The following is a 144,179-nucleotide window of genomic DNA, read 5'->3' as shown; positions in this document are numbered from 1 at the left end:
GCTCCTTTGCATTGATCAATACAATGGCTAAATATCTCTCATTCCTATTTTTCATAGCAGTTATGCAGATACCATTTTCATATTTTTCACTTATTTCACATAGTCCATTGTATTTTTCAGTCTAGTATTCCTATAGCAGTTATGCTTTTCATTATTCCCCTATACATTGTGACTGGTGTGCAACTCTTTATCCTATTGTTTAGTTGTATATTTTTGAGTCTTGCACCCTGTTCACACCATTGGTGTTCCAGACATACATTCTTTAGTTAGTATGCATTTTTTGTCTGAGAACCCTGCCCCACCCATAGCCATGTGTCTTATTTCACACACATATATAGCTTGGTCCCTTGCTTCCCATACAGAGCAAGTTTTTAACTGCAGGTGAGGTTACACATAGGTTAGGGACCCCAAAAATAGAGATTACCTTGGCGTTTGGTTTTGGGGCTCCTTTGCATTGATCAATACAATGGCTAAATATCTCTCATTCCTATTTTTCATAGCAGTTATGCAGATACCATTTTCATATTTTTCACTTATTTCACATAGTCCATTGTATTTTTCAGTCTAGTATTCCTATAGCAGTTATGCTTTTCATTATTCCCCTATACATTGTGACTGGTGTGCAACTCTTTATCCTGTTGTTTAGTTGTATATTTTTGAGTCTTGCACCCTGTTCACACCATTGGTGTTCCAGACATACATTCTTTAGTTGTGATGTGTGTGTGTCTGTGATGTGTTTGTGTTTACTCTCTGCACGGCTTCCTCTTCCTGTAATGACATCACTTCCCTGCAAAACCGCAAGCAAGTGATGCACATTACCGGAGGTAAACCGCAAAATACCGCAGGGAATAACGCAGGAAAACGCAGTGAACCGCACAGAATTTGCTGCCTGCGTTATTCCCTGCGGGATTTCATGATTAACATTGAGTCAATGGAGTGAAATCCCGCAGCGATGTGCGGAAAAGAAGTGACATGCACTTGTTTTTGCTGCGGGATTCCCGCAGCAAAACATGCAGCTGTCAAATTCCGCCCAGTGCGCACAGGATTTTTTTTCTCCATAGGATTTGCTGGTGATTCACTGCAGAGATGTTATGAACATTTTCTGCAGCGAAACATGCAGCAAATCCGTGGAAAATCCGCGGCAAAATCCGGTAAGTGCGCACATAGCCTTAGATGGGAATATCAAAAATTAATATTACCGTTGAAAAATACACTAGTGACATGATGAGTGACAAATCACAATTTTTTCACCACATTTTTCATAATTGTTGTACAACATAAGATAGGTCCCCTTGAGTCTCCTTAATGATTCACTATGCAAAGTTTAGTCTTACAAGATGCTACGTGCAAAAAGGTTTTGTTGTTTTCTACCTTCTAAAATGAGATGCGTGTAAAGTTCGCCCCTAAAGAGAAACAAAAAGCACGAAGATGTCAAAGGTTTTGCCGCATTATTTCAGGTTGAAATGAGATGGTTCTGTGACTGGTAAACCACTGGCGTGCTTAAGACCAAAGATTGTATTAAACTCAATGTTAGCAGTGAAGTCAAGCAGATCAAATGATATTTGAGAATAATAATACTCCACAGTCTGACATTAAGCTTTAGGAGTAATAACCATCGTTCCCTAAGGAATAAAAATCTACTGAACAATAAAGCACGAAAAATAACTTAGCTTTGTAAAGTTTGTCATGCATTTTGTAGGGGGTAGGCAAATTACCTCACTTCTATTGAGTGTGGACTACGTTTTATATCATTATATGTGTATCCTATTGTGTCTTGGTTAGATTTTATCCTATTGTGTCTGAGCATGTAATGTATGTCAGTTGGGTTAATTACGGAAAAGTATTGTGTCTTGTTATATAACATGTCATGGCTGCCGAGCAATATTGTTTATACAGTGGAACTTCGGATTAAGAGTAACTTGGTTTGAGAGCGTTTTGCAAGACAAGCAAAGGTTTTTAAAAAATTGTAACTTGGTTTAAGAGCAATGATTTGGATTAAGAGCAAATTCTCATCGTGTACACTTCCGGCTCTGTACTTTCACAGCGCTCTGACCCGCTCTGGCGCACTCTGTGTAAACCTACTGGAGGTAACTTTCTGTACATAAGTACTGTATACAGTATACCATTGTACAGTACAGTATATACTATATAGCACGTCTATCAATTTGCATTTGTGGATACAGTACTGTACTTTCTTTTTGCTAACCAATACAGCACATTGCTTGTACTCTAATCTGCCTGTGCAGTATTTATACCCCACATTTGGATTAGTTCAGCCCTTATTTTGGGGAGAATAGATTTGGGGGTGTTTTTTTGTGTAATGTACTAGAATAAAGTTTGTCATATTCATACATCATTTTTTCTTTCTATACTGTACCTCCCGTACACCAACAATTTTATTGTAAGCTAATGTGCAGTTTAATTTGCTTTATATGTTCTTTACTGTACTGTACAATATTTTGTATTAGTGTACTGTAATAATTCTATATGAACACAGTACATTATTTTGAATTACTGTAATAAATAGTATTAATACAGTAAATATTTTTGGGTTGTGGAACAAATTGTCTGTGTTTCAATTATTTCCTATGGGAAAATTTGCTTTGATATAAGAGTAACTTTGTTTAAGAGCGCACTGCTGGAACAAATTGCTCGTAATCCAAGGTTCCACTGTAATGTGTTTTATGTAATATTAAGGGGAAATATTGTATTGTAATTATGTAATGCATAAGAATGTTTTAAGGTAAGATTTAGTGAAACGTAGGGACCAAGTGTGCAGGAGAGGGTTAAGTGGTAGATAGAGTGTGTTACCAATAGGAAATGTTATGCGCAGGTGTTAGCAGGCCAGAGAGATATACTCTACTAACCTAGGAGAGAGTTGGTTAGGCAGACAGGCCAGGGAAAGGAAGTTCAGTTCTGCATAGGGGTTCCTGGGACTATCCAGGTACTCTTCTCCATTGTGTCCCAAGGACACAGCAAACCGCAAAGGCAAGAGGTGGGGAACACAGAAGTCAGACTCAGCTGCTGAAGAGCTAAAACCCAAAGCGAGGGCTAAACAGAAGTTTACTCCATAGAACTGTTCAGCAGAACAGTAACGCAGGAGGAAAGAGGCATGTTTGTCCGGGAAAGTTTGTTATGAAGTTATCGCTCATGAGGATTATATGCTAAATAAAGAAGTTAGAGTTTGAGTTAAAAGAAAATTGTTTCTGTGAGGAGCTGCACAAGTACGACTATAACAGTGACCGGCTACGGGGTGGTGGATGAGCCGCTGAAGACGCAAGTAAGTATCACACCCTCCCCGGCGGGGCGGAAGACATCTACAGCACTAGGTTCAAGAAGGAGAGTGGAGCCCTGTCGGCCATCACCAGGCTGCCCCTTCACATTCTCCATGAAAAGATCAGTAAGGCCCGTTTCACACGTCAGTGAAAAACACAGACGTTTTTCACTGGCGTGTAAAACACGCACATGTCCCTGCGTGTGCCGAAAATCATGGCACACGTGGGTTGTCTAAGTGCAATCCGGGCTCCGTTCTCCGTGGCCCGTGATTGCACTTAGAGATTCACTCACCTGTGCCCGGTCCCGCTGTCCATGGTGCTGATCGCTTCCGCGACGCAGCATCCGGCCGGCAGTGACCCCCGCAGCAGCTGCTTCCGGGTCGGCTGTGTCGTGCATAATGAATATGCGTGACAGTAATCAGCCGGCACAGAAGGAGCAGGGTGAACGGGCTGCAGAGGACATCGCTGGACGCCGGGTGAGTTAAAATGTTTATTATTTTAAATGCACGTTTTTTTCTGGCACGTGTTTCACGGACCACACCACTGCGTGGTCCGTGGAACATCAGTGATGCCAGAAAAAAATGGACATGTCTCCATGCAGCAATCAAGCGCACGCTGGTACGCCACATGGAGACACGTGCAGTGAAAAATCACTCACGTGTGAGCAGACCCATTCATTATAATGGGTCTGCGTATGTCCGTGATTTTGGTACGTTTAAAAAAAAAGCACAAACGTCCCAGAATCACTGACGTGTGAAAGGGGCCTTATGCACGTTTTTTTATGCTGATGCTGCAACAAGTGAATGCCAGGGATCCTTCAGAAATAACTTTTAACACTGAATAGACAGTAATTATATAGGCAGGATGCCATTCATTTCTAACTTGTATATCACTTGTAACTTATATTTTCTGGGTATGCTAAAATAATGCATGGAACTAACTTAATTATTATAGGCTTTCTATCAATTTGGATATTGCTTTACTTGAACTGCAGGATCAGCTGAGAATATCTGTCTTTTTTAATAAAAAGCACCACTCCAGCATTTTGTTTTAGTGCAGTGCTGGAGTGAAGCTACTAACGTAAATAATATAGTATTATACTCACCACCCACTGTCTTCAGCTCTTCCTGGCTCCGCTCTCAATGCATGTCTATGACATCCTCGAACTGGCTCTCATAGACCTACATTGAGTTTTGATTTCTAGATCGAACAGTAAACCATGGAGCAATCTGGCATGTCACAATGTGCTGTAGATCTACTGAAGCGGCCTCAACAACAGAAGAAAACAGTGGCTCAAAAGTAAGACACTAAAGGGGGCTTTACACGCTACGATATCGTTAATGTTTTATCATCGGGGTCACGTTGTTAGTAACGCACATCCGGCGTCATTAACCGTATTGCAGCGTCTAACACTTACCAGCGACCTTAAACGTCCTCCAAAGTGGTGAAAATCGTTCTCCATGGAGAGGTCGTCCTAAAACCAAAAATTGTTAATGGTTGTTTATAGATGTTGTTCCTCGTTCCTGCGGCAGCACACATTGCTGTGTGTGACACCGCAGGAGCGAGGAACCTCACCTTACCTGCGTCCAGCCCGCAATGAGGAAGGAAGGAGGTGGGCGGGATGTTCATCCCTCTCATCCCCGCCCCTCCGCTTTGATTGGCTGGCCGCTTATTGACGTCGCGGTGACGTCGTCGTGACGCCAAACGCACCTCCCCCTTGAGGGAGGGATTGTTCGGCACTCACAGTGACGACGCCGACCAGGCGTGTGACGCTGCCGTAGCCATAATGTTCGCTGCGGCAGTGATCACACGATATCGCATGCACGACGGGGGCGGGTGCTTTTGCGTACGATATCGCTAGCAATTGCTAGAAATATCGTAGCGTGTAAAGCCCGCTTAAGTGCAGGAATTTTAAGCAATCAACGAAGGTCACAGGACGAGTTCACACTGGAACATACAGTTTGGGAGAAGTGTGGCTTCTTTTTTAGTGAGACAAGTTCTTTAGAATAATAATTCGCCCTACCTGTATGATGGAAACAAATACCACTCATCAAGTTAAACAATACAGCGTATATATATATACTGCTCAAAAAAATAAAGGGAACACCAAAATACAAAATCCTTGTTTAACCCCTTAGTGACGGAGCTAATTTTCACCTTAACCCCTTCACGACCGGCCGATTTTTCGCTTTCCGTTTTTTTTTTTCGCCATTCTTTTTCTGAGAGACGTACCTTTTTTATTTTTCAGTCAATATGGTCATGTGAGGGCTCATTTTTTGTGGAACGAGCTGTACTTTTAAATGAAACCATAAGTTTTACCATATAGTGTACTGGAAAACGGCAAAAAAAATCCAAATGCAGAGAAATTGCAAAAAAAGTGCAATAGCACTATTGTTTTTGAGATATTTTATTCACTGTGTTCACTATATGGTAAAACTGATGTGTGGGTGTGATGCCTCAGGTCAGTGCGAGTTCGTAGACACCAAACATGTCTAGGTTTACTTTTATATAAGGGTTTAAAAAAAAATCGGAAGTTTGACCGAAAAAAGTGGCGCACGTTTTACGCCATATTCCGTGACCCGTAGCGTTCTCCTTTTTCGGTATCTATGGCTCAGTGACGGCTTATTTTTTGCGTCTCGAGCTGCCGTTTTTAACGGTACAATTTTTGCGCAGATGCTACCTTTTTATTCGCCTCATAGCATTTTGCGCAAAAGTTGTGGCGACAAAAAAACGTCATTTTGGCGTTTGGAATTTTTTTTGCCGCTACGCCGTATACTGATCAGATTAATTGATTTTATATTTTGATCGGGCGTTTCTGAACGCGGTGATACCAAATGTGTGTATATTTTTTTATTTTTTTAACCCTTTAATTTTCAATTGGGCGAATGGGGGGTGATTTGAACTTTTAGGTTTTTTTGTTTTTTTTTAATTTTTTAAAACTTTTTTTAACTTTTTTTTTTTATTTTACTAGTCCCCCTAGGGGGCTATTGCGATCAGTAATCCGATTGCTCTGCACTATCTGCTGATCACAGCTACACAGCTGTAAACAGCAGATACGCTCTCTTTCTCTTTTGCTGTGCCGCTGGCACAGCGAAAGTGAAAGCAATTCATGTGTAGTACAGGAGTCATCACATGACACTGTGCTACCATGACAACTATCGGAAGTCACGTGATCGCGTCACGTGACTTCCGGTATCGGGCGGTAAGTAAAAGTTTACCGCGATCACGCTTATAATGGCGCTGTCACATATTGACAGCTCCATTTAAGGGGTTAAACGGCACGAGCAGATAACGATTCTGCTCGTGCCTAGCAGGCACACATCTCAGCTGTGAAAATCAGCTGAGAAGCGTCGATCGCGGCAGACTGAGGGCAGTAACATTATTACCGCTAGGACGTAATGTTACGCTCCGCGGTCGTTAAGGGATTAATGACCAGACCAAATTTTGCAATTCTGACCAGTGTCACTTCATGAGGTTATAACTCTGGAACGCTTCAACGGATCCTGGTGATTTTGAGATTGTTTTTTCGTCACATATTGGACTTCATGTTAGTACCAAATTTAGGACAATATTTTTTGCGTTTATTTATGAAAAAAAATGAATTTTGGCAAAAATTTTGAAAATTTAGCAATTTTCAACATTTGAATTTTTATACCGTTAAACCAGAGATTTCTGTGACACAAAATAGTTAATAAATAACATTTCCCACATGTCTACTTTACATCAGCAGAATTTTGGAAACAACATTTTTTTTGTTAGGAAGTTAGAAGAGTTCAAAGTTTATCAGCGATTTCTCATTTTTACATCAAAATTTACAAAACCATTTTTTTCGGGACCACATAACATTTGAAGTGACTTTGATAGGCCTAGATGACAGAAAATACCCAAAAGTGACACCATTCTAAAAACTGCACCCCCCAAAGTACTCAAAACCACATTCAAGAAGTTTATTAACCCTTCAGGTGCTTCACATGAACAAAAGCAATGTGGAATGAAAAAAAGCAAAAATTAAATTTTACCTAAAAATGTTGCTCTAACCCAAATTTATTCACTTTTAGAAGAAATAACACAACAAAATAGACCCCAAAACTTGTTCCCCACTTTCTTATGAGCGCGCCGATACCCCACATGTGGTCAGAAACCTCTGTTTGGACAAATGGGAGGGCTCGGAACAGAAGGAGCAATATTTGAATTTTGGAAAGCAAATTTGGCTGAAATAGATTGCATTTACAGGTCCGCTAAGGTACCTAAACAAAAGAAACACCTCCCAAGTGATGCCATTTTGGAAACTATACCCCTCAAGGCTTCTATCTAGGGGTATAGTGAGCATTTTGGATCCACAGGTACTTCACAGATTTTGTTAACGTTACGTTGTCATATTGAAAATTTTAATAATTTTCTCAAAAATGTTGCTTTAGCATCAATTTTCTCACTTATTCAAGAGGTAATTCCAAAAATTTGACCTCAAGGTTTGTTACCCACTTTTTATGAGCGCGGTGATACCTCACATGTGGTCTGAAACCTTTGTTTGGACAAATGGGAGGGCTTGGAACGAAAGGAGCAATATTTGAATTTTGGAAAGGAAATTTGGCTGAAAAAGATTGCGGGCACCATGTTGCATTTGGAGGTCAACTAAGGTACCTAAACAGCAGAAACCCCACACAAGTGACCCCATTTTGGAAACTAGGCCCCTCAAGGAATTTATCTAGATGTTTGGTGAGTACCCTGAACCCCCAGGTGCTTCACAGAATTTTATAACGTTGAGCCATGAAAATAAAAAAATAAAATTTTACCACAAAATTGTTATTTCAACCAGGTAGCTTTTTTTCACAAGGGTAACAGGAATAAAATCACCATGAAATGTATTGTGCAATTTCTCCTGAGTTTGGCGATACCTTATATGTGGTGGAAATCAACTCTTTGGGTACACGGCGGGGCTCGGAAGGGAAGGAGTGCCATTTGACTGCAAAATTGGCTGGAATCAATAGCGGACGCTATGTTGCATTAGGAGAGACCCTGAGGTGTCTATACAGTAAAGCTCCTCAACATGTGGCCACATTTTGGAAAATAGACCCCTGAAGGAATGTATCTAGATGTTTGTTAAGTACCCTGAACCCTCAGGTGCTTCACAGAAGTTTATAATGTTGAGCTGTGAAAATAAAAAAATACATTTTTACCACAAAATTGTTACTTTAACCAGGTAGCTTTTTTTTACAAGTGTAAAAGGAAAAAATTCAGCATCAAATTTATTGTGCAATTTCTCTTGAGTATGCTGATACCTTATGTGTGGTGGAAATCAACTGTTTGGGTGCACAGCAGGGCTCGGAAGGGAAGGAGCGCCATTTGACTGCACAATTGGCTGGAATCATTAGCGGACGCTATGTTGCATTTGGAAAGCCCCTAAGGTTCCTAAACAGTAAAGGTTTCCCACAAGTGACCCCATTCTGGAAACAAGACACCTCAAGACTTTTATCTAGGTGTATAGTGAGCAGTTTGAATCCAAGAGTACTTCACAAAATTTGATAAGCTTAGGTTGCCATATTGAAAATTTTCATTTTTTTCACAAAAATGTTGCTTTAGCATAATATTTCTTACTTTTTCAAGATGCAACAACAAACCGTGGACCCAACAGGTTGTTATCCAATGTCTTATGAGCACAGGGATACTACACATGTGGCCTAAAACCTCTGTTTGGATAAATGGGAGGGCTTGGAATGGAAGGAGCACCATTTGAATTCTGGAAAAGTTGAAATAAATTGTGGGCACCATGTCACATTTGCAGGGCCCCTTGGGTACCTATACAGCAGAAACCCCCCACAAGTGACCCCATTTTGGAAACTGGATTTTATTCAGGAGTATAGTAAGTATTTTGAATCCAGAGGTACTTCACAAAAATGTTGCTGTAGCAACAAATTTCTCACTTTTAGGCTATGTGGCCATGATCCAGCGACACGGCGTCTAGTACACAGTGTCAGCCTTCCTGCAGAGATGTGAGTGTTGTCCACGGGAGAACGCAGCTGCCCATGCCCACGATTTGGGTTCAGGGTGCTATGGAGCTCTATGCTACCTGCAGAGAACACTCTCGTCTCCGCAGCATAAATTGACATGCTGAGGCTCAGGAAGCTGCACCACAGGTCAGTGTATGCTGCGGAGAAAAGAAGCACAGTGGGCATGGGATTTCTAAAAATCCTTCCACTGTGCTTCTACTGCACAACGCAGCGTTATGGATGCAGGGAAAACACTGCGCCCAAAATGCTGCAAACTCTGATTGTGGACACACAGCCTAAAATGCTACAATGGATGAATGGATAGATGTCAAACATATATAACGTCCCACCCCCTGCATATTCCAAGCTGGCGCCCTTTAGTGCCTTTCATGTGGCACTAAAAGGTGCCTAGCCTTGTATTTAGCCCCCCAAAAAATTAATAATTAAAATAAACGACGTGGGGTCCCCCCTATTTTTGATAGCCAGCTAGGGTAAAGGAGACAGCTGTAGCCTGCAAACCACAGCTGACAGCTTCACCTTGTCTGGTGATCAATTTGGAGGGCTCCCCAGGCGGTTTTTTTTTTAAAAAAACAAACAAACGTGGGGTCCCCACCAAATTAGATCACCAGCCAAGGTGAAGCGGACAGCTGGGGTCTGGTATTCTCAGGTTGGGAAGAGCCATGGTTATTGGACTCTTCCCAGCCTAAAAATAGCAGGCCGCAGCCGCCCCAGAAGTGGCGCATCCATTAGATGTGCCAATTCTGGTGCTTCGCCCCAGCTCATCCCGCGCCCTGGTGCGGTGGCAAACGGGGTAATATATGGGGTTGATACCAGCTGTAATGCCACCTGGCATCAAGCCCTGGGGTTAGTGATGTCACGGGATCTAAGCAGATACCCGACATCACTAACCCAGTCAGTAATAGAAAAAAATAAAGACAAAAAAAAAAATTATTTGAAAAAAAACTCCCCGAAACATTCCTCTTTCACCAATTTATTGAAAATAAACAAATTCCGGTCGCTGTAATCCATTTTGGAGGTCCCTCGACGACTCTGGACCTTCTAGAATATGGGGGGCACGTTCAGGGAAAGTATCCCTCATTTTCTGGAAGAGCAAGCTCTCCATGAGCCGTGTGGGTGCAGCAATCTGAGAATACTGCACTCACACTGCCCCGGTCCAACCTAGGGCAGAGTGACATGCAGTAACCTCATTCCAGAATATGAGGAGCACGCTCACAGAACGTACCCCCCATTTTCTAGAACAGCAAGCTCTCCATGTGAGGAGTGTAGCTGCAGATTACTGCACTCACTCTCCCCCGGTCCACAGTGCAGCAGTGAGGTCAGCATCCCTGCTTGCAAGGATCCAGCTGACAGCTGCTGTCTGCACATGCACCACCAGCTTTCTAGAAGGAGGCAGAGTGATCGCGGGGACGGAGCAGAAGCCAGGTAACGGGGGGCTGACGGCGGGAGACCTGGCGACAACTTTTCTGTCGCATGTGACGTGTCATATGCGGCAGAAAGAGCAGGATGAATGTGGCTGGGCACTACTGTGCGCTGCGCGCCGCTATCTTGCATGCTCCGGCGGGAGGAACGGGGGGCTCTTTGGAGAACCGGAGGGTGCTCCGGGGGACCAGAGGGCTCCGGTGTAGCGGAGGAGGGGTCAGGGGGAGGACATTTCCCTCCGATCTGAAATGTTTGATCATTTCCCTCCGATCTGAAATGTTTGATCATTTCAGATTGGAGGGAAATGAATGCAGAGCCGGTGGTGGCGGCAGTTTTCTATGCGCTTCGGCGCCATTTTGACTTCCGGAGGGGGGGTAGGGGTGGGGGGGGGACTCTCCGGTACCGGGGGCTTTGGGGGCACTAGGGGTTGATATTTCTTTCTCATCTGACATGTTTGATCACGTCAGATGAAAAAGAAATCAGTTTTACCGGTCATTTCTTTTTTTTTCATGTGTTCGTCGGTAGACGGTGTATACCGGCGATCACATAATCGGGGTCCAAAAAAAACACCCCGATTCATAATCTGGGGGGTCTCAGCTACCCCCGGTAGCTGAAACCCCCGAGATTTTCGCTCGCTGGGGGGCGCTACAGGCTTTTTTCGGCCCGCTGCTTTAAAGCGGCGGAACAGAATAAGTACCCTGTTTTGCCGCCGCTTTAAGTCGTACGGCCGTCGTTATGAGGTTAAATGTTCTCTTTTAATTTTTGAGCAGTATATTTTTAAGGTGCAAAAATCCTATATAGTATCAGATATCTCATTCTTTATATATACTTATTATTTTTGCTTAATAATTGTATAGCCTGTAATTATGTTTCTTTATAAAATCCTGTAGCAAACTAAATATAACACTAAATGCACAAATACACATTAGTGTAAATTTAACACAGAAATATTGGCAGAATAGACAGAAGCCTAATGTGTATTAGGGCTCCGAACTCTCCCACAATAGATGATATCAGGGGACAGAAGAATTTGGCCGTTGGGATTTCAGTGTCAATTCTTTTGCTTGTCAGGGATATTGTCGCATCTACACTTGAATCTGCTCCTGCGACACCTGTTTCTGTTACCGTATTCTTTCTGTCTCCAACGCTGATGATGGAAGAAATGTCAGGACCATAAGGACAGGGTCTGTGCAACTAGAGATAATAATGTGGATGAGACTTGTAGCGCTACCCAGTCTGTTTTCATGGAGGGGTGTACTGTCCACCAGGAGTATTCAGCTGCCTGCTGTATCCTATGTGACATGACAGTGGAGCAACCCACGGGGCCTGGGAAGGTACTCGTCACCGGGCCGGTGAAGGGTCACGGGTGGCCTGCCTGGTTTTGTGACCCCCAAGGTTTCCACGGAAGGGGGATGGATAGGATGGAGAGGATGAGGGTAGTAGTGGATGAGGGTGAGGATGATTGTCTCGTGACGCCACCTGCGGTACGCAGCCAGAAATTAGCCACCGCTGCTGTCCCTGTCCTCCAGGGTGGTTGGTTGTGGCAGCAAAGATGGTTCTGCTCCCCACATGTGGAGTGGGCCCCAGGGAGGATGATCACGGGGGGTAGTGGCTATTGGCGCCGAAGTCTATGCGGTTCAAGGTTTCTTTACTCACATTCCAGTTGCTACCCCTAGCGTACCGGTCTCTGCCGTGCTGGGCCCCATTCGATCCTGAGCAATTCGAGGTCACCACCGGTGTTCCCACTGTGAGTCCTTTCTAATCGGGGTCCCTCCAATCCCAGTGTGTAAACTGTGGAACGGGCTGCGGGTGCTTCCTGCACTCTCCTCAGACCCTTCAATCCCATGTAGCTGTAGAGAACCCGGGCTGAGCTACCTGCTCCAAGTCGCGGGTACTATGGCGCTCCCAGAAGTGTGAGGTAAAAGAAGAATGGACCGAAGTCCCAACTGTGTCCCTCATTCCAAGCTGTGCCCGGGGATGACTGGTTATTTGTGAAGATGCTCTTTCCCTTTTCCCCAAGTGGTGCCCGCCTCCCAGGTGGTTGTCCTAGGGACTGAGAAAGTGTCATGCCTCTTGATGGCCACCCCCCTGTCTACACTAGTCCAGTCCCCAGTGGGTAAGCACCCAACTGTGTTTGGTGTATGAATGTGAGAAACACCAGCGATTAACCTCTTAGTTACCCAGGATGAGTACTACATCTTAAGTGAGATTCAGTACCCTGTGGCGACTGAAGCCTTAGGTGCGCCACAACAGCACCATTCCTTATTTGAGCTCCCTGCATACTGCACTTATACTTTATAACTTACACTACTTAGGTTTAGTCCTGCTTCACAACTCATGCACAACTTATTTATACACATCCTTAACCCCAGTCCATATTGTGACTATTTGACTACATTACAATTTTGTTCTAGATCCTGACCTCTTGTTACTGACCTAGCATTCTGACCATCCTCTGCCAGCTAGCTCCACCAGCCAGCAGCTACTTTGAGTATGTTAGCTAGATAGCCCTGTATGAGTACAGATCCATGTATATTGGATGAAAGAAAAAAAAAAACGGTGTGGAAAGGCTTATGCAAAGTCTGTTCATGGAAGCCCTGTTAAGAGCTGCCAGCCTTCATCTGATAGTGCCTCCTTTTAGAGGAGTAGAGCAGTCGTTTGACTTTTGACTAGAGATGAGCGAATCGGTCCCGGTTCGGCTCGAGGTCGGTTCGCCGAATGGAGGTCCCGTTCGAGTTCGGCTCGTCGAACGTTCGACGAACCGAACTCGAACTGCATAGGAAACAATGGCAGGCAATCACAACCACATAAAAACACCTAGAAAACACCCTCAAAGGTGTCCAAAAGGTGACAAACAACTCACAACACAACACAAACACATGGGAAAGTGACAAGGACATATACTCATGCGAAAATAAAACAGCTGGACAAGGAAAAAGAGGAGGACACACAGATATATGAGTATATGCAAGGAAACATCGATTCCATTATTGTGCAACTTGAGCCCTGCTCATTTTAGGCTTCCAATCTTGATAAATTGCCTGAGCTCGCCACGTACGCCTTGGGGATCTTGTCGTGTCCTGCAGCCAGCGTTCTCTCGGAACCTGTCTTCAGTGCTGCTGGGGGTCTGCTGGCAGATAAGCACACGTGTCTGTCCACTGACAATGTGGACATGGCTCTCAGAGGACTTTTCTTCCCCTGGGTCAGCCAGGGGACGGGAAAGGCACGCGTATTTTTGAGAGTGCATCATGCAAAGCATCTTTTTCTTTTTCAAAAGGGGGCTCAACCGATGCCAGTCAAGTGTGGTGTGTGTGGCCCAGTTAGTGGAAACGAGGGAGACTGTGGTTGGAGTCCCCTCGCTGTGTTTCTAAAAGAACCAAGATGAACAAGTCATGGCTCTCAGAGGACTTTTCTTCCCCTGGGTCAGCCAGGGGACGGGAAAGGCACGCGTATTTTTGAGAGTGCTTCATGCAAAGCATCTTTTTCTTTTTCAAAAGGGGGCTCAACCGATGCCAGTCAAGTGTGGTGTGTGTGGCCCAGTTAGTGGAAACGAGGGAGACTGTGGTTGGAGTCCCCTCGCTGTGTTTCTAAAAGAACCAAGATGAACAAGTCATGGCTCTCAGAGGACTTTTCTTCCCCTGGGTCAGCCAGGGGACGGGAAAGGCACGCGTATTTTTGAGAGTGCTTCATGCAAAGCATCTTTTTCTTTTTCAAAAGGGGGCTCAACCGATGCCAGTCAAGTGGGGTGTGTGTGGCCCAGTTAGTGGAAACGAGGGAGACTGTGGTTGGAGTCCCCTCGCTGTGTTTCTAAAAGAACCAAGATGAACAAGTCATGGCTCTCAGAGGACTTTTCTTCCCCTGGGTCAGCCAGGGGACGGGAAAGGCACGCGTATTTTTGAGAGTGCTTCATGCAAAGCATCTTTTTCTTTTTCAAAAGGGGGCTCAACCGATGCCAGTCAAGTGGGGTGTGTGTGGCCCAGTTAGTGGAAACGAGGGAGACTGTGGTTGGAGTCCCCTTACTGTGTTTTACATGCTTTTAGAAGGGCATGACATGGCTTAGAGGTTGACTTTCAGCATCTGGAAACTGTTGGCTACCAAAATGCTGCCTTTCCAACCTTTTTAACCGAGGATTTTCGAGACCTTATGCCCATCGCAGTGCCCCAAGAGCCGATGCCCAGGCGCCACTCCTTCTCCAACAAAGGCGTGCACGCGCTACACCAGCATGTCGCACTAAACATCACTGATTCCTTGAGAAACTCTGTGTGACAGGGTGCATTTCACCACAGATAATTGGCCCAGTAAGCATGGACAGGGGCGTTACATGTCGCTGACTGGGCAATGGGTTACTGTGGGGAGAGATGGAGAAGGGTCTGCTGTACAAGTCTTGCCGTCCCCACGAGTTGTTTCAATCCTTCTTCTGTATGTAGAAGTTAATACACTGCTTCTGCCTCTTCAACCTCGTGTGGGTCCTCCACCTTGGCGCAAACCCTGTGTGGTCAGGCCACCCTTCCTTGTAACTGCGCACAAGGACTACCACACACCTCCTTACTATGCTGGCAGCAGAGCTCAATGCCATCAGGCGGTCAAAGGTTTACTTTGAAATGTATGGGAAATGTGAGTCACACCGCTGAGAAGTTGTGGACGGTTAGCTCTGGAGACCGAGTTTCATCAATGGTTGTCTCCACTCAACCAGCAGCCAGGGAAGGCCGGGTGCGACAATGATGCAAACATGGGTGCGGCCCTTCACTGTGACAATGTGACACACGTGCCTTGTGTGGTTCACGTGTTGAACCTGGTTGTCCAGCAATTTTTAAAGCACTATCCTGGCCCACATGGCCTTCTGCAGAGAGCACGGTGTAACGCCTTCCTTGATCCACACACTCAGATGGGCTGTAAATGATAGGCTAGAGGGAAGCCACTCACCAAGCAGGACCCCTAGAACCCTGAAACCCTTTAACCCCTATACAGGGATTAGGAATTACACAGGGCCCAAGGTGATTAATACCTGTGGAAGGCTGCAGTTCCAGAGAATAGTAGTCAGGCAGGGTCAAAACATTAATTGAGTAACAGGAACAGAATGGGACGGCCAGGACTTAATCAGAAAACAAGCAGAGGTGAAATGCGGATCGGCCAACAAGGTACATAAACAGCAAGCAGGAAAAGTAGTCAGGTAACAAGCACACAAAATCATAAAACTGAACTGGGGGTAAAAGCAGAACTATGTCTGGCAGTGGTCTGCAGACAGGATGGGCATAAAAAAGGGTGTGGTGTCTTCCCATTGGTTGTAGCTGAATGATGGTATTTCATCTGTGAGATACCCACCAGCTACATTCAGCCAGAGATTCTGCATCTGTCAAGGTAATGCAGCCCAGTGGGTGAGCATAACCTGCGTCCACCTGCGCCGCTGGCATCGACTCCTCTCCCATCATCAGCACTATGCATGAAAGGAACACGTTGTCACCTGGCGACCGGAGTACAAATTGACGGAGCGGACTCCGTTGGTGACTTAACAGCCGTGTGCGGCAATGATGCAAACCTGGCTGCGGGCCATCGTCAGGGCAATGTGACACACGTGCCTTGTATGGCTCACGTGTTGAACCTAATTCTCCAGCAATTTTTAAAACACCATCACGGCCTACATGGCCTTGTGCAGCGGGCACGCTCGCTATGTGCTCACTTCCATCGTGCGCACACAGCAGCTCAACAACTTTCGTCGCTACAGAAGTCTTTAGGTCTGGTGGTTAAACGCCTGAAATGCGATGTGCCCACACGCAGGAATTTGAATCTGCACATGTTGCAGCGTTTGTGGCAGCACCGCCGAACCCTGCTGCAATACGTTATGACATATAGCCTGGGATAACTTGATCCAGAGGTGGTGCAGATCACGCTGCTGGAGTGGTGTCAGATCAAGGACCTATGCACCCTGCTACACAGTTTACAAATGTCGACGAAGATGTTTAGCACTGGCAATGTCATTCTCAGCGTGACAATTCTGGTCATCTACATGATGGAGCACACTGTAATTATTATTCGGAGTCAGGTGTTGGGACAAGAGGAAGGGGAGGAAGTACAGGAGGAGTCAAATGCGGAAGGGATAACAAGATCTACGAGGTCCAGATGGTCAGCGGCACCTATGCGGCAGTCATGGTGAGGGAGAGGGATTAACAAGGGCGCATAGTATCAGCAAAAAGTGTTGAGGAAGGTGCAGGAGCCCATGAAGAAATGGAGGACGAACTGGCGATGGGCATGGAAGACTCAGCAGATGAGTGAGAGCTTGCTCACATTTCGGTTGTGCGAGGTTGTGGGGAGAGGGCAGAGGAAGGAGGCACGATTCTCACCTCTCTGCCACCAACACACCAAGGACTTGGTCCTCCTGGATGCACAAGACACATGAGCGCCTTCTTGCTGCACTACCTACAACATGACCCTCGGATTGTACGAATTCAAAGTAATCCAGAATACTGGGTTGCCACACTGTTAGATCCCCGGTACAAGACAAAATTTGGCGAAATAATTCCTGCCATAGAAATGGACGCACGTATACAGGAGTATCTGCAGAATGTGGTACGCAATCTTAGATCTGCTTTTCCACTAAACACCAGTGCTGCACAGAGTGAATCTCAACGCTTTGTCATGGATAGGAGGAAATGGTCTTTTACTTGTCCACATCTGAGGGACCGAGGGCTGGCTGCTGTGCTGAGATGGCGTTGAGTACGGTGTCCCTGCAGAGTTGCACTTTTGGTCATATACCAAAATGAGTTGAAAAAGGACAGATGCTGGTGGAAAGGGGAACAGGTGTGTTGGAAAGGGGAAAAAAGTTTTGGTCCGTGGATTTGGTGGTTAAGCAACAGTAACATTTGCTGAAGAAACACCATCTGTTACAGTGGGACTGGCAGATTTGGATAAAGTGGTATATACTATGCTACCGCTATATAACGAAAACTAATAAGAAAAGAAAGAGAAAGGTATATATCCCCATCAGCAGTCAGTGTCCACCGTGCTCCCAGTTGGAAAAGGAGAGGTTGGCAACTGGAAGGTTTGGTGGAGGATACAGAGCTGTGTGGCTATGAAACTAATAGTAGCCTGAACCGAGTTAGACGCCATTCGGATCTGGAGACTGGGAGCCCTGTTAGCGTCACAGGGTCCACATGCCCACCCAGCCCAGGAACTCCCTGTTAACAACACAGGGGCCATTGAGTACGCTGACCGTGTGCGTAGGGGCACACCTGTGGACAGCAGGCGCATCAGCAGCAGCAGGCCTGTTAATGCCACTGGGCTGCACAAGCAGGACTGGTAGGACAGGAGCTGGTCTTAACCGTTCTGCGTTACCAACTGTGGTGGTGGCCTGCATTGACACCCTATCCCTGCCTACCTCTGGCCTAAAGCCGCAATGGGTTCAACACATGGAGGTGTGCTCTTTCGGAGCATAATAGAAGACTGCGCACCTCCTTGTTGGCTCCAGCCCCTTTTATAACCTGGGTCCGCCCCAAACCAGGGTGAACCACAATGCACCTCCTGGAGACAAAAGTAGAGTGACACGTCATGAGTGGCATAACTAGCGTCCTATTTGGAACCGCAACTTCAATGATGACCTCATGGCTGCCATGACCCAAACACCTCACCAGTCATCGTCTGACCATCAATAATGCGGTGACAAGTCATAGGGGTGGGCCTCTGCAAGCCATTTGGGAGGACACCTGATGCCCTGTGGTCTATATGGGACCCCCACATCAGGGGCAGGGCCAAAGAGTTCATTACCGGACCTAGTCTCTGATGCAGTAAGTGCCTGAGCATGCTCAGTAGCATGAAATACAGTCTCTGAAAAAAGACTATCAGCTTTAGCATGGTGTCTAGGCACAAAACAGGACTTAGACCCGGCACGGAATGCAAGCACCTGTGCAAAGAGGCTTTTCACACTTAGTGTGGGAGCATGCGCTGTATCCCGAAATGAAGACTTAGTGTCAGGAATGGCACAGTCAGGCTGAGCATACTCACTAGGCGAAACACTGTAATTAGGCTGCAGCTGGGGTAAATCGGCACACGCATGCGCACTAGCTGCCTCTCCACACTTAGACGTGGAGGAGAAATTGCTCTTGGAGATGCTGTCTATGAACAGAAGGAAAAGCTAAAGGAAGCCTGACTTTCTATCCCTCCGAATTATCAAATGCAGCAATGAATTCCCTGAGTTTGCTATAACATTAGCGTAGCAAAATGTGCATGAGGGTGTCATGCACAGGTGCTATAAATAGCTTGGCACCAGTGGGGCACTAATGGAATACAACAGCCAGTTCTATGATGCCACTAAATGGCAGTATTTTTTGCTATCATTATAGCTCATTAAAAACAGAGCAGGAGGGTGTCATGCAGAGGTGCTGCACATAGATTTGCACCAGTGGGGCACTAATGGAGTACAACAGCCACTTCTTGTATGCCACTAGGTACACTGAGTGTTTGCTAGTATAATGGCTTAGTAACAATGAGTTTGAGTGTGCAATGCAGGCAGAGGTGCTGCAAATATCTTTGCACTAGTTTGACTACACAAAAGTACAATAGCCACGTTTAGATTGCCACTAGGTACACTGAGTGTTTGCTAGTATAATGGCTTAGTTAAAAAGAGTTTGAGTGTGCAATGCAGGCAGAGGTGCTGCAAATATCTTTGCAATAGTGTGACTAGACAAAAGTACAATAGCCACGTTTAGGATGCCACTAGGTACACTGACTGTTTGCTAGTATAATGGCTTAGTTAAAAAGAGTTGGAGTGTGCAATGCAGGCAGACGTGCTGCAAATATCTTTGCACTAGTTTGACTACACAAAAGTACAATAGCCACGTTTAGGATGCCACTAGGTACACTGACTGTTTGCTAGTATAATGGCTTAGTTAAAAAGAGTTGGAGTGTGCAATGCAGGCAGACATGCTGCAAATATCTTTCCACTAGTTTGACTACACAAAAGTCCAATAGCCACGTTTAGGATGCCACTAGGTACACTGACTGTTTGCTAGTATAATGGCTTAGTTAAAAAAAGTTTGAGTGTGCAATGCAGGCAGACGTGCTGCAAATATCTTTGCACTAGTTTGACTACACAAAAGTACAATAGCCACGTTTAGGATGCCACTAGGTACACTGACTGTTTGCTAGTATAATGGCTTAGTTAAAAAGAGTTGGAGTGTGCAATGCAGGCAGAGGTGCTGCAAACATCTTTGCACTAGTTTGACTACACAAAAGTACAATAGCCACGTTTAGGATGCCACTAGGTACACTGAGTGTTTGCTAGTATAATGGCTTAGTTAAAAAGAGTTTGAGTGTGCAATGCAGGCAGACGTGCTGCAAATATCTTTGCACTAGTTTGACTACACAAAAGTCCAATAGCCACGTTTAGGATGCCACTAGGTACACTGACTGTTTGCTAGTATAATGGCTTAGTTAAAAAGAGTTGGAGTGTGCAATGCAGGCAGACATGCTGCAAATATCTTTCCACTAGTTTGACTACACAAAAGTACAATAGCCACGTTTAGGATGCCACTAGGTACACTGACTGTTTGCTAGTATAATGGCTTAGTTAAAAAGAGTTGGAGTGTGCAATGCAGGCAGAGGTGCTGCAAATATCTTTGCACTAGTTTGACTACACAAAAGTACAATAGCCACGTTTAGGATGCCACTAGGTACACTGACTGTTTGCTAGTATAATGGCTTAGTTAAAAAAAGTTTGAGTGTGCAATGCAGGCAGACGTGCTGCAAATATCTTTGCACTAGTTTGACTACACAAAAGTCCAATAGCCACGTTTAGGATGCCACTAGGTACACTGACTGTTTGCTAGTATAATGGCTTAGTTAAAAAGAGTTGGAGTGTGCAATGCAGGCAGACGTGCTGCAAATATCTTTCCACTAGTTTGACTACACAAAAGTACAATAGCCACGTTTAGGATGCCACTAGGTACACTGACTGTTTGCTAGCATAATGGCTTATTTAAAAAGAGTTGGAGTGTGCAGAGGACAGGAGGGTACAGTGCCAGGATTGTGGGGCTCTGGGTAGAGGAATGGAAGCCTGCCTTTCTATTCCCTCCTAATGTTGAAATGCAGCGACGAAATCCCTGACCTTGGCTACACAGACGCTGTCGCTGTTTTCAGGACCTGTCACCTATGGCTCTGACCCTACCGGTTTGAGCCCTTAAAAGGACTGATAGAAAGTGCTATCCCTATGCTGTCCAGCGCTGTGTATGGAGCGCATACAGCTGTATCAGCGATAGGACTCAGGACGGAGCTGCGACAGTGATGTCTGACACCAAGGACGCAGAAGAGATAATGGCGTCCTGGAGGAAAATGTCTGGTTTTATAATGCAGGGACATGTGACATGGACATCCTATCACACATGCCGTTGCTTCTCTGGCTAAAAGTCCACTTAGCTGTGTGTGTGTCTGGGATTGGCTGACATGCTGGCCCGCCCCACAAGACGCGCGCGCTTAGGGAAGGAAGACAAGGGAAAAAAAAAAAAAATGGCGATCGCCATTATAGAAACAGCAGTGATCTGAAGGCACTGTTCCCGCACACTATACACTGAAATGTCATAATAGTGTGAGTCACAGAGTGACTTACACTATTACAGCGGAAAGCCAGCTAGGAATTAGCTGTTTTTTTGCTGCTAGAACCGTTCTCGAACGTTTCTAGAACTATCGAGCTTTTGCAAAAAGCTCGAGTTCTAGTTCGATCTAGAACAGGCCCCAAAATCACTCGAGCCTAGAACTGGAGAACCTCGAACCTAGAACCGCGGTCAACTCTACTTTTGACTACCACGTGAACTTCAGAATAAGCAGAAATTTGCTGCATCAATTTGTAAGGTCAAGAGGAAAAACAAGGAAAAAAGGTAGAAATATGAGTAATTACAATTATTTTTCATTGCTTATCTGTTTAACTACTGTACATTTTCCTGAACCACTTTAAAGGTTATGTCACTTTTGCCACTAATTCTAAAATGAAAAATGAAGCAAATTAGCTAGGAGACTTAATTATAAATGTTATATTTCTTTCTGTCGTCATCTTCTATAAAGACCAAAATGTTTCCACTGCAAAAGACAAAAAATAAACTGTGTAGTCTGATCCCACAATCATCATGTTGCCTTCTACAGTTAGGTCCAGAAATATTTGGACAGTGACACAATTTTCGCGAGTTGGGCTCTGCATGCCACCACATTGGATTTGAAATGAAACCTCTACAACAGAATTCAAGTGCAGATTGTAACGTTTAATTTGAAGGTTTGAACAAAAATATCTGATAGAAATTGTAGGAATTGTACACATTTCTTTACAAACACTCCACATTTTAGGAGGTCAAAAGTAATTGGACAAATAAACCAAACCCAAACAAAATATTTTTATTTTCAATATTTTGTTGCGAATCCTTTGGAGGCAATCACTGCCTTAAGTCTGGAACCCATGGACATCACCAAACGCTGGGTTTCCTCCTTCTTAATGCTTTGCCAGGCCTTTACAGCCGCAGCCTTCAGGTCTTGCTTGCTTGTGGGTCTTTCCGTCTTAAGTCTGGATTTGAGCAAGTGAAATGCATGCTCAATTGGGTTAAGATCTGGTGATTGACTTGGCCATTGCAGAATGTTCCACTTTTTTGCACTCATGAACTCCTGGGTAGCTTTGGCTGTATGCTTGGGGTCATTGTCCATCTGTACTATGAAGCGCCGTCCGATCAACTTTGCGGCATTTGGCTGAATCTGGGCTGAAAGTATATCCCGGTACACTTCAGAATTCATCCGGCTACTCTTGTCTGCTGTTATGTCATCAATAAACACAAGTGACCCAGTGCCATTGAAAGCCATGCATGCCCATGCCATCACGTTGCCTCCACCATGTTTTACAGAGGATGTGGTGTGCCTTGGATCATGTGCCGTTCCCTTTCTTCTCCAAACTTTTTTCTTTCCATCATTCTGGTACAGGTTGATCTTGGTCTCATCTGTCCATAGAATACTTTTCCAGAACTGAGCTGGCTTCATGAGGTGTTTTTCAGCAAATTTAACTCTGGCCTGTCTAGTTTTGGAATTGATGAATGGTTTGCATCTAGATGTGAACCCTTTGTATTTACTTTCATGGAGTCTTCTCTTTACTGTTGACTTAGAGACAGATACACCTACTTCACTGAGAGTGTTCTGGACTTCAGTTGATGTTGTGAACGGGTTCTTCTTCACCAAAGAAAGTATGCGGCGATCATCCACCACTGTTGTCATCCGTGGACGCCCAGGCCTTTTTGAGTTCCCAAGCTCACCAGTCAATTCCTTTTTTCTCAGAATGTACCCGACTGTTGATTTTGCTACTCCAAGCATGTCTGCTATCTCTCTGATGGATTTTTTCTTTTTTTTCAGCCTCAGGATGTTCTGCTTCACCTCAATTGAGAGTTCCTTAGACCGCATGTTGTCTGGTCACAGCAACAGCTTCCAAATGCAAAACCACACACCTGTAATCAACCCAAGACCTTTTAACTACTTCATTGATTACAGGTTAACGAGGGAGACGCCTTCAGAGTTAATTGCAGCCCTTAGAGTCCCTTGTCCAATTACTTTTGGTCCTTTGAAAAAGAGGAGGCTATGCATTACAGAGCTATGATTCCTAAACCCTTTCTCCGATTTAGATGTGAAAACTCTCATATTTCAGCTGGGAGTGTGCACTTTCAGCCCATATTATATATATAATTGTATTTCTGAACATGTTTTTGTAAACAGCTAAAATAACAAAACTTGTGTCACTGTCCAAATATTTCTGGCCCTGACTGTATGTGTCTCCTGCTTATTGAATTCTTATTAGCATACATACACACATTTACAGCACAAGTCTAAAGGGTGCTTTACACGCTGCGACATCGCTAACGATATATCGTCGGGGGCACGGTGTTTTTGACGCACATCCGGCATCGTTAGCGACATCGCAGCGTGTGACAGCTAGGAGCGACGATGAACGATCGCAAAAACGTCTAAAATCGTTGATCGTTAACACGTCTCTCCTTTTCATAATATCATTGGTAGTGCATGCCGCTGGTTGTTCGTCGTTTCTGTGGCAGGACACATCGCTATGTGTGACACCGCAGGAACAACGAACATCTCCTTACCTGCGTCTACCGGCAATGAGGAAGGAAGGAGGTGGGCGGCATGTTCCGGATGCTCATCTCCTCCCCTCCTCTTCTACTGGGCGGCCGTTTTGTGACGTCGTTGTGACGCCGAACGCACCTTCCCCTTTAAGGAGGGATTGTTCGGCAGCAACAGCGACGTTGCAGAACAGGTATGTGCATGTGACGCTGCCATAGCGATAATGTTCGCTATGGCAGCGATCACCACATATCGCACCAACGTCGGGGGCAGGTGCTATCGCTCGTGACATCGCTTGCAATCGCTAGCGATGTTGCAGCGTGTAAAGCACTCTTTAGGTCATTGCAGCTTAGATGGCCATTATTGTACACTTTCCAACCGTCCTGATATTGCCAGGACAGTCCTGTGAACTGGTCCACAAAATAAGCAGAGCGAAGTAAATCCATATCTAAGGCCTCTTTCACACGTCAGTGAAAAACACACACACACACACGTATGGCCCTCCGTGTTCCGTGATTTTGGCACATGTGTGTTATCCTTGTGCTATCTATGATGCACATGGAGATTAGGAACTGTATACTCACCTGTCCACACCACTGCTGTCCATGGTGCTGCTGTCTCTAGTACTGCAGTCACAAGCGCTTCTGGGTCCGTGGTGCAATGAATATGCAATGAGCATAATGAGCATTTTGTTTCATAGACACGTGTTTTCTTTGATGTCACAGTGGTGTGATCCGTGTGACATCAGTGATGCAAGAGAAAAACGGACTTGTCTCCAGGTGGGGCACATGGACATGTGTATGGGCTGCACGGACATACGCTCAGTGAGACACCACTGATGTGTGCGCAGACCCATTGATTTTAATGTGTCTGCGTATGTCCGTGATTCTGGTATGTATAAGAATGGTGACATATGTACCGGAATCACTGACATATGAAGGGGCTAAAAGAGGGATTTACTGAGAATTCCTGTGGAGTCCTGGAACTGAACTTAATTGACCTCTAAATAAACTCTGATTGTGAAGAGAATAAATGTTATTGAAATATGTTCTCTACAATGCAGATTCTGGATCTAACACAGACAAAGAGCAATACATTCTTGGATAACAATTGCATATACTTCATGCCCTTGTGCATTTACTAATGTGCTTGGTGGGAAAACTGTGCAAACAGTAATACCTTAAGTAGTATCTTGTTTCACATTTCCAGTAATGTCCACTGGTGACATCTATTGATGGGGCTTAATATGATATAAGTCTCCTGAATGTGACATATTGCCATTTATAATTTTCCTCATAATGTACGGTATTTTCTGAAAATGAAAACTCTCTTCTAGTCAAAGTTTTGAGATCCGGCATAACTTACTGGAAATTCAATGTTTTTCAAGTATGAGCAATGTGTTCTTGTTATTCTAAAGACATTCAATACTAAAGATCAATATTCTTCCATGAATAAATGAGGGAATTTGAAAAGAAGAGGCCAGTGTACTGGTGAAATCATAGAGCCACATGAAATTTGTAATAGCTTAGGAAGCTATGTTCAATATGGATTCAGGCCAAGACATAAATATTCTCTGGCTCATTCTACTCTTCTTAGCATTTGAATTGAGCCAGTATGTAGATATTTACTGGAGCTTTAAATATTTCCTTTTCTTTAGTTCAGAACTTCAGTTCTTTGGAATTTTAAAAACTCAATTCCCTGAAAAACATTTGTCAAAAGTTTTAAACAACTGGGAGATGTCTCTTAAAGGCCCTAAAAGCTAAACTGACATGAAGGCATTCATTTACTAGTTGTCCTTACCTTAAGGGGGCTTTACACGATGCGATATCGCTAACGATATATCGTCGGGGTCACGTCGTTAGCGACGCACATCCGGCACCGTTAGCGACATCGCAGCATGTTACACTAATGAGCGACGATCAACAAGCGCAAAAACATGAAAAACCGTTGCTCGTTGACACGTCGCTTCCTTTCCAAATATCGTTGCTGCTGCAGGTACGATGTTGTTTGTTGTTCCTGTGGCAGCACACATCGCTATGTGTGACGTCGCAGGAACAACGAACATCTCCTTACCTGCGTCCACCGGAAATGAGGAAAGAGGGAGGTGGGCAGCATGTTCCGGCCGCTCATCTCCGCCCCTCCTCTGCTACTGGACATCTGCAGTGTGACGTCACTGTGACGCTGCATGAACCGCCCCTTAGAAAGGAGACGGTTCACCGGCCAGAGCAACATCGCAGAGAAGGTAAGTCCGTGTGACAGGTGTTAGCGATGTTGTGCGCCACGGGCAGCGATTTGCCCGTGTCACACAACCGATGGGGGCCGGTACGCTCGCTAGCGATATCGGTACCGATATCGCAGCGTGTAAAGTACCCTATAGTCTTGCTTCTTCCAACCCCCCCAGAAGTGTGCAATCTTTAAAGAAGCACTTCCACAAAATGTTTTAGTCTTTAAGGCTCTCAAAATGTATATGTATTGTAGTGCAAGTGTGTTAAAGGGAATCTGGCAGCAGATTTTTGCTACTTCACCTGAGAGTAATATGATATAGTCAAAGAGATCCTGAATTCAGCAATATATCCCATAGATTACTGGATACAGCAGTTCTGACACAATCAATGTTTTTAGATTTAGAAATTCAGTAAGCCTCAGAGTACTGACCTTACCCACACCAGGCTCTCTATAGACATTATACATTGACATTGAGGTGCCAATCAGAGGAGGGGGAGTTTCTGAAAACATGGCACAAGCCAGCTAATTACAGCAATGATAAGGTAATGCTGCTAAACAAACATTGCAAAAAATACCAAAGACCTTGACAAGAGAACCATTGCAGAATTCTCTGTGTTAACCCTGATAGCATTCGGTCTTCAGATTACATAGTAAAACCCTGCTGACAGATTTCCTTAGTATACTCACCAATCACTGTCTTCCTCAGTTCCCAGTGTCTGGTCCTCTTCTAACTCACATGACTAAAATTACGACTTGCTGGTGTTACGCTCAGACAAAGGGATGTCCACCGCATGGCACTATTCAGAGGTACAATGGGGATGGAAAAGGAAAAGAAGACCCTGATGATAAGGAGCGAAGGTCAGAACACCTCCTGTCACTAAAGCTGGTGTCACACACAGCGACAACGACAACGACGTCGCTGCTACGTCACCATTTTCGGTGACGTTGCAGCGACGTCCCGTCGCTGTCGCTGTGTGTGACATCCAGCAACGACCTGGCCCCTGCTGTGAGGTCGCCGGTCGTTGCTGAATGTCCAGCTTCATTTTTTCGTCGTCACTCTCCCGCTGTGACACACACATCGCTGTGTGTGACAGCGAGAGAGCGACGAAATGAAGCGAGCAGGAGCCGGCACTGGCAGCTGCGGTAAGCTGTAACCAGCGTAAACATCGGGTAACCAAGGGAAGTCCTTTCCCTGGTTACCCGATGTTTACGCTGGTTACCAGCCTCCGCTCTTGCTGCCAGCGCCGGCTCCTGCACTGTGACATGTGGCTGCAGTATGCATCGGGTAATTAACCCGATGTATACTGTAGCAAAGAGAGCAAGGAGCCAGCGCTAAGCAGTGCGCGCGGCTCCCTGCTCTCTGCACTGTGACATGTAGCTGCAGCACACATCGGGTTAATTAACCAGATGTGTACTGTACCTAGGAGAGCAAGGAGCCAGCGCTAAGCGCGGCTCCCTGCTCTCTGAACATGTAACACAGCGACGTTATGATCGCTGCTTCTGCTGTGTTTGACAGCTAAGCAGCGATCATAACAGCGACTTACAAGGTCGCTGTTACGTCACCGAAAATGGTGACGTAACAGCGACGTCGTTGTCGCTGTCGTTTAGTGTGAACCCAGCTTTACCTGTGTCTGAACATTGAGCTCCCTTAACATCCCTATACCAGTTCTCCCCTAATCACCCTCACGTGCCTAGTCCCTATGTGTCCCTCCACTCACTATGACTAGTGCAAAGGCCAGTGAGTGCACTAGACTATAATAGCCCAACACAGGGGAAGGTAGACAGACAGGGGAACATAGACAAAAAGGATACACTACAACATCAAAGCTGCAGCCAGACACCAGGACTCTAGCAGCAACAAGAAGCTTCCTTACTCCAATGTAGTCAGTTCAGAATGAATCTCTATAACCGACTTCAAGTGATGGAACATGTGACTATTTAAGGTGGAGAGGAGTGGTTACAAGCCGGCTGCACCTGAGATTGGAGTAACAAGGAACCACCAGCAAGGAACGAGTCATTAAAACTTCCCACATCAAAAGAAAGCAAACTACGTTTAAATCCCAGAGTCTCACATAGCAATATGAGACTCAGATCTCAAACCTGTCACGAGTCTCCCAAGGACAGGAGCCCATAATAACAACTGGATCACACTAGGGTTTATCCATGAGCTGGAAGTTCCTTTAACAGTGTAAGCTTAACACCTTTGTGACCAAGGTACGTTCTTGGTCATGTCGGGGTAATCACTGCCAGCTACTGCGGTGAGCCGGCAGTGATCCTTACACATGTCTGCTGATTTGAACAGTAGACATATGTGGGTTAGAGGCACAGGTGTATCCGCAATCCACCTGCACTTGTTAACCCCTTAGAGTACACTGTCAAAACGGGGAACGCATCATTCCTCACTGCCATCGTAGGCCACATGACGCGATCACGGGGAGCCGATGGTTGCCATGGTAGCGACGGGTCATGTGATGACCCCTGTCGCTAACATGACGCATTTCCTGTCAGAGCCAACAGAGCATCGACACTCACAGGAAAGAAACATTTCTGTAGCTGTGTAGCTCTGATCAACAGAAATGCACAAGCAATCAAACTATGTAGTGATAAAGTCCGCTAGGGGTACTAGTAAAATAAAGAAAAAAGTAAAATAAATGTTTTTAAAAATATGAAAAAAAAACAAAAAACAAAGTTTAAATCACCTCCAATTAGCCCCATTGAAAATAAAAGCAGTTAAAAAACTATACACAAATTTGGTATCATCACGTTCAGAAATGCCCAATCTATCAAAACATAAAATCAATTAATCTGATCTGTACACGGTGTGGCGAGAAAAAAATTCCAAATGCCAAAATTACGTTTTTTGGTTGCCGCAATTTTTTTTTAAAAATGAAAAATGGGCGATCAAAATTTAGCATCTGCACAAAAATGCTATAATGAAAAAGTCAGCTCAAGATGCAAAACACAAGCCATCACTGAGCCCCCGATCCTGAAAAATGAGAATGTTACGAGTTTTGGAAAATGGCACCAAAAGTGCAATTAGTTTTTTAGACAAACTTCTGATTTTTTTTTTACCTCTTAGGTAAAATTAAAAGTACACATAATTGGTATCCACAAACTCGTATTAACAGGAAGCATTATATGGATACATCATTTTAACCATATAGTGAATGAATAAATAAAAAATGAATAAAATATCCCAAAACCAATTGTGCAACTGCACTTTTTTTTGCAATTTCACCGCACTTGAAATTTTTTCCCATTTTCAAGTACACTATATGGTAAAACTAATAATTTCTTTCAAGATTACAACTTATCCCGCAAAAATCACGCCCTCATATGGCAAAATTGACAGAAAAATAAAAAAGTTAGGGCTCGCGGAAGAAGTGGCGCAAAAAACAAAAATGAAAAATGGAAAATCGCCTGGGGTGAAGGGCTTAATTGAGTTTCCCCATGGACAAAGTTCATTTTAAAGTTGATGTTAATCAATCAAAAGATTTTGGAATAATAAAAATATCCTAATTTGGATGTGTTTTTTGAAGAAATGTTCCTTTTCTGAGATAATCTTATATATGTGTCCCTGCTGTGTACTGTGTAATGGCTGTGTCTGACCGTACAGGGACATGGTCTGATCATACCACATCTCCTAGGCAGAGGAGAACGCCAAAGAGTATACAGATATTACAGCATTGGATCATAGCTGATTCTTTTTGTAAGGTAAAAAATTTCCCTGCCTGCTTTTAAAAAATGTTCTACCAGAAAGAATAATTTGCAATCCCAAGCTGTAATGTCTATATACTTTATTACCGTACTTCCTCCCCTGCCCAGCAGATGTGGTATGATCAGATCATATCCCTGTACGGTCAGACACGGCCATTACACAGCACATAGGAGGGACACATTTACAAGATTATCTCAGCACAGGAACATTTTTTAAACACATCCAAAGGTGGAAATCATTATTTCAAGATCTATTGATTAAAATTAACTTTGTTCATGGGGAGTCTCCTTGACCCCTTCACCCCCGGCCACTAAAACACCCTAATGACCGGGCCATTTTTTGCAATTCTGACCAGTGTCACTTTGACAGGTTATAACTCTGGAACGCTTCAACGGATCCTGGCGATTCTGACATTGTTTTTCGTGACATATTGTACTTCATGTCAGTGGTAAATTTAGGCTGATATATTTTGCATTTATTTGTGAAAATTTCAGAAATTTTGCAAACATTTTGAAAATTTTGCAATTTTCAAACTTTGAAAATTTATGCCTATAAATCTGAGAGATATGTCACACAAAATAGTTACTAAACAACATTTCCTACTTATCTACTTTACATCAGCGCAATTTTCGAAAAAAAAAAAAAATCGTTAGGAAGTTAGAAGGGGTCAAAGTTCATCAGCAATTTCTCATTTTTCCAACAAAATTTACAAAATCATTTTTTTAGGGACCACATCACATTTGAGGTGACTTTGAGAGGACTAGGTTACAAAAAATACCTAAAAGTGACCCCATTCTAAAAACTGCACCCCTCATACTGTTTAAAACCACATCCAAGAAGTTTATTAACCCATCAGGTGTTTCACAGGAACCAAAGCAATATGGAAGGAAAAAATGAAAATTTTACTTTTAAAAACAAAAATGTTACTTTAGCCATAAAATTTTGCGTTTTCACAAGGGAGAAAAGAGAGAATGCACCATACAATTTATTGCGCAATTTCTCCTGAGTACGCTGATACCTCATATGTGGTAAAATACGCCATTAGAATTTTTGAATGCAAAATTAGCTACACTCATTAGCGAACGCCATGTCGGGTTTGAAGACTCCCTGAGGTGCCTAAACAATGGAGGTCCCCCACAAGTGACCCCATTTTGGAAACTAGAGCCCTCAAATAATTTTTCTAGATATCTGGTGAATAGAGTTGAGCGCGGTTCGAGGTTCGAGGTTCGAGGTTCTCCAGTTCGTGGCTCGAGTGATTTTGGGGGCTGTTCTGGATCGAACTAGAACTCGAGCTTTTTGCTAAAGCTCGATAGTTCTAGATACGTTTGAGAACGGTTCTAGCAGCAAAAAGACCAGCTAATTACTAGTTGGCTTTCCGCTGTAATAGTGTAAGTCACTCTGTGACTCACACTCTTATGAAATTTCAGCGTATAGTGTGCGGGAACAGCGCATTCAGATCACTGCTGTTTGGATAATGGCGATCGCCATTTTTTTTTTTTTCCTTGTCTTCCTTCCCTAAGCGCGCGCGTGTAGTGGGGCGGGCCAGCATGTCAGCCAATCCCAGACACACACACAGCTAAGTGGACTTTTAGCCAGAGAAGCAACGGCATGTGTGATAGGATGTCAATGTCACATGTCCCTGCATTATAAAAACGGACATTTTCCTCCAGCACGCCATTATCTGCCTTCTGTGTCTTGGTGTCAGTCACCGCTGGCGTAGCTCCTGTCTCCGATACTGCTGTGTACGCTCTATACACAGCGCTATACAGAATAGGGATAGAAGTTTCTATTAGTCCTTGTAAGGGCTAATACTGGCAGCGTCAGAGCCATAGGTGACAGTCAGGTCCGTGAAAACAGATTTTAACAGCTACACAAGATGACAGCATCTGTGTAGCTAAGGTCAGGGATTTCCTCGCTGCATTTCCCCATTAGGAGGGATAGAAAGGGAGGCTTCCTTTTCTCTACCCAGACCCACGACCCTGCCACTGTACCCTCCTGCCCTTTGCACACTCAAACTCATTGTTACTAAGCCATTATACTAGCAAACACTGAGGAAACTTAGTGGTATCCTAAAAGTGGCTGTTGGACTTCCATTAGTGTCCCACTGGTGCAAACCTATGTGCAGCACCTCTGCACTGCACACTCAAACTCATTGTTACTAAGCCATTATACTAGCAAACACTGAGTAAACTTAGTGGCATCCTAAAAGTGGCTGTTGGACTTCCATTAGTGTCCCACTGGTGCAAACCTATGTGCAGCACCTCTGCATTGCACACTCAAACTCATTGTTACTAAGCCATTATAGTAGCAAACACTGAGTAAACTTAGTGGCATCCTAAAAGTGGCTGTTGGACTTCCATTAGTGTCCCACTGGTGCAAAGCTATTTGCAGCACCTCTGCATTGCACACTCAAACTCATTGTTACTAAGCCATTATACTAGCAAACACTGAGTAAACTTAGTGGCATCCTAAAAGTGGCTCTTGGACTTCCATTAGTGTCGCACTGGTGCAAACCTATGTGCAGCACCTCTGCATTGCACACTCAAACTCATTGTTACTAAGCCATTATACTAGCAAACACTGAGTAAACTTAGTGGCATCCTAAAAGTGGCTGTTGGACTTCCATTAGTGTCCCACTGGTGCAAACCTATGTGCAGCACCTCTGCATTGCACACTCAAACTCATTGTTACTAAGCCATTATACTAGCAAACACTGAGGAAACTTAGTGGCATCCTAAAAGTGGCTGTTGGACTTCCATTAGTGTCCCACTGGTGCAAAGCTATTTGCAGCACCACTGCATTGCACACTCATTGTTACTAAGCCATTATACTAGCAAACACTGAGTTAACTTAGTGGCATCCTAAAAGTGGCTGTTGGACTTCCATAAGTGTTCCACTGGTGCAAACCTATGTGCAGTACCTCTGCATTGCACACTCAAACTCATTGTTACTAAGCCATTATACTAGCAAACGCTGAGTAAACTTAGTGGCATCCTAAAAGTGGCTGTTGGTCTTCCATTAGTGTCCCACTGGTGCAAAGCTATTTGCAGCAGCACTGCATTGCACACTCAAACTCATTGTTACTAAGCCATTATACTAGCAAACACTGAGTAAACTTAGTGGCATCCTAAAAGTGGCTGTTGGACTTCCATTAGTGTCCCACTGGTGCAAACCTATGTGCAGCACCTCTGCATTGCACACTCAAACTCATTGTTACTAAGCCATTATAGTAGCAAACTATGCTGCCAGTTTAAGGGCCGTAGTTGCATTGTCAGGGATAGTTATTGTTGTTTATTCTGCTGTTAATAAAGATAGACCACCGCTGCAATCTACACCACCTCTCAATTTTTACTACCACATTTTAAGTGCACAATCTTGTCGCAATCAAAATGAGTGGCAAAATGACAGATGCTGGTGGAAAGGGGAAGAGGCGTGTTTGAAAAGGAAAAAAAAGGTTTTGTCCGTGGGGAAGGTGGCAAAGCTCCATTAACATCTGCTGAAGATAGACCATCTTCCAGCAAAAGTAAGATGTCTACTACTTACCGTGGACAATCCGATGTGCTCCCTTTTTTACGGACACGAACAACTGGAACAAAGGTAGATGATGGCAAAAAAAAGAAAATGCTTGAATGGATCTGAAGTGGTCCAACAAGTGCCCTCTCCTCCACCTCAACTACCGCATCCAAAAAACACCAGTCCTCTGAGTTGTCATCCCAATCACACTTGCTTTTTCCCAGCTCTGAAGTCTCCATCCGCCCTGCACAGTATGGTGGAACTGAGATGGCTGAGTCTGCAGAGCTGTTCAGTCACACTATAGCCTGGAAATTAGAGGTCTGCTCCCAAGCTACAGTGAGTACAGACCAGGAAATGGTCTGTAGTGATGCCCAGAACCTTTGTGACTCAGATTCAGGCCGTGATGACCAAGTTTCTGAGCATAATGTTGACCCTTGTTCACAAACTGAAACACCTGTTGTAATAGACAATGAGGAACATACTGATGACGATGAGACGCAAATACCAGATTGGGATGACAACTTAAATATTCGGTCAGGGCAAGAAGAGGCTCGGTCTGAGGGTGATGGGAGTGCAAATACAACAATTGATGAGGAAGTTCTAGATCCCACCTACTGTCAACCCACAATCAGGCCCTCGAGGAGGTAAACAGAGACGGTGGAGGAGGATGCAACTGACGACGAAGTTACCTTGCGCCTTCCTGGACAGAGTAGGAGTACTGGTAGCACGTCTACAACTGCATCCTCAGCCACCACTGTGCCTCTGAGTACTAGTCGGGCTGGATCAGCAGGTCGCATGCCCTCTAAGCCTTGCCTAGCCTGGTCCTTTTTTGACATAGCAAAAGATCGCCCAAATTATGTGATCTGTAAAATTTGTCGTGATTCTGTTAGTAGAGGGCGAAACCTCAGCAGTTTGACAACTTCTTCCATGAATCGTCACATGAATAAATATCATATGTCCCAGTGGGAAGCTCACCGTGCTGCAATGCGGCCTAGCAGAGCGAACCATCCACCGCCTGCCCCTTCCAGTGCATCCGCGCGCTCTTCACCTTCTAGGACTGTGGGGACAGCTGTCACACCTGGTTTTCCACGCACAACTTCCACCACTGTAACTGCAACAGGCAGTTTGCTTGGTAGGTCGTCAGTTGGTTTGGAAGGGGAAACAAGTGCGTGTGAACAGCTCTCTCAGACATCGATAGCACCAACGTTGGATGAAGGCAACATCATGTCTACGCCTGCACTTTCCTCACAAACCTGCATTTTTCCAGGGACACCCTACTCAACACCGTCTACACACAGCAGCCAGATCTCTGTCCCTCAGATGTGGACAAATAAAAGGCCATTTCCTGCGACCCATGACAAAGCTAAGAGGTTGACTTTATCCCTCTGTAAGCTCTTGGCTACTGAAATGCTGCCTTTCCGCCTGGTGGACACACAGGATTTTAGAGACCTTATGTCTGTCGCTGTGCCCCAGTACCAGATGCCCAGTCGCCCCTACTTCTCTAAGAAAGGTGTGCCCGCGCTACACCAGCATGTCGCACACAACATCACCGCTTCCTTGAGAAACTCTGTGTGTGAACGGGTGCATTTCACCACCGATACTTGGACCAGTAAGCATGGAAAGGGATGTTACATGTCGCTGACTTGGCACTGGGTAACTATGGTGATAGATGGTGAAGGGTCTGCTGCACAAGTCTTGCCGTCCCCACGACTTGTGTGTCAATCCTCTGTCTGTCCAAGTTCCGCCACTGCTTCTGCCTCCTCCACCTCATCTGGGTCCTCCACCTCCACCCCAAGCCTGCCTGGTCAGGCCACCAGCGCTCTCACTGCGCAGAAGGAATCACGCACCCCTCATTACTATGCTGGCAGCAGAGCGCAACGGCATCAGGCGGTCTTTAGCTTGGCATGTCTTGGAATTAGGAGTCACACAGCGGCTGAGTTGTGGGCAGCTCTGGAGACTGAGTTTAATAAATGGTTGTCTCCACTCCACCTGCAGCCTGGTAAGGCCGTGTGCGACAATGCTGCAAACCTGGGTGAAGCCCTTCACCTGGGCAAGGTGACACACGTGCCTTGTATGGCTCACGTGTTGAACCTTGTTGTCCAGCAATTTTTAACACACTATCCCGGCCTAGATGGCCTTCTGAACAGGGCATGAAAACTGTCTGCTCACTTCCGCCGTTCAACCACCGCTGCTGAGCGACTTGCATCGCTCCAGAAGTCTTTTGGCCTGCCGGTTCATCGCCTGAAATGCGATGTGGTGACACGCTGGAATTCGACTCTCCACATGTTACAGCGACTGTGGCAGCACCGCCGCGCCCTGGTGCAATACGTCATGACGTATAGCCTGGGCCAACAAGATGCAGAGGTGGGACAGATCATTCTGATGGAGTGGTCTCAGATCAAGGACCTATGCACCCTTCTGCACAGTTTCGACATGGCGACGAATATGTTTAGCGCTGACAATGCCATTATCAGCATGACAATTCCAGTCATTTACATGCTGGAGCACACGCTAAACACTATTCGGAGTCAGGGGGTGGGACAACATGAAGGGGAGGAACTACAGGAGGATTCATATGCACAAGACACAACAACATCACCAAGGTCCAGACGTTCATCATCACCAACGCGGCAGGCATTTGACCATGGGGGACAGGGATCAACAAGGGCGCATGATAGCAGGCGAAATGATGAGGAAGGTGCAGGAGAACATGAAGAAATGGAGGACGAACTGTCCATGGACATGGAAGACTCAGCGGATGAGGGAGACCTTGGTCAAATTTCAGTTGAAAGAGGTTGGGGGGAGATGTCAGAGGAAGAAAGAACGGCTAGCACCTCTATGCCACAAACACAGCGTGGACTTGGTCCGCATGGCAGCGCAAGACACATGAGTGCCTTCTTGCTGCACTACCTCCAACATGACCCTCGTATTGTCAAAATTAGAAGTGATGATGACTACTGGCTTGCCACACTATTAGATCCCCAGTACAAAGTCCAAATTTTGTGACATAATTCCAGCCATAGAAAGGGACGCACGTATGCAGGAGTATCAGCAGAAGCTGTTACTCGATCTTAGCTCGGCTTTTCCACCAAACAACCTTGCAGGTGCAGGGAGTGAATCTCCCAGTTGTAACTTGACAAACATGGGACGGTCTCGTCATCTTCAACAGTCTACCCGTACCAGTAGCACCGTATCTGGTGCTGGTAACAGCAATTTTATTGAATCTTTTCATAATTTTTTTAGACCCTCCTTTGCAAAGCCACCAGAGACAAGTCTAATACATAGTCAACGGCTGGAGAGGATGATACAGGAGTATCTCCAAATGAACATCGATGCCATTACTTTGCAAATGGAGCCTTGCTCATTTTGGGCTTCAAATCTTGAAAAATGGCCAGAGCTCTCCACTTACGCCTTGGAGATTTTGTCGTGTCCAGCTGCCAGCGTTGTCTTTGAACATGTCTTCAGTGCTGCTGGGTGTGTGCTGACATAAGCGCACGCGTCTGTCCACTGACAATGTGGACAGACTAACGTTCATCAAAATGAACAAGTCATGGATCCACAAGGAATTTACTACCCCTGTGTCATCCTGGGGAGAGTAAATGCTTGTGTATTTTGAATGTGCTTGATGCAAATCTAGCTGTGAAGTGTACAACTAGGGCACAAGTGCTGCCACTGATGGGGTGTCTGTGTGGCCTAATTTTTGAAAAAAAGGGAGACTCTTCTTGGAGTAACCCTTGCTGCATTTTTAAAAATGATCCAAGATGCACAGCGCTGGGATCAGGAAAGACTTTGCTACCTACCCCGGTGTCATCTTGGTGACGGTTAAGTATGGCGTATTTTTGAATGTGCTTGATGCAAATCTAGCTGGGAAGTGTACAACTGGGGCACAAGTGCTGCCACTGAAGGGGTGGGAGTGTGTGTGGCCCAATTTTTGGAAAAAAGGGAGACTCCGCTTGGAGTAACCCTTGCTTACATTGTTTTTAAAAATGATCCAAGATGCACAGAGCTGGGATCAGGAAAGACTTTGCTACCTACCCCGGTGTCATCCTGGGGACGGTTAAGTATGGCGTATTTTTGAATGTGCTTGATGCAAATCTAGCTGGGAAGTGTACAACTGGGGCACAAGTGCTGCCACTGAAGGGGTGGGTGTGTGTGGGGCCCAATTTTTGGAAAAAAGGGAGACTCCGCTTGGAGTCACCTTGCGGTGTTTTACATGATTTTAGAAGGGCGTGCCATGCCTATATCTGTGTCTCCTTCTCTTTTTCCTTGTCCTGCTCTTTTGTTTTCGCATGAGTATATGTCCTTGTCACTTTCCCATGTGTTTGTGTTGTGTTGTGAGTTGTTTGTCACCTTTTGGACACCTTTGAGGGTGATTTCTAGGTGTTTTTATGTGTTTGTGATTGCCTGCCATTGTTTCCCATGCGGTTCGAGTGGTTCGTCGAACGTTAACCGAACTCGAACGAGACCTCCGTTCGGCGAACCAAACTCGAGCCGAACCGCGACCGGTTCGCTCATTTCTACTGGTGAACACTTTGAACGCCTGGGGGCGTCACAGAAGTTTATAACATTGAGCCATGAAAAAAAAAAAAAAATGTTACCACAAAACTGTTGCTTCAACTAGGTAGGTTTTTTTTCACAAGGGTATCAGGAAAAAATGCACCATAAAATGTATGTGCATTTTCTCTTGAGTACACAGATACCTCATATGTGGTGGAAATCAAATGTTTGGGCACACAGCAGGGCTCGGAAGGCAAGGAGCTTGTTTTGAATTTTTGAGTGCAAAATTAGCTGGACTCATTAGCGGACGCTATGACGGGTTTGAAGACCCCCTGAGGTGCCTAAACAATGGAGCTCCCCCACAAGTGATTCCATTTTGGAAACTAGAGCCCTAAAATAATTTTTCTAGATGTTTGGTGAACACTTTGAACACCTGGGGGCTTCACAGAAGTTTATAACGTTGAGCCGTGGAAAGAAAAAAAAATGTTACCACAAAACTGTTTCTTCAACTAGGTAGTTTTTTTTCACAAGGGTATCAGGACAAAATGCACCACAAAATTTATCATGCATTTTTTCCTGAGTACGACGATACCTCATATGTGGTGGAAAGTAATCATTTGGGCGCATGGTGGGGCTCAGAAAAGAAGGAGCGCCATTTGACAACAAAATTGGTTGGAATCATTAACGGACGCCATGTCACATTTGGAGACCCCCCTATGATTCCTAAACAGTGGAGCTCCCTCACAAATGACCCCATTTTGGAACTAGACCCCTCAAGTAATTTATCTAGATGTTTGGTGAGCCCCTTGTACCCCCAAGGACTCCACTGAAGTTGATATCGTTGAACCGTGAAAATTATTTTTTTTTTACCACAGAATTTTTGCTTCAAGCAGGTAGCTTTTTTATTACAATGGTATCAGGAAAAATGCACCATAAAATGTATTGTGCAATTTTTCCTGAGTACACAGATACCTCATATGTGGTGGAAAGTAATTGTTTGGGTGCAAACGCACAGACGCCGTGCACTGATCGGCCGCTGCAGGACACACGGACTGATGAGATACAAAAAGCGACCGGGGATACGTAAAAAAAAAGTTACGCCGAAAATTGACCACGGATTCGTTATGTGCATCCCTGATCAGTGCTCAGCCGCTGCAGGGCGCACACAAGGATGAGATGCAAAAAAACCGATGCAAGATACGGACAAAAAAAAAATCCCGCCGAAAAATTGCGGGACGCACGGACGGATAAGGTGGAAAAACGGACAGGGGATAAAAAAAAAAAAAAAATTATACTCACAGTACCCAGAAGATTTGCAGGAGGATCACTGACCAGAGGAACTGCAGGAGGAATACAAGGCAGAAAGTGGACAGTTTCTTACAGAAGAACAGCAGGCATGAAGTTGGACAGCTCATCAGAAGACCCAGGAAGGACCCAGGAAGGACCCAGCGATGGAGGCAGATGTGATCGGGCCAGTGAAGACCTCAGACGACCCGGTGGAGGCAGGTAGGGAACGTCGGAGGGAGAGCAGATGGAGAGGGGGAAGGGGAGACCGGAGAAGCAGAGGCAGAATGGGAGCAGAATAGAGATCATGGTGGGGGCAGATCTCGGCAGGGGGCAGATCGCGGCAGGGGGGCACATTGGCAGGGGGCAGATCGCGGCGGGGGCAGATCGCGGCAGGGGGCAGATCGCGGGAGGGGGCAGATCACAGAAGGAGGCAGATCCCAGCAGGGGGGCAGATCGCAGCAGGGGGGCAGATTGCGGTGGGAGCACATCGGGAGTACATCGGCAGGGGGCAGGGCCATCACGGGAGTGCGCAGAAGCCATCATGGGAGCGCGTAGGGGGCCATCACGGGAGCGCGCAATACTCACGTGAAGCAGGACAGGCCTGGGAGGGCGGTCACCTCCAGATCAGATCGCCCCACTGCACGCTGATTGGAGCGATTGCGCGCATCATTGCGCGATCACTCCAATCAGTGCTGCAGGGGCTTGGGGGTGCCATGTTTGAGCTCCAGTTATGATGTGCTGCAGCTGCTGCGGCACCTCATAGCAGTATCTCACAGTATCGCACTGGTTCAGGCATTGTAATAACCAAAACCAGTGCGAACAATGTGGTTGGCGGTTCAGATTTGAACAGCCAATCACAACGATCGTCGATGGGGCGAGGCGATGCCATGCCCCCTGGGGTCAAGCAAAGGTCTTCTGCTGTAAGAAACAGCAGGGGACATTATTTGAAAGCCGTTGCTATGGCCACGGCAATCAAATGAATTTTAGGCAGTAAAGTTACGTCCCTGGTCGTTAAGTCACGTAAAAATAGGACGTAACTTTACTGCCCACGGTCGTGAAGGGGTTAAAGGAGCCTCTTTATGACACTCTATAAACTTACATTTTAAAGTAACTTAAGGTACAGTACATGCATAGACCCCAGTGTGATCCAGAGAGTCAGTATTTTAGTCATGTGAGTTAGAAGAGAACCGGAGAGATGCTGAAAACTGCGAAATACCAAGTTTGATAAGTATATTAATGGATTTATTCTACATCACACATATATTTAGACAGACATAGGAAATAAAACAAATTGTGTACTTCTTTAACTTCTTCCAGCCATGGACAATTTTTGTTTTAGTACTTTTATTTTTTCATACCCTTCTTTCAAGAGCCGCTACTTTTTTTTTATTTTTGGTCAATATAGTCATATGAAGGCATGTTTTTTGTTTGTCAAAATATAGTTTAACGTAACACCATTCAAGGTACTGAAAAATGGAAAAACACTCAATTCCACTATTGCTTTTTGAAGTTTTGTTTTAATGTTGTTGATTGAGTGGTATAAATAACTTTGAAACATGATTTTTCAAATTGGCACAGTTATTGAAATATCAAGATTTTTTACTGTTATTACTTATTATTATTATTATTAGTGTTATTCAAACAAAAATTCTGACATTTGTAAAACATAAAGTTTACTGATGTGTGTGTGACCATTTTCTCAGACCACTAACTTTTATTTTTCCACTGATGGAGCTGTATAAGCCTTATAAGATATTTTGTATGTGATGAGAAGTAGTTTTTGTTGGTACAATTGTGTATATACTGTTTTTTATTGCATTTTTGAGGAAAGGTGCAACAACCCAAAAACAGCAGTGAGTTATTTTTATAGATTAAACTTTTGCAGACTTGCTGATACCAAATATGTATTTTGCTTTACATTTTTTTAATTTATTTTTAAAAAGAACAAAGAGAGGGTGAATTGTATTTTAATTGAAAATTTTAAAAAGATTTTTAAAAACTTTTTTAAACTTTTCTGTTTATTTTTACTCATAGGTTATGACTAGAGTTGAGCGATGTTCGAGGTCCGAGGTTCGCCAATTTCATGTTCGAGTGAATTTGGGGGGTGCTCGAGATCGAACTCGAGCTTTTTGCTAAAAGCTCGACAGTTTGAGTTACGTTTGAGAACAGTTCGATCACCATAAACGTGGCTTTTCACAGAAAGGCTTTGTGCACATGTTGCTATCTGCATGCGTCCTGTGTACCCAGCACAATCCCTCCTCCTTTCCTACTCACCAATCACGGGCGTCTCGCTCCACGTCTGTCACAAATCTGCGGCGTCTTTTCCTCTTTAGAAAATGGCTACCGCTTCATTAGTCAATTAGTTATTCTGTGCTTTCGTCGCCCACCGGCGCCCATGATTGGTTGTAGTCAGACACCTCCTCAAGCTGAGTTACAGCTGTCTCACTGCAACCAATCACAGGCGCCGGCGGGCGGGTCTATATCGTGCAGTAAAATAAATAAATAAATAATTAAAAAAAAAAAATGCGGTTCCCCCATATTTGATACCAGCCAGGATAAAGCCGCACGGCTGGAGGCTGGTATTGTCAGGATGGAGAGCACCACGGTATGGGGAGCCCTCCAGCCTAACAATATCACCCAGCAGCCGCCCGGAATAGCGCATCCATTAGATGCAACAGTCCCGGGGGACTGTACCCAGCTCATCCCGAATTGTTTTTGTATGCAAGCCAGGTACAGCAGGCACCTATGGGCTGCCCCCAACCCCCAGCTGCCTATTTGTACCCGGCTGGGAACAAAAAATATAGGGAAGCCCGTTTTTTTTAATTATTTCACTTATTTCATGAAATAATTAAAAAACAAATGACGTGGGCTTCGCCATATTTTTGTGTCCAGCCAGGTACAACTAGGCAGCTGGGGATTGGAATCCACAGCACAGGTTGGCCTGAGCTTTCTGGGCCCCTCTGCTGTGAATTGCAATCTGCAGCCGCCCCAGAAAATGGCGCTTTCATAGAAGCGCCATCATCTGGCGCTGTATCCAACTCTTCCAGCAGCCCTGAAGCCGGGTGGCTTGCTGGGTAATTATGAGTTAATACTAACTTTGTTTTACTAGCTAGTATTAAGCCAGAGATTCTTAATGTCAGGCAAGTTTGACCCATCCATTAAGAATCTCCAATAAAGGGTTAAAAAAAGACACCACACAGGGAAAAAATACTTTAATAGAAATAAATACACAGACACACTTAGAGACTCCATATTTATTACTCCCTCTTATCGCTCCACGATCCATGGTCTTCTGTCTTCTTTCTCCTTCAACCCAGGCAGCTCTGCTATATCAGACAGCGCTGCATGGGAGGAAGGATGCTGCTGCTCCGTGCAGACTTTTCACTCCGTGAGTGAGAGGAAGCTGCTGGCTGTAAGCGGTGACATCACCGCTGACAGGCGTGTTGCTATAGCAATGGTGATCTCCGTTATTGACCGACTGTGGCAGCCGGTGAATAACGGAACGGGGAAGCAGAACGGGGAGTCGACCATGTGCCAGAGCATCTCGCTGGTACACAGGGATGCACAAATGTGCACTGCGTACCGGAGAAATGCAATGACAGGACCTAGCATGACGTCTAGCCATGTGACCAGTCTGTAGCCAATGAGATAATAGACACGTGACTGGTCACATGCTATGTTGACGTCACGGTAGGTCCTATCGTCAGTGCTGGTTACCGGGATGACTCAGCGATTATTGGAAGGAAAAGTGGCGGGAGACAGAGTGCAGGACGCATTGCGGGGACAGGTAAGTGTTATGGCAATGTTTATTAACTGTATGTGTACATTTATAATGTGTTTTTATGTGTTTGTGTTTGCCTGCTATTGGTTTCAATGGGGCTCGAGAGGTTCGTCGAACGGCTCGCCGAACCGAACTTGAACGCGGCCTCCGTTTGATGAACCGAACTGAACTCGAGCCTCTAGAGGCTGGCTCATCTCTAGTTATGACTAGGGATGATCGAATACCTCAAATATTCGGCTTCGCGAATATTTGCCGAATGGTTCGCCTCTATTCGACTATTCGCGAATATTCGATGTGCAATGTAACTCGATGGGAAACCTGAATAACGACTATTCGGAACTATTCGGGCTTCCCATAGACTTACATTGCACATTGAATATTTGCAAAGTGGCGACCTATTCGTATATTACATATATATTCGTATATTATTCGATATTCACAAATATTTGAGGTATTCGACCATCCCTAGTTACGACAAATTTGAAATCGCCTGTTTGCACAGATTTTCCCTGAACATTTAATTTGCAGAAAAGTTATTCTCTAAATTAAAGGTACCTTATTATGCTGTTTGGTCTCTCCAAACCAGTTTTCCCTGTGAGTCAGGAATTCCAACAATGCGCAGGCCCTGGATTTAGCTATGCAGGCACAGTGACCTTCACGGCCTATGGCGGGAAGTCGCGGCCAGTGATCAATCTAGGCTGGAAGTTCCAGTCTTGAGTAAGCCCCAGAGCATGTTCAATAAACTCTGGTGTTTGCTCATAACTAGAAACCACAGCCTAGAGTAAAAATTTATCTGGAGATGCAAAGCGACAAAGGACGACTAGACAGCATGCAGCTATAAAGGTGAGTTTGCCGGCCTTCTATTGTTCAGCAAGATAGCAGCCACAAATGGCTGAAGTAAAGATGGACAAGAAAATCGCATTTCTGCTATGTGGTGTTAAAGATTTTCAATTTGGACTTTATATTATTCAATAAAAATTTTGAAATGTCATCATTTTCATAAAAAATACTGAAGATCTATATGCTTATAGAAAGTCTGTCAGTTCTCCTGTCATGTCTGGTTTATAAATGTCTATATTAACCATAAAATAACAATTCTGGAGTAACTGCTCTTAGAAATCTGCACTGCATTATGTCTTGTATTCCTCCAGGAAATGTATTAATACATTGACAACTAGATGAGACCATTCCCTTCATAATAGTAGTATCCTAACACAGTAAAATACTGTACAATTAGTTCTAATAGGGATAATGTGTGTAAGGTCATGCCCCACTGAATGGGGGAATGTCAAAGCTTAGCTGTCAGTTCATTGATACATTGATATATTGAGCCATGAGGCTCAGTAGAAAAAGAAAACATTGCAAAGTTTTAAAAAATATATATTCAAGAACTGTTAAATTGTGAATAAATATTTTACTGAAACAGACATGTCAGGAAAGTGGAAAGGTCTTCTGAAATTTGTAACTATATTTATATTTTATTAAAGAAATTATTTCTCTGCTTTACTCTGGTTTATTTACTATTTTGTAATACTAAGTAATAGTAATTCTTCCATTGAGGAAGAGGATGGCAAAATTGCACAACTTTTTTTTTAATTAAAAGCTGTATTAATCTGTCTTCAGTGGCTCCTCCTAGTGGCAGCTTTGTCTTGCCAAAAAGCGTGCATACCTTTGTCACTAGGTCATATCCCATTACAGTTTGAAGCTGTCAGCACTGAAAGGACAATGGCAGTGAGAATGATATGCTACCCATACTTAATTTATTTACTAATTTAGGGGGGAAAAAATAAAGGAAACGCAAAATGTAGAGTTCTAAGGAAAAGTACATATGACTTAGAAAAAAACTCCTAAGCATAAACACAAAATACACAATAATTAATTACACAAATTGATACTATTTATTGAAATCTACAAAAAACACAATATAGTTAAAATCAATAAAATACATGGAAGAGTAAGGTGGATGTTCACAAAATACACGATTAGCCGGTACATTGTAAAACATAATGGTCAAGAATAACAGTATTAGTGTCACACAGAGGTTTTTACAAACATCGTCGACTGTCATGGTGGTATCGGGATATGTTCAGACTACAGATTCTGGCACACTGTGCCTGATAACTTCTCTGATGTAAGTGATCAGCGCAAGCACACTCAAGCGTCGACCAAGAAAGTGGGAGTTCATAGGTAGGCTAGAAAGAGTTCATCTCTGCTGGTCTGCTTTTTAGTCTCCTTTGATCAAATGTGGGTGAGCCAATCACATCTACTCCCCTCCTATATATGCCTGATAGATCCCTCCTTCTATGTGAGCTTTAGCTTATTTAAGCTGGTCTGGTAAGGTGCTGTGATCCAGACTAACTGGTGGTTGTAGTATTTGTTGCTGTGTCCAGTTTTGGAGTTAACCCTTGTTGTCTTTCATTGCTACCTTTTTGCTCTTGATTTTCTCCTGAGTCTCTCATTGTTTATTCCTATGAGTTTGCAGTGTGTCAGAGTTTTGGTTTTCCCCTGTCTGTCTTTATCTGTAGTTCTATCACACTCCTGCTCCTTCCTTCCCTGGTGGGAGGGGGAATAAGATTAGTTCTAATCAGGAGCAAAGCCAGGCATGAAACTCAGGCAACACCACCATTAGGGGAAATCTTGAGGTTAGGACTAGCCTAGGGTACCCTAGTATGAGGGACAGCAAAGGAGCTCTTGTCCCTCACTATCCTTCAGTCACATTGTGACATTTAGGCCATAAGGTGGTACTACTTACAAAAGTTATATGATAACAATAATAAGGCACAAGTGATGCAAAGATTATACAATAAGGCAAACAAAAACAACAATTAGTGTAAGTATCATAGAGCGCATAATTAAAAGAATGAAAGATTTCATTACCAAATAATACTAACCATTAGTTGGTATGGACATCATGGAAACATCGGTCAGCATCTCAGAGGCTGATGTGCGTTCTGCTCCCTGGTTTCCTCCGGAACTACTAGATGAATGTGAGGATGTAGTGTAGATGAAGTGTAGTGTAGATGAAGGCTGAGAATGTAGTGTGTTCCAGAGTGGGACACATAGAGCAGTTCGTTTCAGAGTGAGGCACAGATGCATCAGATCCCGTGGGATGCTTGAGTGAATGCCAGGAGCTTGACTTCCGGCTTCGAATTGCAGCGTCACCGGCAGCATGGCAACAGAGGACACTGTGTGGAGGCACGTCAGGCCCGTGTTACTCGGCCGGGGATGCGAGAGCACGTCACCGGTTGCCAGGCAACCAACACACTCTGATCACGCTTTTAATTGGACGCGATTACCCTGGAGTGAATACTTCCGGGGGTAACATTTAATGGAATAGCTCTGTATTTGTTTGAAATGGTGCCTGTACCTCTTTGTATGGGGATGTTCGTATAAGTGTGTCTTGTATGACTTATACCTATTTTTTGAGTCCATAAGAGTATTTTGAAGGGGACTTTCCTGGAAGTAATTGACTATGATGGAGGGTTGTAGTTAAGGTGTATGGGCGCACTATGAAAAGGGACCTGGTTGGGATAATGGTCCCTTAGCACCATTCTGCTATCATGGCATCTGAATAACAAATAAATTGCATCAGCCTTCTGATGAACCACAGGGGAAACGTGTTGAGGCATGGGTTCTTTTATCAAGCATCAGACTGATAAGTAACTTTGGATTACTCCCCTGATTTATTTGTCCTTATTGTAAAGCCCTGGATGCACTTTATTTAGGGTACCTTCACACTTTAGCGATGCAGCAGCGATCCGACCAGCGATCTGACCTGGTCAGGATCGCTGCTGCATCGCTACATGGTCGCTGGTGAGCTGTCAAACAGGCAGATCTCACCAGCGACCAGTGACCAGCCCCCAGCCAGCAGCGACGTGCAAGCGATGCTGCGCTTGCACGGAGCCGGCGTCTGGAAGCTGCGGACACTGGTAACTAAGGTAAACATCGGCTATGGTTAGTTACCAGCGCACACCGCTTAGCTTTGCTCTCCTAGCTACAGTACACATCGGGTTAATTAACCCGATGTGTAATGCAGCTACATGTGCAGAGAGCCGGAGCCGGCAGCACAGGCAGCGTGAGAGCTGCGGAGGCTGGTAACTAAGGTAAATATCGGGTAACCACCTTGGTTACCCGATGTTTATCTTGGTTACAGCTTACCGCAGCTGCCAGACGCCGGCTCCTGCTCCCTGCGCGCTTCATTTGTCGCTCTCCCGCTGTCACACACAGCGATCTGTTTGTCACAGTGGGAGAGCGCCTTTGAAGAAAACGAACCAGGGCTGTGTGTAACGAGCAGCGATCTCGCAGCAGGGGCCAGATCGCTGCTCAGTGTCACACACAGCGAGATCGCTAATGAGGTCACTGCTGCGTCACAAAAAGCGTGACTCAGCAGCGATCTCGGCAGCGAGCTCGCTGTGTGTGAAGCACCCCTTAGGCAGGGGCACTTTCTTCTCACTGTATCTTGCAGGGTGAGTCAGGTGAGGTTAGAGACAGTCGATGGTGAGTGGATGTGCCTATCGAAATTCCAGGGTGCCAAGCTCTGCTGTCAGGTGGTGCACAGGAGGGAGGATTTATCGTAGGGTGTTATCACTATTTTCCTCCTCCTATTACCTGTGCACTAGAAATCATACTATAGATTGATTTAATGGTTCTGATTTAATTGATGTGTCATATACGGATTGAATTTTAATGTGATTTAATAAAGTATAGTTTTAAGAAGGTAGTTATTGTTAGCTATGGATGAATGTGTCCTAGTACAGTTTGTGATTGTCAGCACTAAATAAATAGTGCCAGTTTCGTGGATTTGCTTCTCACATTGCCCTTTATTCATACATTTTCTGGAGGAAAGATAAAGATATTGAGAAAAAGTACTGGCAAATTGCTATTTCAATGGTAATATGCGTATTTACTAATACAGCATTATCAGGATAGCTGACAGGGCTCACTCACAATTTTACCTAAGAACACAGCAACAAATGAATGGTATCTAAACATCCTCCAAGAGCAACATCTCCCAATGATCCAGGAGCAAGTTGGTGATGAACAATGGTTGTTCCAGCAGGATGGAGAGCATTTCACAAGACAAAAGTGATAACTAAGTGGCTCAGTGAACAAAACATTGCTATTTTGGGTACATGGCCCATGGCCAGGAAACTCTCCACGTCTCAGTTCCATTGAGAACTTTTCATCAATCCTCCAAACACGGATGTACAAACAAAAACACAGAAAATTTGATTAACTCTCATCACTTATTAGGCAAGAATGGGTTGAAATTAGTCAAGATTTGGCCCATAAGTTGATATCTAGCATGCCAGGGCAAACTGCAGAATTCTTAACATTAAGGATTAGCGCTGTAAATGTTGAGTCTTTGCATTTACTAGGTGTATTTGTCAATAAAGATAAAAATTTATGACATGTTCATATCAGTATATCATTAGCAATAGAAACCTCTCACTAAAAGAACTAAAACACTGAAGAAGCAAACTTTTTGAGAACACAAATTTGTTAAAGTCTCTAAACTTTTGTCCATGGCTGTATTCCACAATTTATGAAAATAACAGCCTAAGGGCAGCTTTGCACGTTGCAACATCGCACGTGCGATGTCGGTGGGGTCAAATCGAAAGTGACGCACATCCGGCGTCACTTTCGACATCGTAGTGTGTAAATCCTAGATGATACGATTAACGAGCGCAAAAGCATCGTTATCGTATCATCGGTGTAGGCTCCGACTTTTTCAAAATTACGCTGCCACGACAGGTACGATATTGTTCCTCATTCCTGCGGCAGCACACATCGCAGTGTGTGAAACCGCAGGAGCGAGGAACATCACCTTACCTGCCGCCGGCGGCTATACGGAAGGAAGAAGGTGGGCGGGATGTTTACATCCTGCTCATCTCCGCCCCTCCGCTTTGATTGGCCGCCTGCCATGTGACGTCGCTCTGACGTTCTACGACCCGCCCCCTTAGGAAGGAGGCGGGACGCCGCCAGAGCGACGTAGCAGGACAGGTGAGTGCATGTGAAGCTGGCGTAGCGATAATGTTCACTACGCCAGGAATCACAAGATATTGTTGCTGCGACAGGGGCGGGGACTATCGCGTGCGACATCGCAGCATCAGCTTGTGATGTCGCAACGTGCAAAGCCCGCCTAAGTCTTTGTTCACATTCTGTTTTTTGTTTACTTCAGAAGTATGCATTACGAATATTAAAGAAATTATCCACTACCCTTACTCATTTCATTTTTATTCATCAATCATGCCATTATGTGCCACTAAAAGCATCCATGCTCTTATTACTCTAATATAATATTTTAATCATGCAGATATCATCACTTGGTATTTCCCAGCAGCAGCTCTGATGTTAACTCCAATCTTTTTCCCTCCCCAGCCTTACTTTCTGCTAATACTACAAGGTCCATTATGCATTTCTGCAGCATGTGAAATTGCATTTAGCATGCCCCCTCCCTTCCTGTGCTGCTGAAGATATTTGGAGATACCAAGTGTCAGAGCATCCCAGGGTAGGTACCACCCCAGCAGGCAATTGCCAGATAACCAGAAGAGCCCTGCCACTGTGTTTGTTTCTAACAAATTTCAGCACTTTTCAACTGTCCATGTCAATGATTGGACTACCTAAATCCTTTGCTTTTGAAATGCAGATCACAGCACTTCACTAGGTGTCGGCCCCTCCTGTTTCTGCTGAGTAAAACTGTCAGCTCACCTTGTGTGAGACTAATTTAATTTACTTCAAAACATCCACACCCACCATAAAGAGCCCAGTTACAACTTTCTTTCATTTAGTCAGATTTCTGTGTCAGAAAAGGAAGTATCAGACATAACAGAGGAGGAAGAAGAATCTGCATAATACTCCAGTTCTATGTGATCCCTGCTAAGATGCGCTCATAGAAGCGATATATCCAATACAAGTATATTACAAAAGCTATTGTTTAGTAGAACTATTGTGACGCCCTGGGCAAGCCAGGGGTCACAGGTCATGACACCATCACACACCCCACATTCCCTGCAGGCACAACAAGGTCAGAACACAAAATCCTTGTTGCCCTCCTCCAGGGGCTGATGTCCACACCAGGGGGTGGGCCAGGCGGTTGGCTCCGCCCACCGAGGAGTTCACGGTCCTGGAGGCGGGAAAACCAGGCAGATAGAGTTTAGAGTTTAGAGTTGAGAGTGGAGAGTGTAGAGTGGAGTTGGAGAGTTGAAGGAAGGGAGAGGGAAGTGGTAGAGGAGCAAGTGAAAGGAGTTGAAGTGAAGGAGAAAGTGACAGCAACAGAGCCTGAAGTTGGTCCAGGTGTGTGCCCTGGACTGAGACAGCAAGGTTGGCAGATGGCGGTGACCGTCTTCAGGAGTGGCCTATTGGAGTCTACCGTAAGGACCGTGGATGGGTGGTGGCCCGGCAGTACCGGACTGGTACACAAAGAGAAGCCAGCACCAGTGGCAGGGGCCTTTCGGATCCCGGCAAGGCTTGGAGTCGCCGTACAATTTGCCAAATCCATCAGTGAAGGGGACCTCCGGGTCTCCCAACAGCCAAAGTCCCGATTGAAGGCAACCGTCCAACCATATTGGAGAGACACCGCCACCGCCAAGGCACCAGTTTCTCAGGGCCAGCGCCTGCGGGCAAAAGAGGAGCTCCTCCGGCTCATATCCAAGCTGGGGAGCGGGTTACCGGTGGGAATCCATCGCTACCAACAACCGTATTTAGGTGCAGGGAAGAGACAGTCACCGCTAACTTGCAGGGAACATCAACACCGCAGCCGTCCGAGGGACCCGTCCAACCAGCCGCTTGTTTACCGTGAACTGTGTCATCATCCTTGGGCTGAGTGACTACCTCCGTGCCATGCGGCACAGCGCTGCCCCTGCGTCCCTGCACCTCAACAGGCCCCATAACCCGCCTGTCAACCATCCTAACTCCCCATCATCGGGCCCCGGGACCACAAACCCCCTACCCACGGAGGGGAGGGCCAACATCTAGCTGCTCCATACCACAACTCCCGGGATCCCCATACAGAGCAGCGGTGGTGTCCACACAATCACCACAACCGTGGGTGGCGTCACGGACAATAAATCCCCAAAACCAATCCCCTTTTCACTCACGGGCGAGGAGCGCCGCTCGAGTCGCCGGGATCCGGGCCATCGCTCGAGCCACCGAGCAGCAGCGGCAGCAGCGGCAGCCGGACCCGAGCAGTGGGAGAGCGCGGAGTCCCCTCCTCCGCCCGCGACCCTATGATACATGGCAAGGGGGTGAAAAAGTAGTGGAAACCCTTTTAAGAATTATTAACTATCACCTTTTCCTCTCATTCTTAGGCTTGGGTGACTTGACCGTATTTTCTCTCATCGGAGAAAATCATTCCGATTTTGCTAATTACACTCTGATCAGAGTTTGATCCTAATGTGATGAGAGTGTAATTAAACTTTCTTGGATGTGGAGGATATGGAAAAAAAAATGTCTCGATCTTCTCCATTCAGTCAGTATGTGGAAATCAGATGGCACTCGGATATCATCAACATAGTTGGGTCCAATTTTTTTTTACAGACCCATTGTGGTCCAATTTATGTACACAAATCATGCATGTTGAGATTTTTACCTTGGACAGATTCAGTCCGAGGAAAGAGGCAAACATGTGCATGGCCCCATATAATAACATTGGTCTAAGTGCAATCTGATGTTTGTTAGACCACACTCAAATGTGAAAGTCTTAATAGGGATGAATAAAAAAAAGTAAAATATAGACAACTCCTTGAAACCCCAATAGCATATATAAAAAAATGAGCTAATGTTTGCTCCAATCTTTTGACTGTCAGATTAGATTAAAGCAGGAAAACAAGTAAAAATAGGTTGTTTTTATTTTCAATCAGTTGAAGCACTGTGTGAAAGTAATTATACGGTGCGAACCATGTTGATACAATTGACTAAGTACAGTAAAACAACCGTTGACAACTGCAAATGTTAAATGGAGCAATAATTGCACACATATATTTTTTCCATGTAATGAAATCGTTTTCAATTTAGTCTACAATGAAAAATCTATAGCGATAAGATGTTGTAATAGTTTCTTATTAATACTATTTTTCACACATTAGCTTTACATTTCAGTAAAGTGGTCATTTTCATTTTCTTCAAATTTTTTATTTTTTAGTATTGTTAGTAATGTATATATAATATCTTGTTACATTTTCTTAAAATAAAATAATTTTTCTCTTGTTTCTGCTGTGTTCTATTGCGGCTATTCATTGATTTCCCTGTTGGGTAGTGCTAAGCTCATGCTTCAAAATCTCTGTCAATGTTGTCAAGTAACACCAAATAGCATTTCTATTCCCGATAGATGTGAGACTTCAATCAATGTACCTATACGTTCTGTACTTCATTTCCCTAAGAAATCTTTGTTTAATGGATCATAAGGCAATAGAATTCTCCCTTGTGGACTACTGATCTGACTGATGTGATTTTTATATTGTAATGTTTGCTACCAATTGTTATTTTTCAGTCTGTGCCACATGCTATACAATTGTTCTACAGGTGAATAAATTGATGAAATGTACATTTTATTTATATTCCACTGAGCGAATGAATCGGCTGTTATCTATTACCTAGGTAATTTACAAAGTAAAGCATAGATTCAAACGTAGCCTATATAACTAGGTATCCATTATTCCCATGGTGTCATGGGGAAGTATGGAAGAAACCGAGGCTCCTAGGCTGACCCTGAGACTGTGGTCCCTGCGTTATCCCTTATCTCAATGGTAGGCTCGATGGTAGACAGGTTTGAGCCTCCAACGTGGCCCTGTCTCCTGTCCAAGCCCTGATACCACTTCCCCCACCCAGGGAGCAAGTTGGCTACCCAGAAACCAAAACCCCACAAGTAGTAACAAACAAGGGTAAACGGAAACATGTACATACAGCAATCAAAACACAGAGGAGCAACAAAGTGTGAACAGGGGAATAATGAAAAAGGGGAGGAAGTAACGCACAATAGGGGAACACTCCACCACTGACAAGCGTAGCACAAATCACCATGAATAGGAGTAGACAACAAGATCGAGGTTCACATGAGCTATCACCGGCATAAGAAGGAAGAAAGGCGTGCTTAATAAAGGAAGGCGACAGCTGCACAGGCAATCAGCAACCTGAGCATTTAGATCTTGCTCACCAGACTGCAGGAATTAAGGGCGGCATCACACGCTACGATATATCGGGTGATATATCGTCAGGGTCACGGATTCCATGACGCACATCCGGCATCGTTAGAGATATCGTAGCATGTGACAGCTACGAACGACTGTGAATGAGCAAAAATACTCACCTTATTGTTGCTCGCTGACACGTTGTTCATTTTCATAAAGTCGTTCCTCTTCTGTGCGCCGGTTGTTCGTCGTTCCCAAGGCAGCACACATCGCTCCGTGTGACACCCCAGGAACAACAAACAAAGCTTACCTGCGTCCCGCCGGCAATGCTGAAGGAAGGAGGTGGGCGGGATGTTACGTCCCGCTCATCTCTGCCCCTCCGCTTCTATTGGGCAGCCGCTGTGTGACGTCGCTGTGATGCCGAACATCCCTCCCCCTTCAGGAAGAGGATGTTCGCCACCCACAACAACGTCGTTAGGGAGGTAAGTCTGTGTGATGGGGGTCTAACGACTTTGTGCGCCACAGGCAACAAATTGCCCGTGACGCACAAACGACGGGGGTGGGTGCGATCGCTCATGTGATCGCACGATACATCGTCCCGTGTCACGCCGGCCTAACTCCTGCAGAACTGAAGACCAGTGAACCTGAAGCAGCTGATGCCTGACTCTGACTGGACACTCCACCAGACCCAGGTTGGTTATCATACTGTGCAGTGTGAACACAGTCTGACACCAAAGTACCAACAGATGTGTGCAGAGCTGAACATTGCATGACACATAGCTACAATTAATATCATTCTCATTTAAAAAAAAAAAAAAAAAAATCTAACCTAATTTAAAAATGTTTTATGTTTCTTACATATTTATCTGTAATATATTAAATGTTTAAAAAATCTAAGTCGAAAAAATGCCCATGACTTTGCTTTTGAAAATTTTTTTTTTTATCTGTGCTAAGTCCTGTGCAGGAGCCCAATCCTTCATAGAGTCCCACTAGGAAAAATCAAATCAGTTAAAAGCAACAAAATCCTAATTTTTACAAAAAATAAGAATGATGGCTTATATTCATGGAACCAGTGGCTTATTTTTAAACCATATAAAAACTATATATATTTTTGCAGTGCAGAAATAAATCTTTAAGAATGTTTAGATTTCTTACCCACCAAAGTCCAAAGAAACCCCAAGGAGGTATTAATGTTTCTAAAAAAAATTGAAACAACAGGGGAAGGCCCGTTCACTATGGCCCATGAAAACCAATGGGTAGCATCATAGGGCTCCAACATATCCAAAGTGGCAATATAGATATGGAAGTGCTATTCTTCCTCCATCAGTATTTTTTCCAATAGGATTAAGAGGGGAATGACATTGCTGATGCTACAATTGCCTTCACTTAAGCCCGCTTTACACGCTTCAATATATCTCACAATCCGTCGTTGGGGTCAAGTTGTAAGTGACGCACATCCGGCATCGTTTGTGAGGTATCTGCATGTGACATCTACGTGCGATCAGGATTGAACGCAAAACCGTTGATCGCAAACACATCGTATCTTTGTCTAGAATTGAACGTTTTGTTGTACGAACCTAGTCTGTTGAAACGTGTGGCATCCCTCATACGATTTTGATGTCTGAGGCTATGTGCGCAGGTGTGCGCTCTGCACCGCAGCTTAAAAAAGGTCCGCTTCAGAGCGCAGCTGAAAAGCTGCGTTCTGAAGCGCCTCACAATGTCTGTCATTCACTAATCTCTGTCAATCGGTCACTATCTCTGTCCCTCTCTCTCTGTCCATGTCAGTCTATCTCTCTTACCCCCTCTCTCATACTCACCGATCCCCGATCACCGGCGCCTATGATTGGTTGCAATGAGACACGCCCCCATGCTGAGTGACAGGTGTCTCACTGCACCCAATCATAGCAGCCGGTGGGCGTGTCTATACTGTGCACTGAAATAAATAATTAAATAATTAAAAAAAACATTATGGGGAGCCCCCCAGCCTAACAATATCAGCCAGCAGCCGCCCAGAATTGCCGCATACATTAGATGCGACAGTTCTGGGACTGTACCCGGCTCTTCCCGATTTGCCCTGGTGCATTGGCAAATCGGGGTAATAAAGAGTTATTGGCAGTCCATGGCTGCCCATAACTCCTAGATTAATCATGTCAGGCGTCTCCCCGAGATACCTTCCATGATTAATCTGTAAGTGACAGTAAATAAACACACACACACACGAAAAAATCCTTTATTAGAAATAAAAAACACAAACATATACCCTGGTTCACCACTTTAATCAGCCCGAAAAAGCCCTCCATGTCCGGCGTCATCCAGGATAGTCCAGCGTCACTTCCAGCTCTACTGCATAGAGGTGACAGGACCTGCAGAATACACCGCCACTCCTGTCACCTCCACGCAGCTACTGAGGTGAGTAGCGCGATCAGCTGAGCTGTCACTGAGGTTACCCGCGGCCACCACTGTATCCAGTGACAGCGGGGAACCTCAGTGACAGCTCAGCTGATCGCGCTATTCCCTTCATTAGCTGCATGGAGGTGACAGGAGCAGCGGTGTCTTCTGCAGCTCCGGTCACCTCCATGCAGCAGAGCTGGAAGCGACGCTGAACTATCTTGGATTACGCCGGACATGGAGGGCTTTTTCGGGCTGATTAAAGTGGTGAACCAGGGTATATGTTTGTGTTTTTTATTTCTAATAAAGGATTTTTTTTGGGTGTGTGTGTGTTTATTTACTGTCACTTACAGATTAATCATGGAAGGTATCTCGGGGAGACGTTGAAAGGAAAAAGAGGGCGATCCGGCACAAATCCTCCTTATGTTAAAACATCCAAGGCTTTATTAAGACATCGTTAAAAACATCGTGAAGACTGAAAATCCACTTAGATGGTAAAAGTAAGGGTCATGATAGCTTAACGCGTTTCGGACTATTAATAAAAACAAACAAGTCCTTAATCATAAGTTAAGACACCTGCAATGATTAATCTAGAACTTATTGGCAGCTATGGGCAGCCAATAACTCCTTATTACCCCGATTTGCCAAAGCACTAGGGCAAATCGGGAAGAGCCGTGTACAGTCCCAGAACTGTCGCATATAATGTATGCGGCAATTCTGGGCAGCTGCTGGCTGATATTGTTAGGCTGGGGAGCTCCCCATCCTGAGAATACCAGCCTTCAGCCATATGGCTTTATCTGGCTGGTTTTAAAAATGGGGGGACCGCACGCCGGTTTTTTAAATTATTTAATTATTTATTTCAGTGCACAGTAAAGACACGCCCACCGGCTGCTGTAATTGGGTGCAGTGAGACACCTGTCACTTAGCGTGGGGGCGTGTCACACTGCAACCAATCATAGGCACCGGTGGGCGGGGAAAGCAGGGAATACAAGATTGTTTAATGAGCGGCCGGCTTTTTCAAAATAGTAAAAGCCGCCGGAGCAGTGTGAATGCCGTGCAGCGCCGCGCCGGAGATCGGGGATCGGTGAGTATATGAGAGAGGGCTGCTAACTTCAGTCACTCAGAGGATTAGCGGTCACCGGTGAGTCCTTCACTGGTGACCGCTAATCAGGACGCGACACAGACAGAGCCGCGGTATGACAATGAAGTCGGGTGAAGTTAACCGGGGTTCATTCTGATCATGCGGCTCTTTCTGTGTCTGCTGTCATCTGCCATTCAGCTCTGCTACATGGCTGTCTGTGTCTGCTGTCAGCGGCCATGTAGCAGAGCTGAATGGCAGATGACATAGTAAAAACGCATCCCTACACATTACACACGCTTGGCAAGTCAATAAATTAAAAAAAAAAAAAAAAAAGGGTGCCCAATGCATACGTCACAGAACACATGATCTAAAGTATCGCACACAAAATTGATCAATTTAACATAGACTACTAACGCTCGTGTGACAGCAAATGAACGACCTACGTGCAATCTCATAAGATCCCGTATGCAACCTGGGCGTGTCACATCGCAAATGCGATTGTACAACTAATTGCAATGTGTAAAGCAGGCTTTACACAGAACTCAAGGTAGGACAAGCTACAGTTTTTCATCTGCATGTTGCGATGCCCCTGACTCTATCCAGGTGTCACAGGGAACTGCACCCCTATCTTTCATGGTGCACAACCCACCCTCCATAGTTCTGGGTTCCTGCACACTGGTATTGTTTCCATCAGCACTCAAATCCTAACCACACCTCACACCACACCCTGTCAGGCACACCAGTGGGTGGTCTAGCTGGAAAAAGGCCACCCGCCTAGGGGTCAGGCAGACTGGTGGGAGGGAGCAAGTCAGATCAGTAGTAGCCCTCAGACAGTGAGGAGCTGGAAGAGTTGCTCCCTGTGTGACCTTGGATGGGTCGCAGACGGTTGTCTGGGACCAGAGGAGTCGGAGACCCGGTCGCAGGGTATTGGAGGAGGTATAGCAGACTTAGTTTTGGAAAACGGTTGGCACCAGAAGTCCAGTAACCGTGCCGGTACCGAGCAAGGTGGGGTACAGGACCCTAGATCAGGGAGTAGCTTCACGCAACCTGGTAATTAACCTGTGGAGGAAAGTCTCTTTATGAACTTTCTCTCAGAGATCGGAGGCATCAACACAATGGGGGGATAGGGCTTTCCAGCTTATGCAGCCCACCGAAATCCCAAGTGTAAGCCATCGAGAGCACAACTCCACTATTTCAATATAGGGAGCAGGACCCTGACAGCTTCAGGCCGAAGGGTCACTCAGGATCTTGGGGTCCTCATAAGGTTAAAGCAATATTCCTCTCCCTCTGTTAACCATAGAAATGCCGCAGTTACAATTGACAGAAACATCTAGGTCAGTGATGGCGAACCTATGGCACGCGTGCCACCAGGGGCACGCTGAGCCCCATTCTGTTGGCACGCGTGCTGTCGCCCGATCCTGCAGTTTTGGTCTGCTAGTGCAGTCGCGCTGGCAGATCAAATCTGTGTTGGAGCGGAGGAAACATTTCTCCTCCGCTCTGACACTCCTCCTCCCCCAGGCTGCAGGTGTGTTGCCTAGGAGACGGAGGAGCGTCAGAGAGTGGCGCCAGCGCCGTCTGCTGACCGCGTGGAAACTGAGCAGCGAGCAGCGGTGGAGCGGGTGCAGGAAGGTAAGTAGTGTTTTGCTTTTTTTTTTTATAACTCGTGTGCGGCAGCGCCAGCATGGGGTGGGTGAACGCACATGGCAGCGTGGGGTGGGAGAGTGGGAACGCACATGGCAGCGTGGGGTGGGAGAGGGGGAATGCACATGGCAGCGTGGGGTGGGGGAACGCACATGGCAGCGTGGGGTGGAGGAATGCACATGGCAGCGTGGGGTGGGGGTGGGGGAACGCACATGGCAGCGTGGGGTGGGGGTGGGGGAATGCACATGGCAGCGTGGGTGGGGGTGGGGGAACGCACATGGCAGCGTGGGGTGGGGGAACGCACATCGCAGCGTGGGGTGGGGGAACGCACATAGCAGCGTGGGGTGGGGGAACGCACATGGCAGCATGGGTGGGGGAACGCACATGGCAGCGTGGGGTGGGGGAACGCACATGCCAGCATGGGGTGGGGGAACGCACATGCCAGCATGGGGTAGGAGAACACACATGCCAGCATGGGGGGGGGGGGGACATGCATGCCAGGATGGGGGGGAGACATGCATGCCAGGATGGGGAAACATGCATGGCAGGATGGGGAAAACATGCATGCCAGGATGGGGGGGAAACATGCATGCCAGGAGGGGGGGGAAACATGCATGCCAGGATGGGGAAACATGCATGCCAGGATGGAGGAAACATGCATGTCAGGATGGAGGAAACATGCATGCCAGGATGGAGGAAACATGCATGCCAGGATGGAGGAAACATGCATGCCAGGATGGAAACATGCATGCCAGGATGGAGGAAACATGCATGCCAGGATGGAGGAAACATGCATGCCAGGATGGAGGAAACATGCATGCCAGGATGGGGAAACATGCATGCCAGGATGGGGAAACATGCATGCCAGGATGGGGAAACATGCATGCCAGGATGGGAAAACTATGTATGCCAGGATGGAGGAAACATACATGCCAGGATGGAGGAAACATACATGCCAGGATGGAGGAAACATGCATGCCAGGATGGAGGAAACATGCCACGATAGGGTACATTTACCAGGAAGGGGTAAATTAACCAGGATTGGGAACATTTACCAGGAATGGGGTACATGCCGGGATGGGGGAACATTTACAAGGATGGGCAATATGTCAGGATGGGGTACATTTACCAGCATGGGGGAACATGCCAGAATGGGTAACATTTACCAGGATGGAGGACATTTACCAGGATGGGGCCGTGATGGGGACAAATATACCAGAATGTAGGAAATATATATTAGGATGGGGGACATGTTTACCAGGAAGTGGCAGAGGAAGGGGGACAGAACTACACAATGATGGGGAGGGGAGCCACTCGTACGTCTTTATGGGATTTCAAGATGTTCAGACTTTGAAATGTAGATGTGGATTACAGGGTGACATCTGATTGCATTTCAGGCTAAAATCTCTGTCTAATATGCCGCAATTTTTTTCCAGAAAGATCAATCCAACTGCTGTCTGGAAAGGGCAGGGGCTCAGCTCCAATGTGTGGTAAGCATGCATGAGCGTGATGCCCCCTGCTGAAGAGAAGACGGCAAAGGTAAGATTAAAATCAATTCTTTATATAATAGGATTGGTTGGCACTTCGGAAAAAAAAATGGGTTTAGGGCTACAGTTTGGGCACTCGGCCTGTAAAAGGTTCGCCATGACTGATCTAGGTGATTATGTTCGGATCCGCGGTGGCTCAAGGGGCGTCCGGACCCGGGGGTTGTGCGGCCACTCCAGTTAAGGGGGATATTTACAGGGGATGGTGTATTTACAGTTCGTGACACCACCCGTGGTGTGAGGTAAGGTGAAGTACCACCGCTGCAGCTGGGGAGTACCCAGTGGCGATGTAGTGGGCAACCAGGTGTTTAACCCCTGCACGGGTAGGGGGGTGCCCAGAGACTCGGTGATGGTGACAGGGGTGTGCGGTTGGGGAGGTAAGGGTCACTTGTGTATTCACTCAGTCCAATGACGCTGACACTGACAACTTAGTAAACCAAAGTTCTAGACACTGCTGCCGCTGAAGGGAGCACGTTTAAGTCCCATTTCTGCTGGTGTTGCCTGTTGATCTGTGACCTTTCCCTTGACACCTTGTTCTCTTCCTAGTTCTTGAAACTAGTTGGGTCCCGCTCCCCAGTGCAGCTAATTGAGGGCGCTTTTGCTCTCAGGGTTCACGCTTGGGATTTTCTAGACCGTATATGTGGAAAGTCCTATCCCCCTCATTGCGCTAGTACCCCAATTTTGGAGCGGGTATAGAGTGGATCTTGAAGGCTCTGTTCTCATCGGGTAAATTGTCAGGTTGCCTGAAGCTACTCCCTGATCTAGGGTCCACGTGCCCCGTCATGCCCTGGTCCCAGCCTGGTGATGGTACAAGGCCACCGGCTGTCCTCCACGGCAATGCTGTGCCCCTTGTCACGATCACCTGCGACCGGTGGTCCAGCCCCTAACTGGCCCACACCAACGTCTGCTACCTAGTACTTCCAAGGAGCCTGACCTCCTCTCTCCTTCACTTCCAACATTACTCTGGCCTACTCGTTACACTCCTGACCTCCCCTTAACCAACCCCCTACGTGGGCGACCCTATTCCACTCAGGCTGTCCACTGGTGTGTCTGGTGGGTGTGGTGCTGAGTGTTCCTAGGATTTTGATTAGCTGGTTTTGGCAACACCAATGGTTAGGGACCCGTAACCAAGGAGGAGGTGGATATTGCACAGAAGGGCAGATTTCACAATACCTTATGACAACCTGATAGGCCAGGGTGTCACAATTAAACAACCTCAATCAGTGCTAAACCGAATTTTGCCAACGCAGCAAGAGAGTTGCTATAATGTGCACCTGAAACCTACAGCTTTTTTGCCCATTGGGGGCACTACTTAGGTAATCATTGGCACTAGAAAAAAGCAGCACTGAGGAACAAAGCTCCTTAATTATTTAAAATATTTGCAGGGATACTTTTTTTTCCCAGCAAGTATTGCTCCCTTGCTCTTATATACAATAAAAAGTATATAGTGATACAATGTTAGCCAGAAAATGTTATGTAAATATTTCTATAGTCAAAAAAAGACAAAAGGTATTTTATGTGTGATGCCCTTATTGGCTAACCAGAGAAATTATATTTGCAAGTGTTTACAGCACATAGATCTTTACAAAAGTATCACTGAGTAAGGAGTATTTTTTACATTGCGACATCGCTACTGTGATCTCGTCGGGGTCAAATCGCACATCCGGCACCAGTAACGACGTCGCAACGTGTAAAGCCTAGATGCACCAATAAACGATCACAAAAGCGTCGTAAATCGGTGATCAGTGTAGTGTCGGTCATTTCCATAATTTCGCTGCAGCGACATGTACGATGTTGTTCCTCGTTCCTGCTGCAGCACATATCGCTGTGTATGAAGCCGCAGGAGCGAGGAACATCTCCTACCTGTGTCCCGCCTGCAATGAGGAAGGAAGGAGGTGGGCGGGATGTTTACGTCCCGCTCATCTCCACCCCTCCGCTTCTATTGGCCGCTTGCCGTGTGACGTCGCTGTGACGCCGTACAACGCTCCCCCTTAGGAAGGAGGCGGGTCGCCGGCCAGAGCGACGTCACAGGGCAGGTAAGTCCGTGTGAAGCTGCCATAGCGATAATTTTCGCTACGGCAGCTATCACAAGATATCGCATCTGCGACGGGGGCGGGGACTATCATGCTCGGCATCGCTACAATCGGCTAGAGATGTCGCAGCGTGCAAAGTACCCCTTAGGCCTCTTTCACACTTCAGTGAGAAACACACATATTTTTCACTGATGTGTTAAAGACGCTATGGCCCTCTGTGTGATGATATTTTGGCACACGTGTCTTCTCCGTGTGCTATCCGTAATCCATGATAGCACAGGGAGATCAATTTCTTCTATACTCACCTGTCCATGCTCCTGCTTTCTGTGTTGCTGAAGTCTCCCACGCTGCTCTTGTGGCGCCCCTGAGGCTCTGTTCGCCCCACCGTACTGCACCTCAATTAAGGTGCGGTATCTATCTCAGGTAAGGGGGGTTTAATCACCGGTGTTCCACATTCACATTCTACATACAACTTAGTAGCCTTCACACATGGTGGGTGGCTCAGGGAAGGCACGGGGTGGCCATCACGATCATGGGAGTTCCCTGGTGACTGAGGCCAGACACTTAGTGGGCAGGTTCCACTTGGGGTAGAAATAGGCGCAACACACTCACATCTAAAATAGATCTGTCAGGACCATAGTTCTGGCAAGACATCTCTGGAAAACTTGAACTTTGCTAGGCCTGGGGCTTGGATCAGGAGCTCAACCAGGGTACCTAACTGCTGAGGGGGATACCCTACAAATAAGATACCCTCTCTCTCCTCTTCTCAAATAAGATACCCTCTCTCTCCTCTTCTCAAACACCGGTGGTGGCCCCTTTACTTGCCTGGCATTGAGCGGAGCCCATCACGGCAGTGACCAGTACTACTGAGCTGGCGACCGAAGCTGTGGGTAAACCACACCTTTAACCTGCAGAGACTGTGTTGGCTTGTCATTACCAGTGTCACCGCCCAGCACCAGGTGCCAACCGCCATTACCTCCCCTCTTCATCCACCCAGGGCCCGCTCCACCTGTGGCGTGCAACACCATCCCGGATGCCTTAACACCTGCCCCGGTGAGGAATTCTGCAGTGGCGGCTTCTACTGGCCGCAATCTACAGGTGGCATCAAGACAAACTCTCCCAAATACCCCGCTTCCCCCACTATTTACTGTACGCCTTAGGGCAATGGAACCGGGCAACAAGGCCACCCTTGACATCGCCTGCCCTGACCCGAAACGGCCCGGCGATGAGTAGGTTAACCACCTGCCCTGTGGGGCACTACACAGTCTCTGTCCGCTGCTGTCTGCCCTCTGCTGTTACTTACAGGTCGCGGTGCAGTGAATATGCATGAGCATAATTAGCCGGCCTGGACGCAGGAGACAGCAGCACAAAAAACAGCATTACTGGAGACAGGTGATTATAAAAATCATTTTATTTTCCAGATATGTGATTTCTCTGGTACGTGTAACACGGATCACAGAGAAAAACAGACTTGTCTCCATGCGGAACACACGGACACGGGTGTGTGCTGCACGGAAACACGGTCAGTGAGAAATCACTGATGTGTACACAGACACTTTGATTTTAATGGGTCTGCGTATGTCTGTGATTCTGGTTTGTATAAAAACAGTAACATATGTACCAGAGTCACTGACATGTGAAGTGGGCCTTAAGAGTAGAGATGAGCCACCCCCCGAGAGTTCGAGTTTGGTTCGGTTCGTCGAACGGTGCCCCGTTCGATGAACTGTTCGACGAACCGTTCGACAAACCTCTCGAACCCCATTGAAAACAATGGGAGGCAATCACAAATACATAAAAACACATTATAAATGTACACATACAGTTAATAAACATTGCCATAACACTTACAGGTCCATGGGATGCGTCCTGCACTCTGTCTCCCACTGAATTTCCATCGGTAATCGCTGCGTCCTCCCGGTAACCAGCAGTGATGACAGATCCTATCGTGACGTCAAAATAGCATGTGACCAGTCACGTGTCTATTATCTCATTGGCTACAGACTGGTCGCATGGCTTTGACGTCATTCTAGGTCCTGTCATAGCATCTCTCCGGTACACGGTGCACGTTTGTGTATCGCCGTGCACCAGCGACATGCTCTGGCACACGGTCAACTCCCCGTTCTGCTTCCCCGTTCCGTTATTGACCGGCTGACACAGCCGGTCAATAACAGAGATCACCGTTGCCATAGCAATGCGCCTGTTAGCGGTGACGTCACCGCTAACAGCACACAGCGGCACCGGGAATCACGTGATCGGAGCACCGTTGCTATAGTAACCCGTCTGTCAGCGGGGACGTTACCGCTAACAGCAGCAGCACTGATCACTCACTGAGTGAAAAGCCTGCACGGGGAGCAGCAGCGTCTTTCTCCCATGCAGTGCTGCTGATGTAGCAGAGCTGCATGGGTTGAGGGAAAAAGAAGACAGAAGACCATGGATCGTGGAGGGATAAGAGGGAGTAATAAACATGGAGTCTCTAAGTGTGTCTGTGTATTTATTTATATTAAAGTATTTTTTCTCTGTGTGGTGTCTTTTTTTTAACCCTTTATTGGAGATTCTTAATGGCTGAGTCAAACTTGCCTGACATTAAGAATCTCTGACTTAATACTAGCTAGTAAAACAAAACTAGTATTAACTCATTATTACCCAGCGAGCCACCGCCATCAGGGCAGCTGGAAGAGTTGGATACAGCACCAAAAGATGGCGCTTCTATGAGAGCGCCATTTTCTGGAGTGGCTGCGGACTGTAATTCGCAACAGGCGGCCCAGAAAGCTCGAGCTAACCTGTGCTGCGGATCCAATCCCCAGCTGCTTAGTTGTATCTGGCTGGACACAAAAATGGGGCGAAGCCCACGTCGTTTTTTTTTTAATTATATCATGAAATTCATAGAATAATTAAAAAAAGGGCTTCCCTACATTTTTAATTCCCAGCTGGGTACAAATAGGCAGCTGGGGGTTGGGGTCAGCCGTACCTGCCTGCTGTACCTGGCTAGCATACAAAAATATGGCGAAGCTCACGTCATTTTTTTTGTAGTTTTTTGGCAAAAAAAATAAAAAATGCTTCCCTGGATTTTCCATTGCAAGTGAAGGTAACACCAAGCAGTGGGGGTTAGCAGCCAGTAGCTGCTTGGATTACCCTTAGCTAGCAATACAAAAATGCAGCGGGAGCCCATATATATTTTTTTTTATTATTTATTTAAATAACTAAAATAAAAAGGGCTTCCCTGTATTTTGATTGCCTGACATCACAGTGCTGTAGACATAAATCTTTAAAAAAAATGACGTAGCGCTCCACGGTATTTTTGATTCTCAGCGCAGATAAAGCAGACAGCTACGGGTTGCCACCCCCATCTGCCTGGTGTTACCTTGGCTGGCAATCAAAATACAGGGAAGCCCATTAATTTTTTTTTATTTAAAAAAATAGTTTAAAAAAAAAATGACGTTGGGTCCCCCCATTTTTGATAGCCAGTTAGGATAAAGCAGAAGGCTGTAGCCTGAAAACCACAGCTGGCAGCTTTACCGTGGTTGGGGATCCAATGTGGAGGTCAACCCAAGCTCTTTTTTTATAATTATTTTATAAATATTAATAACTACAAAAAAAAGTAGGGTCCCAACCAAATTGGATCACCAGCCAAGGTAAAGCGGACAGCTGTGGTCTGGTATTCTCAGGGTGGGAAGGTCCATAGTTATTGGCCTTTCACAGCCTAAAAATAGCAGGCCGCAGGCGCCCCAGAAGTGGCGCATCCACTAGATGCGCCAATCCTGGCGCTTCACCACAGCTCATCCCGTCCCCTGGTGCGGTGGCAAACGTGGTAAAAAATGGGGTTGATACTAGCTGTAAGGTCGCCTGACATCAAGCCCAGCAGTTTGTGATGTCATGGCGTCTGTCAGATACCCGACATCACAAACTGTCAGTACTAACAAAAAAATAGACAAAAAAATGTATTTGAAAAAACACTCCCCAAAACATTCCCTATTTCACCAATTTATTGCAAGGAAAAAAAATAAGGGGGTCCCACGATGACTCTGGACCGTCTAGAATATGGGGAGACATGCTCAGGGAACGTATCCCCCATTTTCTAGGACTGCAGACCCTATATGTGAGGAGTGTGGGTACAATGAATCTGCACCCACTCTCCCCGGGTCCACAGCAGCAGAGTCCATGTCGTAACTGTTGCTACCAAAGCTGCAATGCCCTGCTCATGAGGTAAGGGCATGCCTAATCAGGAGAACTATTCTACATTTCCAAATATTGGTATTTGCTGATATTATTGCTATTCCACCTACTATATATTGGGGATAGGATCTTGGAGATGGAATACCCCTTTAAGTCCAGTTATCCAGCTAAATGAATACTAAACAACAGAGCTCGCTATTTAGACATATTTTCTTGTGCCGTATAACGGACTCTCATGTTTGGTAGTCGTTCAGCAGGGCAATTATAAAATTAAATACCTCCATTTGGAAATGTAGTATAGCTCTCCTGATTAACTATGTTCCTTACCTCATGAGCAGGGCATTGCAGTAGCTGACAGATGCATGGTTACCACCACTCACTGTGTCTGAACACAGGAAGCTGAGCTGACAGCCGCTCTGTGCATGCAGCAGCGTCTATTGTGAAGGAGGGAGCTGCGGGGGATCAACGTTGCACAGGTACCGTGGGACACCGGGGAACACCAGTGGGGTTATAGGGGTTGACCCGGCAGGGCCTGGGGAGGAGTTTTCTGTCGCATGTGTCCTGGCACATGCGACAGAAATCAGAGGAGGAGGGTGAATGCGGCCTGCGCGCTGCTGTGCCATCTTGGATTTCCGGGAGGGGGTCGGGGGGGCACTTTGGCGACACCGGGGGACCGGAGGGGACAGGGGAGGAGATTTATCTCCCATCTGACATTTTTGTTCATGCCAGATGGGAGATAAATAATTTTTTACCGGCGCTGTCATTTACTGTAATGTAAGCATCGATATACGGTGTATACCTGTGATCACGTGAGCGGGGACTGGAAAAACCGGCCTGAATCATGATCTCCAGGGTCTCAGCTACCCCCTGAAACCCCGGAGATTTTCTGACGCTGGGGGGCGCTATTCACTTATTTCTGCTTTCTGTTTATAAACGGCAGATCAGAATAAGGCTGCATTCACACGACCGATCCGTTTTTTTGCGGTCTGCAAAAATCGGTCCGTTTTTTTCACGGGTGCATCCGTGTGGCATCAGTTTCCGTTACGTACAGTTAGGTCCAGAAATATTTGGACAGTGACACAATTTTCGCGAGTTGGGCTCTGCATGCCACCACATTGGATTTGAAATGAAACCTCTACAACAGAATTCAAGTACAGATTGTAACGTTTAATTTGAAGGTTTGAACAAAAATATCTGATAGAAATTGTAGGAATTGTACACATTTCTTTACAAACACTCCACATTTTAGGAGGTCAAAAGTAATTGGACAAATAAACCAAACCCAAACAAAATATTTTTCTTTTCAATATTTTGTTGCGAATCCTTTGGAGGCAATCACTGCCTTAAGTCTGGAACCCATGGATATCACCAAACGCTGGGTTTCCTCCTTCTTAATGCTTTGCCAGGCCTTTACAGGCGCAGCCTTCAGGTCTTGCTTGTTTGTGGGTCTTTCCGTCTTAAGTCTGGATTTGAGCAAATGAAATGCATGCTCAATTGGGTTAAGATCTGGTAATTGACTTGGCCATTGCAGAATGTTCTACTTTTTTGCACTCATGAACTCCTGGGTAGCTTTGGCTGTATGCTTGGGGTCATTGTCCATCTGTACTTTGAAGCGCCGTCCGATCAACTTTGCGGCATTTGGCTGAATCTGGGCTGAAAGTATATCCCGGTACACTTCAGAATTCATCCGGCTACTCTTGTCTGCTGTTTTGTCATCAATAAACACAAGTGACCCAGTGCCATTGAAAGCCATGCATGCCCATGCCATCACGTTGCCTACACCATGTTTTACAGAGGATGTGGTGTGCCTTGGATCATGTGCCGTTCCCTTTCTTCTCCAAACTTTTTTTCTTCCCATCATTCTGGTACAGGTTGATCTTGGTCTCATCTGTCCATAGAATACTTTTCCAGAACTGAGCTGGCTTCATGAGGTGTTTTTCAGCAAATTTAACTCTGGCCTGTCTATTTTTGGAATTGATGAATGGTTTGCATCTAGATGTGAACCCTTTGTATTTACTTTTATGGACTCTTCTCTTTACTGTTGACTTAGAGACAGATACACCTACTTCACTGAGAGTGTTCTGGACTTCAGTTGATGTTGTGAACGGGTTCTTCTTCACCAAAGAAAGTATGCGGCGATCATCCACCACTGTTGTCATCCATGGACGCCCAGGCCTTTTTGAGTTCCCAAGCTCACCAGTCAATTCCTTTTTTCTCAGAATGTACCCGACTGTTGATTTTGCTACTCCAAGCATGTCTGCTATCTCTCTGATTTTTTCTTTTTTTTCAGCCTAAGGATGTTCTGCTTCACCTCAATTGAGAGTTCCTTAGACCGCATGTTGTCTGGTCACAACAACAGCTTCCAAATGCAAAACCACACACCTGTAATCAACCCCAGACCTTTTAACTACTTCATTGATTACAGGTTAACGAGGGAGACGCCTTCAGAGTTAATTGCAGCCCTTAGAGTCCCTTGTCCAATTACTTTTGGTCCCTTTAAAAAGAGGAGGCTATGCATTACAGAGCTATGATTCCTAAACCCTTTCTCCGATTTGGATGTGAAAACTCTCATATTGCAGCTGGGAGTGTGCACTTTCAGCCCATATTATATATATAATTGTATTTCTGAACATGTTTTTGTTAACAGCTAAAATAACAAAACTTGTGTCACTGTCCAAATATTTCTGGACCTAACTGTATACGGTCCGTATGTCATCTATTTGTCATCCGTGTGCCTTCCGTTTTTTTGCATACTGCAAAAAAACTGAAGGAGAGAAAATACATAAATTTATCCAGGATCCATAGCTTCAACCTACATGAGGCGGTCACATGTTCACTCCAGTGCCATTTTCTACTGCTTTTCACAGCGTAGAGCGCTTTGGTGATTTCATCATATCAGTCTTTTCTGTTATTATAATGGCATAAAGACACATAATGTCCCACTCTCCTGCATTTTGTAATTTTGCACCCTTTGGTGCCTTTCATGTGGCACTAAGGGGTGCTTAGCCTTGTATTTGGGCAAAAAAATAAATACATTTTAAAATAAAAGGACGTCGGGTTCCCCCTATTTTTCATAGCCAGCTAGGGTAAAGCAGATGGCTGTAGCCTGCAGACCACAGCTGGCAGCTTCACCTTGGCTTGTAATCCAAAACAGAGGGCACCCCACGCTGTTATTTTAAATTAAATAAATAATTTTAAAAATAAACACGTGGGGGTCCCCCCAAAATTGGATCACCAGCCAAGGTAAAGCGGACAGCTGGGGTTTGATATTCTCAGACTAGGGAGGTCCATGGTTATTGGACTCTTCCCAGCCCAAAAATAGAAAGCCGCAGCCGCCCCAGAAGTGGCGCATCCATTAGATGCGCCAATCCTGGTGCTTCGCCCCAGCTCATCCTGTGCCCTGGTGCAGTGGCAAACGGGGGTAATATATGGGGTTAATACCAGATGTGTAATGTCACCTGGCATCAAGCCCTGGGGTTCGTGAGGTCAGGCGTCTATCAGATACCCGACATCACCAACCCAGTAAGTAATAAAAAAACAAAAAAATTGACAAACACATTTGTATTTGAAAAAACACTCCCAAAACATTCCCTCTTTCACCAATTTATTAGAAAGAAAAACAAATCCAGGTGTGCTGTAATCCAAGGGGTTCCCACGACGATCCATACCATAGTCAATGTCCCAGTCAATGAAGAACAGAATGTTCCCCATTGGCTGGGAGAGCAATGCAGTGACCTGAGCTAACATCAATAGGTCAGCCCAGGTCACTGCAGGGCATGACAAGTGCTGCTGTCAGGAGCGAGGTACATTACCTGCGGTGACGATCTCCTGCACTGCTGATAGCAGAGCTGTCACTGACTTCAATGACCGCCGCCTTCACAGCCAAGTATCGCGGGAGTCTGTGACGTCACCGCTAGTCACAGACTCGGGTCGGCAGCGAGAGGAGGAGATGTGACAAGCGGCAGCCATGGAGGACAGTGACAGCGCTGAGGTCGGGAGGGCGGGACTTCTTCACTGCAGGTAAGCCGAGCAGGGTAATATGTGCAGAGTTTGAGATGGGTGGAGCCAAGCGGGATAATGTGTGCGGAGTGCGAGGTGGGTGGAGCCAAGCGACGTAATGTGTGTGGAGTGTGAGGTGGGTGGAGCCAAGCGGGGTAATGTGTGCAGAGTGCGAGGTGGGTGGAGCCAAGTAGGGTAATGTGTGCGGGCAGCGGAGTGTGAGGTGGGTGGAGCCTAGCGGGGTAATGTATGCGGAGTGCGAGGTGGGTGGAACTGAGTGGGGTAATGTGTGCGGAGTGCGAGGTGGGTGGAGCTAAGCGGGGTAATGTGTGCGGAGTGCGAGGTGGGTGGAGCCGAGTGGGGCCATGTGTGCGGAGTGCGAGGTGGGTGGAGCTAAGTGGAGTAATGTGTGCGGAGTGCGAGGTGGGTGGAGCCAAGCGGGGTAATATGTGCGGAGTGCGAGGTGGGTGGAGCCAAGCGGGGTAATGTGTGCGGAGTGCGAGGTGGGTGGAGCTAAGCGGGGTAATGTGTGCGGAGTGCGAGATGGGTGGAGCCAAGTGAAGTAATGTGTGCAGAGTGCGAGGAGGGTGGAGCTAAGTGAGGTAATGTGTGCGGAGTGCAAGGTGGGTGGAGCTGAGCGGGGAAGTGTCGGCGCCCTGCACACATAACCAGGGTAAATATCGGGTTACCAAGCAAAGCGCTTTGCTTGGATACCCGATATTTACATTGGTTACCAGCTTACCGCAGGCTGCCAGCGATGGCTCCCTGCACACTGTAGCTGTAAAAAGCCCTGCTTTTGGTGATCCAATCGTTCTCAAATGTAACTCGAACTGTCGAGCTTTTAGCAAAAAGCTCGAGTTCGAGTTCGATCTCGAGCACCCCCCAAAATCACTTGAACATGAAATTGGCGAACCTTGAACATCGCTCATCTCTACATAAGAGCACAACTTGTTCTGAAATTCATCCTTTATTCATATGCAAATGATCAACACAAGCGCCTTAATGTGCATATCAGTGCACTTGCAGCATATGGCTTCCTTTTGCTTTTCCCAGCTGATGCCCCTACTTCTTGATTGACAGTGGAGACAGAGACTCTGCTGCCTAGTGGAGGACAGCACTGGCAGGCATAAGAAAGCGGATCCTAGGGGTGTGAATATATTTTGTCTACTAGTCATAGACAAAATCCAGAGCAAGAGAGCATCAGATAGTGGCAAAACAGGTATCGCCAGAAATATTAATCACTGCCCAATCCTTCAACACAGTATCTCTGTGTCACAAGGAGGTATCGCTGACTGTCATAGCTGCATCAGGATATTTCAAGACTAAAGATTCTGCTAACTTCTCTGATGTCTGGGATCAGCACAGGGAGACTCGAGCATCGACAATCGACACACAGATCTGTAGTTCATAGGCAGGATAGCAAGAGTTAATCTCTGCTCGGCTGCTTGTTAGTCTCCTTTGATCATATGCTCTGTGGGAGCCATTCACATTCACTTTCCTCTTAAACATGCTGGCTGGTCTATTCCATTTATACCAGCTATAGATTTTCTATACTGGTCTTGTCTGGTGAGGTGTAGTGATACAGACTTATTGGTGGCTGTGTATTTTACTTTATTGCTGTGAGTGGTTGTGATGTTAACTCCTGCTGTCCTTGTGTTGCTGCCTTCCTTTTTTGCTTTTCTCCTTAATCTCTCACAGTTTGTTCCTGTAAGTTTGTAGTGTGTTTTTTTCCCTATGTAACAGATTAGTTCTGGTCAGGAGAATAGTTAGGCATGGGACTCCAGCATCTCCACCATCAGGGGTAATACAGAGGTTAGGGATAGACTAGGGTCCCCTAGCATAAGGGACAGTTTAGGAGCCCCCAATCTCTCGCTATGCTGCAGTGTGATTGTTACACTCTGTTTGCATCAAATGGTACAGATTCCTTTTAAACAGGCTATTTGCTGGCCCTAGTAACCTAAAAGACAACCAGTCTGAAATTAGCTTTATATAAAACACAGAGCATTCTCATTTTTATTTCACTTTAAGGTATGCTTTTTTTCTGCTTAAACATTTATGCTTGATTAATAACAAAGAAAAGCATGATAGCATGATTCTTATGTTTGACAAGACCTCCGTTTTTATTAAAGGCACGCGATTTTTCTTCTTTTTTTTTTTTAAATAATTCAAACATACATGTATCTTCTACGTATGGCATACATTTCTCTATACCATTACTATAATATATATTTCTATTGTAAATCCTGAAACATATACATCAGGTTTTGTTATTTAAGTACTAAAAAAACACAGTATTCAGACATATCTTGTCAAAGATTTTTCAATAGGATGCCCTTCCAATTAAAAGAGATGGATAAGTCCAAGTTGAGGTGTTTACATTTAGAGAACGTGTGTCGGAGGTAGAACAAATGAAGGAAAGCTTGTAGGAGCACTTAATGTCTTCTATTCAGCAAAGGAAATGTAAGGTATGAAGCTGCCTTGTTGAAGCCGAGGTAAACATTTTTTACATATTGAAAGGGATGATGCATTTTGAAAGATCACTTTTGTACTTTACAATGTTATGTCATCAACCTACTTCAGCATTTGACTTTGACATTTGATTGTAGCAATTTTCATATATGTGAAAGCACATATCTGAGCTAAAATTGTTTTGGCACAAGGAGGCTGTTGTACCCCTTGGAATTTTAGGATTTTTAGTAATTTTAGGATTTTTAGGATCTTCTTTTTAATTTCTCTTCTCCTCAATATCACTTAAGCCTGCTTTACACGCTGCAATATATCTTACAATGTGTCGGTCACGTCGTAAGTGACGCACATCTGGCATTGTAAGGTACATTGCAGTGTGTGACAGGTACGTGCGATTGCGATTGAACGTTAAAACGTTCATCGCATACACATCGTATCTGTCTCTAGAATTGAGCATGTGGTTGTTCAATGTTCACGTGGCAGCACACATCGCAGTGTGTGACACCCCGGGAACATTGAACGGATCTTACCTGCCTCCCACGGCTGCCGCCGATAATGCGGAAGGAAGGAGGTGGGAGGGATGTTTACGTCCCACTCAGCTCCACTCCTCCGCTTCTATTGGCCGCTGCCGCGTGACGTCGCTGTGATGCCGAACGTCCCTCCCATTCCAGGAAGTGGACGATCGCCGCCCACATCGAGGTTGTATGGACGGGTAAGTACGTGTGACAGGGTTTAATCGTGTGTGCGGCACGTTCAACAAATTGAATGTGCCACACATACAATGGGGGCGTTGCAAATGGCATACGAAATCGTATGCGAAATTGCAACGTGTAAAGCGGGCTTTAGTGTAGCATCATTAGTCGTATGTCATTAACGCTCAGAGAAGTAATGTGGCCTAAAGCATTTGTAAAACTTTTTAGAATTTAAAGCTGACAAGTTACAAAACAATCTAGTGAAGTTCGTGATGACTTGATATCTGTCATAAAAAATCCAGCAGTTGAAAACATTTGTGGCAGATCAAAAGTTGCAATTAGTAATGAGCAAACATGCTTGGCACTGCTCTTACTTGATTGAGCATTGGGGTGCTCGAGTGCCATGCTCGCATGTTTTGCAGCTGTTAGACGGCCAATAAACATGTGGGGATTGCCTATCATACACAGTAAATCCATAGCCATGCTGGCTACTGGGATTACTATGATTGGCAAAACCCATTGTGTCATTGGGTCTTATGTAAGACACCCAATGCTTGACACACTGTCCTCTGGAAGCAGTTCAGTGAGAGTTGATATAGGAGAGAGAGCTTAGATTAGAGCAGGGTTTGTACAGTTGCACTCTTTAGTGCCTTTCATGTGGCACAAAAGAATTATTTTAGCCTTGTTTAACCTAATAAATAAACAAATAAATAACAAAAAAGACGTGATCTTCAGCAGACAGTTGCAGGTATTTGACTGGGAAGATCAATGGTTATTGGGCTCTTCCCAGCCTAAAAATATCAGCCTGTAGCCGCCCCAGAATTGGCGCATCACTTTAGATGCTTCAATTCTGGTGCTTTGTCCTACTCTTCCTGATTGCCCTAGTGCTGTGGCAATTGGAGTAATATTTTTGGGGGTTGATGTCTGGTGTGTAATAACAGCTGGCATCAAGTCCAGGAGTTAGTAATGGAGATGTGTCTGTCAGACACCTTTATTACTAACCCAGTAAGTGTAAAGATAATGAAACACAAGCAAAAATCTTTTATTTTAAAAACCATTTCCCTATTCTTGTCCTGGTTCACCAATTTATTAAAAAAATAAAAAAGGCATGAAGATCCAAAGTAGTCCTCCGAATCTGATGTAGTCCACAAATGGGGACCTAAAAGACATAAAAAGAGAGAAATAAAAACGAGAGACAGTCCCTCCTTCACCAAGTTATTAGAAAAAAATCTCAGCAGCTTCAATCTAGTCCAATGCTTTTCCATGATGTCAACCAATACTGTAGTACAACCTTTGGGGTCTCGTTCTGAGAGTGATGCTTCATTGGTCCCTCCCAGTCATGCTGCAATCTTTGATACCCACTGTAACGAGCGGAGATGATGTCATTAACTTTACCGCTTATCACTGGTCTCCTGAGTAGAGTTGAGCGCGGTTCGCGGTTCGTGGTTCTCCAGTTCTAGGCTCGAGTGATTTTTCGGCTGTTCGAGATCGAACTAGAACTCGAGCTTTTTGCTAAAAGCTCGATAGTTCTAGAAACGTTCGAGAACGGTTCTAGCAGCAAAAAGCAGGGCTTTTTACAGCTACAGTGTGCAGGAGCCATCGCTGGCAGCCTGCCACAAGCTGGTAACCAAGATAAACATCGGGTATCCAAGCAAAGCGCTTGGTTAGTAACCCGATGTTTATCTTAGTTACGTGCAGGAAGCCCACACTTCCCGCTCAGCTCGCTCCGGCCCCTCCTGCCCGCAGCATGTATACATACATATACACACACACACACACACTCTCACACACGCACCCCCCTCCCCCCCCCGCTCGGCTTACCTGCGGTGATGAAGTCCCGCCATCCCGACCTCAGCGCTGTCACTGTCCTCCATGGCCGCCGCTTGTCACATCACCTCTCGCTTCCCACCCGAGACGTCACGGACCTCTCGCGATACTTGATGTGAAGGCGCCGGTCATTGACCTCAGTGACAGGTGCTGTCAGTGTGCTGGAGATCAGCGCAGGTAATGTACCTCGCTGACAGCAGCACTTGTCATGCCCTGCAGTGACCTGGGCTGACCCATTGATGTTAGCTCAGGTCACTGCATTGCTCTCCCAGCCAATGGGGAACATCCTGCTCTTCATTGACTGGGACAGTGTGGATCGTCATGGCAACCCCTTGGATTACACCAGACCTGGATTTGTTTTTCATTCTAATAAATTGGTTAAAGAGGGAATGTTTTGGGGAGTGTTTTTTCAAATAAAAATGTGTTTGTCGTCTATTTTTTTTTATTACTGACTGGGTTGGTGATGTCGGGTATCTGATAGACGCCTGACCTCACCAACCCCAGGGCTTGATGCCAGGTGACATTACACATCTGGTATTAACCCCATATATTACCCCGTTTGCCACCGCACCAGGGCGCGGGATGAGCTGGGGCGAAGCACCAGGATTGGCGCATCTAATGGATGCGCCACTTCTGGGGCGGCTGCGGCCTGCTATTTTTAGGCTGGGGAGATTCCAATAACCATGGACCTCCCTAGTCTGAGATAATCAGGCCCCAGCTGTCTGCTTTACCTTGGCTGGTGATCCAATTTTGGGGGACCCCTACGTGTTTTTTTTTTAATTATTTATTTAATTTAAAATAACAGCGTGGGGTGACCTCAGTTTTGGATTACCAGCCAAGGTGAGGTTGCCAGCTGTGGTCTGCAGGCTGCAGCCGTCTGCTTTACCCTAGCTGGCTACAAAACTAGGGGGAGCCCTACGTCATTTTTTTTTTCATTTTTTTGGCTAAATACAAAGCTAAGCACCCCTTAGTGCCACATGAAAGGTACCAAAGGGTGTTCCACTTTTTCTTCATTTTTTTCTCCACTTTTTCTCCATTTTTTTCTCCACTTATTCTCCACTTTTTCTCCTCTTATTCTCCACTTTTTCTCCACTTTTTCTACTCTTATTCTCCACTTTTTCTCCACTTTTTCTCCACTTTTTCTCCATTTTTTTTCCACTTTTTCTCCACTTTTTCTCCACTTTTTCTCCACTTTTTCTCCTCTTATGCTCCACTTTTTCTCCACTTTTTCTCCTCTTATGCTCCACTTTTTCTCCACTTTTTCTCCACTTAATCTCCACTTTTTCTCCTCTTATGCTCCACTTTTTCTCCACTTTTTCTCCACTTTTTCTCCACTTTTTCTCCTCTTATGCTCCACTTTTTCTCCACTTTTTCTCCACTTTTTCTCCACTTTTTCTCCTCTTAATCTCCACTTTTTCTCCTCTTATGCTCCACTTTTTCTCCACTTTTTCTCCACTTTTTCCTCCACTTTTTCTCCTCTTATGCTCCACTTTTTCTCCACTTTTTCTCCACTTTTTGTCCTCTTATGCTCCACTTTTTCTCCACTTTTTCTCCACTTTTTCTCCTCTTAATCTCCACTTTTTCTCCTCTTATGCTCCACTTTTTCTCCACTTTTTCTCCACTTTTTCTCCTCTTATGCTCCACTTTTTCTCCACTTTTTCTCCACTTTTTCTCCACTTTTTCTCCTCTTAATCTCCACTTTTTCTCCTCTTATGCTCCACTTTTTCTCCACTTTTTCTCCACTTTTTCTCCACTTTTTCTCCACTTTTTCTCCTCTTATGCTCCACTTTTTCTCCACTTTTTCTCCACTTTTTCTCCTCTTATGCTCCACTTTTTCTCCACTTTTTCTCCTCTTAATCTCCACTTTTTCTCCTCTTATGCTCCACTTTTTCTCCACTTTTTCTCCACTTTTTCTCCACTTTTTCTCCTCTTATGCTCCACTTTTTCTCCACTTTTTCTCCACTTTTTTCTCCACTTTTTCTCCTCTTATGCTCCACTTTTTCTCCACTTTTTCTCCACTTTTTCTCCTCTTATGCTCCACTTTTTCTCCACTTTTTCTCCTCTTATGTTCCACTTTTTCTCCACTTTTTCTCCACTTTTTCTCCACTTTTTCTCCTCTTATGCTCCACTTTTTCTCCACTTTTTCTCCACTTTTTTCTCCACTTTTTCTCCTCTTATGCTCCACTTTTTCTCCACTTTTTCTCCACTTTTTCTCCACTTTTTCTCCTCTTATGCTCCACTTTTTCTCCACTTTTTCTCCTCTTATGCTCCACTTTTTCTCCACTTTTTCTCCACTTTTTTCTCCACTTTTTCTCCTCTTATGCTCCACTTTTTCTCCACTTTTTTCTCCACTTTTTTCTCCACTTTTTCTCCACTTTTTCTCCTCTTATGCTCCACTTTTTCTCCACTTTTTCTCCTCTTATGCTCCACTTTTTCTCCACTTTTTCTCCACTTTTTTCTCCACTTTTTCTCCTCTTATGCTCCACTTTTTCTCCACTTTTTCTCCTCTTATGCTCCACTTTTTCTCCACTTTTTCTCCACTTTTTCTCCACTTTTTCTCCTCTTATGCTCCACTTTTTCTCCACTTTTTCTCCACTTTTTCTCCTCTTATGCTCCACTTTTTCTCCACTTTTTCTCCACTTTTTCTCCTCTTATGCTCCACTTTTTCTCCACTTTTTCTCCACTTTTTCTCCTCTTATGCTCCACTTTTTCTCCACTTTTTCTCCTCTTAATCTCCACTTTTTCTCCTCTTATGCTCCACTTTTTCTCCACTTTTTCTCCACTTTTTCTCCACTTTTTCTCCTCTTATGCTCCACTTTTTCTCCACTTTTTCTCCACTTTTTCTCCACTTTTTCTCCTCCTAATCTCCACTTTTTCTCCTCTTATGCTCCACTTTTTCTCCACTTTTTCTCCACTTTTTTCTCCACTTTTTCTCCTCTTATGCTCCACTTTTTCTCCACTTTTTCTCCACTTTTTCTCCTCTTATGCTCCACTTTTTCTCCACTTTTTCTCCACTTTTTTCTCCACTTTTTCTCCTCTTATGCTCCACTTTTTCTCCACTTTTTCTCCACTTTTTCTCCTCTTATGCTCCACTTTTTCTCCACTTTTTCTCCTCTTATGTTCCACTTTTTCTCCACTTTTTCTCCACTTTTTCTCCTCTTATGCTCCACTTTTTCTCCACTTTTTCTCCACTTTTTTCTCCACTTTTTCTCCTCTTATGCTCCACTTTTTCTCCACTTTTTCTCCACTTTTTCTCCACTTTTTCTCCTCTTATGCTCCACTTTTTCTCCACTTTTTCTCCTCTTATGCTCCACTTTTTCTCCACTTTTTCTCCACTTTTTTCTCCACTTTTTCTCGTCTTATGCTCCACTTTTTCTCCACTTTTTCTCCACTTTTTTCTCCACTTTTTCTCCTCTTATGCTCCACTTTTTCTCCACTTTTTTCTCCACTTTTTTCTCCACTTTTTTCTCCACTTTTTCTCCACTTTTTCTCCTCTTATGCTCCACTTTTTCTCCACTTTTTCTCCTCTTATGCTCCACTTTTTCTCCACTTTTTCTCCTCTTAATCTCCACTTTTTCTCCTCTTATGCTCCACTTTTTCTCCACTTTTTCTCCACTTTTTTCTCCACTTTTTCTCCTCTTATGCTCCACTTTTTCTCCACTTTTTCTCCACTTTTTCTCCACTTTTTCTCCTCTTATGCTCCACTTTTTCTCCACTTTTTCTCCACTTTTTCTCCACTTTTTTCTCCACTTTTTCTCCTCTTATGCTCCACTTTTTCTCCACTTTTTCTCCACTTTTTCTCCTCTTATGCTCCACTTTTTCTCCACTTTTTCTCCTCTTATGCTCCACTTTTTCTCCACTTTTTCTCCTCTTATGCTCCACTTTTTCTCCACTTTTTCTCCACTTTTTCTCCTCTTATGCTCCACTTTTTCTCCACTTTTTCTCCACTTTTTCTCCTCTTATGCTCCACTTTTTCTCCACTTTTTCTCCTCTTAATCTCCACTTTTTCTCCTCTTATGCTCCACTTTTTCTCCACTTTTTCTCCACTTTTTCTCCTCTTATGCTCCACTTTTTCTCCACTTTTTCTCCACTTTTTCTCCACTTTTTCTCCTCTTAATCTCCACTTTTTCTCCTCTTATGCTCCACTTTTTCTCCACTTTTTCTCCACTTTTTTCTCCACTTTTTCTCCTCTTATGCTCCACTTTTTCTCCACTTTTTCTCCTCTTATGCTCCACTTTTTCTCCACTTTTTCTCCTCTTAATCTCCACTTTTTCTCCTCTTATGCTCCACTTTTTCTCCACTTTTTCTCCACTTTTTCTCCACTTTTTCTCCTCTTATGCTCCACTTTTTCTCCACTTTTTCTCCACTTTTTTCTCCACTTTTTCTCCTCTTATGCTCCACTTTTTCTCCACTTTTTCTCCTCTTATGCTCCACTTTTTCTCCACTTTTTCTCCACTTTTTCTCCACTTTTTCTCCACTTTTTCTCCTCTTATGCTCCACTTTTTCTCCACTTTTTCTCCACTTTTTCTCCACTTTTTCTCCTCTTAATCTCCACTTTTTCTCCTCTTATGCTCCACTTTTTCTCCACTTTTTCTCCACTTTTTCTCCACTTTTTCTCCACTTTTTCTCCTCTTATGCTCCACTTTTTCTCCACTTTTTTTCCACTTTTTCTCCTCTTTTTCTCCTCTTATGCTCCACTTTTTCTCCACTTTTTCTCCACTTTTTCTCCACTTTTTCTCCTCTTATGCTCCACTTTTTCTCCACTTTTTCTCCACTTTTTCTCCACTTTTTTCTCCACTTTTTCTCCTCTTATGCTCCACTTTTTCTCCACTTTTTCTCCACTTTTTCTCCTCTTATGCTCCACTTTTTCTCCACTTTTTCTCCTCTTATGCTCCACTTTTTCTCCACTTTTTCTCCTCTTAATCTCCACTTTTTCTCCTCTTATGCTCCACTTTTTCTCCACTTTTTCTCCACTTTTTTCTCCACTTTTTCTCCTCTTATGCTCCACTTTTTCTCCACTTTTTCTCCACTTTTTCTCCACTTTTTCTCCTCTCATGCTCCACTTTTTCTCCACTTTTTCTCCACTTTTTCTCCACTTTTTTCTCCACTTTTTCTCCTCTTATGCTCCACTTTTTCTCCACTTTTTCTCCACTTTTTCTCCTCTTATGCTCCACTTTTTCTCCACTTTTTCTCCTCTTATGCTCCACTTTTTCTCCACTTTTTCTCCTCTTATGCTCCACTTTTTCTCCACTTTTTCTCCACTTTTTCTCCTCTTATGCTCCACTTTTTCTCCACTTTTTCTCCTCTTATGCTCCACTTTTTCTCCACTTTTTCTCCTCTTAATCTCCACTTTTTCTCCTCTTATGCTCCACTTTTTCTCCACTTTTTCTCCACTTTTTCTTCACTTTTTCTCCTCTTATGCTCCACTATTTCTCCACTTTTTCTCCACTTTTTCTCCACTTTTTCTCCTCTTAATCTCCACTTTTTCTCCTCTTATGCTCCACTTTTTCTCCACTTTTTCTCCACTTTTTTCTCCACTTTTTCTCCTCTTATGCTCCACTTTTTCTCCACTTTTTCTCCACTTTTTCTCCACTTTTTTCTCCACTTTTTCTCCTCTTATGCTCCACTTTTTCTCCACTTTTTCTCCACTTTTTCTCCTCTTATGCTCCACTTTTTCTCCACTTTTTCTCCTCTTATGCTCCACTTTTTCTCCACTTTTTCTCCTCTTAATCTCCACTTTTTCTCCTCTTATGCTCCACTTTTTCTCCACTTTTTCTCCACTTTTTTCTCCACTTTTTCTCCTCTTATGCTCCACTTTTTCTCCACTTTTTCTCCACTTTTTCTCCACTTTTTCTCCTCTCATGCTCCACTTTTTCTCCACTTTTTCTCCACTTTTTCTCCACTTTTTCTCCACTTTTTTCTCCACTTTTTCTCCTCTTATGCTCCACTTTTTCTCCACTTTTTCTCCACTTTTTCTCCTCTTATGCTCCACTTTTTCTCCACTTTTTCTCCTCTTATGCTCCACTTTTTCTCCACTTTTTCTCCTCTTATGCTCCACTTTTTCTCCACTTTTTCTCCACTTTTTCTCCTCTTATGCTCCACTTTTTCTCCACTTTTTCTCCACTTTTTCTCCTCTTATGCTCCACTTTTTCTCCACTTTTTCTCCTCTTAATCTCCACTTTTTCTCCTCTTATGCTCCACTTTTTCTCCACTTTTTCTCCACTTTTTCTTCACTTTTTCTCCTCTTATGCTCCACTATTTCTCCACTTTTTCTCCACTTTTTCTCCACTTTTTCTCCTCTTAATCTCCACTTTTTCTCCTCTTATGCTCCACTTTTTCTCCACTTTTTCTCCACTTTTTCTCCTCTTATGCTCCACTTTTTCTCCACTTTTTCTCCACTTTTTCTCCTCTTATGCTCCACTTTTTCTCCACTTTTTCTCCTCTTAATCTCCACTTTTTCTCCTCTTATGCTCCACTTTTTCTCCACTTTTTCTCCACTTTTTCTTCACTTTTTCTCCTCTTATGCTCCACTATTTCTCCACTTTTTCTCCACTTTTTCTCCACTTTTTCTCCTCTTAATCTCCACTTTTTCTCCTCTTATGCTCCACTTTTTCTCCACTTTTTCTCCACTTTTTTCTCCACTTTTTCTCCTCTTATGCTCCACTTTTTCTCCACTTTTTCTCCACTTTTTCTCCTCTTATGCTCCACTTTTTCTCCACTTTTTCTCCTCTTAATCTCCACTTTTTCTCCTCTTATGCTCCACTTTTTCTCCACTTTTTCTCCACTTTTTCTCCACTTTTTCTCCACTTTTTCTCCTCTTATGCTCCACTTTTTCTCCACTTTTTCTCCACTTTTTTCTCCACTTTTTCTCCTCTTATGCTCCACTTTTTCTCCACTTTTTCTCCACTTTTTCTCCTCTTATGCTCCACTTTTTCTCCACTTTTTCTCCTCTTATGCTCCACTTTTTCTCCACTTTTTCTCCACTTTTTCTCCACTTTTTCTCCACTTTTTCTCCTCTTATGCTCCACTTTTTCTCCACTTTTTCTCCACTTTTTCTCCACTTTTTCTCCTCTTAATCTCCACTTTTTCTCCTCTTATGCTCCACTTTTTCTCCACTTTTTCTCCACTTTTTCTCCACTTTTTCTCCACTTTTTCTCCTCTTATGCTCCACTTTTTCTCCACTTTTTCTCCTCTTATGCTCCACTTTTTCTCCACTTTTTCTCCACTTTTTTCTCCACTTTTTCTCCTCTTATGCTCCACTTTTTCTCCACTTTTTCTCCACTTTTTCTCCTCTTATGCTCCACTTTTTCTCCACTTTTTCTCCTCTTAATCTCCACTTTTTCTCCTCTTATGCTCCACTTTTTCTCCACTTTTTCTCCACTTTTTCTCCTCTTATGCTCCACTTTTTCTCCACTTTTTCTCCACTTTTTCTCCACTTTTTCTCCTCTTAATCTCCACTTTTTCTCCTCTTATGCTCCACTTTTTCTCCACTTTTTCTCCACTTTTTCTCCACTTTTTCTCCTCTTATGCTCCACTTTTTCTCCACTTTTTCTCCACTTTTTGTCCTCTTATGCTCCACTTTTTCTCCACTTTTTCTCCTCTTAATCTCCACTTTTTCTCCTCTTATGCTCCACTTTTTCTCCACTTTTTCTCCACTTTTTCTCCTCTTATGCTCCACTTTTTCTCCACTTTTTCTCCACTTTTTCTCCACTTTTTCTCCTCTTAATCTCCACTTTTTCTCCTCTTATGCTCCACTTTTTCTCCACTTTTTCTCCACTTTTTCTCCACTTTTTCTCCACTTTTTCTCCTCTTATGCTCCACTTTTTCTCCACTTTTTCTCCTCTTATGCTCCACTTTTTCTCCACATTTTCTCCTCTTAATCTCCACTTTTTCTCCTCTTATGCTCCACTTTTTCTCCACTTTTTCTCCACTTTTTCTCCTCTTATGCTCCACTTTTTCTCCACTTTTTCTCCACATTTTTCTCCACTTTTTCTCCTCTTATGCTCCACTTTTTCTCCACTTTTTCTCCTCTTATGCTCCACTTTTTCTCCACTTTTTCTCCTCTTATGTTCCACTTTTTCTCCACTTTTTCTCCACTTTTTCTCCACTTTTTCTCCTCTTATGCTCCACTTTTTCTCCACTTTTTCTCCACTTTTTTCTCCACTTTTTCTCCTCTTATGCTCCACTTTTTCTCCACTTTTTCTCCACTTTTTCTCCACTTTTTCTCCTCTTATGCTCCACTTTTTCTCCACTTTTTCTCCTCTTATGCTCCACTTTTTCTCCACTTTTTCTCCACTTTTTTCTCCACTTTTTCTCCTCTTATGCTCCACTTTTTCTCCACTTTTTTCTCTACTTTTTTCTCCACTTTTTTCTCCACTTTTTCTCCACTTTTTCTCCTCTTATGCTCCACTTTTTCTCCACTTTTTCTCCTCTTGTGCTCCACTTTTTCTCCACTTTTTCTCCTCTTAATCTCCACTTTTTCTCCTCTTATGCTCCACTTTTTCTCCACTTTTTCTCCTCTTAATCTCCACTTTTTCTCCTCTTATGCTCCACTTTTTCTCCACTTTTTCTCCACTTTTTCTCCACTTTTTCTCCTCTTATGCTCCACTTTTTCTCCACTTTTTCTCCACTTTTTCTCCACTTTTTTCTCCACTTTTTCTCCTCTTATGCTCCACTTTTTCTCCACTTTTTCTCCACTTTTTCTCCTCTTATGCTCCACTTTTTCTCCACTTTTTCTCCACTTTTTCTCCACTTTTTCTCCTCTTATGCTCCACTTTTTCTCCACTTTTTTTCCACTTTTTCTCCTCTTTTTCTCCTCTTATGCTCCACTTTTTCTCCACTTTTTCTCCACTTTTTCTCCACTTTTTCTCCTCTTATGCTCCACTTTTTCTCCACTTTTTCTCCACTTTTTCTCCACTTTTTTCTCCACTTTTTCTCCTCTTATGCTCCACTTTTTCTCCACTTTTTCTCCACTTTTTCTCCTCTTATGCTCCACTTTTTCTCCACTTTTTCTCCTCTTTTTCTCCACTTTTTCTCCACTTTTTCTCCTCTTAATCTCCACTTTTTCTCCTCTTATGCTCCACTTTTTCTCCACTTTTTCTCCACTTTTTTCTCCACTTTTTCTCCTCTTATGCTCCACTTTTTCTCCACTTTTTCTCCACTTTTTCTCCACTTTTTCTCCTCTCATGCTCCACTTTTTCTCCACTTTTTCTCCACTTTTTCTCCACTTTTTTCTCCACTTTTTCTCCTCTTATGCTCCACTTTTTCTCCACTTTTTCTCCACTTTTTCTCCTCTTATGCTCCACTTTTTCTCCACTTTTTCTCCTCTTATGCTCCACTTTTTCTCCACTTTTTCTCCTCTTATGCTCCACTTTTTCTCCACTTTTTCTCCACTTTTTCTCCTCTTATGCTCCACTTTTTCTCCACTTTTTCTCCACTTTTTCTCCTCTTATGCTCCACTTTTTCTCCACTTTTTCTCCTCTTAATCTCCACTTTTTCTCCTCTTATGCTCCACTTTTTCTCCACTTTTTCTCCACTTTTTCTTCACTTTTTCTCCTCTTATGCTCCACTATTTCTCCACTTTTTCTCCACTTTTTCTCCACTTTTTCTCCTCTTAATCTCCACTTTTTCTCCTCTTATGCTCCACTTTTTCTCCACTTTTTCTCCACTTTTTTCTCCACTTTTTCTCCTCTTATGCTCCACTTTTTCTCCACTTTTTCTCCACTTTTTCTCCACTTTTTTCTCCACTTTTTCTCCTCTTATGCTCCACTTTTTCTCCACTTTTTCTCCACTTTTTCTCCTCTTATGCTCCACTTTCTCTCCACTTTTTCTCCTCTTATGCTCCACTTTTTCTCCACTTTTTCTCCTCTTAATCTCCACTTTTTCTCCTCTTATGCTCCACTTTTTCTCCACTTTTTCTCCACTTTTTTCTCCACTTTTTCTCCTCTTATGCTCCACTTTTTCTCCACTTTTTCTCCACTTTTTCTCCACTTTTTCTCCTCTCATGCTCCACTTTTTCTCCACTTTTTCTCCACTTTTTCTCCACTTTTTTCTCCACTTTTTCTCCTCTTATGCTCCACTTTTTCTCCACTTTTTCTCCACTTTTTCTCCTCTTATGCTCCACTTTTTCTCCACTTTTTCTCCTCTTATGCTCCACTTTTTCTCCACTTTTTCTCCACTTTTTCTCCTCTTATGCTCCACTTTTTCTCCACTTTTTCTCCACTTTTTCTCCTCTTATGCTCCACTTTTTCTCCACTTTTTCTCCTCTTAATCTCCACTTTTTCTCCTCTTATGCTCCACTTTTTCTCCACTTTTTCTCCACTTTTTCTTCACTTTTTCTCCTCTTATGCTCCACTATTTCTCCACTTTTTCTCCACTTTTTCTCCACTTTTTCTCCTCTTAATCTCCACTTTTTCTCCTCTTATGCTCCACTTTTTCTCCACTTTTTCTCCACTTTTTTCTCCACTTTTTCTCCTCTTATGCTCCACTTTTTCTCCACTTTTTCTCCACTTTTTCTCCTCTTATGCTCCACTTTTTCTCCACTTTTTCTCCTCTTAATCTCCACTTTTTCTCCTCTTATGCTCCACTTTTTCTCCACTTTTTCTCCACTTTTTCTCCACTTTTTCTCCACTTTTTCTCCTCTTATGCTCCACTTTTTCTCCACTTTTTCTCCACTTTTTTCTCCACTTTTTCTCCTCTTATGCTCCACTTTTTCTCCACTTTTTCTCCACTTTTTCTCCTCTTATGCTCCACTTTTTCTCCACTTTTTCTCCTCTTATGCTCCACTTTTTCTCCACTTTTTCTCCACTTTTTCTCCACTTTTTCTCCACTTTTTCTCCTCTTATGCTCCACTTTTTCTCCACTTTTTCTCCACTTTTTCTCCACTTTTTCTCCTCTTAATCTCCACTTTTTCTCCTCTTATGCTCCACTTTTTCTCCACTTTTTCTCCACTTTTTCTCCACTTTTTCTCCTCTTATGCTCCACTTTTTCTCCACTTTTTCTCCTCTTATGCTCCACTTTTTCTCCACTTTTTCTCCACTTTTTTCTCCACTTTTTCTCCTCTTATGCTCCACTTTTTCTCCACTTTTTCTCCACTTTTTCTCCTCTTATGCTCCACTTTTTCTCCACTTTTTCTCCTCTTAATCTCCACTTTTTCTCCTCTTATGCTCCACTTTTTCTCCACTTTTTCTCCACTTTTTCTCCTCTTATGCTCCACTTTTTCTCCACTTTTTCTCCACTTTTTCTCCACTTTTTCTCCTCTTAATCTCCACTTTTTCTCCTCTTATGCTCCACTTTTTCTCCACTTTTTCTCCACTTTTTCTCCACTTTTTCTCCTCTTATGCTCCACTTTTTCTCCACTTTTTCTCCACTTTTTGTCCTCTTATGCTCCACTTTTTCTCCACTTTTTCTCCTCTTAATCTCCACTTTTTCTCCTCTTATGCTCCACTTTTTCTCCACTTTTTCTCCACTTTTTCTCCTCTTATGCTCCACTTTTTCTCCACTTTTTCTCCACTTTTTCTCCACTTTTTCTCCTCTTAATCTCCACTTTTTCTCCTCTTATGCTCCACTTTTTCTCCACTTTTTCTCCACTTTTTCTCCACTTTTTCTCCACTTTTTCTCCTCTTATGCTCCACTTTTTCTCCACTTTTTCTCCACTTTTTCTCCTCTTATGCTCCACTTTTTCTCCACTTTTTCTCCTCTTAATCTCCACTTTTTCTCCTCTTATGCTCCACTTTTTCTCCACTTTTTCTCCACTTTTTCTCCACTTTTTCTCCTCTTATGCTCCACTTTTTCTCCACTTTTTCTCCACATTTTTCTCCACTTTTTCTCCTCTTATGCTCCACTTTTTCTCCACTTTTTCTCCTCTTATGCTCCACTTTTTCTCCACTTTTTCTCCTCTTATGTTCCACTTTTTCTCCACTTTTTCTCCACTTTTTCTCCACTTTTTCTCCTCTTATGCTCCACTTTTTCTCCACTTTTTCTCCACTTTTTTCTCCACTTTTTCTCCTCTTATGCTCCACTTTTTCTCCACTTTTTCTCCACTTTTTCTCCACTTTTTCTCCTCTTATGCTCCACTTTTTCTCCACTTTTTCTCCTCTTATGCTCCACTTTTTCTCCACTTTTTCTCCACTTTTTTCTCCACTTTTTCTCCTCTTATGCTCCACTTTTTCTCCACTTTTTTCTCTACTTTTTTCTCCACTTTTTTCTCCACTTTTTCTCCACTTTTTCTCCTCTTATGCTCCACTTTTTCTCCACTTTTTCTCCTCTTATGCTCCACTTTTTCTCCACTTTTTCTCCTCTTAATCTCCACTTTTTCTCCTCTTATGCTCCACTTTTTCTCCACTTTTTCTCCTCTTAATCTCCACTTTTTCTCCTCTTATGCTCCACTTTTTCTCCACTTTTTCTCCACTTTTTCTCCACTTTTTCTCCTCTTATGCTCCACTTTTTCTCCACTTTTTCTCCACTTTTTCTCCACTTTTTTCTCCACTTTTTCTCCTCTTATGCTCCACTTTTTCTCCACTTTTTCTCCACTTTTTCTCCTCTTATGCTCCACTTTTTCTCCACTTTTTCTCCTCTTATGCTCCACTTTTTCTCCACTTTTTCTCCTCTTATGCTCCACTTTTTCTCCACTTTTTCTCCACTTTTTCTCCTCTTATGCTCCACTTTTTCTCCACTTTTTCTCCACTTTTTCTCCTTTTATGCTCCACTTTTTCTCCACTTTTTCTCCTCTTAATCTCCACTTTTTCTCCTCTTATGCTCCACTTTTTCTCCACTTTTTCTCCACTTTTTCTCCACTTTTTCTCCTCTTATGCTCCACTTTTTCTCCACTTTTTCTCCACTTTTTCTCCACTTTTTCTCCTCTTAATCTCCACTTTTTCTCCTCTTATGCTCCACTTTTTCTCCACTTTTTCTCCACTTTTTTCTCCACTTTTTCTCCTCTTATGCTCCACTTTTTCTCCACTTTTTCTCCACTTTTTCTCCTCTTATGCTCCACTTTTTCTCCACTTTTTCTCCACTTTTTTCTCCACTTTTTCTCCTCTTATGCTCCACTTTTTCTCCACTTTTTCTCCACTTTTTCTCCTCTTATGCTCCACTTTTTCTCCACTTTTTCTCCTCTTATGTTCCACTTTTTCTCCACTTTTTCTCCACTTTTTCTCCTCTTATGCTCCACTTTTTCTCCACTTTTTCTCCACTTTTTTCTCCACTTTTTCTCCTCTTATGCTCCACTTTTTCTCCACTTTTTCTCCACTTTTTCTCCACTTTTTCTCCTCTTATGCTCCACTTTTTCTCCACTTTTTCTCCTCTTATGCTCCACTTTTTCTCCACTTTTTCTCCACTTTTTTCTCCACTTTTTCTCCTCTTATGCTCCACTTTTTCTCCACTTTTTCTCCACTTTTTTCTCCACTTTTTCTCCTCTTATGCTCCACTTTTTCTCCACTTTTTTCTACACTTTTTTCTCCACTTTTTTCTCCACTTTTTCTCCACTTTTTCTCCTCTTATGCTCCACTTTTTCTCCACTTTTTCTCCTCTTATGCTCCACTTTTTCTCCACTTTTTCTCCTCTTAATCTCCACTTTTTCTCCTCTTATGCTCCACTTTTTCTCCACTTTTTCTCCACTTTTTTCTCCACTTTTTCTCCTCTTATGCTCCACTTTTTCTCCACTTTTTCTCCACTTTTTCTCCACTTTTTCTCCTCTTATGCTCCACTTTTTCTCCACTTTTTCTCCACTTTTTTCTCCACTTTTTCTCCTCTTATGCTCTACTTTTTCTCCACTTTTTCTCCTCTTATGCTCCACTTTTTCTCCACTTTTTCTCCTCTTATGCTCCACTTTTTCTCCACTTTTTCTCCTCTTATGCTCCACTTTTTCTCCACTTTTTCTGCACTTTTTCTCCTCTTAATCTCCACTTTTTCTCCTCTTATGCTCCACTTTTTCTCCACTTTTTCTCCACTTTTTCTCCACTTTTTCTCCTCTTATGCTCCACTTTTTCTCCACTTTTTCTCCACTTTTTCTCCACTTTTTCTCCTCTTAATCTCCACTTTTTCTCCTCTTATGCTCCACTTTTTCTCCACTTTTTCTCCACTTTTTTCTCCACTTTTTCTCCTCTTATGCTCCACTTTTTCTCCACTTTTTCTCCTCTTATGCTCCACTTTTTCTCCACTTTTTCTCCTCTTAATCTCCACTTTTTCTCCTCTTATGCTCCACTTTTTCTCCACTTTTTCTCCACTTTTTCTCCACTTTTTCTCCTCTTATGCTCCACTTTTTCTCCACTTTTTCTCCACTTTTTTCTCCACTTTTTCTCCTCTTATGCTCCACTTTTTCTCCACTTTTTCTCCACTTTTTCTCCTCTTATGCTCCACTTTTTCTCCACTTTTTCTCCTCTTATGCTCCACTTTTTCTCCACTTTTTCTCCACTTTTTCTCCACTTTTTCTCCTCTTATGCTCCACTTTTTCTCCACTTTTTCTCCACTTTTTCTCCACTTTTTCTCCTCTTATGCTCCACTTTTTCTCCACTTTTTCTCCTCTTAATCTCCACTTTTTCTCCTCTTAATCTCCACTTTTTCTCCTCTTATGCTCCACTTTTTCTCCACTTTTTCTCCACTTTTTCTCCACTTTTTCTCCTCTTATGCTCCACTTTTTCTCCACTTTTTCTCCACTTTTTTCTCCACTTTTTCTCCTCTTATGCTCCACTTTTTCTCCACTTTTTCTCCTCTTATGCTCCACTTTTTCTCCACTTTTTCTCCTCTTATGCTCCACTTTTTCTCCACTTTTTCTCCTCTTATGCTCCACTTTTTCTCCACTTTTTCTGCACTTTTTCTCCTCTTAATCTCCACTTTTTCTCCTCTTATGCTCCACTTTTTCTCCACTTTTTCTCCACTTTTTCTCCACTTTTTCTCCTCTTATGCTCCACTTTTTCTCCACTTTTTCTCCACTTTTTCTCCACTTTTTCTCCTCTTAATCTCCACTTTTTCTCCTCTTATGCTCCACTTTTTCTCCACTTTTTCTCCACTTTTTTCTCCACTTTTTCTCCTCTTATGCTCCACTTTTTCTCCACTTTTTCTCCTCTTATGCTCCACTTTTTCTCCACTTTTTCTCCTCTTAATCTCCACTTTTTCTCCTCTTATGCTCCACTTTTTCTCCACTTTTTCTCCACTTTTTCTCCACTTTTTCTCCTCTTATGCTCCACTTTTTCTCCACTTTTTCTCCACTTTTTTCTCCACTTTTTCTCCTCTTATGCTCCACTTTTTCTCCACTTTTTCTCCACTTTTTCTCCTCTTATGCTCCACTTTTTCTCCACTTTTTCTCCTCTTATGCTCCACTTTTTCTCCACTTTTTCTCCACTTTTTCTCCACTTTTTCTCCTCTTATGCTCCACTTTTTCTCCACTTTTTCTCCACTTTTTCTCCACTTTTTCTCCTCTTATGCTCCACTTTTTCTCCACTTTTTCTCCTCTTAATCTCCACTTTTTCTCCTCTTATGCTCCACTTTTTCTCCACTTTTTCTCAACTTTTTCTCCTCTTATGCTCCACTTTTTCTCCACTTTTTCTCCACTTTTTTCTCCACTTTTTCTCCTCTTATGCTCCACTTTTTCTCCACTTTTTCTCCACTTTTTCTCCTCTTATGCTCCACTTTTTCTCCACTTTTTCTCCTCTTATGCTCCACTTTTTCTCCACTTTTTCTCCACTTTTTCTCCTCTTAATCTCCACTTTTTCTCCTCTTATGCTCCACTTTTTCTCCACTTTTTCTCCACTTTTTTCTCCACTTTTTCTCCTCTTATGCTCCACTTTTTCTCCACTTTTTCTCCACTTTTTCTCCACTTTTTCTCCTCTTATGCTCCACTTTTTCTCCACTTTTTCTCCACTTTTTTCTCCACTTTTTCTCCTCTTATGCTCCACTTTTTCTCCACTTTTTCTCCTCTTATGCTCCACTTTTTCTCCACTTTTTCTCCTCTTATGCTCCACTTTTTCTCCACTTTTTCTCCTCTTATGCTCCACTTTTTCTCCACTTTTTCTGCACTTTTTCTCCTCTTAATCTCCACTTTTTCTCCTCTTATGCTCCACTTTTTCTCCACTTTTTCTCCACTTTTTCTCCACTTTTTCTCCTCTTATGCTCCACTTTTTCTCCACTTTTTCTCCACTTTTTCTCCACTTTTTCTCCTCTTAATCTCCACTTTTTCTCCTCTTATGCTCCACTTTTTCTCCACTTTTTCTCCACTTTTTTCTCCACTTTTTCTCCTCTTATGCTCCACTTTTTCTCCACTTTTTCTCCTCTTATGCTCCACTTTTTCTCCACTTTTTCTCCTCTTAATCTCCACTTTTTCTCCTCTTATGCTCCACTTTTTCTCCACTTTTTCTCCACTTTTTCTCCACTTTTTCTCCTCTTATGCTCCACTTTTTCTCCACTTTTTCTCCACTTTTTTCTCCATTTTTTCTCCTCTTATGCTCCACTTTTTCTCCACTTTTTCTCCACTTTTTCTCCTCTTATGCTCCACTTTTTCTCCACTTTTTCTCCTCTTATGCTCCACTTTTTCTCCACTTTTTCTCCACTTTTTCTCCACTTTTTCTCCTCTTATGCTCCACTTTTTCTCCACTTTTTCTCCACTTTTTCTCCACTTTTTCTCCTCTTATGCTCCACTTTTTCTCCACTTTTTCTCCTCTTAATCTCCACTTTTTCTCCTCTTATGCTCCACTTTTTCTCCACTTTTTCTCAACTTTTTCTCCTCTTATGCTCCACTTTTTCTCCACTTTTTCTCCACTTTTTTCTCCACTTTTTCTCCTCTTATGCTCCACTTTTTCTCCACTTTTTCTCCACTTTTTCTCCTCTTATGCTCCACTTTTTCTCCACTTTTTCTCCTCTTATGCTCCACTTTTTCTCCACTTTTTTTCCACTTTTTCTCCACTTTTTTCTCCACTTTTTCTCCTCTTATGCTCCACTTTTTCTCCACTTTTTTTCTCCACTTTTTCTCCTCTTATGCTCCACTTTTTCTCCACTTTTTCTCCACTTTTTCTCCACTTTTTCTCCACTTTTTCACCTCTTATGCTCCACTTTTTCTCCACTTTTTTCTCCACTTTTTCTCCTCTTATGCTCCACTTTTTCTCCACTTTTTCTCCACTTTTTCTCCTCTTATGCTCCACTTTTTCTCCTCTTATGCTCCACTTTTTCTCCACTTTTTCTCCACTTTTTCTCCACTTTTTCTCCTCTTATGCTCCACTTTTTCTCCACTTTTTCTCCACTTTTTTCTCCACTTTTTCTTTTCTTATGCTCCACTTTTTCTCCACTTTTTCTCCACTTTTTCTCCGTTCTTTTTCTATGGTCAGTCTACCCATTAGCTCTGCCATGCATACTGTAGCTCTACACCTACTGCACATGTTACTTTATGATTGACATCTCTTTCGTACCAGAGCTGTCTAAGCCTACTCTGACCCCATATTTGTCATTACTATATTGTCCTTGTACTGTATTATGACATTTGTATCATGTGTTTCATTTCTTGCTGTGTTGCAATTTTTTTGCTGCATCCCAATTGTACCTCTACATTGTTCGAGTTTATGTTATTGTTCTCTCACTCTTATGTGATACTGATTATTGTCATTTTTCATGATTACATGCAGATACGTCCAATCTGACGAAGGCTCAGGCCGAAACGTCATTTGTAACTTGTTTTGGACAAAAACATATATGCTTATGAAAAAAAAATGTTCTTAATACGGACCAATAAAGAGTGATTTTGCATTACTATCCATTGGGACTTACTGACTTAGTCTGGGAGATTTAGAGTGCCGAGGTTACTCACTAATTTTATCTATTATTACCTCTGAGCACCTATATACCAGTGAGCAGAGCTTCCTCTACAGTAGTTCTCCTGATTAGGCATGCCCTTACCTCATGAGCAGGGCATTGCAGCTTTGGTAGCAACCATTACGACATGGACTCTGCTGCTGTGGACCCGGGGAGAGTGAGTGCAGATTCATTGCACCCACACTCCTCACATGAAGGGTCCGCACTCCTAGAAAATGGGGGATACGTTCCCTGAGTGTCTCCCCCCCATATTCTAGACGGTCCAGAGTCGTCGTGGGACCCCTTTATTTTTTTTCTTACAATAAATTGGTGAAAGAGGAAATGTTTTGGGGACTGTTTTTTCAAATAAATTTCTTTTGTCGATTTTTTGTTTTTGTTAGTACTGACAGTTTATGATGTTGGGTATCTAATAGACGCCATGACATCACAAACTGCTGGGATTGATCTCAGGTGACTTTACAGCTAGTATCAACCCGATTTATTACCCCGTTTGCCACTGCACCAGGGCACGGGATGAGCTGGGGTGAAGCGCCAGGATTGGCGCATCTAGTGGATGCGCCACGTCTGGGGTGCCTGCGGCCTGCTATTTTTAGGCTGTGAAGGCCCAATAACTATGGACCTTCCCACCCTGAGAATACCAGACCACAGCTGTCCGCTTTACCTTGGCTGGTGATCCAATTTGGGGGGGACCCTACTTTTATTGTGTAATTATTAATATTTATAAAATAATTATAAAAAAGAGCCTGAGGGGACCTCCACATTGGATCCCCAACCACGGTAAAGCTGCCAGCTGTGGTTTTCAGGCTACAGCCGTCTGCTTTACCCTAGCTGGCTATCAAAAATGGGGGGACCCAACGTAATTTTTTTTTTTTAACTATTTTTTAAATAGAAAAAATTAATGGGCTTCCCTGTATTTTGATTGACAACCAAGGTAACGGCAGGCAGATGGGGGTGGCAACCCATAGCTGTCTGCTTTATCTGCGCTGAGAATCAAAAATACCGCGGAGCGCTACGTCATTTTTTTAAAGATTTATTTTTACAGCACTGTGATGTCCAGCAATCAAAATACAGGGAAGCCCATTTTATTTTTAGTTATTTAAATAAATAATTAAAAAAAATATATATGGGCTCCCGCTGCATTTTTTGTATTGCTAGCTAAGGGTAATCCAAGCAGCTACTGGCTGCTAACCCCCACTGCTTGGTGTTACCTTCACTGGCAATGGAAAATCCAGGGAAGCATTTTTTATTTTTTTTGCCAAAAAACTACAAAAAAAGGACGTGAGCTTCGCCATATTTTTGTATGCTAGCCAGGTATAGCAGGCAGGTGCTGGAAGAGTTGGATACAGCGCCAGAAGATGGCGCTTCTATGAAAATGCCATTTTCTGAGGTGGCTGCAGACTGCAATTCGCAGCAGTGGGGCCCAGAAAGCTCAGGCCAACCGGTGGTGCGGATTCCAATCCCCAGCTGCCTAGTTGTACCTGGCTGGACACAAAAATGGGGCAAAGCCTACGTCATTTGTTTTCTAATTATTTCATGAAATTCATGAAATAATAAAAAAAGGGCTTCCCTTTATTTTTGGTTCCCAGACGGGTACAAATAGGCAACTGGGGGTTGGGGGCAGCCGTACCTGCCTGCTGTACCTGGCTAGCATACAAAAATATGGCGAAGCCCACATAATTTTTTCAGGGGGCAAAAAAATTCTGCATACAGTCCTGGATGGAGTATGCTGAGCCTTGTAGTTCTGCAGCTGCTGTCTGTCTGTATGGAGAAGAGCAGACAGCAGCTGCAGAACTACAAGGCTCAGCATACTCCATCCAGGACTGTATGCAGAAGTTTTTTGCCCACCAAAAAAATGACGTGGGCTTCGCCATATTTTTGTATGATAGCCAGGTACAGCTGGCAGCCACGGGCTGCCTCCAACCCCCAGTTGCCTATTTGTACCCGGCTGGGAACCAAAAATATAGGGAAGCCCGTTTTTTTTAATTATTTCACTTATTTCATGAAATAATTAAAAAACAAATGACGTGGGCTTCGCCCTATTTTTGTGTCCAGCCGGGTACAACTAGGCAGCTGGGGATTGGAATCCGCAGCACAGGTTAGCCCGAGGTTTGTGGGCGCCTCTGCTGCGGATTTCAGTCCGCAGCCGTCCCAGAAAATGGCGCTCTCATAGAAGCGCCATCATCTGGCGCTGTATCCAACTCTTCCAACAGCCCTGGAGCCGGGTGGCTTGTTGGGTAATCATGAGTTAATACTGGCTTTGTTTTACTAGCCAGTATTAAGCCAGAGATTCTTAATGTCAGGCACGTTTGACCCGGCCATTAAGAATCTCCAATAAAGGGTTAAAAAAAAGACACCACACAGAGGAAAAATACTTTAATAGAAATAAATACACAGACACATTAGAGACTCCATCTTTATTACCCCCTGTCAGCCCTCCACGATCCATGGTCTTCTGTCTTCTTTCTTTCTAGTGTAGTAGTAGTGAGGATTGTAGTGAGGAAGGATGAGGTTCACCAGCTCATCACTTGGGGCTGGGGAACCTCCATCCTCACTACAATGCTCACTACAATCGTGCAGCAGCGTGCAGCCTTCACTCCGTGAGTGATCAGTGCTGGCTGCTAGCGGTAACAGCGGTAACGCTGACAGACGCGTTACCATAGCAACGGTGCTCTCGGAGCCGCGGTTAGCGGTGACGTCACCGCTAACTGCGTTGCTATGGCAACGGTGATCTCCGTTAATGACCGGCTGTGTCAGCCGGTCCCTAACGGAACGGGGAGTCGACCGTGTGCTAGAGCATGTCGCCGGTACACGGCGATACACATATGTGCACCGTGTACCGGAGAGATGCACTCGCAGGTCCTACATGACGTGTCATAGTCATGTGACCAGTCTGTAGCCAATGAGATAATAGCCACATGACTGGTCACATGGCTATTTTGACGTCACGATAGGTCCTGCATCTCTGCTGCCAGTGCAGGTCACCGGGAGGATTAAGCGATCATCGGACGGAATAGCGGCAGGAGACAGAGTGCAGAAGGGATCGCGAGGACCGGTAAGTGTTATGGCAATGTTTATTAACTGTTTGTGTACATTTATAATGCATTTTTATGTGTTTGTGATTGCCTCCCATTATAGCCTATACGTTCGAGTTCGGTTCGTCGAACGTTCGACGAACTGAACTCGAACGAGAACTCCGTTCGGCGAACCACCTCGAGCCGAACCGCGACCGGTTCGCTCATCTCTCCTCCTGAGGTCACATAGAGGGCAGCATGAGACCCAGAATGTTTCAAGAGTGGTGATGTCACTAATACAGTGACGTCACCGCTCATCAGACATGCCCTTTGAGTGACCCGGGGAGAGTGGTGGTGAGGGGTAATGTTACTGACATAATCACAAATCATCACAGATTTGGAGGACGTTATAGGTATGTCATGTACTACACCAGAGCTGCAGGAAGTTTTGTTTTTAATTGGTGAACAATGGATAGTCTCTTGCTTTTATTTCTTTACTGCTCTCTTTTTATGTCTTTCAGGTTCTCATTTGGGGACTTCGATGGATTAGGTGGACTACTTCACAGCTGCATGGTTTTTTGTATATAAATTGGTGAACTGATAGATGCCTCTCCAATACTAAAGCTAAGGCTTGATGCCAGCTGACACTACACAGTTAATGACAGCTGACACTACACTACACATCAACCCAACTACCATTACCACAATTGCCGCCTCATCAGGGCAATTGGGAAGAACAGAGGTGAAGCACCAGAAATAGACCATATAATGTGATCTGACATGTGTGATTGCAGCTGGGTGGTATTTCTAGGCTAGAAAGGGCCCAATAACCATGGCCCCTCTCAGCCTAATAATATCCGTCCTCAGCTATCTGCATAGCCTTGGCTGGTTCTCAAAAATAAGGGGGACCCCACATAATGTTTTAAAAATAATTTATTCCATAGGTTAAACAAGGCTAAAAGGCTAAAACACTCTTTTAATGCCTTTAGTGTCTTTCATATGGCACTAAAAGGTGTTTTTAGTCTGGTTTAACCTAACAAATAAATAAACATAATTTATACAAACACCTTGAGTTCCAACCTATTTTTGATATCCAACCAAGGTAAAGCAGGCAGCTGTGGGCTGGTATTATCATGCTGGGAAGGTCTATAGTTAATTGGCCCCTCCCAGACTAAAAATACTGGCCCGCAGCCACCCCAAAATTGGTGTATCCATTAGATGCACCAATTCTGGGGCATTGTCTGGCTTTTCCATATTACCCTGGTGCTGTGGCATCAGGATAATATTTTTTGGAGTTGATGTCCATGGTGCAATATTAACTGGCATGAAGCACAGGGATTTGTAATGGACAGGCATCTATCAGACACCCCCATTACTAACCCAGTAATCTGAAAAATAAAAACACTCAAAGAGGTAAAAATAGTTTATTTGAATAAAGACTCCCCCCATACTATCCCTTGTTCACCAATATTATTAAAAATGTTCCCACAGAGTTCCTCTGTCGTTATTGAAAATTCATAAATGCTGCTCCAGCAACTGTGAATATCAGTAAAGTACAGTGACAATTCTCATCAGCGCTGGATTTCGCTGAGTGGAGAATTGAGCTGGCGGCTCTGAGGTGAGCTGTCCCTACCCATCACTATTCATTGTCACCAGAGCTGTATGGAATGCAATAGAGGAGCTTTTATGGGAACATTTTTGATAAATTGGTGAACAATGGATAGTGTGGGGGAGTCTTTATTCAAATAAAGTATTTTTGCATTTGTGTGTTGTTTTTTTTTTTCATTTACTAGGTTAGTAATGAAGGTATCTGATAAACGCCTTTCATTACTAACTCCTGGGATTGATGCCAGCTGATATCATACAGCTGACATCAACCCCCAAAAATATCACCCCAATTGCCACCGCACCAGTGCAATCAGGAAGAGCAGGATAAAGCACCAGAATTTGAGCATCTAAAGTGATGGGCCACTTCTGGGGTGACTGCAAGCTGGTATTTTTAGGCTGGAAAGGGCCAAATAATCATGGACTTTCCCAGCCTGATAATATCAGCTCGCAGTTGTCTGCTTTACCTTATTGTCAAAACTAGGGTGGACCCTATGTCATTTTTTTAACTTATTAATTTAGCTCCCAACCTGTTTCTGGGGCTGTGGGAGAGGGACCCTTTCCTGTCAGATCAGCAGCCGTCAATGGATCTTGTCCTCTTTTGAGTACAGTACATTGCCGACGTTTTCCTGATCTGCCAGGGATCCGCAGAATTTCTCCATGCCGTCATGTTGGACATCAGCAAGAATGACCTCAATATTCATCTGACATATCAATACGATGAAAACTGTATTTAATTTCTTGATGTCACACTAAAAAAAGACAGAAATGGCTATATTCAGACTGATCTCTTTAGGAAACCTATTTTGGCTATCACCTTCTGGCACCCTTCCTCCTCACATCCTCGTCCTATGATACAGTCCATCCTTGTTGGCCAATTTCATCAGCCACGCTGAATATGTTCTTCAAATAAAGAATTTAAAATTCAAGCAAAAGATCTTATACATAGGTTCCGCGAGCGTGGATATAGTTCTTGTATGATCAAACGGGCATACCACCGTGCCAAATATACCTGATGTAATAGTAGGGGCATTGGTAATACGCTGCTATACGGACAGAGGTGCATCTTTTATGATGGTGTGAATGGCACCCTATGCAGGGTGTGTGCATTTTGAACACCAAACAACCATTTTTGTACATATGCTGCCCCTGCCTACGGTATATCAATTAGGGCCTGCTGCGCCCTATTGTGCATTTGTGTCTGAACAGGAGTTAGTATGGCTTCTTTTTTCTTCGATGATGTTTGTAATAGAATAAAGAAGATCAAAGAAAAGATTAATGCTGATATAATTTTCTTATTTTATTTTGTACATTTTCTACGTTTATTGTACTTTTATTAATATTGAACACACTGTTCTTAATCTGTCGAAAACTGCCACTGTCTGGCCTTCATTAATCATTTTTACCTATGTTGAGAATTAATAAAAGAAATGAAATACCTAAATACACTTCAAGTACAAGATTAATGTATTTAATCCAGATGAACAATAAAAAAGCCAGCTATGTCAATGTATTTTTTATTTTAGAGGAAACATACTTCCTAAATCTTTTTTATACTTGTTTAGCTTTCCCAGAATTCACTTTTTATTTACCTGCATAGAGTATAAAGCTGTTTACCCTCGGTAATAAACTAGAATAGAGTTCTTCTGAGACATTGCACCTGAGAAAAGTCGTAAAAATGGCAAACCGTAACTCATTGCTTAAAGCCTAGAAAACTGTCCTGCCTGACCCCAACCATAAAATGTATCTATTGTAACTATCAGACATTTTATCTACCGTGCCAACATGTCTTTACAAGCTAAAATGAGAACTCGCTGTCCTTTACAAATACTTATTTTTTATTATTAACAAAAGAAAAGTGTCAATGAAAGAAACAATTTTAAAAATTCAGCAGCTGAACATACAGTATATCACAAAAGTGAGTACACCCCTCACATTTGTGTAAACATTTTATTATATCTTTTTGTTAGACAACACTGAAGATATGACCCTGTGATACAATGTACAGTAGTCAGTGTACAGCTTGTATAACAGTGTAAATGTGGTGCCCTCTAAATAACCTAACACATAGCCATTAATGTCAAAGCCGCAGTCAGCAAAAGTGAGTACACCCCTAAGTAAAAGTGGTCAAATTATGCCCAATTAGCCTATTCCCTCCCTGGCGTCAGGTAACTCATAAGTGTTATAAGGTCTGAGGTGTGGATGGGGAGCAGGGGTGTTAAATTTGGTGTAATCGCTTATTCAAATTGTCTCTCCAGGGAGGAAGGAGATTAACTCTAGCACCACCTATTGGAAGTAGCAATCCTAAAAATTCAAAAGTGGCCTTTTAATGAGCCTTTTCATATGACTTAGGATTTATACCAGGTCAAAACCCCAATTTGCAAACCCGGTGTTTCAGGGTGAATCCCCCTTGTCAGTGCAAAGTATGGGATCTGATCTGGCTTATGAGAAGCTAGAGTGGGATCTAAGGGGAAAACATTTCTCCTTGTGGAGACCTGACAAACCAGTCTGGCTACAATACCCCTCTGGGAAATATTTTAGGATTTGCTACTTTTAGGATTGCTACTTCCAATAGGTGGCACTAGAGTTTGTCTCCTTCCTCCCTGGAGAGACAGTTTGAATATTTCCCAGAGGGGCATTGCAGCTATAAGACCTCTCACTGGCAGCTAGACTGGTTTGTCAGTCTCCGCAAGGTGAAAAGTTTTCCCTGTGTAATCGCTTAGACACTCTTAAACTGAGGACATAGAATATCATGCTTTACAAGAGTTACCGAAAAATATTTGCAAGACGCTGGTGAGCGGTCACATCTGATATCTGTGGTTAGTGGACCAGAGCTCTGTGGACATACTACTTCCCGTGACATCCTCAGCGCTGCTTCTGATTCACAGACAGCAGGCGCATCATTGTATTGTGACAACTCGGTGCCTTACTAATTGGAAAAAGTGCTTGGGAAGCCACAGAGAGTAGAAAGTTTGCAGTGTTTTAGTCCAGTGGCCACAGAATACCGATTTGGCCACTTGAGCAGGGTCCTACAAATGTTTTGGGTAAACTCTATTCTCTATTGATGAAAAACTGCAACTCTGAAAATATTTTCTACAGCAGAAATCATGTTCAAATGCACACTTATATATACAAAATATTCATTACAAATATACATACACATAAAAATGGCAGACAATTATATATAAACTGTATACATGTACAAAAGTGGGAGGTAGCAAGTCATCAGTATTAGCTAAAAAGAGTGAGGGTGGGGTGGAGGTTTTAAACCTTAATTTTTCCTCCCATGTATTTGTGCCTAGGCTACAGATACTGTAACATTGTTTAGAAAGATAACCCAAACAAGTTTGACAGTCATCTAGTATTATCCTAATACTGAAATTACAGGTGTATCTTTACAGAAAATGTCAGACTACAAAAAGCCATTGTTGTCCATTTTGATGAGAACATCCAAAAATTCAATTTGATGATGATCAAATTACACAATAGATCTATATTCAAATCGTTTGAATTGATATCTTGAAAAATAAAAGAATTTAGATCATCAGAGGTACCAGCCAAATCAAGGACACATCATCAATATAAAAGGTCCAAAAAATTACCCAATGCATTCATGGGTTTCATAGGTTAGACAAGAACAAATCCCTCTCCCTCAGCCCCAAGAATTGATTAGCATATGAAGGCATGTATGTGGCCTCCATAGCTATGCCCTGGAGCTGCAGCTAGAAAGAGCCATTAACAGTAGAATTCCCAGAGAGGGGTCATTTAACATTTCTACCTTTGGAACCCAGAGACGGGTTGAATGACCTGAAGGATTTTAGCTAACATATCCTATATTATTATCCTATAATCCCTGTCTTTTGTTCTTTAATTAAGGCCATTACTGTCGCACCACAGGAGGTTGTTGTTTTCCATTGAGTTTAGCCATTTAGTTTCTAGTTAGTTAGGTCAGTTTGGACTAAGGGTCATTTGACCCTTTTTCGGGACTTCAGGGGGAGCTTGAAATTTCTGGGACTTCTAGCGTTAAAAATCAAAAAGTTAGAGACAAGTGCAAAATGAAGAAGTTGAAGAATCAAATTATTCTCTTCAACTGTAAATTGTATCATGGATAAATATTATGATACTGCACGGAATAATGCATAATTTTCAAGATTTTTTTTCCTACAGTAATTAAGTTTTATTTTTATAACATCAAGAACTCATTGAGCCAACATTTATAATATTTTATAGGCTGCTTGAAAAGAAATATGTTTAGAAAATTAGAGTTTTACCGTCCGTTCTGTTGTGATATTTTGTTTCCCTTGTCCCTCTCCTCCAACTTAGACAGTAATTTCTGCAGTATGCTGAAAGCTAGCAATAAAACAAAATATCCTTGCAAAAGTAGATTTAAGTACCCTTCAGCATTAAAACAGGTGACTTGGAATACCAATAAAGTACTTCCAACTTGTACAATTTGCTTGACACTTGGAGATAAATAACACTGTAGTGATGCTTCAATTAAAACAGTAGCTGCTAAGCTGAAGGAGAGGAGAAAACAGTAATCATCTGTCTAGGTTTTTCCTTATTGTCTTCTTTTTTTGAATCATTAATCAAGCTGTCTGAAGTGTCCAAGGATAACCCACAGTCAATGGCTAATGTTACAAAATGTTTAAAAAGAAAATGCTATAAATATTTAACACACCTTTTTCTACTAAGATTTTGAGCTGAAATCTATGTAAAATCCACATCCCAGTTATGTGAACTGGATTTCTGAAACCGCTTTTATGTGCATTGGAAAAGTTCAATTCGGAATAAATAGTTTATGGGAAATAATAGCATTGGTCTTAATTGTGCATGTTGCATACAGAAAAAAGTCAATACCTAGCTTTCTTTAGTCTCATTGATACCTAGACTTCACACAGCCATGGATTTCTTGACCTAGTGGCATATCGCTAATGTAATTCAATAGCTCTGATGTCACTATTCACTCATATCACCTATGCGGTGTTTTACATTACATTTTTTACAATTTAGTCAAATAAATATTAATAATTCTTTATAATACATATCTAACTGAAAATAGTACTAGTCCTTTGATTGTGGTACCCAGCAGGCACACATAATATAACACAAGGAATGAAAAGAAAAAAAATTGAATTCTGCCTACCCCTTAGTTAGTCCACAGCTCCACTGATGCACGGTCTGAAAACAGAGATCACATCCGGACAATGGCAAGAAAAAAAGGGAAAAACAGCCAGCACCAAAATTCTCTGGTGCTGGCTGTTTTTCCCTTTTTTCTTGCCATACTATAACAGAGGGAATACTCTGCAACAGGGTTAGCACTAACCTATGATACTCGCCAAGTATACCAAATACAGAGATGCTTGGGCGAGCACTGCATACCGGCGAGATGCACTGACAGGACCTAGCATGACATCATAGCCAGGTGACCAGTCTGTATCTAGTAGCTTGTAGATAATTCAAAATTCACACGTAACTGGTCACATGCTATGATGTCACGGAAGGTCCTTTGGTTACCGGGCAGCACAGCGATGATCATACTCGGAAGAAGAGGCGGGAGACAGAAGCTGCAGGACGCGTCACGGGACCTGTAAGTATAATGACAATGTTTATTATTAACTATATTCTTTATTTTACAGCCCCCCCTGTCCCATTACATAACTTTAAAGTCCAAGTTCGGGGTTCGGACGCAAGTTCGCGTTATATCAGAACCCGAACACGAACTTTACAAAACGATCGGGTGAGTCTCCCGAACACCGAACGTCGGGGGATTCGCCCATCCCTAGTCATGTTCTATGGCACATCCATAGAACATGACCGCCCACTGTATGAGACTCTTTCCTCTCTTGAGTGTGCCATGTCTCCTGTAATCCGTTTTGATCGCTGTTTATGATTGAGATCTCATAATACCAAGACTCTCTGCAATGGGATTACTGTACCTACTTTACCTCCCAAGGCCTGATTTGAGTCCTTGCAGCTTGAAGGGGCATCTCAGGAGGGAAAAAAATTCTCCAACTCCTAAAGGGGAGGAGTCTGTTTTTATTGTGGTAAAAAGGGTCACTTTGGGTCTACGTATTTCCTCCATCATGGTGTCTCAGTGTCCTGTTATGGTATTTCTAGATAGTGGTTCTACGGCAAACATAATCAACAAACCGTTTTCTTGCTCCTCCAGGTTAAGGTTGAATATCTACAAATATCCAAAAACCTGACACGCACATCCAACAAATGTGAACAGGTGCTAGCCGAAAAAACATAATAACTATAAAATGCATACAGATGCACACTGAAAAGCCAAAAATGTACAAAGGAAAATATGGCACTGCATTACTGCAAAAGAGAGATATTTAGTTTATGTATTGGCCAATGCATGTAAGCCCGGAAACCAATGGCAAGGTGTATCTCTGTAATCTGGGAACCTAACTTAAATGTCACTATCTAGGTTAAAAACATCCGTGTCTGGGCAAAATGCCACTATTTGGACTACAAACCTCCATGTATGGGCAGCTAGGCTCCTGCTATAATGGTTATGAACACAGCCAGGTCTTAGGGTGGAGTGCTCAGTCAGAAAGAGACTCACTACAAATATCCAAAAAACTGACCCACACATCCAACAAATGTGAACAGGTGCTAGCCGAAAACACATAATAACTGTAAAATGCATACAGCTGCACACTGAAAAGCCAAAAATGTACAACGGAAAATATGGCATTGCATTACTGCAAAAGAGAGATATTTAGTTTATGTTTTGGCCAATGCATGTAAGCCCGAAAACCAACAGCAAGTAGAGTTGAGCGATGTTCGAGGTTCAGCAATTTCATGTTCGAGTGATTTTTGGGGGTGCTCGAGATCGAACTCGAATGTGAGCTTTTTACTAAAAGCTCGATAGCTCGAGTTACGTTCGATAATGGTTTGATCAGCCAAAAGCCTAGCTAGTTACTAGCTGGCTTTTCCCTGTATTAGTGTGAGTCACTGTGATTCACGCTATTATCAAATTTCAGCGTATAGTGTGCGGGGGGGACGCGGTTTAGATCTGTGGTGCACTGCTGAGAGAATGCCGATCCCCATTTTTTTTTCCTAAGCGCGCGTGCAGTGGGGCGGGCCATGGATGTCAGCCAATCACAGACACACACACAGCTAAATGCATTTTTGCCAGACAAGCAAGGGCATGTTTCATAGGCTGTGAATGTCACATGTCCTTGCCATTATCTCCTTTGTGCATGTGGGTGACAGTCACCACTCATGCTGCTGCCGCCGATCCTGCTGTGTGCGCTACAGACATAGTGCAAGCTTCACAGCGCTCTAGGGATTAGGGACTGATGGTTATTTCAGGGCTGATTTCCAGGCGTTCATAGCCACAGCTGCTAGGCAGGTCCATGCAAACGCTGTGTACAGCTTTAGATAACAGCGTATGTTTACCTCAGCTCAGAGAATTCCTTGCTGCATTTCATCATTAGAAGGGATAGAAAGTGAGGCTTCCTTTCCTGTCCACTGACCCACAGAACCCCGGGCACTGTACCCACCTGCCCACTTTTGCCACGCTATTTTATTTGCCCAAAGAGCTGACACTTTTTCTTCCATCCTAAAAGTGTCTGGAATACTAAGTTACTGTTCTTTTCCTGGCCACTGACCCACAGAACCCGGGCACTGTACCCACCTGCCCACTATTGCCATGCTATTTTATTTGCCCAAAGAGCTGACACTTTTTCTGCCATTCTAAAAGTGTCTGGAATAATAAGTTACTGTTCCTTTCCTGTCCACTGACCCACAGAACCCGGGCACTCTACCCACCTGCACACTTTTCCACGCAATTCTAATTGCATACTGTGCTGCCACTGTTAGGGGCATACAAAAATTGTCTGTGATAGTCAGTGTTGGTTCTTCAGTTGTCTATCAAGCTAGACCACCTCTGCATTGTACACACCTGTCCTTTTTGATACGCAATTCTAATTGCAAACTGTGCTGCCACTGTTAGGGGCATACAGAAATTGTCTGTGATAGTCAGTGTTGGTTCTTCAGCTGTCAATCAAGCTAGACCACCTCTGCAATCTACACACCCTCTCAATTTTTGCATCCACATTTTAAGTGGACAATCTTGTCGCTAACAAAATGAGTGGCAAAAGGACAGATACTGGTGGAAAGGGGAACAGGCATGTTGGAAAAGGAAAAAAAGTTTGTGTCCTTGGGGAAGGTGGGAAAGCTACATTAACATCTGCTAAAGATAGGCCATCTTCCAGCAAAAGTAAGATGTCTACTACTTTCCAAGGACAATCGGATGTGCTCCCTTTTTTACGGAACCGAACAACTGTAACAAAGGTAGATGATGCACAAAAAAAACATGCTTGAATGGATCGCAAGTGCTCCAAAAAGTGGCCTCTCATCCACCTTAACTTCAACATCCAGAAAACAACAGTCCTCTGAGTTGTCACCCCAATCGCACTTTCTTTCTCCCAGCTCTCAAGTCTCCACCCGCCCTTCAGAGTATGGTGTAACAGAGATGGCTGAGTCTGCAGAGCTGTTTAGTCACACTATAGGCTGGGAATCAGAGGTCTGCTCCCAAGCTACAGTGAGTACAGACCAGGAAATGGTCTGCAGTGATGCCCAGAAGCTTTGTGACTCAGATTCTGGCCCTGATGACCAAGTTTCTGAGCATAATGTACACCCTCATTCCCAAACTGTAACACCTGTTGGTGGAGGCAATGAGGAACATACTGATGATGATGAGACGCAGCTACCTGATTGGGATGACAACTTAACTATTCAGTCAGGGCAGGACGAGGTTAGGTATGAGGGCGAGGGGAGTGCAAACACAACGCTTGATGATGAAGTTCTAGATCCCACTTACTGTCAACCCACAGTAAGGCACTCGAGGAGGTCACCAGAGGCGGTGGAGGAGGATGCAACTGACAATGAAGTTACCTTGCGCCTTCCTGGACAGAGTCGGAGTACTGGAAGCACGTCTACATCTGCATCCTCAGCCACATCTCTGCCTCTGAGCACAAGTCGGAGTGGCTCTGCAGGTCTCATGGCCTCTAGGCCTTGCCTAGCCTGGTCCTTTTTTGACCTTGCAAAGGATCTCCCAAATGATGTGATCTTTAAAATGTGTCGGCAATCTATAAGTAGAGGCAAAAAGCTCACCAGTTTGCCAACTTCTTCCATGAATCTTCACATGAATAACAAGCATAAGTCCCAGTGGGAAGCTCACCGTCCTGCAATGCGGCCTAGCAGAGCAGGCCAAACACCGTCTGCCCCTTCAAGTTCCTCCACGTGCTATTCATCTTATATGACTGTGGGGACAGCTGTCACAACTGCTTTTCCATGCAGACCTTCCACGACTTTAACCGCAACAGGCAGTTTGCTTGATAGGTCTTCAGTTGGTTTGGATGGTGAAACAAGTGCTGGAGTAGAGCTCTCTCAGACATCAAGAGCACCAACTTTGGATGAAGGCAACATCATGTCTCCGCCTGCACTTTCCTCACAGACCTGCATTTTTCCAGGGAAACCCTAGTCACCACCATCTCCACACAGCAGCCAGATCTCTGTCCCTCAGATGTGGACAAATAAAAGGCCATTTCCTCCGAGCCATGACAAAGCTAAGAGGTTGACTTTATCCCTCTGTAAGCTCTTGGCTACTGAAATGCTGCCTTTCCGCCTGGTGGACACAGAGGATTTTCAAGACCTTATGTCCGTCGCAGTGCCCCAGTACCAAATGCCCACCAGCCACTACTTCTCCAAGAAAGGTGTGCCTGCGCTACACCAGCATGTCGCACACAACATCACCGCTTCCTTGAGAAACTCTGTGTGTGACCGGGTGCATTTCACCACCAATACTTGGACCAGTAAGCATGGACAGGGGCGTTACATGTCGCTGACTGGGCACTGGGTAACTATGGTGAGAGATGGAGAAGGGTCTGCTGAACAAGTCTTGCCATCACCACGACTTGTGCGTTAATCCTCTTTATGTAGAAGTTCCTCCACTGCTTCTCCTCGTCAACCTCGTCTGGGTCCTCCACCTCTGCCCCAAGCCTGCCTGGTCAGGCCACCCACGTTACTTATAACTGCGCACAAGGATACCCGGACACCTCCTTACTATGCTGGCAGCAGAGCTCAATGGCATCAGGCGGTCTTTACCTTGAAATGTCTTGAAAATAAAAGTCACATAGCGGAGGAGTTGTGGTCAGCTCTTGCGAGCGAGGTTTGTAAATGGTTGTCTCCACTCAACCTGCAGCCAGGAAAGGCCGTGTACGACAATGCTGCAAACCTGGGTGCGGCCCTTCGCCGGGGCAAGGTGACACACGTGCCTTGTATGGCTCATGTGTTGAACCTTGTTGTCCAGCAATTTTTAACCCACTATACCAGCCTAGATGGGCTTCTGCACAGGGCACGGTCACTCTCTTCTCACTTCCGCCGTTCAACCGCCGCAGCTGACTGACTTGCATCACTCCAGAAGTCTTTCAGCCTGCCGGTTCATCGCCTGAAATGTGATGTGCCGACACGCTGGAATTCGACTCTCCACATGTGACAGCGACTGTGGCAGCACCGCCGAGCCCTGGTGCAATACGTTATGACGTATAGCCTGGCCCAACGAGATGCAGAGGTGGGGCAGATCCCGCTGATGGAGTGGTCTCAGATCAAGGACCTATGCACCCTTCTGCACAGTTTCAACATGGCAACGAATATGTTTAGCGCTGATAATGCCATTATCAGCATGACAATTCCAGTCATTTACATGCTGGAGCACACGCTAAACACTATTCGTAGTCAGGGGGTGGGACAAGAGGAAGTGGAGGAACTACAGGAGAATTCATATGCGCAAGGGATACCAACATCTACAAGGTCCAGACATTCATCTTCACCAAGGCGGCAGGCATGGGACAGTGGGGGAGAGGGGTTAACAAGGGCGCATGGTAGCAGGCAAAATGTTGAGGAAGGTGTAGGAGACCATGAAGAAATGGAGGATGAACTCTCGATGGACATGGAAGACTCAGCAGATCAGGGAGACCTTGGTTAAATTTCGGTTGAACGAGGTTGGGGGGAAATGTCAGAGGAAGGAAGCACGGTTATCACCTCGCCGCCACAAACACAGCAAGGACTTGGTCCGCATGGATGCGCAAGACACATGAGTGCCTTCTTGCTGCACTACCTACAACATGACCCTCGGATTGTCAAAATTAGAAGTGATGATGACTAGTGGGTTGCCACACTATTAAATCCCCGGTACAAGTCCAAATTTGGCTAAATAATTCCAGCCATAGAAAGGGACGAATGTATGAAGGAGTATCAGCAGAAGCTGTTACTCAATCTTAGCTCGGCTTTTCCACCAAACCCCAGTGGTGCACGGAGTTAATCTCCCAGTTGTCACTTGCCAAGCATGGGACTGTCTCGTCATTATCAGTCAAACCGTACCAGCAACACCGTATCTGGTGCTGGTAACAGCAATTTTATGGAATCGTTTCATAATTTTTTTAGACCATCCAATGCAAGGCCACAAGAAACAAGAAGTCTGACACATAGTCAACGGCTGGAGAGGATGATACAGGAGTATCTCCAAATGAACATCGATGCCATGACTTTGCAGCTAGAGCCTTGCTCATTTTGAACTTCCAATCTTGAAAAATGGCCTGAGTTCGCCACTTACGCCTTGGAGATATTGTCGTGTCCCGCAGCCAGCGTTGTCTCTGAACGTGTCTTCAGTGATGCAGGGTGTGTGCTGACAGATAAGCGCACGCGTCTGTCCAGTGACAATGTGGACAGACTAACGTTCATCAAGATGAACAAGTCATGGATCTGCAAGGACTTTACTACCCCTGTGTCATCCTGGGGAGAGTAAAGGCTGCCGTATTTTGGAATGTGCTTGATGCAAATGTCTGCCTGTCAGGTTTGCAACTGGGGCACGAGTGCTGCCACTGAAGTGGTGTCTGTGGGGCCCCATTTTTGGAAAAAAGGGAGACTCCGCTTGGAGTCCCCTTGCTGTGTTTTTAAAAATGATCCAAGATGAACAAATCATGGATCAGCAAAGACTTTGCTACCTACACCGGTGTCATCCCGGGGACAGTTAAGGCTGGCGTATTTTTGAATGTGCTTGATGCAAATGTACCTGTGAAGTGTACAACTGGGGCACAAGTGCTGCCACTGAAGTGGTGTCTGTGGGGCCCAATTTTTGGAAAAAAGGGAGACTCCGCTTGGAGTCCCATTGCTGTGTTTTACATGATTTTAGAAGGGCATGCCATGCCTATATCTGTGTCTCCTCCTTTTTTTCCTCGTCCAGGTGTTTTGATTTCGCCTGAGTATTTGTCCTTGTCACTTTCCCATGCCTTTGTGTTGTCTTGTGAGTTGTTTGTCACCTTTTGGACACTTTTGAAGGTGTTTTCTATGTGTTTTTATGTGTTTGTGATTGCCTCCCATTTTTTTCAATGGGGTTCGATGCAAACCGAACCGAACTCGAGAATCTGGAGGGTGGCTCATCTCTAACAGCAAGGTATATCTCTGTAATCCGGGAACCTAACTTAAATGCCACTATCTAGGTTTAAAACATCCATGTCTTTGCCCAAAAACTTGTCAGTAAAGATGAGCAAACCTTTCTCAGTTTGGTTCACCGAGCCTAAAGGTACCATCACACTAAGCAACATCGCTAGCAACATCGCTGCTGAGGCACAACTTGCTAGCGATGTTGTTTAGTGTGACATCCAGCAACAACCTAGCCCCTGCTGTGAGGTCGTTGGTTGTTGCTGAATGTCCTGGACCATTTTTTATTTGTTGCTCTCCCGCTGTGAAGCACACATCGCTGTGTGTGACAGCGACAGAGCAACAACTAAATGTGCAGGCAGCAGGAGCCGGCTTCTGCGGACGCTGGTAACCACGGTAAACCATTGGGTAACCAAGAAGCCCTTCCCTTGGTTACCCGATATTTACATTCATTACCAGTGTCCGCCGCTCTCAGCTGTCAGTGCCGGCTCCCTGCTCTATGCGCACGCAGCCGGAGTACACATCGGGTAATTAACCCGATGTGTACTGTGGCTATGTGTGCAGGGAACAGGGAGCCGGCACTGGCAGTGTGAGAGCGGCGGACGCTGGTAACGAAGGTAAATATCGGGTAACCAAGGGAAGGGCTTCTTGGTTACCCGATGTTTACCGTGGTTACCAGCGTCCGCAGAAGCCGGCTCCTGCTGCCTACACACGTAGCAGAGTACACATCGGGTAATTAACCCGATGTGTACTGTGGCTAGGTGTGCAGGGAGCCAGCGCTAAGCGGTGTGCGCTGGTAACCAAGGTAAATATCAGGTTGGTTACCCGATATTTCCCTTAGTTACCAAGCGCAGTATGCCTCCACGTGTAGCGACGCTCCAGCAACCCCTGCCAGGTGAGGTTGCTGGTGGGATCACTGGAGCGTCGCTTAGTGTGACATCTCACCAGCGACCTCCTAGCAACTTACCAGCGATCCCTATCAGGTTGTATCGTTGTTGGGATCGCTGGTAAGTTGTTTAGTGTGACTGGGCCTTTACTGAACAAATGCTACGTTTTTCTAACTGAACTATTTCAAACCTTTTCAAACCCCGGGGGGCAGAGCCGGACATGGCTGAATGAGGACGCTGCTTGCTGGAGCTCCTCTAAATAATCCTCCATAGAGCCGATTTAATATGCATAATGGGCAAATCCACAGCAAAAAAGAATAAGCCTGGCACCTCAGGGCAACCTCCTGCATCCCCGGGTACAATCAGGGCTTACCTCACCTGTTCCCGGAAGCCAGGGACTATCCCACAGCCACGGAGAGAACTGCGGCCTGCAGAGCCTGAAGGGATTCCTATTCTGGTGCCCGGCAAGCCCGGAGACCAGGGGAAGAGGTGAAGCAGCAGGGACCCCACGTAATCTGAGGGTACCCACCAAAGGACCCACGGCGGCGGCGGGAGTCGGCAGATCCCCCGCAGCGGAGGAAGCGGTATCAACAGCGGCGCCATTCCAAGATGGCGGCCGCGCTCCAGAGACGCTGACAGGCAGACCAGAGCTGGAGGACGGGCCGCCTGCGCCTGCAGCCCTGCCTGCCTCGCCCTCCGCTGTGACTCTGATGGAACCGGGGATCCCTGGTAACTTACCTGCGGCCGGCACCAGTGGAGCTGGGGGAGGTGCGGCGTGCGGGCGCGGGGCGCATGTGTGCTCGGGCCCAGAAGATGACTCACCGCTGCAGGCCCGAGCACTGAAGAAGCAGGCGCCGCACAGAGAGGCTGAACTGCAGGCACCATTGCCCCCGTCTACACACACAAGCACAATGGTCCGAGGAGAAGAGGAAGCGGCAGTTAACCCCGATGGACTGCCAGACTACAAGAATCAGGTACAAAGACCACAGGAGGACCTGCTGAGTGGGGCCCTAGCCAGAGGGGGGGGCAACATCATCAGCCAAGCGCTTTTACCAGGGGCCACACGACCCTCAGAGGGAGCTGGAGATAGAGGAGGGCCACTTGAACCTTGGGTGGCTGCTAGTGAGTCCTGGGGGATACCTCAGAGGGAGGGAAACACCCCCCCTCCCCAAATCGGTGGTCCACTGGATCCTCCTGGGCTGAGAGTCCGACAGGCGCAGGCAGGGACCTGGAAAAGGGTACATTGATCCCCGTGAACGGAGGGCCCAAGGTACTGGGGACACCCCCAATTCATCATATGTCCATGCCACAGATATGGGACGATATAAGAACCCCCAAAGCTCGTGTGACGCCCTGGACCCCAGGGGTCACAGGTCACTACACAACACCAGACACCCCCCTTCCCTGGACAGGGCACACCAGTCAAACATTAAACCCTTGTTGCTACCCTCCAGGGTTGATGTCCACACCAGGTGGGGCGGAGCCAGGCGGTTGGCCCTGCCCACCAAGGAGTTCACAGCCTGGAAGCGAGAAAAACACAGTAGTCAGTCCAGTTGTGGTCTGTAGTGAGTGAGGAGAGAAAACTGTTGGTGTCTGGGTCGGAACCCAGGCACATTCAGCAAGGTCGGCAGACGGTGGTGGCCGTCTGCAGGAGTTGGCAAAGGTCAGCGGGACGGTAGGACTGGGGTCGGGTGGTGGCCCGCCGGTACCGAACCGGGGAGCAGATTGGAGCCAAGCACAAGGCAGGGTACTCAGACCCCGACTAGGCTTAAAGCCAACCTTTAGTCAAATTCTCTGATTGCGGTCTGGACCTCAGGGGTTCATTCCCACCCAAGTCCCGATTGAAGGCAACAGCCCAATCGTTCCGGATAAGTGGCACCGCCAAGGGCCAGAGATCCAAAGGGCCAGCGTCTGCGGGCAAACGGGCTCCTCCGGCACATATACGTCGGGGAGCGGACTCCCGATGCTCAGGCATTGGGGTCAAAACACAAAACACAGGTGCAGGGAATGACAGCCACCATCAACCCGTCCAGGGAGAACACCGCAGTCGGCTGCGGGCCTCGTCCATCCAGCCGTTTGGTTTACCAGAGACTCTGTCCATCTGTATCTGAGTGAGTACACCAGTGCCATCCGGCACCGTGCTGCGCTGCACCGTGACCCTGCACCCTGCCAAAACCCATCCTGGGGAATTCAATCTCCTACCGGGCCCCGGGACCACCAGCTCCTACCCACGGAGGGGCCAACACCTAGCTGCTCCCCGCCATCGCTCCCGGGAATCCCATCACCAGCAGCGGTGGTGCCCACCGTCACCACAACCCGTGGGTGGCGTCACGAACACTCCATCCATCCCAAAAATCCAACTCCCCCTCCCTTTTCACTCATGGGCGAGGCGCGCTGCTCGAGCCCCGGGTCCGGCCCGCTCGAGCCACCGAGGAGAAGGCCCCGGATCTGAGCGCAACCTCCCCGAGCAGCCCCCGTGACTGGGAAAGCTGTCCCCCACCCTCGACACTTGCAGACACTGTTATTTGGTCCAGCTCTACAGGACTCTTTCTATACATACCCTAATATGTCTCACGCTGCCGCCTCGATGGACGAGGATCACCCGGCATCCTTGGCAGACTTGCAGTCACTGTTACAAGCGATCCCCACCAAGAACGACATTGCAGCGCTGGCTAATCAAGTAGTGGCGGAGTGTAAACAAAAATGTATCAAACTGCGGCAGGATCTCTCCTCACTTACTCACAGGGTTGACACCCTGGCTGAGCAGCAATCAAATTCTCAGGCGTCTATTCAATCTATCCAAGAGACTGTAAAAAACCAATCCAAGCAACTATTTGCCCTTCAACAACATGTAGATGACTTGGAGAACAGAAACAGACGGAATAATCTACGTGTTAGAGGTCTCCCGGAATCTATTGCTGCTCCTGATATTCCTGCTGCTCTCCGTTCCATTTTTAATAATTTGCTAAAGAGTGCTTCCCTTGAACTTGATAGGGCCCATAGGGCTCTACGTCCTTCAGATCCAGAGGACCCCCGCCCAAGAGATATCGTGTACAGAGTGCATTTTGTTTCTATAAAGGAGGCCATTCTACAAGCAGCCAGGAGGAAACAGAATCTGTCATATAATGGCTCTACCATTCGCATAATGCCAGATTTCTCACGGCATACCCTGGCCCAACGTGCAACTCTTAAGCCCCTTCTTGATGTTTTAAAAGAGAGGAGTCTACTGTTCCAGTGGGGATTTCCATTTTCCTTATCGGTACAGAAGGACTCCCGATGGATGGTCCTGCGTTCCCCAGAGGACCTCCCGGCTTTTACTGAGAGCCTGAATCTGCCTACAATCTCTATTGCAACCTGGCCGACTACTCTACTCCAGCCCTGGGTACCCAGGGGACGGCTTGCCTCTTCCAGACCAACCCCACCTCCTGGGTCCAGCGGGGGGCTACCTCCTAGAGGAGAGCGGGGTCGTATCAAATCCTAAAGTGCACGACAGATAGTCTTGGAAGATCTATTATTCCCTCGCTGAGGGTAGGGACTCACATGTTTACAATAATTAACGCGTACGCCCCGAATCAAAACCAGGACAGTTTTGTTTCTCGTCTGATCGACGCCGCGATCCCCTTGATACAGGGTACGGTGATTTTATGTGGCGACCTTAATGTCACCCTCGACCCCACATTAGACAACTCCAAGGGGAAATCTAGCATTGCATACACCACCATTAAACGTATTAAAAAAGCTTTACTGCGCATTTTATTGTTCGACACCTGGAGAATACAACACCCGTCGGACAGAAACTATAGTTTCTATTCCCACACTCAGGACTCATATAGTCGTCTTGATTACATACTAATATAACATAACGTGCTCCCTTGGATCCAACACACAGGAATGGATAACATACTGTGGTCAGACAATGCGCCGGTTTATTGCGATCTACTCTCTTTCGGGCCCTAGAGGGTCGTGGTGGCTGAATGAGTCATTGCTACTGGATGAGCTTTGTGTTACTGATATTCAGACCTCTATTGCAAGGTTCATGGAGGACCACTCAGTAGATAACACAGCCCCCACTTATAAGTGGGAAGCATTGAAATGTGTCCTACGAGGTATTTTTATTAAGCACGGGTCCTGAATCAAAAAAGAGAAGGCCCAAGACATAGTAAAAGCTCTCCATAGTGTTTCTGAATGGGAGCTCATCCACAAGCGAGCCTTATCGGCCACAAATTTACAAGCCCTTTTACAAGCTAGGTTCGAGGTTAAAAAACTGCTTGATTCCTCATATAAGTGTCTAATACAGGTGGGAAAGGGGAGGTTTTATGAGTTTGGGGATAAACCCAGCAGATTGTTGGTTTTTTTCACTATATGATCTTCTAGATGTGGCTGGCTGCTGCCTTTCACCAACTCGGTTACCGGAAGGGAGAACACTGAAGAGTGAAGAGAGACAATTATATGTTAAATATGGACTTACAGCATAGCAGAGATCTGTACCTATAGAAAGATCTTTGTGGTCATTACCATGTTGGTTAATAACTGATTTATTTCATATGTGTCCATATTTGTTAACATTCCCAGCTGTTATGCGCATCGGATTACCGTGGCGCGCCAATGTGGGACGGTAAGTGACACTTCTCCGGATATATAGCAGCCACCCACATCACACCTGCACCTCCCGACGAAGCGACAGCGAAACGCGTCGAGGTGCAGGGTGGTGTGTCTGCACTAGGTCCAGGGGTCATTGTGGTAGGTTACCTTGCCTGCTGGTCCTACCCTGAATATACAAAGGGAGTTTTTTTGATCCCTGGTTGCCACGGTCATGATTTAGGCTGTGACAGCACCTTTCCATGCATAGGGTGAATACTTTATTCTGCATGTACTATATTATATTCTGCATATCATGTTTTATTATGATCTATGATTGCTGAACAGTGGGTAGTGTTATACACCTAGCCAACCTGATGTAATGTAATTGTTGTATATAATCGTTGTATCATAGAACCTTGTATACCTGTTACTGTAACAGTCCCTATGTATTTCCATGTTTTACCAAACCCCTGGTCTGGTCTTTCAGGCACACCTCCCTGGTTGTGATTTTACAGGCACTTCTGCACTTTATGTGTCCAAATGACATCCCTTAAATCCATTGTCATTTTTTGTCATATAATGAATTAAATTGCACCTTATTATCTTGATATGGAATTTTCTTGGATTTATTATGATATTGGTGTGTTTATCATGAATTTTTGAAGGTCTCTCTTCCTTTCTTCTGTGTCCTTTTTTGGTGACCATTCATATATATAGGTTTCTAATAGTATGGACCTTATTATTCATATCCTTTTTCTTGTTGTTTTGGGGAATATAGGTTCAAATATGGATTATCGAGGTCGGGATGCCAATTGGGCAGCACAGGTGTCGGACGTGTTTGGGAATGGCGATGGCCAGCCTGGCCCCTCGCCCCCAGTGCAGCACCGCGAGCTTCAGGTTAAATTGAAAAATTTTCTGTTCAAGCGGACCAAGACGTGGTGGAATAAGGCATCACTGGAACAATACCTTTGCAAAGATATCATACCGAGAGGGCTACGTATTCAGACATTTCCTGCTTTTGTGGTAGATGATGATATGTTTAAAACCAGGTGGGAGGAGGCCTGCAAGCTATGCTCCCGAACCATGCTGGAGCTTCTTATTGGTTATGATAAAAAGAGAATCCAAGAACTTGAATGTGAAATTGAGAAAATCAATAATGAATTAAAGCAGAATATGTCTGAAACTGCCCTTTTGGATTTTGACAGGGAGCTGGCCAAAGAATTTGAGGAATGGGAGGCAGACATCAAACAGAAAAAGGCACACAAATTCAAGCGTGATGTCACTGATTATCAAAATGGGAATGTCTTCAGATGGCACCATAACAAATTCTTTAAATCTGGGTCTATTAGTCGCTCCAAGTCACAGTCGAATACGGATTCACTCTCCTCTGGTGAGGGAATATCACATTCCCGCCCTCCCTTTGGTAGTCATGGAAGACATAATCCTTCTACGTATAGGATGGAAACAAGAAATTTTGCCAAGAAAAAACAGCGCCAGAATGCACAAAAATCTTCTAACTCAGCAGATACCCTTAAGGTAATTAATCTTACTGATAAACTGTTAACAAATGATCAGACTGAGGTATTGCAGTTGGGTCTCTCTTTTTCACCTGTAGCTGACTTCGATGTTTTCACTGCCATCAAGGACCTTAATCTATTTGGTCGTAAGCTCTTATTTAAGAAGTATTTCAGGAAAAAGGAGATGAGTCTGCACCCTGATTCATCCCCTGAAGAATTGGAGGCGGTGAGAACATTGGAGTCACTATTGGCAGAACAGGAGGATGGAAGCATGGCAGGCTTTCCCTCATTTATTAAAAAAAGATCTACTGCTTTTCCCCCCTTGTCGACCTGTCCTGTGATTGATACCTTTACGAAAGTGGTAACACAGGAATTTAGACGCCTACCTCGTAGGCGTACACACGACAATCTTACCCATAATCAACGATTGGCTTTGCAAGAACTAAAAAATATGGATGATATTGTAATAAAACAATCGGACAAGGGGGGTAATGTGGTACTCTGGGGAAAAGAAAAATATGAAGCAGAAGCTTTTAGACAACTCCATGACACCAGCTGCTATACTAAATTGGAGACTAATCCATTGAGGAGATATCAGAGTGAACTCTTTGATCTGCTTTTTCTGGCATGTGAGAGAAACATCATACCTAAGTCTATTTTTGAGGGATTGATAGTGGAACATCCTATTGTACCTACAATTTACTTTCTACCGAAGGTACATAAAAATATAATTTGTCCGCCAGGGAGACCGATCGTATCTGGTAACAATAGTCTATGTGAACCCGCTTGTAGATTCCTTGACTATTACCTCAAACCTTTGGTGAATACCCTTCCCTCGTACATTCGGGATTCTACCGATTTTCTTAATAGACTTGATGGTATAATCCTCGAAACTGATGTGGTCATGATAACCGCAGATGTTGAGTCGTTGTACACGTCTATAAAGCATGATGACGGTGTTGAAGCGGTAAATTTTTTTCTGAAAACTACGGAGTTGGATGTCCGGCTGATCGATCTCCTCCTGCTTCTTTTAAGATTCATCCTCACTCATAATTTTTTTCTATTTAAGGACCGCTTCTATCTCCAAGAGAGAGGAGTTGCGATGGGGGCTTCTTGTGCGCCCTCATACGCGAACCTCTTTCTTGGATATTGGGAGCGGTCCATACATTTTCCGGATTCTGAGATGTGCGCAGTCCACATGTGGCTGCGCTACATCGATGATATTTTTTTGATTTGGCAGGGGGGGATCGATCAGCTAGACACCTTTATGCAACGACTCAACGCTAATTCTAATAATATTCATCTTACTTATGTCCACAGCAGTGAGAAAATCGACTTCCTGGATGTGCGAGTTTTTAAAGGGAATGATGGAACTTTATGCACAGATTTATTTCGTAAACAAACAGCGGTGAACTCACTCCTGAGTGCTAAATCTTCACATCCTACTCAGGTGATTAAGTCTATACCTATTGGCCAGTTCTTACGTGTTCGACGTGTTTGTTCTAGTGATGCCTTGTTTGAGCAACAATCAGAGGAATTAAAAAAGAGATTTAGGGCCCGCCACTATCATCATAGATCCATACAAGATGGTTACATCAGGGCTAGGGATACTCCACGTGAAGAATTACTCAAAACTCACATTAAGTGCCATGATGAAGTTATTCGCTTTATCACCCCTTATCATGCCCAATGGAGGGAGATGTCAGACATTGTCAGAAAACACTGGTCAATTCTCCAGACTGACAGTGACTTATCTCACATTCTAACTCCAGTACCTGCTATTACGCCAAGAAGATCAAAAACACTTAAGGATCAAATTGTGAGGAGTCATTATACTCCCAGGGTTACCAACTTTTTTGGCAGTTCTAGGGGTTCCAATTGGGGTTCTCGATCTTGCGGGGATTGTGGCGCATGTCCTCAGATGGACCGTGCGGTGGAGTTTTGGGACTCGAGCCGCAAAAATACCTATAAAATCAGAGAATTTATTAATTGCCGTTCGTCAGGCATTATTTATTGGGCGGTTTGCCCTTGTGGTCTGGTTTATATAGGGCTGACTTCCCGGGAATTCAGGGTGCGGATTTTGGAGCACATCCGGGATATTAAAAACGCGGCCAAACTACACAAGCCAGAGGATATTTTTCTTTTAAAAAATATTCCCAAACACTTCAAAGAATGCCATGATTGCAACTGGCGATTGTTAAAATTCAGAGGAATTGAAAAAGTCCATCTTGGATCTAGAGGTGGTGACCTTAAAAATACACTACTTAAAAGAGAAACTCGGTGGATAACTATACTTGACACCGTCAAACCGAGGGGTCTAAATGATATAATTAGTTACAAGCCGTTCTTGACCTGATCAGCTTGAACAGAATATGATATATTAGCTCGTGGTTCTGCATTGTTGTGGTGGACTGTGCCGATGGCTATACGCCATTTTTTATTTTTTGTTTTTAATATATTTTTATGGTTTTTTTCACTATATGATCTTCTAGATGTGGCTGGCTGCTGCCTTTCACCAACTCGGTTACCGGAAGGGAGAACACTGAAGAGTGAAGAGAGACAATTATATGTTAAATATGGACTTACAGCATAGCAGAGATCTGTACCTATAGAAGGATCTTTGTGGTCATTACCATGTTGGTTAATAACTGATTTATTTCATATGTGTCCATATTTGTTAACATTCCCAGCTGTTATGCGCAGCATTATCGTGCTGCCCATCTCTTTGCCCTAATCAAATATGGTGACTCCGACTTCCATCCTGTGCGCGCGCGGTGGTCCGATCTCCCCTCCTCCTTTCTGTCTGGCGACCTACCAGGACTCTGGGTTGCGCGCATGCGCAATTCGGATTCCGGAACGCCGGTCAGTGTGGAGGATGGGCATCGGATTACCGTGGCGCGCCAATGTGGGACGGTAAGTGACACTTCTCCGGATATATAGCAGCCACCCACATCACACCTGCACCTCCCGACGAAGCGACAGCGAAACGCGTCGAGGTGCAGGGTGGTGTGTCTGCACTAGGTCCAGGGGTCATTGTGGTAGGTTACCTTGCCTGCTGGTCCTACCCTGAATATACAAAGGGAGTTTTTTTGATCCCTGGTTGCCACGGTCATGATTTAGGCTGTGACAGCACCTTTCCATGCATAGGGTGAATACTTTATTCTGCATGTACTATATTATATTCTGCATATCATGTTTTATTATGATCTATGATTGCTGAACAGTGGGTAGTGTTATACACCTAGCCAACCTGATGTAATGTAATTGTTGTATATAATCGTTGTATCATAGAACCTTGTATACCTGTTACTGTAACAGTCCCTATGTATTTCCATGTTTTACCAAACCCCTGGTCTGGTCTTTCAGGCACACCTCCCTGGTTGTGATTTTACAGGCACTTCTGCACTTTATGTGTCCAAATGACATCCCTTAAATCCATTGTCATTTTTTGTCATATAATGAATTAAATTGCACCTTATTATCTTGATATGGAATTTTCTTGGATTTATTATGATATTGGTGTGTTTATCATGAATTTTTGAAGGTCTCTCTTCCTTTCTTCTGTGTCCTTTTTTGGTGACCATTCATATATATAGGTTTCTAATAGTATGGACCTTATTATTCATATCCTTTTTCAGATTGTTGGCTAATGCGCTGAGGGAAGAAAGAGCCCATACCCTCATTCCCTGCATCAAGAACTCATGCGACGAATTACTTTATGCCACCCCAGACATTTCAAATACCTTTCACGACTATTATTCCAAGCTATATAATTTACCTGTCGAGCCCCCTAGGTCGAGTGATGGGTGTCCTTCAATGCTCTCACCTTTTAGATGTCTTGACAGCTCTATAATTGATAACCTAGAAAGCCCATTTTTATTGGATGATTTATTGGCAGTGATTCGCGACACTCCTGGTAATAAGAGCCCTGGACCCGACAGGTTCCCCGCCAAATTTTCAGAACAACTAGCACCTCTAATGCTCCTTTCCTTTAATTCAATTTCGGACTCTGTCCTTTTTCCGCCCCATTCCACCACGGCTCATATTTCACTACTTCGTAAGGCCGGAAAAGACCCCACGGCATGTAGCAGTTTTAGACCGATATCACTCCTTAATGTAGATTTAAAAATGTATGCCAAGCTTTTGGCAAATAGACTTGGCCCTTTGCTCCCTGACTTAATTCATTTTGATCAGGTCGGGTTTGTCTCGAGTAGAGAAGCAAGGGACAACACCATAAAAACCTTGGATTTAATCCAACACGCACATACTAAAAAACTTTCATTAATGTTGCTGTCTTTGGACACCGAGAAGGCTTTCGAAAGAGTCTCCTGGCAGTCACTCTCACAGACCCTGGACCATATAGGCCTGGGACCATTTTATTCGTCTAAGATTATGGCTTTATATCATTCCCCGACTGCATATCTTAAGATTAATGGCACTCTGTCGAAACCCTTCTCCATCCGAAACGGGACCCGGCAGAGATGCCCCTTGTCACATTTACTATATGTTTTAGTCATGGAGCACTTGTTGTCGGCCATTCGGACCAACCCGGACATATGGGGAATTAGGATCGCCAATCGGGAGCATAAATGCGCCGCCTTTGCTGACGATCTCCTTGTAAATCTGTGAAATCCCCTCACATCCCTCCCGTCCTTAATGATGGAGCTAAACCGTTTTAGCAAGTGGTCCAATTTTAAAATTAATTTTGATAAATCAGAGGCCCTAAATATCTCTTTACCCCAAGCAACTGTGAATGCTATAAAACCAAACTTCCCCTTCAGATGGCCACCCCACGGTAGTATTGGATATTTGGGCATCAAGATTCCATCTGACCTGACCAGGCTCTTTCAATTAAACTACCAAAGTTTACTGTTAAGGCTTGAGGGTGATTTAGCTCTATGGCACAGAGGTACTCTTTCATGGTTTGGCAGGATCAGCGCACTCAGGATGACTGCTCTGCCGAGATTGCTGTATTTGATACAGACGGTTCCGGTCTATGTTCCGGCAACCTATTGGGCCAAGATGCAGCGCATATTCAATCAATTTGTTTGGTCTAAGAGGCGTGCCCATCTAGGGAGTAGCGTCTTAACCAGGACCAAGAATGCTTGAGGAACGGGACTGCCTGACTGTAGGTGGTACTACTTGGCAGCCGCTCATGCCAGGGTCTTGGACCTTTTGCATAATTCTGGTTCTAAGCTTTGGGTTTGCCTGGCACAGGATATGTGTCCCTTATCATTACCAACCCTGCTGTGGACCTGGCCGCTCCTCACCAAACATAAGATTGAGATGTCCTATAGCACTAAACAAACATTGAAAACGGTTCACTCTGTGTCATCGCGCAATCTCATGATCCAGCCTAGAGGGCCCCTTATGCCACTAACTGATAACCCAGAGTTTTTACCGGGAGCATCATCCAACAATTTTCTAGGAAGCACGAAACTGAACCCCCTGAGAGTAAAAATCAGGTGGCTCCGGGGTGTCCCTCCTCCCACTCCTGGAGATGGTAGAGAGCCGTAATTTCAAACTGCGATTCCATTTTGAATATGCCCAACTCAAACACTTTTTAACCTCCCAAGACACTGTCATGGCTCACTCCTTGTGCCAAACACCTTTTGAAAACCTTTGCACTGTGTCCTCTGATACGTGCCACGCAATATCAAGAGTGTATAAGCTTATGACGAGTGCAGTAGAGGTGTCTCCTCCTCTCTTCTGTAAAGCATGGGAGTTAGAGCTCAATCAAATGATTCCCGGGAATCAATGGGAGCGTTGTTTCCATCAGACCCACAGGTCCGTGGTTGCCACTAGGATGCTAGAAACCAGCTATAAAATACTTTCCTAGGTGGTATAGGGTCCCAACGTCCCTTCATGCGTGGTGCCCCGAAATACTGGATACTTGCTGGCATTGCGGAGCGCAGGGAGGCACCATGTCCCACAGCTGGTGGTACTGCCCGAGCCTGTCGGTCTTTTGGAACAAAGTACTAGTAGCCATATAGGAGGTCACCGGAATTGTAGTCCCTAGTCGCCCAGAGGCAGTTTTACTGTATATCTTTAACGTATCGGAAAGGGTTTTTAAGATATCCATTTTGGGCCACCTTCTTCAGGCCAACAAGACAGTGATCCCACGGTGCTGGAATTCTACCCCCCCGACGTTGGATGAGTGGGTAATAGAGGTGAATGTGAGACACCGCATGGAAATGGTGATGGCCCAGTCGCGAGGGCAGACAGTAGAAACGGCCACTAAATGGTTCCAGTGGGAATCATTCCTGTCCGGTAAAAAATTTCTTGAACTAATTTAATCTCCGGAATGGGGGGACTCTGGCTTTTTCTCTTTCAGATAGCATATACCACCCTTTCGACAAATCTTAGCCCAACAGACAATGTATCAGTCCCGGACGCCACGTCCTGCTTTCTATCTCTCCTCTCCTTCCTCCGAATTACCCCTCCTTCTTTGGATTCTGCGTCTATCAACCGCCTTAACCTCTTCTTCTTGTTTTATTATTGTCTAAGGTTTTAAATGATTATCCATGTACTATATCTATCACCTATAGAATATTACAAAGTCCGCAAAGGTTTGGTGTCGCATTAACTTTTGATTTGCAACATTTGTTATAGCATGGATGTATGTTCTCATAATGTATTCCTTTGAAAAATCAATAAAATCTTAAATTGGAAAAAAAACCTATTCAAACCCCATTGAATTCAATGGGAGGCCAAACGTAAGGCCCTAACGTAAGAGAATACACCTTTAGAAGGGTCGAAAAGCTTCTAAAACAGCAAAAATACATTTTACAGAGCAGCACCACTGTTTTCGCTTCCTAGACTATTGACATAAGAAATATAGAGCTGGATGAGAGACAGGTGTAGGGCAGGTTCTCCCATACACCTGCCAGTACAGACAAGACACAACTTTGAGACCCATCTTGGAGTCTTGATATTTAAAAACATTGTAGGCAGACAGCAAGACAGTGGCATCAATTGCCCCCTCCCCCATTTCCCCATAGTGGGTTGCACCGCAGGGAAGTATGGTCCATGCAACACACAGGGTGGCAGTCATTGGACATCCACAACTTGTTTATATTTATGAAAGTTAGGCAGTCTACACTTTCAGGGGACAGATGGATGCTCATATCCATCAATACACCAGCAGCAGCGCTGAAAACACATTCTGAGAGAACACTGGCTGCCAGTTAGGCCAAAACTTCCAAGGCATGACTGGTGAGCTCAGGCCACTCTTCCATTTTTGAAGACCAAAATGCAAAAAGGTCCAAAACCCCCTTATGGCATTAATATTGAGCTCTACTGTAGTTACTCCTGCACCATCCTCTCCAGTTGATCACTATGTGTCACTATGAGTCAGACTTCTACTCTGTTCTGCTGTTGCATGCAATGGTCTAAAAAATGTGTGCCAAACCTCACCGAAATTGCTTCTAACACTTGAACTTCTGCTGATAATGTTTCTACGTTGACAACATGACGTTTACGTGGTTGAAATTCTAAGATGCACACTGTGTGCATCACTGCTGTCTTGTTGAAAACTACTGTTAAGATGGGTTACAAGCTTGTTTCAATACCCCAGCATCCACGTGTCCCTTTCCAGGGGGTGAAGCATCTTGCTAAATTTACTCTTGTACTGTGGATCTAACAGAGTGGCAACCCAGTAATCAGCACTATTTCTAATACTAACAATATGGACATCATGTTGCAGATATTGCAGCAAGAAGGGGTTCATGTGTCGGAAGATATCATGATGTGGCCTGGCATTTTCATTTTAAAAATCAAGAGATGTATGAGTGACAGGCATAGGCCTCTTGCTCCCTGGATCCTCACAATACAGACAAAAGACAACTTGGAGACCCATCTTGGAGTCTTGATGTTTAAAAACCATTTAGGCAGACAACAGGATAGTGGCATCAATTGCCCCCCTTCTCCTCATTTCCCCAAAGTGTGTTTGCACACCAGAGAAGTGTGGTCCATGCAACACACAAGATGTGGGCTAGCATTTTTATTTTAAAAAGTGAGCACACAGTGACCATGACTTTTGAAGCAGCGCATTAAGACCGAAATGGTGCTCTAGAAATTTCTATAGAACCAGGTTGATCCATGCAATGCACATGTGATCTTGCCCGGGCATAGTGCTGCCACTAGGTTTACACCATTATCGCACATGGCCTTCCCTAGCTCCAGGTTCAGTGGAGACAGCCATTGATCAAACTTGGCCTGGATAGTGGTTCACAACTCTGTAGCTCTCTTACTGCATTCTCCAATGCATATTAATTTAACCATTGCCTGATTGTGTGACTTAAACACAGGATGTTGCCTGGCATGTTTATTTTAAAAAAAAAAATCAAGAGATGCATTAATGACAGACTTCTTGCTCCCAGAATCCTGGCACTACAGAGAAAACACAACTTGGACACCCATATTAGAGTCTTAATACTTAAAAACCACTGAGGCACAGAGTAGGACAGTGGCATCAATCCTCCCCTCTATTTTCCCATAGTGTGTTTGCACACTAGGGTAGTATGGTTAATTCAGCACACAAGATGTAGGCTGGCATTTTCATTTTAAAACTCAAGATATGAATGAGTGAAGAGCATAGACCTTTTGCTCCCATTTCTCTTGGGATATGATGATTCGGTGTTTGCTCACTAGAGTTTTGACTAACAGAACCTCCCACACATACACCTACAACACCACACCTATTCACTCTTCCACCACAACCTCATCATGATTTACCACTCATGGTTGATATGCCCTTCCCATTTCAAACAAATGTTTTGCAACCTAAAGGCCACACCTGTCAGACACCTGACACAAAAGATAAACTTTGTATTTCCCGCCTGAGTTGGCAATATTGTGAAGGCATTAAGAAGTACCAATAACTAGAAATGTGGTTCACTGCATAATTACGACCAGGCAATGAAAACTGCCAAGACCTTTTTACCTAGTTAACTAGCAAATTTACAGCAGACACTACTAATAAACAATACCTAGAAATGTGATTGACAGCATAATTATGACCAGGCAATGAAAACTGCCAAGACCTTTTTATCTAGTTCACTAGCAAATTGACAGCAGGAAGGATTAACAATACCTACAAATGTGATTGCATAATTTTGAGCATGCAATGAAAACTACCAAGTCTTTTTTACCTGGTTCACTAGCAAATTGACAGCAGGCAGTACTAACTAATAATACTTACAAATGTTATTGACTGCGTAATTTTGACCAGGCAATGAAAACTGCCAAGAGCTTTTTACCTCGCTCACTAGTAAATTTACATCAGCCAGTACTATCTAGCAATACCTAGAAATGTGATTGACTAGCTAATTGGGAGCAGGCAGTAATAAATAGCAATAGCTATTTAGATCTTACGCTGGCAGCTCTTTAGCAGGCACTGGCAATTACCTAATTACTTATCTCTATTTCTATCAAAAAATGCCTATTTGTGGCACACAGCTTTCCCTACACTGCAAGTCCCTATTCTACACTATCGCTCACCTATCGATCTTCACTACATATCATTAAACCCCTAGCTAAGCTAACTGTTCAGCAGCCCCAGTGGCAGCACTTTCCCTAACGTTTCACATTCACAAAATGGCACAGATGTCGCATGTCCACATTTTATATGCATACAGACATGTTACTTAGGCAGCCAGTGACACAAGCCCCTGTGTCTGAACCTTGTGGATGTTTTCTGTAACGTGATTGGCTACAGTAACATCCGCAAATAAAGTTAAGAAAAAGAAAATGTTCTAGTGCCCGTCTGGCTTCTCTCAAGTCCCCACCCCCTCCACTCATTAAACACTTCCCCCCATTCATCATACAGCACCACAATCCTATCCAAAAGCATAACATGTTAGAAAATGTGATCAGTGATCAAACAAAGCCAAACATTGCCAAATTTTGGTGAAAGTGTTTGGGTTACCGACCCCGAAACAAACAGGCTAAGGCTCGTATTGAATTTGAAATTGGCAAACCTTTATCAAACAGTTTCTCTCATCTCTAGTTGTCAGGAGCTGCTGCCTCACAGAATCTATGATTGCAACACAAAGTTGAAGCCAGGGGCCAAATGCCCAAGTTTATACTGTATAATCTGTCTATTCCTGAGACAAGCTCTCAAGGAATACATAACAGAAAGTTTGACTAATGGTCACATTAGGCCATCTTTGTCCCTGGGTTTCTTCTTTGTTAAAAGAAGGATGGCAGACTGCGTCAGTGCATGAATTTCCATGAGGTCAAGCAGATTATGGTTCAGGACCTGTATCCTATGCCACTCATTCCGGACCTATTCAATTAGATTACAGGTGCCAAATGGTTCTCCAAACTCGATCTCAGTGGGAGCCTATAATCTGACTTGGGTCCGACAGGGAGATGAATGGATATGGCATTCAACGCACCAGAGGGTCACTTTGAAAATCTGGTGATGCCATTCGTCCTGACCAACGCGCCTGCGGTTTTCCAACACTTTCATAATGATGTATTTGCTCACCAGTTGGGGAAATTTCTTATCATTTACTTTGATGACATTCTAATACTGTATATTCACAGGATTTTGGGTCACAGCTGAAACATGTTAAACATGTTTTGCAAATTAACAGAGAGAACAAATTATCACAGCTAAGTTATAAAAGTGTGTATTTGCCATTCAGGAACTTCTCTTTTTGGGTTATATAATTTCCGCTTCTCGTTTTAGGATGGATGCCTCTAAGTAACATGCTATATAAAAATGGGACCATCCTGAGAACCTTTAAAGGCTGCAACATTTTTTAGGGTTTGCAAATTATTATAGGAATTTTATTAAAAAAATGTCTTCCATAGTAAGACCTCTGACTGACTTGACAAAAAAAGGTACAGACTTTTCCAACTGCTCTGAGTGGTTTATACACGTTTAACTGTCTAAAATAATGCTTCGTGTCAATGCCCGTTTTAATACAACTTAATGTGTTTTTACCTTTCACGGTGGAAGTTGACGCGTTAAGGTAGGGGTGTGAGCTATACTGTCTCAAGGTCCATTTGATGGTAAACTGTGTTCATGTGCCTTCTTTTCCAAGTTATCTCCGTCCGAATGCAAGTATGACATTGGTAATAGGGAACTCCTCACTATTAAATTAGCATTCGAGGAGTGGCAACACTTTTTAGAGGGAGCTATCTATTCTGTTACTGATATTAATGATCATAAAAATCTCCTGTACCTCGAATCGGCTAAATATCTTACACCAAGACAAACTCAGTGGTCATTATTTTTCAACAGGTTTAACTTTTTAGTAGCTTATCATCCTAGGTCTGAAAGCCCAAACACGGATACATTGTCCAGGAGGTTTACCAGAGGGGAAATTTGGGAGGAACCTGTGCCCATCCTGCAGAAAGCAGTAGTGGTGTCAGTGCTCAGTACTGAGGTTGAAACTGAGAGGCCCAGGATAATGCACCGTCATGAGTCCCAACTAACAAGTCGTTTCTTCACCTGAATATTCATCTTAAGCTTCTGCGGAAACATCATGATTCCATCCTGGCTGGTCATCCTTGAGTTAAAGGTACTCTCTTATTGCATCGTGTCTGGTGGCCCAAAATCCCAAGGGATGTGGTGTCCTATGTGTCTGCATATGCCACCTATGCATGCTCTAAGCCAGGAGTCCCCAAACTTTTTACACAGGGGGCCAGTTCACCGTCCCTCAGACCGTTGGAGGGCCGGACTATAAGAAAAACTATGAAAATCCCTATGCACACTGCACATATCTCATTTTAAAGTAAAACAAAAAGGGAACAAATACAACATTCAAAATAATCGAAAATAATTGAATATCCTACACTCCGAGTCTATTTTTCTCTTTTTTGACGTCATTGTTTCCTACGGATTCCAAATTGCCATTAGTAAAATACCAATAGATATATATACAGCCCTACAAAAACAATATATGCCAACAATAATACTGTACACACACTGTACCTCAGATTATAACACTTACATACACTGCACTCCCCAAATACAGCTCAGTGCACCTCTGAAATGTGCTTCTCTCTTCCCGCAAATAGGTCCAGCACTCTGACCCCAAATAGGTCCAGCTCTCTCCCCCATATAGGTCCAGCTCTTTCCCTCATATAGGTCCCATGCTCTCTCCCATATAGGTCCCATGCAGTCTCCCTCATATAGGTCCCATGCAGTCTCCTCCATATAGGTCCCATGCAGTCTCCCTCATATAGGGCCAGCTCTTTCCCCCATATAGGTCCCATGCTCTTTCCCCATATAGGTCCCATGCAGTCTCCCCCATATAGGTCCCATGCAGTCTCCCTCATATAGGTCCCTGCAGTCTCCCCCATATAGGTCCCATGCAGTCTCCCCCATATAGGTCCCATGCAGTCTCCCTCATATAGGTCCCATGCTCTCTCCCCCATATAGGACCCATGCAGTCTCCCCCATATAGGTCCCATGCAGTCTCCCTCATATAGGTCCCATGCAGCCTCCTCCATATAGGTCCCATGCAGTCTCTCTCATTTTTTCCAGCTGTATCCCCCATATATGTCCCATGCTCTTTCCCCATATAGGTCCCATGCAGTCTCCCCATAAAGGTTCCATGCAGTCTCCCTCATATAGGTCCCTGCAGTCTCCCCCATATAGGTCCCATGCAGTCTCCCCCATATAGGTCCCATGCAGTCTCCCTCATAAAGGGCCTGCTCTTTACACCATATAGGTCCCATGCTCTTCCCCCATATAGGTCCCATGCAGTCTCCCCCATATAGGCCCCATGCAGTCTCCCTCATATAGGGCCAGGTCTCTCCCCCATATATGTCCAGCTCTCCCCCATATAGGTCCCATCAATCCCCCATATAGATCAGCTCTCTGATCCTCCTCCATACCCAGTAAAAAAAAGTGAAAATAGACTTTACCTAGCACTGCAGCCGCTCCCGCGCTGTGGTCCCGGCTCCTCTGTCTTCGGCTGTAAGGCCTAGATGAGCACGTTGTGCGTCATGATGTGATCATTTTAGGTCCGGATGACGAGTGCCGAGCGTCTACACAGGAATGAGACTTCCCGTGTAGCGCTCGGCGGGTTATTTCAATTGTAAGCGCCTGTGCGCTTACAATTGAAATAACACAAGGAAATTGTGACACAGGCCGGGTAAATGGCCTTCAGGGGCTGGATGCGGCCCGCGGGCCGTAGTTTGGGGACCCCTGCTCTAAGCCATCGCACTCTCATCCATCAGGTTGTTTGCAGCTATTGAAGATCCCTAGCAAACCTTGGACAGACATTTTGATACTTTATTACGGATCTTTCTCCTGCTGGTAATATGGTTATTTTTGAGGTGGTGGATAGGTTTTCCAAAATGACATATTTTATTGGATTACCATCATTACCCACTACTAAGACTTTAGCTCAGATATGTATGTATGAAATCGCCATACTCCATGGAGTTCCATCTGATATTGTCTCTGATAGAGGTACTCAATTTATTACCAATTAAATAAGGAGGAGTGGTCCTTGTTCCTTCTTCTGGCAGAGTTTGCTATCAATAACCGCTGCCATTAGTCCCCTAGTATATTCCCTTTCTTTTGAGCCTGTAGTTACCATCCCCAGTTCTGTACTTTTCTTAAGGCTGTTTATCAAAATATGAGGGACCTCATGTGACTTTTTTTTTTAAATTATTTAAATTATTTTTTTTAATTATTTAAATAAATATTTTTTTAAAAATGACATGCGATCCCCCCTAATTTTGATCCTCAGTCAAGATAATGCCGACAACTGGGGGCTGGTAGTCTCTGGCTGGTGAGCCTCCAGACTAAAAATAGCAGTCCGCATCTGCCAAGAATTGTCGAATTCATTACATGTAAAAATTCCTGCACTTTAACCGACTCATCACGATTGCCCTGGTGCAGTGGCAATTGGGGTAATATAAGTGGTTAATGAAAGCAGCAATTTGTCAAACATCACAGCTACCACTAAACCCTCGATTAGTAATGAGTAGAAGTCTATGAGAACCCTCCATTACTAATGCATTATGATCCAAGCTCTGCTACAAACTGAAGTGTGAACAGGTGCATACTGAGCATGCGATAATAATTCATTGCTAACATATCTTAGCATTTCAGGGGCCAAATGTCTCATTATTTGTTACTATATCTCATGCTCAGTATGTTTTGGGAGTTCGTAAATTTGTGAAAGAGGGTGTGTGTGTGTTTTTTTATTTCAAATAACAGATTTTTCTGTGTTTGTGTTTATTTCTTATGACTTACAGGGTTAATAATAGGTAATAATAAGGGTATCTCAAAGACTTCTCCCCATTTCTAACCTAGGACTTCATATCAGCTGTGATTTTTGTACTTAATAAATTTTATTGCATATGGTATATAGTATGCAGACGGTTATGCAGTTTCTCTTTTCTCTTATTTTACTGCTCCTTGGTTCACTGCATTATGTAGCACCTATTGGTTAATTATTTTTTAAATATTAGACTATGTACTTGGCTTCTCTCGAGCTGACATCAAACCCATATAGTACCCCGATTGCCATCGCAACGGGAAAATCGGGATGAGAGGAGTAAAGTGCCATAATCGGTGTATCTCATGTAATGCGCCAATTCTGGAGTGGCTGCAGGCTGGTATTTATGGGCTTGGAGGGACCAATAAAAATGACCCTTCCCACCCTGATAATCCCAATCCCCAGCTGTCAGCTTTACCTTGGTTGGTTATAAAAAAAAGTAGGGCGGATCCCACCCTGTTTTTTTTTTTGTAAAAAATTGTTTATTTAAATAATTTAAAGGCATCCAGCCAAGGTAAAACATACATCTTGGGCTATTTTTACCCATGCTTATTATAGAAAAAAGAAATAGGGTGGGAGCCCACGTCATTTTTATCATTTTTTTACATTTGTGCACTAGCTAATCACAGCCATGCCAATACTTGACATGGCTGTGATGGGGCCGGACATGCCCACACTGGAAAAGCTTTCTGATTAGCTGCTCTGCAGCCTTTCAACAAGTTTTATTTGGATTGCAAATCCAAACAGGAACTAGACATAGATAGATAGATAGATAGATAGATAGATAGATAGATAGATAGATAGATAGATAGATAGATACATAGGTATAAGTTTATGTTCTGCTCTGGGATCACTCATCCCTAATGATCACAGCTTCAAAATGCCTTCTGTATGGAGAAAATAGTCACATGCATTGCTTAGGTGTGATTTTGGCCAAAACACTCAAATCCTGAAGGCTCTGTGGGCTTCTTCTATGAGCCGTAGTTCCTTCCATAAATTATCTATCTGGCTGGGCCATTCTAACAGCTTTATTTTTATATATATACCGTATATATATATATATATATATATATATATATATATATATATATATATATATATAAATATATATATATATATATATATATATATATATATACATATATATATATATGTATATATATATATATATATATATATAAAAAGTACAGACCAACAGTGTCTCACACTTTTTTGTTAAGTATTTCATTCCACATGTGTTAGTTCATAGTTTTGATGCCTTCAATGTGAATCTACAATTTTCAGAGTCATGAAAATAAAGAAAACTCTTTGAATGAGAAGTTGTGTCCAAACTTTTGGTCCGTACTGTATATATATAAATACCGAGTCACACAAATGTATTAACTAATTCACATTTCTTGTATTTCTTTCCTTGTTATTTTCATGTTCAGTCTACTAGTATTAGTATAGTACTACTATATATATAAAAAGTACAGACCAACAGTTTGGACACGTCTTCTCATTTAATGAGTTTCTTTATTTTCATGACTCTGAAAATTGTAGATTCACATTGAAGGTATCAAAACTATGAACTAACACATGTGGAATGAAATACTTAACAAAAAAGTGTGAGACAACTGAAAATATGTCTTATATTCTAGGTTCTTCAAAGTAGCCACCTTTTGCTTTGATTACCGCTTTGCACACTCTTGGCATTCTCTTGATGAACTTCAAGAGGTAGACACCGGAAATGGTTTTCCAACAGTCTTGAAGGAGTTCCCAGAGATGCTTAGCACTTGTTGGCCCTTTTGCCTTCACTCTGCGGTCCAACTCACCCCAAACCATCTCGATTGGGTTCAGGTCTGGTGAGTGTGGAGGCTAGGTCATCTGGCATAGCACCCCATCACTCTCCTTCTTAGTCAAATAGCCCTTACACAGCCTGGAGGTGTGTTTGGGGTCATTGTCCTGTTGAAAAATAAATGATGGACCAACTAAACGCAAACCAGATGGAATAGCATGCCGCTGTAAGATGCAGTGGTAGCCATGCTGGTTCAGTATGCCTTCAATTTTGAATAAATCCCCAACAGTGTCACCAGCAAAGCACCCCGACATCATCACACCTCCTCCTCCATGCTTCACGGTGGTAACCAGACATGTAAAGTCGATCCGTTCACCTTTTCTGCATTGCACAAAGACACGGTGGTTGGAACCAAAGATTTCAAATTTGGACTCATCAGACCAAAGCACAGATTTCCACTTGTCTAATGTCTATTCCTTTTGTTCTTTAGTCCAAACAAGTCTCTTCTGCTTGTTGCCTGTCCTTAGCAGTGGTTTCCTAGCAGCTATTTTATTATGAAGGCCTGCTGCACAAAGTCTCCTATTAACAGTTGTTCTAGAGATGTGTCTGCTGCTAGAACTCTGTGTGGCATTGACCTGGTCTCTAATCTGAGCTGCTGTTAACCTGCGATGTCTGAGGCTGGTGACTCGGATAAACTTATCCTCTGCAGCAGAGGTGACTCTTGGTCTTCCTTTCCTGGGGCGGTCCTCATGTGAGCCAGTTTCTTTGTAGCGTTTGATGGTTTTTGATACTGCACTTGGGGACACTTTCAAAGTTTTCCCAATTTTTAGGACTGACTTTCATTTTTTAAAGTAATGATGGCCACTCATTTTTCTTTACTTAGCTGCTTTTTTCTTGCCATAATACAAATTCTAACAGTCTATTCAGTAGGAAAATCAGCTGTGTATCCACCAGACTTCTGCACAACACAACTGATGGTTCCAACCCCATTTATAAGGCAAGAAACCACACTTATTAAACCTGACAGGGCACACCTGTGAAGTGAAAACCATTTCTGGTGACTACGTCTTGAAGCTCATCAAGAGAATGCCAAGAGTGTGCAAAGCACATGTGTTAATTCATAGTTTTTAATGCCTTCAATGTGAATCTACAATTTTCAGAGTCATGAAAATAAAGAAAACTCTTTGAATGAGAAGTTGTGTCCAAACTTTTGGTCCGTACTGTATATATATATATATATATATATATATATATACACACAAACACACAGTCACACAAATGTATTAACTAATTCACATTTCTTTTATTTCTTTCCTTGTTATTTTCATGTTCAGTCTACTAGGATGACTAAGTTTACTGTTTTATGAATCAGAAAAAATATGCCTTATTACAAGTGACAGGTAGCTGTCCCTCTTCTTAAGATTGTCATTGTGTTGGCACCATTACTGTCTTGGCTTCTTCTCCATCTCATCCTTGTTTTATAAAATGGAAGTGAGAGACCAATTTGTTGGCTTGTTAGCAAAAGACACTGATATAATGTATTATCCTAAGGGTATATATTTGAAGCCAAATTACAAATTGTCACAGGATGAGGGATATATATTGTGAGAAGCAATGAAAACTAACTTGCTGTGGAAAATCAGTCAACAAGGACATGGTAACAACATTAGAGGAAGATACATTTTGTAAAACATATTATTTGGATAAACCGATGAAACTGTACATAGAGAGCTATGGCACATTAGAAAATATCTAGGAATTAATAAATACCATAGCTACAGTTGAAACCAGAAGTTTACATACTATCTAAAAAGACACATCTGCATGTTTTTCTCACTATCTGATATGAAATTAGAATATACCTTTCCCGTTTTACTCCAATTAGAATTACCAACATTATTTATATTTGCCAAACGCGTCTGACTGCAACCAATCACAGATGCCTATACAGAAGAAGGTGTAGTCCAGCTCACCAATCTGCCCTCTGGTTAGGTCCAGATCCTGCGCACGGAGAATGGTATGGCAACCAATCAGTTGTAGACCAAGAAAAAGGAGAATTTCCAGCGCCAGGGAGGAAAGTTAAAAATCCTTGTTTTTTATTAAGTAAATATAATATTAAAAATCCAGCAGGCACGGCATCATGTCGGGTGACCAACAGAACAACGCGTTTCGATGCTCAGGTCTTAATAATGTTCTCAGGTCTTAATCAGAACATGATTAAGACCTGAGCGTCGAAACGCGTTGTTCTGTTGGTCACCCGACATGATGCCGTGCCTGCTGTATTTTTAATATTATATTTACTTAATAAAAAACAAGGATTTTTAACTTTCCTCCCTGGCGCTGGAAATTCTCCTTTTTCTTAATCACAGATGCCAGTGGGTGGGGAAAACAGTGCATATGCTATGAAGATAGTGAGTGGCCTTGGAAGTGAATGAGCAGTTGCAGGAGCTGTTACTACCGTGCCAGAGACTCGGTACGGTAAGTATGAAGCGCTTGCTTTAGGCCTTGTGCGCATGCTACAGTTTTTGCTGCATTTTTCAACATTCTTTGGGTGCAGTTTTGGTCCCAAAACTGCATGCATTTCCTTCCCCAGAAAAGCCTATGAGATTTAATTTTTGCTGTCCCCACGTTGCAGTTTTTTGCGTTTCGTCCCTGCGTTTCTCACTAGTGATGGGAGGACTCGCAGATCAATCCTCCACCAACATGGGGTCAGCGGGGAATTGATCCCTGGTAAAAATAATCTATGGGGACCAGAATCCAGCACAAAGGGTTAAGGGGCAAGCGCTTCATACTCATCAATCATCGGGGCGGCTGTCACAGTGCTCCTGCGGCCTTTCAGTCTTCTCAGGCTGCTCATTAGCCTCTTTACATATACACTGCTTCCCCCGACCACTGGCATCTGTTATTGGTTGAGGTCATACGAGCTCCCATGCTGATTGACAGCGTGACTGAGGCTTCCAGTCACAGGCACCGGTGGTCGGGGCTATATCACTTCAGTCGCAGCGTGGATTTCACAGCAGGCAGCCATGTCCAATGGCGTGCGCTGTGATCTTCAGATGTAGCAGTGCTGGAAACGTCGTGGGACCTCGTGTGGATTAGGTCGGACCTTCAGGATGTTTTCGGGGTTAATAAAGTGGTGAAAGAGCGTGCTTTTTTGTCTTTTATTTCAAATAAAGGATTTTTTGGGTGTTTGTTTATTTACTTTTACGTACAGATTAGTGATGAGGGGGAGTCTAATAGACGTCTGCCATCACTAATTTAGGACTTAGTGGCAACTGTAGACTGCCATTAACTCCTTATTACCCCGATTGCCACCACACTAGGGCAACGGAAGAGCTGGATCCAGCGTCAGAATTGGCGCATCTAATGGGAGCGCCACTTCTGGGACAGCTGCGGCTGCTATTGTTAGACTGGAAAGGGCCAAATAACCATGGCCCTTCCTGACTCACCCCAGGGCTATGGGGTACTCAGTCCTGGGCCGTATATTTATGGGGACAGCTCAATGGGTGGCGGTTACTCAGTTCCGTAACCCTGGGGGGCACTTGAAAGGGGTTATGTACATGGGAATGATAATAAAGTTTTTGTTGTGACGCCACCTGTGATGCGCGGCCAGGTAGGGGGCTGCCGCTGCAGGGTTCTTCTCACCAGGGGTTGATGTTGATTGCAGCCAAGATGGAGTCACTCCCCACAGGCAGAGTGGGTGCCCCGGGAGGATGGCCGGCTGGCTGGTACTGGGCAGAGGGCACCAGAGCGCGGGACGGCGTCGCCGGTAAATAATGGAAACGAGGCAAGAGCTCCAGTTCAGGTGTTTTACTCACTGGTAGGAGATTGCCTGAGAGTGTTCTGGTTCACTGTTGGTAAGTCTCTGAGTAATTATCCGGTGCAAGTTCCAGGCAGTTACCGGTGTCAGTGTAAATGTCCTGTTTGTCCTCACTGTCCAGCGACTGGCAGAAGGAACCTGGGCTGAGCTCCTGCTCACAAGCCCCCAGGCTCCACAGCAGAAAGGTAAGCTGTGTCTTGTCCCACCAGCACAGCACAGGGAAGTCCCATACTACTGGATGGCTAACTCTCCCTGTCCATCCCAGTCCACCCACCATGTGGGGAAGGCACCTAACTGCATGTGAAATGTGTCTGGTGTGAGCACCGGCAAACCAGCTGTGACTTACCCCAGATAGATACTGCTCCTTAATTCAGTTGCAGTACCCTGTTGCGACCAGAGCCTTAGGGGTGCTACATTCCCACCCTAAAATAACAGCCTCTAGTTGTCTGCTGTACCTTGGCTGGTTTTTGAAAATGGGGGAACCCCATGTCATTTTTTTTATTAAATAAATCAAACAATTTAAAAAAAAAAATGTGTGATCCCCTCTATATTTCATAACCAGCAAAGGTACAGCAGACAGCTGAGGGTTGCAGCCTGCTGCTGCTTCTATGCTGAATATGAAAACTGGGGGGGGACCCCATGTCATGTTTTTACCAAAAAATAATTAAAAATCAGCTGGCCAAGCTAGCTATAACTCTATTTATCAAGCTATCCTGTTATTTCTTTCTATCTATTCTATCTGTTCTTTATCATTATTTATTCTATATGTTCTTTCTATCTATTTTATATGTTCTAGCTATCTATTCTTTCTATCTATCAAGAGTTGACTCAAAAAATGCATTGGGCAAAATCACAGTAAAATGTGGCAAATGGTGGCAAAAACGCAGCAAAACGCCTGTGTTTTTTGGATGTGTTGTGAGCAAAAACGTGCATCTTTCTGGTCACCGCAAAGATGCAGCGTGTGCACATAGCCTTATTCTTATTTTCTTTATTGATTTTATTTAGTTATTTCTTATTATTTCCCGAGTTGCACGATCTGGATCATTAGTTGGAGTTCTCTAAGAATTCCAGGCCCGGGTCTAGCACTTGGGTACATTTGAAACTGCGTGGATCTAGACTTTTACAGTCCAGGTTCGCTCATCACTAGTTATTAGGTGTAAACATGTCATCAATCTCCCAATGAACGAGAAGACTGCTCATTCATCAGGTGATTGGTTAGTTTATGGCGCAACAAAAATCATTGCACATCGCCCAGTGCAAACTACAGATGTGCTGCTGATAACATGATACTGTAGGGGACAGATTGATCTACAAGCCATCGTTCTGTACCCACCATTCTTCGACAACCTGAGTCAAGAGGCTGGGAAGCAAGCGACAAATGATTTTAATATTATCGATCACACTCATTTAGTTGTCTGAACTTAGCATATATAAATTTAATTTAAATGTTTGAGTGTAATGTTACAATATGATTACATTTAGGCCCCATTTTAAACTTTTGCCCAGGACCCCACTTTATCTACAACCAGCCCTGCCCACATTTCAGATGTTCCCAGAGTTATCCTAGCAAACATACAGGAATACTGCGCAGAGTCATAATGGCTCCGAAAACACCGACGACATATTTCCAAATGATCCATAAACTAGAAACACACAGCAGTTAGTCCGTGATAAAGAACATGACTTGTAAGAGTTTTCAGAGGGAAACAGTCTTTTTAGACCCTCTTACCATTTATCATGTATTGCATTTCATTGGCATCTTCTGTTAAACCATTTTCTACATATATTAATAAAAACTTTTTCATTAAAAAGTAACATAAACCATTAGAAATAACTATTTTTTTTATTTTTTAATCTGTCTTTTCATATGATCTATGGTTTTTTAACCCAAGACACAACTGACACCAGCGCTGTAATTACACATGACCATATGTTCTGGGGACTGTGGATTCCTTTTGAGTCACTAAACCTCTATGAAAGAAATAATCCCATCGCAGTGACCTGCATGGAAGATCAGTTGCTGCACTGGTATTTTCTGCAAAAGTATTAACCAAAACAGCTGCTGTGATGTCCCAGTGGTCCATAAAGGCATTAAATAAAGGATTTATGGTATCATATGCTGAATTAGCTTGTTGTGCTGTAATCACTTTCTAGATTAATTACTTTACATAAAAAATGACTAAACCTTTCACAAGGCTCAGTTTCCTTACACTTATTTATTCGCTATAGCTTCTATCCTCAATTAGCAATATATCAATAAGATCAAAATCAGTAAAAAATGTGAACTTCTATTGACATATCTAGGAAATTTGTAAGAATTGTATTTTGGATAGAGAAGATTTACCAAATTCAGGTTTCACAGTAAAAATGGATTATTTGCTGAAAGTAGAACTTTCTCCTATTCACCTGTAAAGAATAATTAATTTAGACTCTTATCAGGTAAAATCAGATTTTTGGATCAATTAATGCATATCATAGGCTCAATGCACAAGTAAATAATGTAATCTGACAGTTTAGCCAGCCTACTAGTGTTACTTCATATGGCTTCCTATCTACTTTAATATTAAATTAATTTTGGGTCTGACATATCGGTTTGTTGATGTCACCATGCCAGTCCACTTTTATTGGATAGTATTCGGACCAATTTTATTCCATGTGGCATTGCTAATCAACGTTTTTTCTCAGGCCGACGCGTCAATTGGTCGAGACTGATCCATGCAAGTTTATAGGTCCTTGGAAATCATTGGACTGTACTCAGATGACATCCTGATTTCACAGAATGGAGAAGATGGAAAAAAATTGTTCTCCATCTTCTCCTCACAGTGTTCTTCGATTCTCTCGTACAAAAGAATCGGATCCTACTGTACTGAAACTTAGATCAAACTCCCTTCAGGCTATGTGACAAATCTGCCCCGAAAAGAACATAAAAAAGGTGACAAAAAGCAACAAGTGCACACAACCTAAACATTTAGCATGCTGGTAAGCATTTAATGCCAGTAAAACACGTATGTTGCCACTTATGCTGTTTATTAATAAGTGGCACAACCATACAAACCTAGGCATAGAAGAAAGAGTATCCAGCTCCTATGATGTGTGGATGACAGGTAAAGACATTACTTTAGCTTCATAGATTAAAAAACATTGGATGACACTGTCCAACGCGTTTTGATAAGGTTGCTCGTATACATAGCTCTTATTCATAACAGTCGTGCTCAAAAAGCTTTGTCCAGTGCCAGCCAATGTTTTTAAACTATTGAAATAAAGCTTTTTACCTTAAGAACAATTAGTTGTCATATAATCATACAATAGTAGAGTTGGCAGGGGCCTCAAGGGCCATCGGGTCCAACTCCTTGCGAGTGCAGGTGTTCCTAAATCATTCCAGCGACATCACGCTACTGATATAATCCGAATAATACTTCCACACATCATATGCTGGAGTTGAAAAAAAAAAAAAATATATATGTATATATATAAAATGTGTATATACAGTTAGGTCCAGAAATATTTGGACAGTGACACAATTTTCGCGAGTTGGGCTCTGCATGCCACCACATTGGATTTGAAATAAAACCTCTACAACAGAATTCAAGTGCAGATTGTAACGTTTAATTTGAAGGTTTGAACAAAAATATCTGATAGAAATTGTAGGAATTGTACACATTTCTTTACAAACACTCCACATTTTAGGAGGTCAAAAGTAATTGGACAAATAAACCAAACCCAAACAAAATATTTTTATTTTCAATATTTTGTTGCGAATCCTTTGGAGGCAATCACTGCCTTAAGTCTGGAACCCATGGACATCACCAAACGCTGGGTTTCCTCCTTCTTAATGCTTTGCCAGGCCTTTACAGCCGCAGCCTTCAGGTCTTGCTTGTTTGTGGGTCTTTCCGTCTTAAGTCTGCATTTGAGCAAGTGAAATGCATGCTCAATTGGGTTAAGATCTGGTGATTGACTTGGCCATTGCAGAATGTTCCACTTTTTTGCACTCATGAACTCCTGGGTAGCTTTGGCTGTATGCTTGGGGTCATTGTCCATCTGTACTATGAAGCGCCGTCCGATCAACTTTGCAGCATTTGGCTGAATCTGGGCTGAAAGTATATCCCGGTACACTTCAGAATTCATCCGGCTACTCTTGTCTGCTGTTATGTCATCAATAAACACAAGTGACCCAGTGCCATTGAAAGCCATGCATGCCCATGCCATCACGTTGCCTCCACCATGTTTTACAGAGGATGTGGTGTGCCTTGGATCATGTGCCGTTCCCTTTCTTCTCCAAACTTTTTTCTTCCCATCATTCTGGTACAGGTTGATCTTTGTCTCATCTGTCCATAGAATACTTTTCCAGAACTGAGCTGGCTTCATGAGGTGTTTTTCAGCAAATTTAACTCTGGCCTGTCTATTTTTGGAATTGATGAATGGTTTGCATCTAGATGGGAACCCTTTGTATTTACTTTCATGGAGTCTTCTCTTTACAGTTGACTTAGAGACAGATACACCTACTTCACTGAGAGTGTTCTGGACTTCAGTTGATGTTGTGAACGGGTTCTTCTTCACCAAAGAAAGTATGCGGCGATCATCCACCACTGTTGTCATCTATGGACGCCCAGGCCTTTTTGAGTTCCCAATCTCACCAGTCAATTCCTTTTTTCTCAGAATGTACCCGACTGTTGATTTTGCTACTCCAAGCATGTCTGCTATCTCTCTGATGGATTTTTTTCTTTTTTTTCAGCCTCAGGATGTTCTGCTTCACCTCAATTGAGAGTTCCTTAGACCGCATGTTGTCTGGTCACAGCAACAGCTTCCAAATGTAAAACCACACACCTGTAATCAACCCCAGACCTATTAACTACTTCATTGATTACAGGTTAACGAGGGAGACGCCTTCAGAGTTAATTGCAGCCCTTAGAGTCCCTTGTCCAATTACTTTTGGTCCCTTGAAAAAGAGGAGGCTATGCATTACAGAGCTATGATTCCTAAACCCTTTCTCCGATTTGGATGTGAAAACTCTCATATTGCAGCTGGGAGTGTGCACTTTCAGCCCATATTATATATATAATTGTATTTCTGAACATGTTTTTGTAAACAGCTAAAATAACAAAACTTGTGTCACTGTCCAAATATTTCCGGACCTAACTGTAGGTATATCTATATCTATATATATATATATATATATATATATATATACACACCCTTGTATTTGGTATTCCTCTGGTCATAAATACTCTTTCTATAACATTATATTATTATTCATCCTGCATGTCATACTATATTAGAAAAACTATGCCATAACTGCGTTTTTTGTATATCTCATTTCATTAAAAAAACCTGACAACAGAATTAGTAAGTATCCCAAAATAGTGCCAACATAACGTACAGTTGGTTACTTAAAGTGAACCTGTCAGGTGCAATATGCATCCAGAACCACGAGCAGTTCTGGGTGCATATTGCTAATCCCTGCCTAACCGTCCCTGTATACACTAGCATAGATAAAGGGATCTTTAGTGAAAAGTGTTTCTAAAGATCTTTTACCGTATGCTAATGAGCGGAGGGACTAGGCACCTGGGCATTAGTTCCCCTTGCCAGTAGGCCCCATTAGCATGTTAGTACACCCCTGTGGGTGTGCTATAATGCTAATGAATGCGCAGAGTCAGAGGATGATCTCACTCACCACTCCGCTGACATCGCCGCCCGATGCTGGATTTCGGCTCAATGCGCATAATCCCTGACTTTCGGTCATACACACTACTTCAGTTTTAACCCAGGACGTGTACACCCGGCTTCATAGTGCGCATGACCCAAACTCCGGGGTCAAGGTCTCTGAACTCTGATGAAATCATGATGTCACCGATCTGGGGGGCATAGACATCACTGGGGGGCACAGACATCATTTTGGAGACTAAGGGGCACAGACATCCTCGTCGGGTGAATTACTGGGCTGCATAAAGCTCCTTCCCAGCCTAGGGTCCGCGTACCCCGCCATGTCCTGGCCCCTGGCCGGTTGTAGCACAAGGCCGCCGGTCTGCTCTCTGTGGCAGTACCGTGCCCCCTGTCACTTCCCCCTGCGACCAGTGTTCCAGCTCCTTCCAGGCTAGGCCAACATCTGGCACCTGGGATGGGTAGAGGAGCCCAGCTCCGCAGCGTGACCTTGTCCTGTCATGGCTCACTAACACTCTCTGTCTACTCTGACACTTCTGGCCCTCCTTTTACCATAACCCCATCTGGGTGGCCCTATTCCCCTTTAGGCCGCCCAATGGGTGTCTGGTGGGTGTGGCGCAGTGTGTTCATCAGGATTTGTGTACACCTGTTCTTACCAACATGAAAGGTACAGGACCCATAACCAAGGAGGAGCAGGTACCATGCAGAAGGGCAGATTGCACGGCACCCTTGTGACGACCTGATAGGACATGGCATCACACTGGCACTGTGGCTCCTCATCATCTGTGTGATGGGAGCGCATTGGGCTCTAACTCCACCCACAGATGCACTTCAGGGCATGTCCATGCAGCATTCAGCAGTGAACACTGCATGAGCCTTTAAAGGGCCAACAGCCAGCAAAGTGCAGCTGCCGGCCTAAACAGTGTGGTCCCTGGAAAACTGCCTGGGGCCACAGAACTGATCACCGCCTCTTCCAATGGCGAGTTGGCCCTCCCATATGCCCACAATCCCGGCACTTGCCTGGGTGTGCCGCATGCTGACACCAATCCTGAGTTACTCTAAATATCTATGACAGCAACTCATTTAGTAGTATTCATTTTTATGACATGTTATTGCTGATTATAAGAACTGCCTTGAACTGTTCAATAGCTCATTCCATCACTGACATATTTAATAAAAAGTAAGAACAATTTCTGGCCACAGTGATTCCCTAATTAGAACTCCTTCACAATTCACACCAACAATCACAGACTTTAAACATCTAATTTATTTTGGTAACCACTTTCAATTGATATGCAAGTGTCTCTACATCCCAACCACTTAGGGACTTTGTTAAGAAACCGTACCCCATTGTGAGAATGTTCTTGCCAGCAAGGTCAACACTAATGATTTCTATGCTGTATATATTTAAGTGCGAGCAGTAAAAAAGCCTGCTGGGCAAATTCTAATCAGTCCGATATCTTAAACTCCCCTGCTACTTTTCACACAATTGTTTAAATAATATTTCCAAACCTATTGTAAATTTTTCTATTTAAAAGATGTCTTCCTATTGCATTTGGTGGTGATGCAGAAAATGTTATCACCAGGCACAAAATGAAGAGGAAAATGAAGCTAATAAAATGTGGATGGAAGGTTTCTACAGATTATGAAACGAGACAGTGTGCAGATGGCAGAATCTATTCTGAGTAACACACAGTTGCAAACAATGGAAAAAAGAAACAAGCGAAATGCGGCTAGTTCCATCGTTTGTTGGCTGTATTTCAGACTTTAATTGGCTTAAAAACTTACTGCAGAATAAACACTGCCTCCTGTGATAAATGCCTTGTTAAAAGAAGATTAAATAAAATGTATACAAATAAACTATATTTTAATACTGTCCACATTGTAAAGCTTCTGAGGTGTGTTCTATGATGGGCACCAACCAGGGTCATTTAGCTATTAAAGTTAACCTGTTTGTCAACCTAAATTATTTCCAACTTTCCCTAGGTCATTTAAAGGACTTTCCAAATTTCTAAAATGCCAATTTGTCCTCAGT

Source organism: Anomaloglossus baeobatrachus, chromosome 3 (genome assembly GCF_048569485.1).
Source record: "Anomaloglossus baeobatrachus isolate aAnoBae1 chromosome 3, aAnoBae1.hap1, whole genome shotgun sequence".
Taxonomy (NCBI): Eukaryota; Metazoa; Chordata; class Amphibia; order Anura; family Aromobatidae; genus Anomaloglossus; species Anomaloglossus baeobatrachus.
The sequence above is the reverse complement of the archived record's forward strand: the minus strand, read 5'-3'. Positions refer to the sequence as shown.